Genomic DNA, 125514 nt, shown 5'->3' with positions numbered 1-125514 from the left:
TGCTCGGATTGTTCCTTGACCCAGCTTGTCGGCGCTTCTTCGGGAGTCGTATCTTCCTAGTCTGTACTCCCCGTCTGACTCGCAGCTTACATCTGGTTGACCCCTGACCTCGGCACCTCTGTCTCACTGGCTCCGACTCTGGTCCTCCTCGGGATTGACCTATCATGGTCATATTCCGAATCGGGGCAGGCAATGGAAGGCTTCTGGCTTCCCTCATCTCCCCGGTCTCCTTGCTTCTGGCTTCCTCACCGATATATCGGCACGAATCGGCGATAGCCTAGTCTCCTCCTCTCCCTTGCTTCACTCATCCCGCGTGCCTCTGAAAGCCCGACGTCGATCGGGCGGCGTGTGTGTTGACGCCGGGCTAGCAGACGGCCTCCACGCTTCGCAAGTCGCAGATAGGCTGCCCGATAACTAACCGGAATGAAGGTGAGGCCAGTGGACGGGGGATGTGGGCTTCTGAATTGTGGTGACGAAGTTCTCGCGGGAGAGGCTCTGGCGCTGACTCGATGCCTAGACGTACACTGGCCGCAGGTCCCATTTGCCGCTTTAGCGCAACGGCGGCGGACGAGTCGCTATTGCCCGGGTGCTTCAGTTGTGCCGATCCACTCGCGGCGTAACTTAGTGTGGTCGCCATGCGTGAGTCAGTATGACGGATTCACCTCCAATTTTGTGGAGGTAAACCACCTTCTGCCTCGAGATGGTAAGAGCGAGATGACGCGGCGGGCCACGACAACGTTTCTAACCGCGCGCTTTCCCCCGCCTATCCACCCATCGGGCCATCCTATGTCGACCATATATGTATCATTTCCCGACATCTGTGGGAGTCTGTCTACCTGTTGTGCTTTGGCAGAGCGGTCTGGCTCGGCAGCGGCTTGCTCGGGGTCGACAGCGAGGGAACGCCGCTTCCCGCAGATCATCCGTCCTCCAGCGAGTTCTCTCATGGATACGTCCGCAGAGACGCCGCTTGCGTACTCTCGTTCGGATTCAGTATTCTCGCAGACCACGCAGCACCCCGGAAGGAGAGTTCGCCTGGCGTCCCGGTCTCGAACTAGTAACTCAAGTGGCGCCCAACCACATCCACCAATCATGAAACCACGTAGGGCGGTGCATGACCATATGCAGAGCCCTCTCTGGTTCCGCTCAACCGCTCAGGGCCTTTGATGATCTCGATTCTCTCATGTCAAACTCTCCATTAAATCGCAGAAGCTGATCTCAGTGCCGCCGGGCGCTCTGCCCACGTCACACTGGTAAGGGGTACCCATAAATTGATGTATTCCCGCGCGTTCAACCAACTTGAAGGGGATCATGGCCGGTAACAGCCACATCGAAGGTGTTTCGCAGGCACATCAGGTTACGCTGTTGGATGGGGCGCTGCGTATAAGAAGTCTGTGCGCGCCGCGATACTCTCCTCAATCCCGCTCGACCACCCACGAGTTCGACCACACACCCGACGAAGATCGCATCGACTGTTGCTCCGTCTCGTTCTCATCCTCGTTGCACCATGCAGTCCGACTCCACCGTCCTCGTTTCGTACAACTCGGCCGTCGCCGTTGCATCATCTGCTCCCGCGTCGAACTCCCCTGCGCCTCGGCCAAATGGGGGTGCCACCAACATTCGCGGACTTGCGAGCTCATCTGCTCCCGTCTTCTTCTGAACACCTCGCGCATGCACAAAAGGTAAGGAGGTGACGCCTTTCCAGGTCGGGCGAAGTTGACGATGTACCACAGGTGTCAGCGCTGCGCTGGTCGCGTACATGTCCACCTGCGCGAGCAGGCGTCAATGGACTTGAATTCGAAGTCGACCACACTTCCATTGGCCACTTCGCCCACCATGGCTGTCCTGCCTCTCTTCCACCGTTTCGTCTCCTACCCCTATAATGCATCGCGTTAAGGCAATCCTAGACTACTGTATCAACTGAAAGGACTTACTATCACGGACTAATGCTCGCTGTTATTATCTGTACTCGTACTTTACTTTCCTGTTGTATAATGGAGTGTCATAGCGAATCGTCGATGTAATACACTCGCACTGCATCTGCATATTGTATTCCCTGCTTCCTGAGCGTCGTACCTGATTACACTCAAGTAGTCAGATAGGCCGAAACAGAGAAGCTCATGATTTTGGCCTCGAGGCACAGGCATAACCTTCACGATGGAGTTAGTGCGGACCACTGCATACAACGAGCAAAAGCGAGTTCCGCAAGCGATACGACACTTCCGAAATAACGGGCCACAGACAGACGCGGTGAACCACATCGTACAACCGCATCGATAGCAGCGAATAGCCCTGGACCTCGGCGACAAATAGTCTAGTCACCGGCTGCGGAAACTTCCTCTGAGAAATGACAAACGCTGCCTGCGTAGCATGCGCCTGACCTGATGGGCTGAACCGCAAGCTGTGCCTCTGTACGGACATATGTCATACATGACTCACCGGGGCGTGGCGGAGCCGGGCACGATGAGTCGCCATTTGGGGATAGACGACCGTCGACGTCGGCGCAGAGAAGGTTACATTACGCCTGCGGTTGTTCATATGGAGCAAGCCTTGTAAACGATCAAAGTTCAGGGGTCAGGATGGTCGTTATTCGGACTATTGAGTTCATTTGAAACTTGTCTCCATATCCGCAGAGCCATGTCCGTCATTTGTGCGTCGGTCTCTGACTGAGCCATCAACAGGTCGACGTGCATTATCGAGTATCCCATAAGGTCTTGTCTGCCAGAGAGCAACGTGCCGAACAATTCATCGGCTTGTATAGGGTGCGACCAAACTCACCGGAGGGCACCACAAGGGCACGCATCACAATGAACGGGTGCATATCCCCGCGAAAGGGGCGGTGTTGTGTTCCGTTCCCAATTCCAGCGAGCTTGCAAACGTACGCACGATTATGCGTATGGACGGTCCGCTCAGCTGGGCTCCCGCGAACCTTCGAATCGGTACCTAGTACATCTTCGTCAATCGAACATTGACACTGGCCACTTGAACCACAGTCTTGGCGATTATCCAGCATGACAGAGGTAGCCGTGGAGCACGGATGTGGCCAGGCTTGGGTAAGAAGACCAAGAAGGCGGCCCCAACCTCAGTTCCGGAGATGAGGGAGGCTCGGTTTGGGCAGTAACCTAATCTCCCCAGGCAGACGTAGACAATTCCTTCAACCTTCATGCCTCAGGATATCCCAGTAACCACACTGCGGCGGCAGCAACACTGGCAGCGGGCAGGCCGCAGGCTTCTAAGCTTCGAGCCCATGCATCGCGCCCAGCAGAGTTCAGGTCTGAAACCAAAGGACTAACATTAGCCCAGGCATAGCGGCGATAGCATGTCAGAGGGAGCCGCCTTGTCGACTCGCCGGGCGACCCGAGTTAGCCTCGTCAAATTCAAGGTCAAATTCAGCAAACCACGTGCACGAGTAAAGACATTGAATCGGGCAGGGTTGCCGCCAAGTTGCCGCTGCAGCTGAGTCTCTTCCCCCTCGAACTCCCCGTTGCGTCCCCGTTGACGATTAGAACTAGAGATCGTTCTCAGCCATCATTCAAGCCCATGCTCGATTTATCTGGTCAGATCGTAATCTAAACCTCCAATATCACCCAGGGCACTGGGCACATTCAGAGCCTGAGGCTTACAGATTCACACTCACGGCTGCCTGCCATCCTTGGCGTTGCGACTCAGTATAACATACACGACATTGCACACGCTCTTGACAACTTTTAACCTCCTCTCTCCGATACTGCACCTGCGGTGAGTTCGTTACCTTGGCCAGTCAACTCCCAGAACCCTTCTCATAACCTACTCCAGTCATGTCGACGTCCCAGTCGCCTCTAGTCGGCTCCATTCTCGAGCGCAAACCCCATTCGAACCCCAGCGCACCATCCTTCAGACCCACATTGTCAGGCAAGACTGGGTTTCCGTCCGTCCAGCACCGCTCAAAGAGCGCGTTTGCGCGTGCACGAGAGGAGCAGAAGAAGGGCGAACCGAGTAGACCACAACATGTGCCCGTTGTTCAGCCTACGATGAAAGTGCAAATTCCTCAGCCGAAAGTCGCTGGCAAGCCTGCGGCAGGAGAGTCTGGTGACTGGCGGAGACAGATCGAGGAGGACAATCGAAGACGAGTGGAGGCTATGACGGAGGCAGAGCGCGAGCAAGAGCGGAGAGAGATTCTAGAAAAGTTCGGGCCCAATGTAGTTGAGATCCTACGGAAGGCCAAGGAGGCTCGGGAGCGCAAGGGGAAGCAGACCGAAGGAGCAGAAGAGATCCCTGTGGTCCCGGAAAGTCCTTCCACATCCCCACCACTCTCGGCAGATGGTAAGTACCCGGATGCCGTTGTCACATTCACACTCCCGACAGTTTATACAGGGCGAACTTCTCGACCTTCAAGTCCTCCTCAGTCTGCCTTGTCCAGACCTGGAACGCGTCCTTCAAGCCGAGCAGAGCGAAGAATCCGGTTTGCGGAACTCACACCTACGGACATTCACGTTTACGAGTCCGCCCCGCCTTCTCCACGCAAGAAGGCGCTCGCGCTCCCCCCGCCATCTCCGGCCGACGGGCCCACCACGTCACTCGGTGAATGGAAAGGTAGCCTAGGGCCAATCCGTCGGCGAGACGCGCAGGCGCCAGCTGTCGATCCCTTCGCTGCATCCCTGAGCACCCTGGAGGAGGGCACGCCCGAGGACATCCGCAGGCGGTTCTTCCCCACAGCGCCTGCACACGACCCATCGCTCCAGTGGATCGAGGGCGGTCCGTCCTCGGCGGCGTCTCAGTCTCAGTCGCAGTCAAAGTCCGAGACGGGGCTTGACTCGACGCTCCGCTTTGACTTGACGGGCACGCCGATCCCACCGGAGCTGTCCGCGACGTTGCCCACGCATCTTGGCCTGCATCATCATGCCGACGGGGATCGCGCTGGGTACACGCTCGAGGACGTCTTCTGGCTCTCGCGTTCGACAGTTCCGGCGCAGCGTGCGACGATGCTTGGCGTGCTCGGGCGTATCGTGAGAAGGCTGGGCAAGGGGCGTGCGCAGGACCCGGGGCAGGGCATCCCACAGTTGCAGGGACAGGCCGACGCCATCCGCAAGCGAGTGTTGGCTGCGGGCGTCGAGGCGATGGGCGAGCGCGGTGGCGTAGGTGCACGGGCTGTTGAGGCGATATGGGAGTGCGTCGTCGGGTGGGACGAGGAGGTCGTCGCCATCGAAGGTGTCGAACTGCAAATCGCTCGTCAGACGGAATCGTCGCCGACAGAGACAGACAGCAAAGGGAAGGACATCTTGGCGAGCCTACCCTTGGAAACCGTCCTCACGCAGATCAGCAATGCGTTCGCGACGGGTGCGCAACCTGCAGAAACACACACACAATTGCTGGCGATCCTCCATCGCCTGGCACAGCACACTAATGGCATGGCGAACGCCGTCGTCTCGACTACCGGCCTTGTCGCAAGCGTGATCCAGAAGTTCCTTCTTACGCCTATTCCCCCTACCGATACCTCTCCACTTCCTGACCCGTTCGCGCTGCAAGTCCTCATCACACTCGCTTGCGCATCACGCACAAACGCTTCTGCATTACTCGACCCTGCAGATGCCCTCCTGCGCTTCGTGATCACTCTCCCTCCAGCATCGTCGTATCCCCTCGCGTTGGCCACCGCACTCCTCCACGGCACTTTACGACTCTACACCGTGTTCGCATCATATGGCCTCTATTCGCACATGGCGACTACCGCATCCGAGCATTTCGCAAAGCTCGGTCAGTATGTCCTCTCGGAGGAATGCCGATCGCGGCAATTGCGCGAGGCGTGGCTGTCCTTGCTCGAGGCATGGATGGTCTGTGCGCGGGACCCGCACCGCACGACACCCGGGCACGAGATACTGTGGAGCCAAGTCGCCGGCTGGGGTTGGGGCGACGACGTTCTGGAAATGAGGGACAGGCTGGCAGAAGACGACGGCGCCGTGTGGACTGCCCTTTGGCGTGCGGCGGCGGCATGGCTCGAGGGTGCGAGGATTAACAGCGTCAGGGGAGGCGAAAGGGAGAGGGACACCGTTGTCACAGCGGTTCAAACCGGCTTCCGTGAGGGCCTGGAGAAGATCATCGTCGAGAATTCTGGGAGGGCCCTTAGCAAGGTTATGGGGCAGTTGTCCGCTGCTGGCGTACATGCTCTGGGAGCGGAAGACCTCCCTCAGTTGCAAGACATGGCTGAACACGCCAGCCGGCTTGCAGCAGCAGTGCGCCTCTGGTTAGCATGCATCGCGCCGCAGTCAAGTGGCACGCCGGACTCTCCGCCTTTCCAGCTGCCCTATCGCGAGCTCTCGGATCTCTGTGCGCAGATCACGACTCATCCGATCTGGGACTCTGTGTTCGCCAAGGGATCCGTCTCTTATGGTCTTGTGTTCTGCAGGCCACTCTCCTTGCTACTCTCTTCCTACCTGCAGCTCTCCCATCACACGCCTGGAGTCTCGGACGACCTGTGGATGGCGCAGGCGTTAGCGATCCAGTCCAGACTCATCCCAGGAGACGAAGAGGTTGCTCGGCACACCGTCAAAATCGTATTGGATCATATCACACCGGACTTCATGGATGCACGAGGGTGGACCGTCCCTCCAATAATATGGGAGAAAGGCGGAATGGACGCGATCAAACCTTTCCTGACCTTCTCGCTTCGGCCGAAAGAGGATGCATGCGTCGCCCCTCAGTGGATGTCGCCGGAGTCGATTTCGCTCTCGACTACGCAAAGGCTGCCTCCTGCGGGAGCTCTGACCGTGAATAGTCGACGAAATATGCCACTCCCTCTCACGCACGACTGGACTTTCTCGCCCCTCAATTACCTGCTGCGTTCGGGAGACTCCGACGTATTCAAGTCGTTGCCATCTTCTTGGGACGCGTCCGAGACGGAGGTAGTGCGGGCCAGTCTACTGCTAGCACGTGTTGTACGAGAGGTCTTGCAGCTGCATGGCCTTCAAGCATTCACGATGTCCCGCGAGGAGACGGTGTTCTCTTGCATGAAGGTGTTCATGCTCGAGCACGGTCAGCAGCATAACGACTCCACGGAGGAGGTCTTCCGCGACAAAGTCGTGGGGCAGTTCATGGACGACCTCGTTGCGCCTTTCGCAGCGAGCGCGTCGTCCAGTTCGCTGACTCTGCCCTCATCGAGCAGGACTTCCCAGAGCCTTGAAGGTGTTGCGACACGCTTCCTCGGATCTGGCACGCCGTTCTACCAGTTCTACACGGACTTCGTTGCGCTGTATGACGCGATATCCTTCTCCCACCCGCTCTTCGCTCGACTCTTGCTGCCTCCTACGTCGATGCGGTACCCAGTGGACTACAGGAAATTCCTATGGGCTGACTACGGGCACCTCCTGAAGACTATTCGGACTCCCATTGAAGGAGTTCTGACCGACAACATTGGCGAATACCTGTGGCCCGTCGAGCGCGACCCGGAAGTAGTCGGCGCTCACTTGCGTGCGCTGGTGAAAGGGCTGCCCGAAGGCTTCCTCCGCTTCATCGCTGTCCACCACGTCGCGTGTAATATCTGGCAAGATATCTCTGATGTCACAGAGGAGAAAGCACAGAGGCTTCTCGAAGCCATTGTCGACCAGGGCAGCCTTGACGTCATCCGGGAGGTGATGTGCTACCGACAAGTGCGGGAAGGGACTGCTTTACTTCCTTCTGAGTGCTTCGCGCAAATGGGAGAATGGAAGACCAGACGATTGGAGTTTGTCACCAAAGTCGGTGGGCCTAGCATGGCCGATCGTATGAAGGGACTGTTCGCGGAAGCCTGACTACAACTTGAAGATTGAGAACGTACTCGTATATTGTAGCAGACAAGAAAGACAGAATAATGTATCTATACTCCCTATGTAATGCTATGCAATATACGCTCGATGTACAACTCGATATTTGCGATGCTCGTTGGTGTAGTAGATTCGGATGATGGCGAGCGTTCAGTAGGAAAGATGCATTAGGAAGGCGGACGCCTCGGAAGTTAACAAAGCCAAACAACAAGCCTTCGTGGCACGTGATCTTATACACCAAGAACGCGTCCGGACGCGTCTCAGTCCTTATACATACCGCTCTCGCTCACCGCTCTTCCTCCGCCACAATGTCTGTTTCGAGCCAACATGAAGGTCTATGTCTCCGTTATCCCGAACCTCTGGGGCCCCATGCCAATGTCACCTATGAGGTTGCCGTCTCGATGCTCTTGCGTGCCATCCAGCTCGCACAACATACACCTTTCGTGTGGGGATATATAGACAAACCACAAGGTGATTCCGCTGTTCTCATGACCTCATATTTTGTAATGAATTGGCGTTTGGCGTACTTAGAGGGTCACTTATACCTGATATTCATGACGCAACAACTGCCGTTCCCCCCGGATGGCATACGGTATCAGGATCAAGAGCAGAAGATGATCATACCGGCGGGGCCCGGGAGGGTGTGTTCCATCTACATTCCCGCGAGCTGAGCACCGTCTCACAGAACTAATTCCAGGAGCTGGAAATTATGGAGATCAAATTCGGCTTCATCCCGAACTCAACAGACACAACAGCTTGCAGGGTCCGGAGACGTTACCGGATGAACAAGGGTGGCCATCCACAATTGGTACTCATCCATTACGGCCGTGGGCAACCAATGTGTGCGTCTGACAGCTCAATGTTAATCATTATCGCTTCCGGTCGCCGCTGACATGCCATGTACGAAAGCCATAATGCCAAACCTTAACCAGCCCGTACGCAACTATCCGCTACGTCCCATACACGAGCCAGCACTCTTCGTTGTTGGTGAGAAGATGGGTCAGAAGGTCTACCCTAACCAACATCCAGGATCCGCGGAGCGACCAGGCCCTCCAGGCATGGGCATCGGGTTCGGTGGGATAGGCAACTCTCAGGCCATGCTCGCACAGCAAAACAGCAACCTTGAGGCATTGGAGCGGCGAAGTCAGCGGGATCGCAGCGCGAGCATGAACGCCGTATGTCCTCATAGTTCCACGCTCACCCGTTGATAATCATGCTTGGGCCAGCGCGCGCCACCACCAGCTCGAGTGGAGGACGACGATTCCGCAGGTGCGTAACGAGCTGCCAATACGTTTGCTTGCTCTCCTAACTCTCAACTTCAGATGAATCAGACATGATATCCACTCGCACACTCGCCATGACGAGGTATAAGCGGAATCACGAATTCATGAACGAGGTCTTCATGTATGCTGCGTTCAGTACGTGCACCGGATAGCTTCTTGTGGTCGGTGTAACCCATGCCATATATCAGGTCACAAGAAGGGGTTTCCACCACCCAAATCTCCGTATTCCGTCTTCAACAAAACCGACGTGGAGGCCACCGTTGTCAGTTCCGATCCCTGCATTTTACCCCGTCCCGGCTCACTATTCATTCATAGACAAAGTTCTCAGCTGAGATTGACGAACTTCGTGCCAAGGCGGAGGCGCGAAGAGAAGCGAGATCGAACGCAGACGGTGCCGTGGGGGATGAGTCGGGAGATGTCTCCATGGATGCGGAGGAGGTCGCAACATGACGCGATGGCAATATCGCGTTAAGTATGGTCCTTCTGTCGTTTTGCTGTCGTATCCGCGCTTTGCCTTGTGACCCTACCCCTTGTCGCGCCTTGTATCTATGCCCAGCCTGTAGATGGACCTACGCCTGAGCGCTTATCCTGCTACATGGACCATTGACCAAGACCTCTGTGTTGTTACGAGTTACTCACACTGGGCTCCAGTATATTCGTCGCCGAACACTTCAACTCATCACAAGACATGGTCAACTCGACTCATCGATAATCGTTCGTCCGGTTCTGCATTGGTGCTACATGAGGCTACATGACTGCGTAGCGCCAGGCGACATAAGTATCGACGCATCGGGCAATTGTCGGGCAAGTCTCACCTTCGACCCAGACGTCGACGAGCGGCAGCGACAAACATGTCTCTGGTAGATGCTGCACACAAGGCCGAAAGGACTGAGGCTTTCAGTCACATACCAGTGATGTACTCAGCCCAGCATGACTGGCGATACGTGCTTGGCTAACGGCCGCCTAGAGACCTCAGCGATGTGTCCAACAGGGACCCCACCGTGCGCAAGGCACTGGCCGATACAATCAGAGATGCTTGCATGAACGTTGGGTTCTTCTACGGTACGTGTTATCTTCTGTAGACACAAGTGCCCCTTTGGCTAACGCAGTGATCATACCAGTTGCGAATCATGGCATCCCCGAGACGGCCATCGCCAACGCGCTATCTGCGACCAAGGAGTACTTCTCATTACCTCTAGAGGCAAAGATGGAGGTCAGAGAAGCTCATTCATTGTCACATCGTTACTAAACCCCCTTCCTAACGATGCTCTCCTTGCTTAGCTCGAGAACAAGAAGACCCCGAACTTCAAGGGCTACAACCCCGTTCGGAGCAGCCGCAACGACCCTCTGAGCGACGGGGACATGCACGAAGGCTTCGAGTTCGGCTGGGAGGCCCTCAAGGCGGACGACTACGACGGGCGACAGGCGAAAGACGGGGCGATGGCTGGCGCGAACGTCTGGCCGCGGGAGCCAGCGAGGTTTCGCGAGGCCGCCCTCGCCTACTAGTGAGCATACATCGAGCTTGCGGCTGCTCGTTCTCGACGAAGCTAGGCGACCGATGCTCACTTGGAGTGTAGCCATGCTGCCGTGGAACTTGGAAACAAGCTCTTTCCGCTCTTCGCTCTGGCGTTGGAGCTACCGGAGGACTACTTCGACGATAAGGTATGCTACACCCCTCTATCCATGCCAGCAGCTCACAGTCTTATACTCTTAGACGAAGAACTCGGCTGCGCTCATGCGAGTCCTTCACTATCCACCGCAGACAGGGCCCGTGGACGACAGAGTCGTCGGCATTGGCGCACACACAGAGTATAGCTCATTCCTCTGATACCTATCCAGAGGTTGACGACCATCACTCCTAACTCGCAGCTGGGAGGTCAGTGCGATCGTAATGCGCCTGCGTATCTGCTCATCGACGTGATCTACGCATTACAGTGCTTCACTATCCTCTGGCAAGAGCCGGCTACCCAAGCGCTACAAGTCCTGAACAAGGAGAAGCAGTGGATCGACGCGCCGCCGCTCCAAGGAACACTAGTCATCAAGTGAGATACCTCCACTTATCGCGCGCCGTATGTGCTGATCAGATTCACCGCTACCCTCTACTAGTCTGGGAGACCAATTCGCGCGGTGGACGAGTGCGTCGCTCTACCTGATCCCTCCTCTACATTGCTGATTCACAACGACCCAGATGACGTGTTCAAGTCGACCGTGCATCGCGCCATCAACAGGAGCGGCGTCCGGCGGTATTCGATCCCTCTCTTCTTCGGGACGGACTACGACGTGAAGCTAGAGGTGAGTTCGTCCGCTGTCATCAGGCGCGATCGTCACCGACGCGTCGTCGTCGCCGCAGCCAATATCTAGCTGTGTCTCGCCCGACCGCCCGCCAAAGTATGAAGTAGTTACGGCCGGTGACTACGTGAAGTCAAAGCTAGAAGCCACATATGGTCATTAGTAGCTCGTCGACAGCGTGCAGGCTAACATTGTAGTTTCACGTCGTAGCACGCTCCCCTCTCAGTGTTGTTCATGGTACGCGCGTGGAAGAAGGTTGATCGCGATCGACCCGCCGTGCCGCGGGTACCATTCAATCGAAGTCTTGCGCTTCCCGACAGCATCGATGATTATGGTTATGGAAAGCTACAAGCCTCAGATACACATCTGCAAGGCATTATGAGGTCAGGTTTCATTATCGCAGCTATTGGATTACACGCTTGACGTCTTGGGTGACAATACTTCATACAATAATATATGTCTTCAAGATTCGTTCCGCCCCCAGTCCATCGCCCATCTCTTTTCACTATTCCCGCCTCTGCACGGCACGGTCATCGCACCTTGAACAACTGCACCATCACCTTACCCGGCGCCTGCCCCTCCTCGTCCGGGTTCTTCACCGTGTAGTGTATCTCCACGTCCAGTTCACGCGAGTTTTCTGACGACTTGCGGCACTTGAACGTCCCCTGCACGACCGTACCTATATATCCAGCGTATCAGCGCCGCTCCCCACCGCGAAAGAAAAGCAGCGCACCTTCATGCATCGTAATCGGCTCCTTCAACAAAAACAGCGTCTGCTTCCAATGCGTCGGAACGCTCGCGGGGCCCGTGCTAAAGCTCGTCACGCGCCGCTTCGCGCCCTCCCCGTCTTTCAGCCCCTGCCCGGAGCTCATTCGCCGCCCAGGGTGCGGCCGCCCGCCGAGCGGCCAGACCTCCGCGACGACGGGGTCGCCCTCGCGCACGACGCGCACGCGCGTGTCGGGTGCGATGGGCGCGCCGTCGGCCGTGAAGAAGACGTCGAAGTAGAGCGCGAGCGCGTGCGCCTTCGTGCGCTGCGGCGATGTGGACGTGAGCGTGAAGGGCGCGGAGAAGTCGAGCTGCTTCGGGGTGATGCTAGCGAGGTCGAGGTCCTGAGGGATCGCGTGAGTGGAGCGCCGGAGGATGCGGGTAAGGAGCTCACTTTGACGGTACATGGTTCGCTGATGACCGTTTCAGGGCCAACGACGTCGACGATCGCGTCGTCGTATATGTCAGTACCCATGGCGGACAAGTCGAAACCTGATGCACCCATTTTAGCTGATCTCCGCGAATAAAGCAGACGATCGCCTGACCATAAACATCGCCCCAAAACCCTACGCGCTCCTTGAAGATCTCCGCGCCCTCACACAGGCAGAGCTGCATCTTACACTGGCCCGGGGCCATCACACCTCCATCCTTGCGCAAGAACCGATCGCGTGCATGGAGCACCGAGTCCAGCATGCTCTCATAGAGCAGTGCATAGCCCATCCACTCCGACACGATCACGTCCACACCGTGCTCCGCTACCTCCTCCGGCAACTGGATGTCCTCGATGCGCCCGCGCACGACGGTGATCACGTCCTCGAGGCCGTTGTCGCGCACGATCTGCCGCGCCTTCTCAGCGATGGGGCTCGCGTCAACGGCGATGACGCGCCGGGCGCCGGCGCGCGCGGCGAATAGCGAGAGGATGCCTGTTCCGCAGCCGACATCGAGCACCACCGCGTCGTGGAAGAGCTCCGGGCTCGACTGGATGAACTGCGCGTACGACGCGGTGCGCACCTTGTCTTGGATCATGACGGCGTGGATGTCTAGGTAGGTGCGGGACGTCAGCGGAGCGTCCCGGGAGACGCGCGCGGTGCTCACCGTTCTCGCCGTAGCTCTGGAAGTAATGTGAGTCGTCGTCCCGGAGAGGTGCCGCGAGGTGTGTGGAGGACCCGGGCGCGGCGGGCTCCGTCAGTGCCTCTACGAGACCCGAACGCCCGAGGCGCTCGCCGACGAACGCGCGGTAGTCGATGAAGTCCTGTCGCGCCTTCTGCAGTTTGCGCGCGAGTGCGCGGATTCGCCGCTTCGCGTCTTCGAGATCTGTGGGGGTCGATGCGGAGGGTTCATCTTCATCTGAGGACGACCAGTCCGCTGAGTGGACCTCTAAGGGGCGTTAGACCCGATGTCGGTCGAAGGACGCACGAAACTTACGGAGGAGAGGATCATCCTCGATGACAGGAATCAGATATTCATCCGAGGAAAACAAGGATTCGTCGCCCTTCAGGGCGAGGACCTCAGATGGTGCGGGTTTCTGCGAGATAAATCAGTAAAAGCTTTAGGATCGACGGTCGACCAGAACATAGGGACAGAAAGAAGACTGATACGACGAGTGCATGGAACGACCGCCCGCTCAGCAATCCTTTATGACCATGGTTGAAGTCAAAGAACATTACGCACAGGGCAGCTTCATGTGGCTTAAGCACAACTAACAACAGAGTATTTCCTGCCTGACCCCTGGCGTAAGATCGCGGTCTCAGCGTAAGCTGTATGTCATAAGAACTGCGGATGAATTCGTGTTATTCGGACATGAGCCTGTTTTCTGGTCATAATCCCTCAAAGGCATACATCGCATGCGAAACCTTGAAGCGGGATACATCCTCTCCGGGATATTGTCGGAAAGCTGAGCCACAGCAGCCGTGCGGAACAAAGGAAGCAGAGTGCTGGGAGAAAAGAGTGATACTCACCTCCTTTCGTATCCAGTTGATCAAGCGGATACGTTGGTAGGGATCTAAAGCTGCACAGAGCCATTCAGCAGCAGGAGTTTACAAATGGCACAATGACGTACAGAGACGCGCAGAAATCACATCTAAATCGACTCCGTGCACATCCTTGTCGTGATTTGCAGCCTCCGGGACAGACGCGAACGTCTTGTCCTGGTCGAAGAGCGATTTGCAGGGTCTATTTTCGATCGAATCGGAGACCCAGTCTTCCCAGGTGAGATCTTGCTCATCCTCGGACGACTGCGAGCTCCCGGACTCAGAGTTTGCGACCGGGACTTCCTCCGCTGAGAAATGCAGGACCATAGCTGTGTCTGTGAGTGAAGCGAAGTGACGAAAGATGGAGGAGGGACGTAGAGAGGAGTTCGCGATGTTTCTGGCTGAGCGCCATCACGTGACCCGGTATCGTCTCTGAGCGCCCGCGACACGACCGCGTAGGCGCCCTCTCACGCCTGCTGTATTGTTCCCTCCCGCCTCCCAGCACGGCCTGGCTTGCAGGTCTCGCGCATACTAGTCGACGAGACGGAGATTCCAAACTCGTAATGCGCTGCAGCGACGTACTCTAGGTCGTGGTCCTCTGTGTACTCGGCGCAACGGGGCAGCGGGGCCAGAACTCCCGAGATCATCTTATTGTTCTCGTCACCTTGTACAATAACCCGGGCGAGATCATCTTCCTCTGCAACACTCACGACCCATCCAACGATTCACGACTGTTGTGCTGAAACGAAACCACATCATGCTTGCTCCCTTCCTGCTCGCGGTACCCGGCGTGCTGCTCACGTACCTGCTTTACCTCATCTTCATTCAGCCGCGGTATAACCCTCTCAGGAACTTGCCTGGTCCACCGAGCAAGGGGCTCTTCAGAGACCAGTTGGGGATGGTTATGAAGTGAGTTCGAATGTTTCTTACTCATATCTTCATGTCTGTCGTCCCAACGTCACCAGTTGAGACGTCTCGGCAGAGACGGTCTTGTCCAGAGGCATCCGGGGCATCATTGTTGCGTTACGACGCGGTCTTTGCGATGTGAGCATTACACCAGAGTCGTCACGCCAGGGGATCATACAGGATTGTAGATGCTCGCGTCTTCTCCCAATGCTACCTCACGAGGGAAGTCGCAAGTATTGGAAGGATCCTTGGCAGGTCAGCTACCTCATAGCGCGTCTTGCGCTTAACAAACACCCTTTGGACCGTGCTCGCGCCGTCCCCAAGGTAAACGATGGGCTTAGGGTGGGTGCATCCTGTCTCGCAACTGGCGAGGCATGGCAGATGCATCGACCTTGTCAGACGTTCCGGATCGTCCAACACCGCACACATGTATGCTTGCCCTGACTGATTTTGTCGCTGCGTGATATTTTTGAGTCCGTCATTTCCTGTACGGAGGACTTACCAACCTGCTTCCGCAAGTCCCTCAGTCTCTCCGAGAACACACGAGCACTTTGTCAAGACCTATGGCCGCAACGTCATGATCCGTGGTGTTCTACCAGTGCGTGTTCCTGAACCTGCACCCGACCACGACTCTAAAGTCTTCACGCAAGTGGGACCAACGCCTCTTCACTCTCGACCCCGTCACGCTCGCACACGTCATGAAGCACTCTCACATCTACGAGAAACCGTGGCAGTCGCGGCGACTCATCACGGGCCTCATCGGGTGCGGTATGCTGGCCGCGGAGGGCGCGGTGCATAAACGGCAGAGGCGCGTCGCTACGCCTGCGTTCTCGGTGCAGAACATGCGCGACCTCGTTCCGTTGATGTTCGCGAAGGGGGACGAGCTGAAGGAGAAGTGGATGGAGATGATCAGAGATGCAAGTAGCCAGCACGGAGGAGAGGAAAAGAAGGGGACTGGGATTGTGGAGGGCTTGAAGTTAGATGTGTGCCATTGGGTTAGTCGTGCGACCTTCGATGTCATCGGATCTGCTGGTGAGCTTTTTTCGGGACTGAGAAGACACTGCAGTGATTTGATTGACCGACAGGCTTCGACTACCAGTTCAACGCGATACAGAATGAAACAAATGAACTTTTTAGCGCATACAAGGAGATGTTCGAGGTTGCGATATCACAGCAGTCGGGCGCGCTGAGGAGCTTGGCTGTTATCTACTTCCCGGTACTGGACACCCTCATTGTGAGCTCATTCTCCAGAGACGATGGCCCGGGAGCTCATGCTTTGTGTAGCCGAACAAGGCGACCCACACAGTGCGCCGCTGTCAGGAGGTCATCCGCCGCGTAGCAGGGAATCTCATCCAAGAGAAGAAGCGCAAGATCGCCGAAGCCGAGGCGCAAGGAAAGACACACCAGGGGAAAGACCTTCTTACTCTTCTTCGTGCGTCCCTTCCACAGGTGGCATATACTCCAATTGATCTCTTTCTAGTGAAATCGAACGCTGCGGCGGATCTCCCGCCCGAACAGCGCATCTCCGACGCAGATATCCTGCACAACATCAACACATTCATGTTCGCAGGCTCAGACACAAGCTCGCTCGCCATCACCTGGATGCTCTACCTCCTCGCGCGCTACCCCGACGTCCAAGCGCGCCTCCGCACCGAGCTCCTCGCCCTCCTTCCTCCCACGTCGCTCTCCGCGCTGACCCCTGACGAGGTCTCAAGGCTCTATGCGGGGATCGCGGAGCTGAAGTTCCTGGAGAACGTCATACGCGAGGCTATGCGCCTGATCCCGCCCGTGCACTCGTCGGCGCGGGTCGCGACGCGTGACGATGTCCTCCCTGCGGCGACGCCTGTGCCAACGCGCATGCCGGATGGGAGCATACAGGAGGTGAGGGAGGTAAGGGTGCCGAAGGGCGCATTCATACATGTCCCTGTGGAGGGCTTCAACCTGGACAGGGAAGTATGGGGCCCGGATGGGTGGGCGTTCAAGTACGTGTGAACTGGATTGGTATCCTGTCATGAGTCTGAATGTGACTTTCGCAGACCTGACCGGTGGGATAACCTGCCCGAGGCTGTCGCCTCCCAGCCCGGGTTGTACAACAACACGCTTACGTTCTCTGCTGGGCCTCGAGTACGTCTCCTTCGTACTTCACCAGGGCTCTCACTCACGTTCTCCCCTCCGCCCAGTCATGCATTGGGATGCGCTTTTCAATCATCGAGATCAAGACGTTCCTATTCATACTCATCACGCACTTCACGTTCGCAGAGTCGGACGAGAAGGTTGGCAAGGCTAATGTGTGAGTCTTGAGCTTCTGGTTGGAATTGCCGCTAACTTGCCACCTCCGCAAGCGTGCTCACGAGGCCATATGTCGTCGGCAAACATCTGGCGGGAAGCCAATGCCCTCTGCTCGTGACACCGTATGTGCGAGAAGACGCACAGTAGTGTGTGGCTGGTGAAGTGCAGATGCTGCTTGTTTGTGCTTGTATCATCTATTCGTCACGGTGTATTTAATGTTTATTTATCGTCATTGCAGGACGACGAGACCGTCTTTGTCGACAAGTACGTATCGCACCATGCATAGGTCACATCTCAAAGGCTGCTTTGAATGATATCAATACGGATGTCAAGGACACGATGCCGACTGAGCAGTCACATTACCGATCATCTACGCGGGTCGTTGCAAGACTCCGACGAGCCGGCTCAAAGCACTAGATAGCGCAAATTCAGACAGCCAATATGCACTGATTCACCCGGGCTGTATGGCCATAGGGAGAACGGGGACCTATCCGCTGTGATACTAACAGGTCATATCATACCATCTCCTGCCTGGTCATCTCTGGTCGTGTTGTATTCACTACATCATGGATCAGGCCTCAAGGCCTCAGGCCTCAGGGCGCTGTGTGTATGGCTTACCGCTCCCGGCATCACGCGTCTTCTCGATTATTGCCCACGGAGACGCAAGGGGAAGCTCGCGGCCACCGCACATCGTGTTCATACGCCGTTACAGCAGTGTTCATTGTGATCCGGTATGTACCTGCGTCATTCCGGAAGGCTTCACAAGTACGGGCGTGCCTACACCGTTGCGGAAACGTTGACTGCTCAAACATTCGCCATATCAGAGCGCAATGAGCGCCATGGTCTTAGGATTCGAAGACATAAACACGGACACGAGTTCGCATACCGCCTGCATCCTCCTGCATCCCACACACGCTCCCGTGCCAATGAATCCATGCCATCCGGCACATGCAAGGCATGCAAGGCACGAGGCCACAGATACCAATAGCTGCCGTGGGACATCTTGATGAGGTCCTTCGAGCGTCGCGCAGACGGTACCTTGTTCCTCCGGCCCTTACCAGGTTGTCGACACTGAGGCCGTTCGTTCTGTCAGGATAGCACTGTCGGCCAGGACGAATGGCCAACGAACCTGCGCAGATAGCCCGGTCAGAATCCACGGGAATTGGATCTGCTGCATCTGTGTCGATGCCTTCGGTACAACCGACAGCACCTTCAATGTCGGGGCCAGCATCACCTGCGTCGCCATCGACGTCTTCAGATGTACATTCAAGTACCGATACTTCTTCTCAAACATCCGTGGTGCCTTCCAACACTCCAACTGCAACGTCGGTGAAACCTCATACGACTAAATCAAAAGTCGTCAATTCTACGCTTAAGTATGCGATCAGTGCGCTCGACATCGCGGGGGATGTCGTGTCGCTACTGAGCGTTATTCCTACGCCAGTCAGCGCCGCTCTGGGTGCGGCGATGAATGTCTTGCAGGTCATCCAGGTGAGTGAAACGTTACCGCCTGCGGTGCATGAAGTCAGACTAATCGTGAAATTGTCGGTCCCGCGACGAAGAGGATGGTCGGAAACAAGCAACGCGGGCAGAAGCTCATCCGCAAGATCGTTGACATTGCCGACACTGTGAATGATACAATCAAGAGGGATGCGCGAAGAATCGACGACAACTTTCTGCAGGCCCTGTCGGATCTGAGCACGTAGGCAGCCCGGTCCGCAGACTGGATTCAGAAAACTCATCAGCGGAGCGCAGGACATTAGAGACCATCAAGGAGACTTTGGAAAATTATGGCAAACGGAAGTGGTACAAACGCTTGGCACAAGTCGAAAGCATATCGCACGTCTTGGATGCACAAGGCGAACATCTAGAAGCATCAATACAAACGTTTAAGGTGAGTCCACAATGAACTCTCCATTGGTACGCTGTCGTGACGCGTCATGGGCATAGATGAGGTCGCAAGTAACGACCAACTCACAAATCGTACGGCTAATGAAGCTGTGCGCGCCCAAAAAGCCCGAGCCAAAAGGTTCAGTAAGTAGTGGAGAGCAGTGTCCAAACGTGCTGAATGCCAAACGTGCCTCAAGGCACACATCTTCCGGATGCGGCAGATCAACCTTCTTGAAACGCATGGGGTCTGGCCTCCAGAAGGACCGACGCTGGGTCAGCAGTGGAAGGGCGAATGGGATGGTAAGGCAGTCGTAGTCCGGACGTTATGCTCCAAGTCCGAAGAATCGAAAAAAGTGAGTAAGCAGGCGCTAGAGAGAGGTGCATGCACTAACGACATAACAATTCAGATCGGACACCCGCAGTGGGTGTACTCTGTAGCTGAAGCGTTAGTGTTCATCGTGAGGAATTGTGAAGAGTGGTATAACTGACCGTTGGAATAGTCGATGTCCCGCCGGCAAACCGCTGCTCGGTTACTCACATCCTACGTCAAGCACAAAGTTCTACGTCTTCGAGTGCGAGGTAGATCCTAAGTAGATCCCAAACCTACATCCCATAGCGACGAGCGCGATCCGTCCATCACGACTGCTGATCTATTTTCTCCGTGACAGTTGGCTATCTTCAGCTCTGGGTTGTAGTATTTTCGCTGCCCCGATCGAGTTTCGCCGGTTGTGCATGTCATCGAATTTCTACGTTGATCTGTCGGCGTCCGTGTTGCGCGCAATGCGATGTCAAGACACGAGCTGTGCGCAGGCCAGTCAGCTGATGTCTTGCGTCCTCGTCGAGGGCTGCGACAACCTGGCAAGTACACGCTGCAGGTCGTTATCAGAAGTGGCCTTCCCTTATCGTGCGCGTGAAGAACTGACCTGTGCGGGTCCGAGTCGCCTTCGCAGCCTATATATATGATGACTCCTGCGACAATGCTCACTGTTGGTCGCGCTAGTCCGTTACGAGACCTGTTACCCATAACCCAGGGTACGTGACCATCCCAGTGCTCGCACCTCCTGATAATCAGATTTCTATAGCATCTATGTGAGCTGGAACGACATGATACTAGTTACCGTGGGATCGAACTCACCGAACAAGCGACGCACACACAAGAATTTATCTTCCATCTGGGATCGCACAAGATTCGATGAGAATGATCTCATGAGTATATACGCGAGCAAGGTACAGTCCCTCATTGAGGAAATCGTACCGGCATGAGCTGTCAGTGTGCAACGTCCTCCAGTCAGTCACACACCGCGGGTCCCGAACGTTCGAATCCGAGGCGGTGCTGGCGAACTGTTGATCAGGATCTGACGCGAACTGCCAGCTTTGCACCGAGTCATGGATCAGCGCTGCTATCATCGTACATATATGTGAGGCTTACAGAGATGCAGACAGCATCCAAAGGCCCCAAACACAACGTCAGGCGTACTAGCAGACGCACGCCTATCGAGCCCTGTAACGAGCATGTCACCTACACCCTCCGCGTCGTCATCTTCCGCGACGCTTCCAATGTCTGACCCTGCAGCGAGCTCCACAGCAACATTGGTCCCCAAGGTGAGATTTCCGCGCCTGTACCAATTTGCAGTGAGCTTGATCATTGGCACCTGTAGCGCACCGCAGTATCATCGCATGCAGCACCGCCGGCTAAGAACTTTGAGGAGGCGTTCGGCACCCTTTCCGCCTCGTACGGCTGGGGTATGACATCGGATGCAGGCATGCGCCAGAGCGCGAAGGCCCCTAAGCAAGCGCAGCAAAAACCGAGCTCGGGCTTCGGCTTGAGCTCCATCTTCAAACCGAAATCGAAGTCATAGTTGCTGACCGTACTGGCTGGGCGAGGGTACGCATATCGTTGGACGGATGACACAGGTGCAGTGGCCCATGCCAACGACCCGCTATGTAGCGAAGCCCTGACAAGTGCACACACAGCAGGCGGGAGCCTATTTATACTATTTTATCAGTCTTGACTTCGTAGAACATGGATGAAGAAAAACATACCTGTATGTACTCAATAAACCTCACAGTCGGCCACATCAATTTCACGAGAAGCACCGAGAACGCAGGCGGATGATCTCGTCGGCGTATGGTGCCGTGATCAATGACTGCTGTCTAACTTTGAAGTGCGTGGTTTCGGATGCATTCCGGGTGAGCCAGCTAAATTGGCGTCGTTGGTGTTGGCTTCGACGGCGTAGTGAGCCTTCACAGGAGCGTGTATACGCCGTTGATCTCCATGCCTGAGTACGAGAACAACATCAGAAGTAGGCGCAGCTCACCGTCGCCACAAGCTATCAGAGTGCGGCGAGCTCTCCGGTCTTTACTGGCAGCGTGGCAGGCAGCGGGAGCCCTGCGCGTGCCAGAACACGGAATAAGATTCCAGGAGATGGTGTAGGCTTTCATGGCGTGGACTGTGCGAATCTCGCGAAGTTTGTCGCGCAGCTGGGCAAGGAGAAGAGCTTTCGTGCGCGCAGCGCGTGGTTTGTGTCAAGCACTAGTATTGGCGTACGCGATCTCCACGTTCCATCCACGACATCCACAAATGGACACTTGTAGAGCCGCTCGCATGCTAGAGAGTGATAGGACACGAACCCTATCTTGAATCAGCCTGACTACGAGGAAGAGAAGTCGTCAGCACAGGAACTCACCGTGAGTACATACGATGCCCTCGATCCCCTTTCGTACAAACGCAGCTCTCGAAATAATGAGGAGACATCGACGACGGCGTGTATTAGATAGGGTTCGGTATACGTATCGATTAAGTCTAGGAACGGTCATCGTATCGTCTCTATCCACTATGATACACCATCGAGGGGGTTTATCGGTGGGAGAGGGCTTGTTTCGTCGGGGGCGAAGAAGTCCGGAAGCGTCAACGGACGCAGCTTGAAACCCTAAAACCAATTGCGTTCGGCATTCTGCGGAGACAGAGCGATGCAGGACACGTACCTCATCCTGGCTGCGCGAGAGCAGCTCGTGGTCATCATCCGACTCGCGAATGAACTCACGCATCGGCCGCATGGCGGCGTTACGACAGAGCTCCTTCAGGTCAGAGCCCGACAAGCCGTCGGTCTCCTCCGCGAGTTTGTGCATGGAGAAGTCCTCGGCAAGTTCCGTGTCTTGGAGCATCTACGAGGGGGGATCAGCGTCCGCCGGCAATCTAGGGTGAGTGAACGTACAAGGTTGAGGATCTTCTCTCGCTGCTCGATATCGGGAAGGCCAACGGAGAAGCGCTTGGGCATTCGTCGAAGGATGGCCGAGTCGATGTCGTTTGGTCGGTTCGTGGCACCCAGGACCAGTATCCGATCCGTACTCGACATCAGGCCGTCCCAGAGCCTAAACACGGAGTCAGTCAGAGATACCTTTGGGCGACGAAGAAAACTACGGACGTCATGAACTCTGCTTTCATCATCCCGGTGACTTCGTGGTCGCCTTTCGTTCGCTCGCGAAGGAAAGAGTCGATCTCGTCAATGAAGACGATGCTCGGCTGTGTCTTCCGCGCGAGGGAGAAGAGCGCTGCTACGAGCTTATTCGACTCGCCGTACCACTTGTTCGTGAGCACGGACGCAACGATGTTGATGAAGGTCGCGCCAGATTCCTTGGCGAGAGCTTTTGCAAGCATAGTCTTTCCGCAGCCCGGTGGTCCGAATAGAAGAACACCTTTGGGCGCACCAAGGAGGGAAGAAGAGCTGAAGAGGTGAGGGAAGACGAGCGGATAGATGACGGATTCTCGGAGTGAGGATATGATAGGTTCCAACCCTCCAATGTCTGAAGTACTCGTCGCCATTAGCAAGCCCGCAGCATGTAAGGCAGCATACCTGAGAAGCGGACGTCGATATCATCTGGGTGTATGACCTCCGAGGCTATTTGCTCTGGTGTAGTAATGTTAGCGGAGCGTTCGTAAGCCCTGCGGCGCTGAGAACGTACTCTCGTACTCGTCCAGCTTCAAGTCTCTATGCCCGAGCTTCTCTAGCGCCTTCAGGCTCTTTGCTTTCACCTCTTTCCTCTCCCCGGACATCGTCCCGTCCATGACCCACTGTCGGAGGATTGAGTCCGTGAAGTACATATGAAAGGCGCGCGACATACTCGTATGGTGTAGTACAGAGCTGCCTTGCGTCCTCCAATGAGATACTCGGCAGCACATTCAGCATGTAACGACGCACTTGAGAAGCTACAAACAGCGCGACTGGAAATAAGAGTCGTCAGTACCCGCATGGAACCTTTCCGTCTGCTCTGAGTCCCACCGTCTAGGATAGCACGCTTCGTGGAGGCTGATACAGCCATCCCAGAGTTGCTGAGCGGAGGTATACCAGTCAAGTCTAAGGGCAGAGGGGCAGCAACCGAGACCAACAAGGCTCGACGTCGACGACGAAGACTCGGAAGAGAACGCGCCGCGATGGCGCTGGGCGTTTGCTGGGCGTTGTGGCGCTCCCACGCGTACCGCGCCTGTACCAATATGGTAATCGCATTCATCGTACCGCTTGAACTTGGCGTCGACCACCAGTCGACCACGCTGCGCTGGACCATCTGAATACTCCTCCTCCTCCCTCCCCCTCCTAGTCCTCCTTGTCCAAGAAGACCACGATTATGATCTTAGTCCGTACGTAATGGACGTAAAGTCACACCGGTATTGCGCACGACTCACAGAACGAATTATCGTGCTCAGCAGCGGGCAATTGCGTGCACATTCGTCCATATCTAGGTCAAGCTTGTTAAAATCTATATTTTCCGCATGCCCAATGGCTGCCTACCTTACTGACTAAACACTTTTCTTAGGCTACCTGGAGACTCAGCGCGGGCGCAATTCTGAACCGGCGTGCTTTACAGTCTTTACTACTGACGGATCCCTCTCACTCCGAGTCGGGCAAGATTTCGCAGCGATGCTGTCGACTCCAAAGCTAGCTATAGTCATTTCCGTCTGGGTTCCAGGACGCCTAGCGGTTCAGGGCTTCTTTTCCGACTTCTTCATACTGAGCTATGGTCGCCTCAGGGTTCGGACGGTTATGCGCGTACTCGAATCCCAGTTGCAGGGCCTCCCATCTCTAATTCAGTCTTCTTGTCTGGAAATCGAAGCCCGTGGTGAATCTTAGAGCCAATATGAAGCGCAAGAAAGGTCACAAGCTCGTCTCCTGCCTCCTTCCAAATCCGTCGACCGCCGCCACCTGCACAGGATCGCTCTCCGTACACATAACGTCCGAGTCATTTCCTGTGTCTTGCGGACAGGTGCGTCATGATTGTGGATGTCTTCTAGTCTTGCCTTTGTTCCGCTACAGGGGAACAAAACATCCAGCCTTCCAAGTCGAACCTCAAACAAAATGGCTGCGCAAATGAAGTTGACCGCCACCGGAGCGTCCTACGCGTGCCGACGCGCTTTCTCGTTCCTTGCGTGGCGGTCGGCCTCTCTCCTCGTAGATGCCGCTGTTGAGGCTCTTCTTCATAAATGGGCGAAGGACGGACGCCCTCGGCTCAACGTTCCCCTCCACTCGCGTCTTCCTCAACACCCTTAACTGCAGAAGGTAGTTCAACGCCCGTTCACATCGTTCCTACGGGTTTCAAGGCATCATCGAACATCGCTCCTAGCTGGTCGACAGCCTCAAGATCGAAACAAGCACAATCTGCGCATTCAAGGCTCTGGCTATCTCGAACGCGAAGCTCACGCTTGCCTCTGCTCCTTGGTTTGTCGTCGCAGTGGTCTCTATTGGTCTCGTCACTGTCGTCGCATTCGCGTACGACCCATCGCTGCTGCTTTGCTGACCCCCGCCGCGCCACCACCAATCACGATCGCCCCCAGAAGGCGTCAAGCCTATTCCCGTGTAGCACAAGGTGAGTCGTGGTATTTGCCCCCGTGGTGCTGCGATATTGACGTTCGGGTCGTCCGCCTTTGGCTCGTTCCGCTCCAAGTCTCAATATAGTCAAGGTCGCGGTGCCCTGGCCTCGAACCTGGCTTTCTGCGAAGCGTCCCCCGGCAAAACTCGCCCTCACTGGTGCTGCAGGCTCTTGTGCTTGTCGCAAGATAACTCGAAGCCCTCGCCAGCGTTAGTGTCCAAGGCCGTCAAGCTGGCTCGATATTTTCAAGAACGAAGACCCTGGTGGTCGTCTCCATGGCCCGCTGATCCCCCAAATATACCTGAGCACCCAAGACGTCGCTTTGTCGGCACCGTCAACTCAAGTTGTTCAGAGCGTCGCCGAAAATGGATCATGACCGACACCCAGGGAACTATAGGCGCGTCGTCGTCGGAGCAAGATGGTACTTTCCACGGATCGACAGAACACCACAGGCAACATTTTCTTACAGTAGGTTGTTCGTGTCTTTCAATGCTAATTGCGCACTGACGGATCTTTGTCACTCAGCTTTTGAAAGGCATACGCGATGCAAGCGACCCTCAATGGTACATTCATGACGCCTTCCATTTCCGGTGAGCGTTCTCTGATCGAAAGGCTCGCTGTGACTAAGCATCCACATAGCCAGGCGAGGGGTGTAGCTGAGACATACGTCATCAGTCTCCGGCATAGTACGACACGATTGATACAATATTACAATTATACGCCTAGAAGCGAATCCCCAGACATCTTCAAAGGCAACATCTCCGAGGCCCGAAAATCAGGTGTCGAATATCCAATCTCTAAGCTGCCTCAGAGTTCATAGCCCCGTGTCCCACCTCGCCCTTAGACTCGCAGCGCCTCAAGCGTCGCTGCCGCATTCACGGACAAACACCAGAATTCCAAGGCTCCTGGCCTTGGTCTACTCGCATTATAACACGTCATAATGTCTGACTAGCTTGCATAGTACGGTTTCTCTCATTAATCTACACTGTATAATCGTCATTTTACCGTATAGCATTCACTCTTGACATGAGCATGCTTGTGCTGACATTGGATCCTCGTCGCTTGAGCGGTCACGATGCCGCAACGGGTTCCGCTCTTGGTGTTATTCCCTATCACGCAACCGCTGTTTATCACTGGCAACTTCGTGTGATGCTATGATATGTTGCATCCTGTTAATGAGTGAGCTCGTTGCAAGGTCATTGACATCCATCCTTTTCCTTCATGGCTCATGGCTCAACTTTTGAAGTTTCGCTTTCACTATTGATAGGGGTCAAGGGCGAACTAATCATATCGGAATGCTGTCTTGGCTCGTAGTATCAGTCCCGCGTCGGCCTGGCGTCGACAGAAAAGAAGATGCCAGCGTGAGGCCTCCTTTTGGCACCCACACGCCGTACGTGTACAATGAGCTGTAGACACGGGATGACCGTGACGCTGTTGACTTCTACAACTTCTCTGCGGAACATCTCCCGGACGATGTTGTGGGCATGATGTACGCGCCGTATCGAGTGTGCTCGGCTCCACTGTCTGTATAGGCTCGGCAAGCAGGCCCCAGGACCTGTGTATAGGCGTCCGAAGTGATGTATCAAAGCCTGTGTCGCGCCTTCAACTTTCTACTCTTCAAGCTTGCTTCAAGCCTCGAGTTCCGTGCCAGTGGGACAGCGGACACACAATACATTGCCTTATCGCTCATCGACATCGCCTTGGACATTAGCGTCGCCGGTGCGCTCAAGTTGACGTGAAAAGGAGATTCCGGCAGGGACCCGTAAGGGGAAATGGGGCTCGAGTAGAACAGTCTTAGCGTGCCGTTATGATGTATTAGTGTCCGCATCTTGCCTCGGGCGAGGGACTATAAACACGGTGAATTTAAATAAAATAAAAAAAAAGACATCGCCTCGGACGCCGTCCTCGAGGATTGTACCGGCGCCAGTAGTAATACAGATAAGACAGATAGACGAGAACGCAACATTGAGCGCTTACTTCAAGAGTTCCCCCCAGGTTCCCCCTCCTCTTCCCGAATACCCGCTTTCGCGTACGCTTGCTCATAATCTTGGTTGACGATTCCGGCCCTCCAAGGCGCACAAGTTGTACGAGCGATATCAATAATGCCGTCGTTACAAACGACCGTAGATGCACTCTGCGAGATCATCGATGAAGTCCAGGAACAGCAAGGGGCTTCGTGGTCTCAATCTGCGATGATTCCGTCGCTGACGCAAGTCGCATCTGCGATCATCGACATTGTCGCGCAAATGAAGGTAAGTAATGAACATCGCTAGACAGTAGACTCTTGGATGCACGGCAAAAATGTTTATCGTTCACGCACGCAGACTCGGGATCGCAAGCTGAAGGTGCTACATCGGAGTGATGAGTTTGCTCAAGCCATCCGCCTCATCGCCGAGGTAGTCAAACAAGGTTTCAGTCGAGACATGTCTCAAGAAACTAATCGGGAATGGGTTACTATGTTGGCAGAGCTACTGAGGTGCGTTGACAATGTTGTGTGTAGTGTGACCATAGACACGTATGATGTCCATTACTACCGGCAGCTCCCTGAACGGTATCCGAGATACGGCCATCACCAGCCGCAGCATGACCAGCAAGACTGTGACGTCGCTAATCAATCCAAGACTCTGGGGTCGCAAGACTACGACATCGACGTCTTCAAGTCTCGGCGAGCGAGTTGTTGAAATGAACAACATGATACAGATTTTCCAGGTGAGCCTCACGAAGTTGCGAAATGCCGTATCTGTAACTTGTGCTCGTCAATTAGATGAAACTGGCCATCCGCGCGAGGCTGGACGTAGCCCTCCAAAAACAAGACATCGGTGCTTCAGTCACGACACCGCACGAGCGCGGGGTCCGTGATAACCACGTACGAAGGAGCTCAATTACGCTGACAGCTCTTTACACTGCAGGTGCGGGTCTTCCAGCTAACCGACATCAAGCTGCTACGTGTATGTGGATCGTGGCCAGATGAACAATGGTCTCTAGGTGAAGAGTTCGAGGGCGAGTGGAATGGCCGTGTTGTCATTGTCAGAAAATTACGAACTCGGTCAACTCACAATGTAAGCTATGGAGGCTGTATCGACGATGTCTCATGATTCACAACTTCACCTCTTAGACTGGCCACACTGCTCTCATTCATACTCTGACAACACTGTGTGTATATCAAGCATAGGAAACAAGTACTAGTACTCATTCACTGTGATGGCAGGTACTATCCATACCTACTACAGATGCTTGGCTACTCCCATGCATCATCTCCTGTCAAGTTCTATGTGTTATCAACAGGTGTGCCAGCAGCCTCAATCAGTGGTACCTTAATCTGACAATTTGCTGGAGCTGGAGCCTCCATGGCAGCATATTTCAGGGATAAGGATCTGAGAATGAAGCTCAAACTCTTAGTTGAAGCTGTATGTTATATCTCTGTTTCTTGTGGATGGTCATTCACATATCATACAGATGCATGATTTCCAGGTCTGTATTATGTTTGTGGGACTATGCCTCTTATGACATTGTAACCATAGACAACCAAACAATATCTCAGGAATGAACTTGGCAATAATTGGGTTACTCTAGTGAGTTGGGGTTGACTGCTTCTTGGTGATGCATATCATCATGATTTCCAGGATGCCGAGATTTCTCCTGAAATGAAGGACAGCTACATGCGGCACTCTGGGACCACCTGCCTGTCTAGGCTGGTAATCAATGGGAAGGGCAAGATTGTCATGATGCCTCAACAGTGCCACAGGGCAGATGAAGGATGCCTGTATAATGAACTGCTGTTGAGTGAAGGGATGGTATGTCTCAGTCAAGAGTACACTATTGATGATGATAAGCTGAGGTTGCACAACAGGAATGTAAGTTCCCACAATCTGCAGCTGATTTATGATTTGTGATTTGTGATTGATTGATCATCCATAACGTGTTTTCCAAGGTCACTATGGCTTCCACCAAAGGATCCGGCCAGCAATCTCTTTCTCAGCAGCCTTGTCATTTCTTGATTCCAATCCTCCCCCCCTAAGCTTTGAAGAAGCATTCTCAGCTATAAGAAGCCCCAGTCGCTGTTTTGGCTATGCAGAAAATTTTGGAAGATTCTTTCAGCCAACTGGTGCCTTTGTGGGTGACTATGGATATATTGATGAAACCCAACAGCTGTTTGTTTGCTTAGGGTCATTGTCCCAATTGATTCACCAAGACCTCTATGATGTGTTCTTTGATGACTCACCAGCACCCAATGCTGGTTCATATACAAAGGAGATATCCTGGCCACAGGAGATCACCAGGTATGCACAATTTCCATGAGCTCACCTAGCAAGTTATTGATGGCATTTCAGAACCACCTGTGCCAGTGATCATGATACAATGTGTTTGGAACTTGAATGGTCCAGGGAGGCAGAAAGTGCCTTCTACAGACATGCATTGAAGATAGCCAATCAATTCAACCTTCCTGCATCCAAACTCATTTGTGGTATGTTCATCCTTGCATTACTACAGAATTTCCTGAAAGATCATCACTTTATGTTCCAGTCCACTGTGTTTACTACCGGTGGTACACAGCACTTGAGGCATCTAGTGGCAGCCCTGAGCACAGCAGGCACCCAATGACAGACACTGAACTTGAAGGTATGTCCACACTGTATTTACAGGTAGCATATCTCACCTATTGGATGTCAGATTTTGAACCACCACACTTTTACTTGCTACCATTATTGAGCAATGGACGACCACCTGTGCCATTTGGGTACTGGTCTCTTGATCCAGAACCTATTCCAGGACCATGGCCATCATTGAGTACCTTCACTGTTGGTACAGATGAGATCAGCCTCAAAACCAGGTATGCAAACTTGTGCATTGAATCAGGAACCTATTCATAATCTTTCTATAGCATTGGTTACCAATATTGGAGCTTGACGAGCGTGGAGGTTGATATCCTCACATATCTAGAGGGAAAATGTACATCTGATTGAAGTGGGCACAACGTGATCTGTGGACCTTCAAGAATCTGTGGTGCAAGGGTTGTGTAAGGTAGAGGCTGATGCAGTCCATATACCGTGTTCGACGTCGAAAGTTAGAACATAACGCTTTCAAGGACATCTAGAGCGGGTGAGGAGGCCGGACCGATCTTCAATCGGCGTAGCCGTTCGTGCAAGACGCACTGTACATCATCCGGCAACCGCGGAGCACCCCATTTACCTAACCCCCACAACAGAGGCAATCGTCGAGAGTGATGCGGCGAAGCGTTCGAGAAGCCTGCTGATTCGATGCCACGAACACGGCAGATTGTTGAGACCCGGTACAGTATGTTTAAGCGAGTTTCCACTGCTTGCGCCAGACTAATCTGCGAGGGGCGAGGATAATCAGGCTGCTACGTCACCGAAGGCACCATTCGGTTGCGAGCAGGACGAGCCATATGTGCGTGCAGCGATGGGTGTTGTCAATGACGGATGGATCAATCCTATCCGTCATGACCGAAACTCATTGCTTGCGAACGTGTGCTTCAAGAAGCGATCGTGCGTCCTTGGCGGCCTGTACGGGGCGTAAGTCAGCCCGCGGGAAGAACGACACGACAGACGATATACTCACGATGTGTCGCCAAACTGCCCCGCCCGAGTTCCGGATGTACCGAGATCTTCACCGGCGGGCTACCTCACGTTTCCATAAAGCTAAATATGAGACCGTGAACATCGGGAAGCCGGGGCTGTCCGTGCATCGTAGTCACCGATAGGTCGCTGTGGCATGGTATGTAAGTCACCTCAACGAAGATACATTGCTGAGGACCTGTTCTCCGCATCCGAGTCTACTCGAGCCTCTGCATCATGACGTGCTGCGAGACGAGTGTGATTATAGGGACTGGCGCGGTCGTTGCGAGGAAGCGAGGAGCAGTGTCCCGTGAGCCTCACATTTCAACAGATGTATCCGGTATGGCTGCGGAAGGTAAACAACTCGTAAGTGGTATTCTGAGGAGATGTTCGTGTGTGGACTGACCTTTGTGCGTGCTGTCCACGCAGGCGAGCTACAAGCTAGTAGCCGGGACACTCGCCTCCAAGTCTATCCAAAACGGTCGACTTCATGTCTCCGGAAGTCCGCAATTGTTGAAGTAGAGACAGGGTGGCAGGCTGAGGCGTCCGGTGCACAACCTCGCACAACGCGGTAGACGAAGAGGTTCTCTCAAAGTTCAAGTTAACGTTCAAACGCATGCGCAGGCCCAATTCTTCGGACGCCGCTGAGGCCCGGTCACGTGATTAATCGCGGTCCTGTCCAGTGGACTCGCAGCTATACGTTACTGCGACGTATTCCTTGTTCAAACATTGTGATATTCTTCTTCTCAGCTCGAAGTCAGAGTCAGGGCAACTTCCCACGTCAAGTACACACTGGCAGTGGCAGTAGTAAGTACACAACGTCCAGTGGCACTGATGTGCTTCAAGGAGCATCAGATCCAGCTCCTCCAGCATCTTACGTAGGCCCAACAATCCAGTACCCTCTAGGTACTCTTACGTACTGCAGCTCGCGCTCTCCCTCACTGTGAATCGTAGGACCATCACCATGCCACCATCGTCCGACTATACAGCCTTTCGTGCCATCCTACGTCAGAGCGAACATATCGTCGCCATAGCGGGCGCAGGTCTCTCAGCGGCTTCCGGTGATGCTATATCTCCTATATGGTCGCGGCTTGCATACTGAGATATGTTCCGCTGATAGGCATCCCGACCTTCAGAGGATCAGGAGGGCTGTGGCGCTCGCACGACGCCGCGAGTCTTGCTACGCCTCGCGCTTTCACCGAGAACCCCAGCAGGGTGTGGCAGTTCTACCACATGCGCAGAGAGAAGTGAGTCACGCCAACGTCTCTGAAGATGACCTCCGAGTAATCGAGAAGCAGAGCTCGCAAGGTCGAGCCTAACGCGGCACATACGGCGCTCGCCGTGCTCGCCGTGCCCGAGCATCTCCGAACCATCGCGCCGGACGCCAAGTTCACCCTCATCACGCAGAACGTAGATGGCCTGAGCCGAGCTGCGCTCTCGAGGACCCCCGGAGCGGACGAAAGGACCGCGCCCATATTCGAGATGCACGGCCGCCTGTTCCAGACGATCTGCACGTCCTGCGGCGACAGCAGGATGAACACGAACAGTCCTATCTGCCCCGCTCTCGCCGGGACAGAGGCGATTGTCGAGAGGCACGAGACGGAGCCGGATATACCGCTCGACGAGCTGCCTCTGTGTACACGATGTAGCGGACTGTTGCGACCCGGCGTGGTGTGGTTCGGAGAGACTCCCCACTATCTGCGCGAGATCCAGGAAATTGTCGAGAAGGCCGACTTGGGGCTGATCGTGGGCACTTCATCGACGGTACGTTAGCTAATCGCAGGTAGATGCGTCAGACAAGGATATCCTGAGGCACGAAGGTTGAAGGAATTGTCTACGTCTGCCTAGGGAGACTAGTAGATGCCAGCATTGGTGCTCATCACGCGCCGTAGGTCTACCCGGCTGCGGGTTACGCCGCAGATATCCGGGAGCATGGCGGGAAGACAGCAGTCTTCAATCTACAAGACAGCGAGGGCGACCAAGATGCTGACTTTCTTTTCTTGGGGCCTTGCGAAGAGACGTTACCGAGGGCTCTGTTTGCATACGGCGAACAGGCGAACCCATAGGTACGAGAAATACAGTGTGCATTTGATTAATTCATAGTCCAACCTCCCCGTCACTTCCGAGCGCGTGTCCAAGTTACATCACAGCCCTCCACTCATCGACAGAGCCACGCCAGCGGCGGTCGCCGCGACCCGTCGACCTCGCCTACTTAGAAGAAGGAGTCCTGCGTCTCGGTCACTTGATCGAAGGTTTCGTCTGTCTGAGACTCGAAAACCTGGCCGTCAGGCTCGACATAGTCGGTGTCAACGACCTCTGTCTCCTGCGTATCCTGGACAGTCTCCTCTCCGCCGAAGCCCTGCTCCTGGAACGTCTCTGTGGGCATGAAAGAGTCAGTGCCGACACGCACCAACGACTCTCACAAATCGCTACCGTACCTGAGGAGTAGTCCTCTTGCACACTCTCGCCGTAGTACGACATGTCGTTTTCTCGAAGAAGAGGATTCAAAAGGCGCGTAGAGGTTTGTATGCGGGTATGTTCTCGAGGAGCGTCGGTAGGCTTTGCCTTGCTCTAAGCCGGGTGAACTAACGACCTTTATAGTCCCGCATTCCATTGCCGTTCCCAAAATAGGTTGTGTAGATCCGGGGCGCTGTTGTCCTCGCTGTACACTCCGGGAAGACGACGACCAGCGCTCTGTGGCTCGATGCAGTACGGCATATTGACAGTTGCTGGGAACCATTTGTCAGATGCGCAACAGACGGGGAGCGTGAACATAGACCTGGTAGGGACCACGGCCCGGACGGAAATGCTTGAGCTTCTTCAACGGAAGACGTCGGCACTGGTATGGAAGCGTTGTCGTGTACTAGGATCGCAGCACCTTCGTGAGGCCCACTGGGAATCGTGCGGCTCGCAGAGCGTGGAAGAAGCACTGAACGCGAAGTACTAGTGCCTTTGGAGGCGATGAACATCGCCCTAAACCGTTTACGGGTACAATGGCTGCTATTGCGAATCTATTGACGATGCGCAGGTTCGCCGAACGCTCTCCGGACGCACGCAGCCTTTGACAAATCTACCACACAGCCTGCGTGGGCGGTGACAGACATCGATTGCTGCGCGAGCGTGTGGAACCAGTTATCCGGGGATAGAGAACTTATCTCTGGGCGATTCGTACCTATATATCAACCTCGGATTTCATTGCAGCCGACCTCATCCTAGCAACGGTCTGCTCAGAATATCCAGCCCCTCGAGACGCATCCCCGTACAGTAGTTGTATTCAAACCAAGTAAGGGGCATCGGGACCTTCGTACATTCACATCTTGTTGCGCGGGTAACGGGGCTGCCATTTCCAAGCATCCCTTGACCGTCGCCGCATCGTGCAAACTGAGCATTCGAGTGCTTATATAGTGTGAAGTGCGTCAAGCTCGCTCCCCGGTTCCCTACGATTACTTGCCAGTGACCTGTACTCGGTTTTGGCGGACCCGAGCAACCCGACCGCGGCGGTCTGGTTTCAGCTGAGGGGCATTATGAACGCACGGATCAGGATACACAGTGCGCAGAACGGAGCGGGTACGCACACTGCGCAGCTTGTTCAAAGATGATACAAATTCTTTTTTTTTTTTTGGAGGGCCGTCACGAGCAGTGGCACTTGACAATTGGTCAAGCCCAGTTGCTCGGCCTGCAGGCGGCGGATGCCGCACGTGCTTCCAGGAGAAAATGCGTTTACGCACGACTATTGTCAGTCAGTGTGGGACTCAGCTACCCGGGGTCTACATCGATGCAGAGCCCTGGGTCAATACCCACTAAAAACCTATGGACCGTCGTCCAGTCTTCAGGAAGGGCGAGTTCATCTTCCAGTACTCTCGTCCACGTCGCCAGGACTAAGTTCCGGTTCTTCTGTAGGCGTCCAAAGCGTCGTTTAGTGCTCCATATGTCTATTCGTAGTCTCTTATTGATGGCATGGAACCATTTCGCGATTATAGAGCGTATGTGGTGTCGCCATTCCGGGTTATCCTCATGTTGAATGACACGTTCACAGCGGAGCTTCCATATGAGGTGTGCCGTTTCGGACACTACTATCCGTTTTAGGCGTAGATGCAGTTCACGGGTAGGTGAGTTCTTGGTCACTCTCGGTGAGAGCCCTATGGATAGTATGTCGTTGTATGATACTGAGGTGTCTGTAAACCCTTTCCTCTGTAGGATACGTCGTGTCAGCTGCCATAGGACGTGTTGGTGGTCGGCGTTGCAATGGAGGAGGATGTGTTCTAAGCTGTCCATGGCGTTACACGGCGTGCATCTGGCACGGTCTTCATAGTTCGGGATATGTGTCCAGTAAGTGCCGACTTTATATGCTTTATGTAGGTTCTTCCAGATGAAGTCGGCTATGGGGCGCGTGAGGTCTCTGTGTCGTGTGCTTTTCCAGACTGATGCTTCAAGGGCCGTTTCGTCCTTGGTCTGGACGTATGTCATGAGTGAAGACATTGTTCTCACTGTAGATGGGCGCTTTGGTGTGCGTGTCTGCTCTCGGATGCCTCTGTACGCTATCCTCTGTGTTAGTGTCGCGACTTTTGCTCCTGACAGTTTGAAGGTCGTGTCTTCTGTTGGGTTTACTGGGGTTTGTGGGGTGCTAGCCCACCTGGTTCGTAGTCGGTCACTGACAATGTTCCGTAGGGCTAGTTCTCTGGGTGATTTCAGGGTGCGGAAAGATGTCACTGCGCATCGTTGGCGCAGCTTGTTAACTAGGGCTCGCAGGTATGTGGCTCCGCTCACTCCTATCCAGCCTATGTCTTCCCATTTGGGAAGGCAAGTTATTAATATCTTGGCTAGTGTGTTCGATCCCGTTATGAAGTGTAGTGGGACGTCAAGGGGGACTGTCTGTGCTATGTGAAGTGCCGCAATTACTTCGCCCTGGCGTGTTGTGCTATCGTTACTATCACTTGGTCTTACAAGGGTAGGAGGGCGAGCTCCATTTCCGTAGCATACGAAGGCGCAACTTTCAATGTTAGGTGGTGGGTTCTCCGGTCTGTCATTGCGCTTGGGTGGGTTGATTATGAAGGCGTTGCAGGATTCTTCCTCGACGATGCGGCCGCGTCTTTGTCGTATGGCCGGTGGTGCATGATGCACTACGGGGTCTACGAAAACTCGTATTGCTTCTGATAGGGGGCCCCGCGACGTTAGGGATGGGTCAAAGGTGACTTCTCCTTCATTACCCAGGGCTGATGTATTCTTGTCCTTCCTTCGTCTTGTTAGGGTTAGTCCATCGTTATTCTGGAGCGGGTCTGGATGCCATTTCGGGAGGATTTGACGTAGGAGGTTTGCGGCGGATCTGCAGCATGCGTGTGGGTGTCTGCATCCCCGTTCCCTATCGTCACGGCACGCTTGGCATGAACACGAGTCTGGTGAGTAGTCGTTTCGTGATGCTACGAAGGTCATGAAGCAGTGTCGGTTTATTAGGTGTTGGACGTCTGCTATGGTGAAGATGCTGATGAACAAGGAGTGGTGTGGCTAGCCTGAGGCAAGGCTACAAAAGAATACTACAGGAGCACAAAGAGCACTGTAGTAAAGGAGGACTTACAACAGATCTCTTAAGAGCTGAGAGGGAAGACTCAGAGGCGTTAAGACGAGAGGAGAGACCGTTACATTCTAGGGCGCATCCAGCCCGGTATATATACACATGAGAGAGCCATCACATGATCGTACAGTAAGCGTAACAGCGTAGAGTCATAACGGAGCGATATGGTGCAATGAGCGAATACACAAGGATGAGGCGATATTGCACCATGAATGGAATGTGTTATGGTTCTGTTTTTGTTTATAGAAAGCTAGTTACCGAGTTTATTGCCGAGTCAATAGGAATAGTAACCTCGGTGATAGAGATTTGTATTGCCTATACAAAGCGGTAACAAACGGTAAAATCTTCGGTAATCTTCGGCAATGCAATTACCGAGACGGCGCAAAGTTGAGCTGTAATGAGGATACCAGATCCACAACAAATACAAAAGAGGGTGGGACTTTAGTCAGTGCTGCTATACAAGTATGCAGTACTGCTCTTCAACTGGGAAGAGTAAGCTATGAATGGATTTGAGTCGGCAATGAATGGGGATTATTGCCGAGGTTTAGAGCTTTTCAGAATAGAGGATGAATTCTGAATACAGAGGATTAGTATCCAGAGGTTGATTCCGAAGGAATGGGCTTTTTTGGTTTTGAAGTCACACAACAGAAGTTGAATGGAAGTCTGTACAGCTAGCTTTGACTGCACAGTGACAATGGCAAGTTACAAAACCCTAATGTAGCAGCGCGAGGCCGTGCTTCAAGAGGGACTCACTAAGGCAATTAATCCTCAACCAGCTAATGGCTATAAGGCTTGCTTTAGTGTCAAGTGAGTTGCTGGTTAGGCTAACCACTTTAATTATAGTAATGCCACTGAGACGTGCTAGTATGGAACTAGTTGATACAGAGATCTATTGATGTTGGTAACAAGTTTACAAGATGAGATGATGACTAAGCACCTTCTCTTACTGAACCCAACTTGTGAAGTCAGTCAATGGGTTACTTAAACCTTACTAGTAGCGCGAGGACTGTACTAAGTAAGGTTTCACTGTCGCAGGTCTTAGAGCGCGTCGGTAAGAACTCGGCGAGAGTGGTTGAGTGGCTAGTATGGCTAACTTAGCACTCGGGACAAAGTAAGACTTTGAGTGGCACACAGGGTGTGTTTTGGTGAAGAGTAGATGGTGGATTGGATGATAGATTTCCTTGACCGTGCTCGGGAATGCCCTTTTATGCCATTACCAAGGACACAGCCAATGGAGCTACATGGAAGTATATAGAAAATCAAGGAGTGTCGTAGAAGTGTATAGTACATGTCCTTGACTCATTTACACCGCTCCAGAGGCCATTCTAGGAGAACAATAGGATCATAGCCTTACACTTCATTGTTTCCAACAAGGCAAGCTATGTTACCGAGTCATCCTAGTACAGCCACAGTACAGCCACAGTTTCAGGACTGTGATTCCCGAGGCATTACCGAGGCATGCAAGAGTCCGCATTTTTCGGTGTACAGCCTAAGGATAGCACAGCCATTCAACATAGCTTCAGGAATGGCTCGGTAATTGTTGCACAGCCATTCCTTTCTATGCCGATACAAAACCATTATAACTCGGTAATTGATCGGTAATAACCATCATTTACCGAGCATACAATAGCTCTTGTATCAGTACTGAAAGCATCTGGTCATAATAAGTAAGAACACACACTAGAAACTCAGTAATAGTCCGTTTAGTAGATACAGTAACAAGCGCTTCTAAAGCATTAAAACGTCGGTAATCAATACCTCGGTAATAAAACAATGAAAGCGCTACATTGATGTCCATTGAGAGGAATAAAGGAAAGATAAGGAGAGTAAGATAAGCACATAACAAACCTTCACTGATGCAGCCACTCGGTAAGTAAACACTTCTAACGAGTTTCTGTGCACTCTGAGGCTATCAAGCCTCTATCCCTAACAGAATGTCATGGAAAGGACTGGAACAGCGATGTGCTCAATGATGCAATACGATGCAATCAAGGAATGTGCTGGAACATGATGGAAAGCGGTGGAATGTTCCATCAGGGTCTAGATCTAATCATGTGCTACAGGTCTGGATCAAATCCGAAAAGAATGTACGTAATATGTAGCATAGTAGAACATAAGTCCATAACGGGTAAGGATAAGTCCTATCCCGTGTGATAACACCTAAAACAGTTGAAGTTCAACACTCCCACTTGTTCAAGATGCTACAAGCATGCCAGAAGACGACCTGAACTTCTCAATAGCTTTGAGAGGAACGTTCTTGGTCAAACAGTCTGCAAGCTGGTCTTCGCTCGCGACGAAATAGATTTCAGTTTCACCACGCTCATAAAATTCGCGTATATAGTGATATCTGATCTCTATGTGCTTGGTTCGGCGGTCCACAACAGGATTCACCGAAAGGAAGATACTTCCTTGGTTGTCTAGACATAGAGGAGTAGGACTTGACATGTTGTCTCCAAGCTCCTTGCCAAAATGACGAAGCCAAGCCATCTGACGACAAGTGTCTGAGGCGGCCTTGTATTCTGCTTCAGTAGAAGACAGAGAAACAGTCGGCTGACGTCTTGACGCCCAGGAAATGACACAATTGGCCATCATGAAGATGAAGCCGCTTGTCGAATGCCTATCGTCGCGGTCTTCGGCCCAATCTGAGTCTGAGTAGGCAATCAGACCAGAGTTACTGCCGCCATCATAACAGAGTGCAAAACGCTTCGTTCCTTGCAAGTAGCGCAGAACGTAGAAAGCCAAACGCATATGCTCCTTAGATGGGTTTGAAGAAAACTTGGCCAATCGCGTGACCGCAAAAGCGATGTCTGGCCTAGTACCTAGCATGGCGTACATGATACTGCCAATAATGCTCTGGTACTTCGTCCTAAACTCTTCGGTAGCAGTCTCAGTACTGCTCAGCAAGTTTGCGCCTGCTGGCAACGGTGTACGAGCTTCTTTGCAGTTGCTCATGCCAAAACGTTCTAGGACAGTCTCCAAATAGTCTTCCTGGTCCACGAAGAGCTTGCGCGTAGAACGCTCTCGACGTATTCTAAGACCTAGGAAACGTTGGACTGCTCCTAAATCCGTCATCTGGTATTCACGCGACAAGCGCTCTTTGACCGAGTCAATGAAGGGCTTAGAGTCGCCCAAGAGCAACAAGTCATCGACATATAGAATGACAACACAAGTGTGATCTCCAGATTCACGGGTATAAACGTATACACCTGCATCCGAATAGGTGCGCGTAAAACCAAGCCCTAGGAGAGACGTATGGATCTTAGCATTCCATTGGCGTGAAGCCTGCTTAAGTCCATAAATCGCCTTCAAGAGAAGACAAACGTGGTCCTCCTTGCCTGGTACAACCCAGCCTTCAGGTTGTTCCATGTAGATCTCCTCATCAAGATCACCGTTGAGAAACGCCGTCTTGACGTCCATCGACTCAATCTCCCAATCCTCAAGGGCTGCGTGCGCGAGCAAGTATCGCACCGACTCAAATCGTGCAACCGGGGAGAAGGTCTCGTGGTAATCCTGACCCCAAACTTGGGTGAAACCCTTGGCTACTACACGAGCCTTATAACGACCATCGTGCTTGATCGTATAAACCCAACGATTCTTAATGACCTTTCTGTTCTTAGGTCGCGGAACCAGAATCCATGTCTTGTTCTCGATCAGAGAGTCGTACTCAGACTTCTCCGCACCGTGCCATTTGTGTTTGTCAGGAGACTTCATGGCTTCAGAATGACTCTGAGGTACACCATGGTTTGCTTCCGCAACAGCGCGCGCCATCATCAAAACTTCTGCTTCATGACGCTGATTCCCTTGGGTATCTGTGCGTTGGTCAATCGAAGCTGGAGGTTCATCTCCGTAAACATTGTCTCTGTTCCTAGCGGGATTTCTCCCAGCACCATCTCTCCGAGGCCTTTGATACTGAGGCTGAGGAGGAGGAACAGGATCAGGACGCGGCTGCTCAGGCGGATTTACTCCCACTGGCTCAGGTTGATCTTCTGGTTCTTCAGGTTCGTCGTCTGCGGGTACAGGTACAGGTAGAGGTTTGTCTACATCCTCCGGTTCCAAATCCGAAGGATCAAACTGCGGCGGACCCAGGGACTTCGGGTCATGGCCTAAATCTTTCCGTGCCGGAAACGTCTCTTCATCGAAGGTCACATCACGAGACACAACGATCCCTCGAGTGGCTGGGTTCCAAAAACGATAGCCCTTTGAACCCTGCTCATAGCCAACAAAGATCATCTCGACTGCCTTCTTGTCGAGCTTCCCAGATCTCTGTTCTTTCGGCACATGCACAAACGCCTTGCACCCAAAAACTCTAAAGTAGGAAATATCCGGGATTGTGCCGTCCCAGAGAGTAATGGGGCATTGCCACTTCAAGCGGCGCATAGGCTGGCGATTATAAATATGAACCGCGGTGTCGACTGCCAATTGCCAAAAACCATGACTTAGTCCAGCTTGATGTAGCATAGACATAGCCTTCTCAACGATGGTGCGATTCCAACGTTCAGCTCTCCCATTTTGCTGAGGTGAGCCGGCAACCGTCTTCTGGTGTTCAATACCATATGACTTAAGACGAGCCGTGAAAGCGTCAGAAGTGTATTCCCCCCCACGATCCGAGCGTACTACTTTAATCTTTTCCTTGGTAACATTCTCAGCCCATGCCCTGAAATCCTCAAACGCTCGGAGTGATTCAGACTTCTGTTTAAGATAATAGGCACGTCCAAGACTGCTATAGTCGTCCAAGAAAGATATGAAGTATTTGAAACCATTCGGCACAGAGGCCGTACGCATAGGACCATCTTCATCGGTGTGAACAAGTTCAAGAGGCCTGGAAGCTCTCTTGTCCGATGGAGGGAACGGGGCACGATGTGATTTACCCCACTGACAGCCTTCGCACGGAGACTTGTCCTCGTCTCCGATTGAATCAACACCTTTCGTATGGCTAGGCAGTTTCTCAAGAGCTTCCTTAGAAGGATGCCCTAAACGTCGATGCCAGAGTTTCCAATCTGACGATGAAACAGTCCTTGCGGACTTGCGGCTCAAAATCTCCAAGAACAGCAGATACAAATTGTTTACCGGCATATAGTCCGCCTGCAAGATGGCGTTGCCGATGTTCTGCGTCTTTTGCCCATGTTCAAACTTGCGGTCATAGATGACCATCCGTCCTGATCCTTGAACCAAACAATAGTTCGTCCTCTCAATACATCCGGTTGAAAACAAACGACCAGACGCATATGGAATATAGGCGACGTTCGTAATCGTCGTTGGAACTCGCCTTCCGTTAACCAAACAAACTCCCTTAATGGTACCTTCTCCAAGTGCTTTTATGGTAGCAGCTCCGGCCGTCTTAAAAACGATAGGGACACGATACTCGTGGTAGTCCCAGAAATCAGACAGATCATTTGTGATCGTCATAGACGCACCAGAATCCATTATCCAGTCAGTCATCTTTCCCTCAGTCTCAGCGGAGTGATCCGCAACATAGAAAGAAGAAGTCAATTGAGCGGAGCCCGCAGAGCTCGCATCTACTTGTACAACATTTGACGACTGTCCAGAAGAAGCACCATCCGACGTAGATACCGTATGTGAAGAATGTCCATTCGAGTCCGATTTACCCTTGCCCTTGCCTTTGCCTTTGCCCTTTCCCCCCGACTTATTGCCCTTTGGGCGCAGATGAGGGTACTTGGTCCAACAGTTCTCCTCGCCGTGAGGACCTCCACAAGTCGGACAGGGAACCTTCGACTTCCGCTTAATCTGCAAAGATTTAGACGCGGACTGTCCCATGCCGGACCGTCGAAGAGATTCCTCGGCCAAGATCTTGTTGACGACCGTCTCGATCTTCAGATCGGTCAACTTCGTGGTCGCCATGAGCGCAGAGACCATGGTCTGGTAGGTCTCCGGCACCTTGGACAGGAGAATCAGAGCCTGCGTTGACTCGTCGAGCTTGATCCCTCCAGCAACGACTTCCTTCAGACGAGTTACAATTTTGTTCGTCTGGTCGTGAAGGGGCTTAGAGTCCGACATCTCAGGCGACTTGATGAGCGAGCAAAACAGCGACCAGGAATAGGCCGCATCCGGAGTACCAAACGCCGTTTTAAGGGCGTCCCACATCTCCTTTGCGGTCTTCAGGGTTTCCCCATCTTCCTTCAGGAGGTGGTGATGAATGTTCCTCTCCGTGCGCATCAGGAGTACACCTTGAGCGCGGGAGTTCATCTTGCCATAATTGGCATGCGTGGTGGTACCCGGAGCAATAGCAGGCCAGGCTTCTATAAACGTGAGGTAGCCGCGCATAGCAGCCGACCAATTAGCGTACTGAGACGCTTGGGCAAGCACGGGAATAGCGTCGGGCTTGACGTCTCCCATAGTGGTTGTCAGAAGAATAAACTCGTTAAATTCTTCGGACTCAAAAACGATTGGCTCTAGGGGAGCCTCAAACGAAACTTCAGAGAGGGGAGTGAGAGGAGAGTAAACGGTGCTGCTTGGCGACGGTAGCCTTGCAACGTGTTCAGGACCAGGAGGAGAAGATGCCTCCGAAAACGAGTTAGCGAATATAAAATCTTCCTGCCAGGAAGCAACCGGTATGCCACCCCAAGTGTTACCTGGCGGTGTGTAATCAGGAACGTCGTAACGATGAGGACAGTGGTTTTCGTCGCAAGCGTTCCACTCAGCTTCCTCAGGACGATAGTGATAGTCGTAGACTTCCTGATAATCGAATAGATGATGATGACCGGTACAATCGTAGGGTGTTTCACCACTACTATGTTCGCTGATGTCCGAGTGATGCTCAGACGAAGCCACAATGTGATGCTTAACAAACTAATATTCCAGGTATATAAACGTATTGGTACGCCGACCAAAGTTCTACAAAACGATCCAGTCCAGATATCCGCCGTCAGAGACTAGCGTAAGCTCCCTGGCTACCTTGTGGTACCTACGAGCGAGCGACTCTGTATCCGTCGAAAACTCGACGCGCCCAACCTGCTTGCAAGCCCACGAAATTCTCTCGCGCTGCTCCTTCGACCAGGTAGAGACCTTGTTGATGTTGTCGTCGACCCAATTGAGTTGGTCGGCGAGACGATGAAGAGCCTTCTGAGAATCGCCGTCGAGACGATTGAAGAGGTGTTTCTTGTCGAAGATCGCTTGGAAACGATCGGCGGTGGCGTGTACCTTCTTGAGAAGGATACCCTTGGCGTCTTCAGCGGACTTTCGCTTGAAGTCAGGGAGAGGACGAGGCGCAGAGAGACGTTCAGCCAAAGGCTTAGGTGCAGAGGTGGAGGTAGAGGTGGGGCGAACTGGGAGCGGATGGGACTGGGATCAAGAAAACGTTAGATCCGAAGATCAGAGGTAGATAGTGTCGGCGTCGGACCAACCTTTCTCTCAGGTTTGGCCGGAGGATAAACTTTAAAATCGCTCTTTCGAGCTACCCTGGAGAGACGCTCTGACAAGGCCTTGGGCACTGTGTCCTTGAGACGTCAAACTCAGTCCAAAAGGACAGCAAACGGTGCCTAACTTACTCCTTGAAGAAGTAGGACTTTAAACAACAGTAGTGCGCACTGTACAGGGAGCTGGTCAGTGACCAGGGCTCATAACCTGATGAACAAGGAGTGGTGTGGCTAGCCTGAGGCAAGGCTACAAAAGAATACTACAGGAGCACAAAGAGCACTGTAGTAAAGGAGGACTTACAACAGATCTCTTAAGAGCTGAGAGGGAAGACTCAGAGGCGTTAAGACGAGAGGAGAGACCGTTACATTCTAGGGCGCATCCAGCCCGGTATATATACACATGAGAGAGCCATCACATGATCGTACAGTAAGCGTAACAGCGTAGAGTCATAACGGAGCGATATGGTGCAATGAGCGAATACACAAGGATGAGGCGATATTGCACCATGAATGGAATGTCATGGAAAGGACTGGAACAGCGATGTGCTCAATGATGCAATACGATGCAATCAAGGAATGTGCTGGAACATGATGGAAAGCGGTGGAATGTTCCATCAGGGTCTAGATCTAATCATGTGCTACAGGTCTGGATCAAATCCGAAAAGAATGTACGTAATATGTAGCATAGTAGAACATAAGTCCATAACGGGTAAGGATAAGTCCTATCCCGTGTGATAACACCTAAAACAGTTGAAGTTCAACAGATGCGATGATGGTTGCGTAGACAGTCACTGTTTCCAGTGTTGTTGAGGCGCCTCAGGGCGTTCGTTGCGCCGATATGGTACCAGACTGGTAGCTCTGACTTGGTATGTTCGTCGAGTTTTACCGCTGCGAAGCTCACATTGTATTTCTTTGCAGTCTTGAGCATACGTTTGATGTATTCCGGTAGTTTTGACGATTTGCTCGTCGATGGGGACCAGGATTGTAGGAAGGTATTGAATTTTGCATTGTTTCTGATGGCTCCAGCTTGTGGCGAGACATTCCTGTTAATTAGGTCGTCCATTAGGTATGCCCATAGTGGGCGATCCGTTGTGAGGTCGAGGTATCTCTTCGTCCACATCAACTGGATTGCTTCGTTCCTTGCTCCGATGTCAAGGAGGTTGATGCCGCCTTCTTCGGTTGGCAGGTAGAGGGTTTCAAGTGCGACTGGGGGGGTCTTGGTGTCTCCCCAGATGAAGGTGCGTATCTTTTTGATTATGGTGCCTTCTATCGCTTTGGGCATTCCTTGTACCGTTGTTAAGTACTGTGTCATTCCGCCTGGGCCCATTTGTACAATGTGGCGTTTGCCTTGGAGGGACGGGTGGCATCTTCCCCAGCGTTCAAGGAATGCGTCTATCTTCTCTAGGACTGGGGTCCACACAGCTGTATTGTCTACTTTGTTTCCGATCCACGCACCGAGTATGCGTACTGCTTCACCGTCTCGGGCAATGTGTATCATGTTGGGGATGGCGTCATCTCGGTCTGTCGGGTCGATGCAGCGTGTGTTTGCTACAGAGGCACGGTATTCTGGTGTACCAACGGGGATTACTTCTGTTTTGCCATCGTTGAATTTTGCTCATGATGCTTCGCACCAATGGTGTAGTATATTCCATAACGTTGACCACTTGTCTTGTTTGGACAGAAATGTTGATGTATCGTCCGCGAATAGGGATGTGATTAATCGTTCGATAGCGCCTGGTACGTTTACTCCTTTTAGGGTCAATGCGCGTAGCATGCACGCTAAGGGTTCAATAGCTAGGTCGAACAGTAAGCAAGACAGAGGATCGCCCTGTCGTACGCCCCGGATGACTTGAAAAGGTTTGCTTGATTCTCCGTTCAGGATGACTGATGTTGTTGCGTGTTTGTACAGTTCTTGTACTCGTTTAATGAAGTTTTCGGGTAAGCCGAAGCATGCTAGGGTTAGCCATAGGTAGTTATGTTCGATTTTGTCGTACGCTTTTTCTTGGTCCAAGGCTACGATAACGCCGTCTTCTTCTGCAGCTTCTGCATAATCTACCACTGTTCGACACAGTTGTGTTTGGTCAGTAATCTTCCTGTCGCGGATGAAGCCTGCTTGATTGGGATGGATGATTGAAGGTGCGATCTCGCCCAGTCTTGAAGCTAAGATCTTCGTATATAGCTTGTAGTCGGCGTTGAGTAAGGTTATAGGGCGGTAATTCGCTATGACCCTTCGATCCTTCTTCTTGTATAGGGGACACATCCAACCGTCCGCAAAACCGGCTTTCGGATGTATTCCATATCGGTCGATGTCTGTGTACACTATGCGTAATAAGTTGATGCAGTTGAATTGTATGGGTGAGTTGGGCGTTGTATACTGCCATCTCTCTTCCATTGCTGCCCAGAATTCATAGGTGAGGCCGTCGAGGCCTGCTGCCTTCCCAGCGCCTGCCCTTTTCAGTGCGGTGCGTATCTCATCCTCCGTTATTCGGTCCGTGAGGGTGTTAGATTGTGTGGTTGTTACTCGTGTTTGTACGTGGTTTAGAACATGTTGTATCCTTTCGTCATGGTCGGGGAGTGTGTTGAGGCCATCATACTGTAGGTTGTCATGGTAGTCTCTTGCTAGCTTCGCCATTCTGTCTGACCGGTGTTCGTATTCTTTGGGGTCATGTCCTGGTTTCTGCAGTGCGAAGAATATGTCCCTCGGCTTCTTCTCTTTATTCACTGCTGACCAGTACTTGCTCGGAATCTCAGCATTCAGGAGATATCGTGTCGTGGTCGACATCTTAATGTCTCCATGTCGTCTCTTCTCTAGGGCATGTAATCTGTCTTGTATCATCGCAACTTCAAGTTGTTTTGATGGTGAGTCCGTGAAGTCAGGTTCTTCTTGTAAAGACGATCCGGCTGATTGTAGACGTGCCATTTCCGCGGTTATCTTAGGGATCTTACTGCGTAGGCGATGTCTTGCTATCTCAGCGATTTTTTTCTTGAACTCGGAGAATATCAGTTGTGGGTTATTCATGTTGGTGCGTCGTTCAGTGCTGCTGTTCTCTGTGGCGAGAGCTTCTGCCTCTTGGCCCGCCTTTGTGGCCTCGGTTAGGAATGTGTGGTCTGTTAGCAGAGTATGGGGCATTGCCCATCTGCCTTTCCCGACGTATGGAGCTTGTGCTGCGCTGACGTGCACAGAGATTAGCCTGTGGTCGGTGGGTACACCTGTTGTGTTGATAGACCATGAGTGTGCTCATTGAATGAGGTTGTTCTTCAGATATATCCTGTCGATTCTTGAACGCGTTTGGGACCCGCGTTGAGGGAAGGTGTAGTCCTTGGCAGTGGGGTCTGATAGTCTCCAGCCGTCTCTTACGTGCATGTTCTCGAGGAAGGATAAGAGGCTCTCAATGGGCGCAGGTGGGTCTAGTTTCGTTGGTAGTCTGTCTATCGCGTCGACAACTACGTTGAAGTCTCCGAGAATCATATCCGGTCTGTGTAGGCGACGTTCTCGGAAGGCTGAATTGAGCGTGTTCCAGAAGTTCGCATTGTCTGTCGTGTTATTCGGGGCATAGACGTTTAGGATTGTTATTGATCTCTCTCCGTGCCAGTGCATGGTGAGGAGGAGGGCTCGGCCGGGAACTATTGCAGTTGTCTTCGTATTTGTTATGTCTACTAACTCACGGTTCAGGGCGAAGGCTACACCTTGTGACTGTGTCGGGTTCTCTGACTCTGAGTGTAGGATGTGCAGTCTTCGGCCGTAAAGGTCATGTACTCGGGCAACTGCTTCTCCGTCAAGGTGGGTCTCTTGTAATGCTAGAACTCCTATCTTCCTTTCCCTTGCAATTTGATTAATCGCGTTCCATTTGTTGTTCTCCGTGTCGCGAAGTGAGCCGCGTCCGTTCATGTTTAGCGAGCCTGCATGGAGGGGTGCTTTCGTGTTGCGGCCTCTACGACGTTCACTGCTGTTGCTGTTTTGTCGGTGTGCCTCAGGCTGAGGTGTATTCGTGGCCTGCGTGTTGTGTGGTGACCGGCTACTGTCAGTGACAGTAGTCGCCCTGCCTCCGAGTTCCCTCGCCTCGTCATTGAGTGGCCTAGGGGCAGGGGGCGGAGGTGACTCTCTTGGGCGAGGGAGAGGTGTACCGTTTGCCATTCGATCGTCCGTATGGTTGTTATCTCTGTATGTGTTCACCGCTGGTGTACGCATTCTCGCTACAGCGATCCACGAGGTGCGGGCGCCGCTCCTGGGCGTCTCAGGGGACCTGCTTGCACGCCTAACAGTAAGCGTGGTTGCTTTCACCCGAAGGTTGGGTAAGTTTATTAGTACCCAGTGGTGGGGGTGTTACTCGACGGTGCGACGGCTTTCCTGTCCCGCGTGCGGTCAGTAGATGTGGGCACGTCACGGATCCGTCAAGGGAGTGTCTGAGAAGGGGGGTTTCATTCGTTGGTCAGTCTTTTCGTTATGGGTGTTCAGTCTTATAGGTACGTCTTATTTTAGGAGGCATGAGTATGGGCAATGCATAAAATGGGGTGCACACGTTGCGTTACATAGGGTATGAATTTTAGCTGATTAATTCGGTCTGCCACGTCCGGGGTTTCCTCCACGGCCTCCACGTCCGCGGCCTCTGCCACGGTTCGTTCCACGTCCGCCTCGGCCGCCACGACTACCGCGCCCGTTTCCGTTCTGAGCGTTTGCTTGCTGTTGGTTGTCGATGTCGTTGTTGCGTCGTAGTTGCCTACGGATAACGTCGGATTCGGGGGTCGGGCCGTGCCATCCAGGGAGGTTTGGCAAGGGACAGAGGCCCATCGTGTGGTCGGCTCCTCGACAGATGCGGCATCGTAGGTGACGTTGGTAGTGGACGGGGTGGCCAGTGAAGGCGCTTCCATATTGCTGGAAGCCGACTAGGCTTTGGAAGAAGGTCCAGTCGGCTACGCTCGCTGTCGGTGGTTCGCAGTAGACGACGGCCAGGGGTTCTAAGATCCCTCCGCGCGAGTGAAACGGCAGGATTCGTACGCGGATGGATGCAAGGATGGTGTTAAATGCTTGGTCGATTGACATGTTGCGCCAGCGACCGCCGGACTGGATGTCACGCTCGATCAAGCCACGAATCCCGGGCGCTACGCTCGTGCCTTGCCAGACTCGGGCAAAGGCGGCACGGATCCCTTCCGGGGAGGCGTCGCCGAAGCATTGGAGGTCGGTCCAGAAGCCGACTAGAGTCGACGGTTCGATGCCTAGATGGGTGAAGTACGCTGTGAATGCAGGGGTGGATAGCCATCGTTGGCGTAGGATAGCTTGTCGTTGGGCCGGCGTGAGACCTTGAATGAGGAAGTAGATCGGCGGGGTGTTTAGTTCGTTTGTCGGCCTCTCAGGGATCGGCGCCATGATGATCGCAGATGGGACCCCAAAGTGGATGCGGAGGTGGTGACGTAGAGCTTCCATGCGTTCCCATCGTCCTGGGTCGTTCGCAGACTGCGCAGGTATGGCGGCCAGGACTGCGTTTGCCTGGTCCGCGAACCAGGCGGTCGCCTGTTCCGCATTCTGCCCTTCGATCTTGTGGTATGCGTCGTCGGCTACGATTTCTTCGAATCCGCCAGGCGGGGCTGGCATAGCAGTGGCGTGTCCGAAGGGGAGGGTTGCTTGATTCATAGGGGCTACTGGGCCCTGGGCTGCGTCGGTAGATGGGGGGTTGGGGTGAGGGGCCATGGGGGGGTGTGCGTTGCTCAGGGGTGTGGGCGCCGGTTGCTGAGCGTAAATCGTTCGCGTCGGCGTCGGTGGGTCAAAGATAGAGCGTGGAGGGCGTTGCTGACTTCGTGAGCTCGAGGTCACCGGGGGTGGGGATCGGCGGACTGCAAAGGGTGCCGGAGTAGCTGTGTGAGCGTGTATGTATAGAATTGGTGATATGGGGTCACCTTGGGATGAGCGCGCTATGTGCGGTGGATGATCACGACCTGGGCTCGCGTCTCGCATGCGAATATCTCCGGTGATCGATACTGCGCTTTGCGGCCTCTCCAGTAGAGGTTGGTGCGGTACCTGTGCGTCCTGACTGGCTGAGATCCTTGACGGTCCCGGTGTGGGTTGAGTCGCGAGGCGCGGGGACTGCGCAGGTCGGGCAGGGAGGTCAAAGTGTCCCGTTGTCTGGAGACGTGGGCGCGGGTAAGGATCATGTGATGATCGTACGTTCAGGGGGGCGTGGTGGACAGTGGGGGCTCGGCGGAGTAGCGGAGAGGCTGCCGTCGATTGTCGCGGCGGGGTGTAGTACGCCGATTCTTCTTCTCGGCGAAGCAGGGACGCGTCGAAGCTGTGTTCATATGGGGTTGGTGCGACGGCGTGGCTCGGAGCGTAGGGAAGCGTTCCTTGTCCCGCTGGGGGAGTCCACCTCGTGTCGACGTGTTGCGTTGGCTCTCGATGGTTTAGCGTCGTGGGTAGGTTGGAAGTAGGCTCCGCGCTCCATTGGTTGTTGTCGTTCTCCATGTGGTCGATCCAGGGTGGGTACTGCTGCTGCCAGCTCGCGGTGGAGTGTAGGGCAGGTGGGGGAGGGGGCACGTTCAGTATGACGTGAGGGTCGAGTCCGCGGAACGCGTGGTAGTCGCCGTCCGTTGGCTCGTGTTCTGACTCCGGGTACTCGTCAAGTTCGGGGAACGGGGGGGCGGTGTGTGCGAAGGAGGCTCCCGGAGAGTTCTGGACTCTATCCGTGGAGGGTTCGGCATCCGGGGGCTGGTCGTCTGTGACGCGGCGACGTTTCCGTGTGTCGCTGGAGGGGCGGGAGGGTGCCTGGTCTAGGGGTTGTCCTGGTCGACCTCCGGCGAGCGGGGGAGGGCCGTACCCGAGATTTTGGCTCGTCGATGGGGGGTCGGGTGCGCGGTCTGTCCCCTTGTCCGCGCGGTTCTTCCCTTTGTCCGCGCGTTTCTTCCCCTTGTCAGCGCGAGTCTTCCCCTTGTCCGCGTTGGGCGGTTGGGTTTCCACCGTCGTGGCGTGGGTCGCGGGGGGGTTTGTCTGAGGGGTAGATGATACAAATTCGGATGTGTTACATCGATACTATCCTGTGAATTGGCGTGACGTCCATCAAGTCCAATTGATAGGCAGACATCGTTACATAAATCGGTTGACACGTTATCAGGACATCGCTGCCGGCCTCAAGACGCTCTACTCAAACTCCAGCTCGACGATGCTGGTCTCCACCAGATCCCAGACTTTCACGAGCTTGAGACCTGCCCGCCGACTACCACACACCTTTAGTGGTCTCAACTTCGATCGAGTAACGGACGACATACCCAAGAGTGATCATCTCCGGCAAGGTGCGCTCCTTCGAGTTACAAGTGATGAGCATAGACATGTCCATGTTGAACGTTCTCTTCTTCCCAGAGCCGAAATTGGGAAGCATGGGCTCCGGGGCCTTTGAGTTACGCGCTATTAGCTACTAGAGCAATCAACCTTCGAGTCGGGCTAGAGCTCACCGTGTCGACACCAAGCTGCGCGTGCGCAGTGACATTTTTGACGCGAGCGGAGGACTGAATCAGATGGTCGTCTGTAGAGACGTTGAACGGGTTGAGAACATCTCGTGAAGCGTGTTCAACGGTGGCCACGTACGGATAAAAACACGGCTGGTCCGTTTCATTGCAGCTCGGATGTTGTTGAGTATGCCAAGAGCCTGGTCGTCGGTCCAGCTATGCAAGATGGCCCTCATCTATGGAAGCGTCAAGTATAGCAGACGCCATCATGCGTGTACAGTATCACAAACGTAGTAGATGTCTTGCCCGGCCGGTGCGACTTCTTCGAAGAAGTTCAAGTAGGAGAAGGCGACCTTTCCCGATTCAACCGCTGACGGGAACTCTTTCGTCCATACCTGGGATGGAACGCGGTAAGAAAGGTTATCACGCGCAACGAGAATCTGACCTCTCTAGCTTGATCAATAGTAGCCGGCATGTCACACAGCGTGTACTTGAGGTTGACGTTTTGCTGTACGAGGGGAATTGCATATGCGCCTACGCCAGAGCCAATATCGCAAACGGTCGAAATCTTGTCCCAAGGAAGTCCTGTGCACAGATGACATAAATAACGGATGAAGTATTATGTGCATCCGTACCTTCCAACAAAGCGAGGCTTCCCATGAGTGTTCCGACACCCGTCATACCGGTGTTGAAGTTCTTTCACGGGTATGAGTAAGCAGGGGCTCACAATGCGCATGATACCTCACCTTCTCCCGATCAGGCTACGCGAATGACATTCAGTAACAATTTCACGCGACGCATGCCGAGCCTGCAATACTCACCGTGGACCGCAACCAATCGAAGAAGCCAACAGTTTCGTTCCCGGGGCCCTTGAGGGCGTACATCAGCGGTGACTTCGCCGGATGGTACGATCCATTGCTCCGCGGGTCTGAGAGGTGTTCATATAGGACGTTACCGCCATTCCCAACCTCAGTCGCGTACAGGTCGGCTAAATTCATGATGGGGCTGTTCTTGAGCAGCGCGACGGAAAGGCGGTTGTTAGCAAACGTGTCAACATCCACTGTGGATTAACTTCTTTTGAGCGGGATCGCCGTGTATGCGCTGGAGTCCTTACCTTCTTTGAAACAATGACGCGTAGCCAGAGTCCTGAGTATGCGACAAAGCTTCCCTTCTTCGATCTTCACGAGCGGGGAAAGATCCTTGACATGCATCCCTTCGGGGTGACCACGAAGCACATCCGCGATGCCTGCATGTATAGCTGCGCGCAGACAATTGGACACAGGAGTCTGGGAGCGCTGGTGGTAGGTTAACGTTAATAAATGCTCACAACACTTCAGCGGTGGTTGACACTTACATCGACGATAGATTGTCCCGGAGGCGCCAACGTCGCACAAAGCTGCTCGCAGGCACCTTCCAAAAGCCGGACAGCCCGCTTCAGATGAAGATTGTTGGCCATCGTGAGGACGGACGTTTCGTCCACGGAGGAGAGCGAAGGAACGTCTTCCCCGCTATTCGCATAGGCGGCGAGTGCGTCTTGCGTCGCTTGGTTGATAATCCTGAGTAGAGCCTGCACTTCAGTTTTGCCAGACATGTTGAGTTGTGTGGTGGGTCGATGCTGATACCCATCGCAACCCAGCGGCTTATATACCTTCGTCGCCAGCCAGCCGTACGCGTGACATCTGTATTCCTCGACTGTTGCCAGAATATCGTTCCTATCCAGTGGACTGCAGATGGTCATTCCGAGGCGTCCATCGTGGTCAAATGAGCCAGAAACGCCCGACACGGTCAGTTGTGTGATGTGAAACCGACAGTTGAAGCACTCAGCCTCGCATTTCTGCGCTTCTTTCCGGCGGCGGCGCATTTCTGTCATGACGATGAGCCATGGTAAACCCACGTTTGTTACGCGTATGCTGTTCCTATGTTGCCTATTGGTTCTGCAGAAACTTCATGGCAGCAATGCCTATGGTCATGTTGCTCGGTGGTGATCGTCGCTCCGCCACAGACGCAATTTTGTCATGCAGCTGACACTACATAGAACGGCGCAACTTCCTATACTGTACGGAAAATCTGTCATCATCAATCTTCAGAATCACGTCGCAAGCTTCACATCCGGTACTTTCTGACTCACTGCTCCAGCTGGACTCAGTCGGGCGTTGTCCGCGGGTGAACGTGAGACCTCCGTTGTTCGTCCTACTGGATGTCCGCGGGTAAACCTACCGGATGTCCGCGGTGTTGACTGGTATTGAGTATTGAGCTCGCGTGAAGATGAAGACTTGATCTCTACAACAGTCTCTAGCAAAGTCAGGCCGTATCACAATATGTTGTCTCAGAGCCCACCATAACAAAGCCTGTCGTTGCCAGCCAAGTTGCAGCTGTGCAACGGTGTAGGTAAGAAAAGATCGCTAAGTCGATGCCCGGGACTGTGGCTGCAGGGGGATCGCATCAGGGCATAGCGACAAGCCGGACGCATACTCACTGATTATTCCTCTTCCGGACACTGCGTGCATATTCCAACGATACACCTGTACTATCTTGTTGAAGCGCCCCGCATGCCACAGCACAATGATGCGTCACCGCACCTCCGGATCTTCACAACAAACCATTGCGAAACTAATTCCTTCGTACATACATCAGCACGTCACAAAGTTCGTCGACAACATCCCAAAACAAAATCTGGAGTCCGCCTAGATCATCTCGCTCGTAAAGTCCTTGAGATCGTATGGACGCATCGACACGCCCTTTTAGTCATACGCATCGGCGGCATCGCACAGACCAAGATCATGCCAAGTATATCACCAGAGCACTGCCCGCGAAGATCGCTGCGAACGCCGCGCCCACAGACAAACTCCTAGGTGCCCCGTTGGTCTGGCCTGACGCAGCTTGCCCAAGGGCGGTGCCAGTCGTACTTGCTATCGAGCCGACGGACGCCGAGGACGACGTCGTAGAAGTAGTGGTAGTGGTGGTGCCGCTACTGTTGCTGCTTGCGCCGACGATCTCGAGGATGTCGGGGCAATCAGGAGCCGCAAGCACATGACCGTAGTTTGCGGCAATCCATAGCACGACGCCATTCGTCCACCCGAAGCCAGCCTGAGTATCGTATATCAGCACAGATATAAGACGTCATCACTGGAAAAAACCACAAGAGTTGCCGTACCTGGACCGTATACTCTCCGCCACTACCGGATGAGTCTACATCAGTCGTATTGAACTTCTCAAACATCTGGGGCGGCGCGTTAGTCTCCTCCTCCGCAGCCCGTACAACCACAAACATGTACTCACATTTCCCGTGTTGCCGATGCTCCCAGTGATGTTCAGGACGTCGTCGGGCAACTGTGGCAGCAGGCCGGGAATTGACCCACCAGTTGCGTGCCTGGTTCCAAAGAAAAGCCGTCAGCATCAAGAACAACAGCACCCATAATGGACCAACACGAAAGGGCCCCACAATCACAACAACCGCCGCAGCCCGTGGCGTATCAACAGGACGATCGGTAGCGCCCCTCGGCGGGTGGGCCCGACGATCGACAGCGCCCAGGGACCTCACAACAGCCCACAACACGAGACTTTATCCTCGAAACCGCGCAACCCACTCAGTCCGCCCAGCGCACCAAACACAAGCTCACAAGCCCAAACACCCCAACTCACCAGCTACACAACGCACTCGCGAAATACCGATTCGCCACCTCGCGCTTGAGCACGTCCGCCCAGCCCTCCCCCTCCGTCGCGTTCCCACCGTTGACGACCGTGCCGTTCAGCCTGCTGATGTCCGCGCCGGGCCCGACCCTCGTGGCGTTCCCGAGTCCCGCGCCGAGGAGCTGTCCCGGCAGCTCGTCCTCCGCGAGGCCGAGCTGGCCCGCGGGGACGAGCGCATACGTCGACTCATTCGAGGCGGGCGTCGGCAGCGCGCCCGAGGTGAGGTTGGATGGGAGAGCCGATAGCGCTTCGAGGACGATGAACTGGTGTGGGGGCCATGCGTTAGGGCTGTCCCTGTGCAGCGCAGCAACATGCTCAGTACGCGAACGGCGCGTCATGCACAATGAGACTCACCACTGCAGCCCTGTTTCCAAGAACGTCACGGGCAAGCTCCCGTTATACCTGTTCATCACCAAGTTCACGCCGGCAAACAAGCCAAAGGCGTTCTCCTCGCTGCCGAGCACCTCATCGGGCACGATCCCGTTCCAGAGCGGGTAGAACGTCGCCATGCTGTAGATGCTGTTGCGCGCGCCCGCGGTAAGGTTGTAGTCGTAGAACGCGAGCTTCTCGGCGTCCCAGTGCAGGTCGAGGATCCCCGCGCGCAGCGCCGTGGCGGTCGCGAGGTGCGCGGCGGCGCCGGTGCTGTTCCCCGTGGAGGTGTACATATCGACTAAGAGGGTGTGCGCCTTATCTGGATGCGTGGTCAGTATGTAGTGCAAAGAATGGAGAGGGAATCACGTACAGAGGATGCTATTGAGATCAACAGGGATATGCTCCCGCACCTGCAATGAACGCAACGTGGGGTTCGTGTTGTTCGTCCCACCCGCGAATGGCTGCGCAGCGAAGCGCGACGAGTAGTCCCATCCCGTCTCTGCGCCGCTCGCGAGCTCCGCGTACAGTGCCGAGCGCTCGGTCTCGTTCAGCGAGGGCAGCGTAGGGTCGAATGCAGTGGCATAGTCTAGCCGACCAAGGACATCAGCACAGGACGGCCGACAACCAACTCAAGGACGCACCGTCGATGTATGACTCGGGTCTCGGTGCGGAGTTAGTGACGGAATAATGATACATCGTGTAGGTCTGGTTCGTGTATGGGCTCGTCACTTGCACGCTGCGATTGCTCACCCACCATTGCAGCTCAGTCTGGCGGATGCGTGAGTACACGTGGTGCATGGTAAGTCACGACGACGCACTTCAATGGCCGGGATCGCGCGTGTCAAGATGCTCATGTCGTTTGTAGCGGCGACGTAGTCCGCAACCATCTGTAGTCGCAATCAGAACTGGCACTGACGCAAATATTCATCCTGGATCCACTTACGCGGGTGAACATCGGAGGCTGCGAACGGTCCAGGTCTATCTTAGGTGAGCGACCGCTACTGGAAGTCTCTAGCGAAAGTGTACACACAGTATATGCGCCCGCCATTAGGTATGAACCCGAAGGTGTCAATTTCGTCCATGAAGTTCTGCAGAGTTGAATTCGCGATGTCGTAGAGTTCACTCTGCATCAGGCCCTGAACAATCCAATACGAGTCCCAATAGTCTGCAAGAGCACTGGCGGTCAGTATTGGCAGCATACACGCATACTAGTTGCAGCGTACTCACACTGCTCACGAAACCTCCCGCCCGGGATAACAAAGGTATGGTTCAAAGGGATGAATGTGCCCTCGCAGTCGCCCGCGTCCGGGTAGATCGGGCACGTCGCGCTCGTGTTCGTCTCCCGAATCAGGTCCGCCCAGTACCCGCTCACAGTCTGCGCCCACGCCTGGATCAGCGGGTCCGTCACGTTCTCGAGGAACGCCGGGCTGTCGTTGAAGTCCGTGAGCGTCACCACCGCGAGCTCCTGACCCTCGCCCGTGAAGTCGTCGTCCTCGAATGTGATGATGTCGCCCTCCGTGATCCCGGCCGTCCCAGAGTTGTTCTGGAGCGCGGCGAAGTCAGAGAGCACCTCCTGCGAGCGCTTCGAAGTCGGCTTGTCGACGATCGTCTTGGGGTCGCTGTAGACCTCGGCGAGGTTGACATCTTGTAGGAGCTTAGCATTCGCTGTCAATGCCTATGATCCATACAGAGAGGTTCTGCGACGTACCGCGCCCGCACAGAATATCTCGCTGATACACCACGGCTGCACAGGCGGTAGGGGCTCCGACGACGAGATGGCTGAAGCGGAAGCGGAGGCAGAGGCAGTCGCAGTCGAAACGACGAAAGATGACGCGTCCGAGCTTGCGGTAGACACAATAATGCTTGACGAGAGAACAGCGCTGCTAGTCGACAACTGGGGCAGGGCGCCCGCTGCCTGGAGAAGGGCCAACAGACTTGCTACGTGCGCCAGCATCCTGAACAACGAGGAGACTGAGGGAACGAGAAGCTCTGGATCTGAACTCGTCCCGAGTCGTCGGTCGTCGGCTGACGGTGGTCGTGGATGGCCTTTATAGCGGCTGCTCTCGAGAGTGCCCCGCTGCCGAAATGCCCATCAAATGCGGGGTAGAATACTTGATTGAATGCACTGCCCGCTGAGCCCACCATCCGACCTCATCCGACTTCCCATCGTCCGGAGAATGTCCTGATGACGATGCAGGCCCGGACCATCCAATTTGGGCGCACAGCGGGTCTGCTGACCGCGGTACGCATGCTCGTGCTGTCCGCAGGTATTTGGGAGGCGGGAAACCACAGAGAAGCCCAGCAAGAGTCGAGGCGGAGGCTGGTCAAGAAGGATATGTGGCAGAGCACAGAATACAACCCGGGCGTGTCTTGAGACTTGAGCCGTGCATTGAAGTCACCGTAGCTTACACTGTCACTCATGAGTAGCAGTACTTGTCACTGGGCCCAACACCGTAGGCCTCCAAAGGGGAGTTACGTTAGACAAGGATATCCTGAGGCACGAAGGTTGAAGGAATTGTCTACGTCTGCCTAGGGAGACTAAGTTACGTAAGCGACTCGATCTCCGCAACACGCGTGTCAATCTCGCTGGGCGCGACGCGCTCCTATGCTCGAATTCTCTTCTCACCAACACTACACAGCATGTATCGTAGCTCGTCATAGTCAATGCAGCCGCTCTCGTTGACCGTGGGCTCTTCATCCTTCTTTACATCCTTCAATTCGCCCGAAGGAATCAGCTTTTGCCGCAACATCGCGTCCCCAAATCTGCCTTGGGATCCTCACGACTATCAACTAGAGGGTGCTTGTCGGGCTTGAGACGGTGTCGATGTCTTCGCAATCACACCAAAGGGCTCAGGAAAGACTGGCTTCATGCTGGTCTATATGCTGGTAGCCTAAGCCATCGCGAGGGATCGGAAGCCGTGCCCGCAGGCTCTGCGAGGTCGCTTCAAGGCCGACCCATGTATGGTTGTGGTATGCGCCACAAAGGCCCTTGAGTACGACATGGTGAGTTTACCCAATGTTTCGTACTGTCACCCGTGCTCAAACGCGACCAGGAATCTAAGTTCAAGGCTGCAGGCCTTCAAACCACCGTGGTCATCAACAACGATACCACCTTGGCCGCCCAGGCGGTGCGCGTCGATCTCTGGAAGAAGGCGCGAACGAAGACGTCGATCATCTTGCTGTCACCGGAGCAATTGTCCACGACTCATTTTCTCAAGCTCGCCAACGACAAGGCGTTCACCGACCTGGGGCCGTTGATGAGGCACATTCCCTCTGCAGCTGGGGCCCTCGCTTCCGGCCTTCCTTCCAGTACATCGGGCACATACGATCAGCATTCGTGAGTACCCCCGTCCTAATCGCCTTGACCGCCACGACTGCACGGGCCCACTGGTGACGACAGTCTGCCGGTTCTTGGGGCTAGTACATGACGGCCAGTACCATTGTATCCGTCGCTCGAACGCACGCTATGACATACGGTGGATATTATGTGATGCTCAATCTTGGCTGGATGCTACTGAGTTCCATGAACTCAACTGGGTCCTCGAGCCGAATCCAGGTCGTCGTGTCGTCATCTTCTGCAAGACGATAGTACTCTGTCACAGGGTGGCCACCTACCGTTAACGTTGGAACAACGCTGTCCGTCTGCGTGATCGCATCGATCGCATACGCGTCTTCACATCACTTAGCGGTGATGCATACAACCAGCGGACTCTCGAGCTCCTCCGCGATGGCCATCGTACAGGCTTCCAAGTCACTGTGGGGACTGACACCATGGCGTTCGGTCTCGACGATTCGGGAACTGATGACGTTGGCACCCGAGGCGCTGCGCGTAATGGAGCTAGGCACCCAATGTCAACGGGAATTTGAAAGTAGGTCTCATGCTCCTCCTCATCATGATCGGCTCGGAGACACTCCGTGTATATAATTTACAACGCAGACTCGGCGACGACAGGCAGCATTTCAGACAGAAGTCCAATATTCGAAGGGAAGAACAGCTGGTCCTTGTACGCCATGGAAGTAGAGGGGTAGCTGAAACACAGTTCAGTCACTGCCTGCCGAGAGTCCGAGTCGGATCCAAGGACCGCCGACGAGTCCTACATAGTCAATTGCAAGTCTTCCGATGTCCATTGCTGTCTTCGCTGCCAAATCTACTAGCAGGTGTCCCAATCGCGAGTCGCAGCTCCATATTGCTTGCGGGTATTGCATGCGCGCGACGTCGACAAGCATCTTATTTGGCGCTCTTGGGCTAGCCCCTACGCACCACCGGACCTACCAGTGATCAATATTGCAAACCCGTTACCTTGCAGAGTGCACGGAACGATCCTGGGACAATCTTGTTTCAGCCTTAGCCTGCATGGTACTCAGGACACCTAGCCTGCACCCTCGTCACGAGATATGGAGTGTATCTAGCGCAATGCCAGCTATACCGAACTTTCGGACGGGGGCACAGGCGCCGGCGTATGTACTAGTAGGGTAGGGAGCCAAAGCCCCCACCCGACGTGACGCTGGGGAACGCAAAACGACAACCAGTATGCAAATGATTGTAAGTTTGAACTTGACAGTGACACGCGGGCGGCGAAGAAGACATGACGAACGTTCTAGCTCAGGGCCTCAAGGACCTCGCTGCAATATCGTTTCGGTGAGTGTTTCTTATGGCGCTGGCGAGTGATATCATGAGTAGTGTTGCCGCGAGTCGAGGTCACCTCGCGCTCGAGTTGCAACTCGACTCGACGGCATCTCGGCGCGCCACCTCGAGGTCCCTCGAGCTCACCTTGAGTCACCTCGAGTCGTCAGTAGCGTACGCGGAGCACATGGAGGAACGGTCACGTTTTTGACGTGTTCATGCAATCGACGCGTCAATCACGAAACTGCAAGAGTACCTCGGAACGACCACGCGAGACAAACATGTACGTTGTCGCAATGGGTATGGTCTGTGAGTATACTCCCCTTCGAACATGAGCTCATCAGTTGTTACATCAGTTACTAACCCAACCATGAAGATCGAGTGGCTCTTCAAGAATTGGGGCGAGCGTGACGGCAATAAGGCACGCGCATTTCTCCGGGACACGGTAACATGAGGTTCCATGTATGACAGCTAGGATCTGATAGTATCATGACAGATTCGGGCTGCGACCGGAGAGAAGCCATTGCGAGGCTGTGATCCTGTACTTGTCCTCCACCCCGGGAACCACAGGTTTAGACATATTTGACCCATGACTTCAAATTCATTTGATTCGGACGAGTCGAGGTGACGCGTCATTGTCTGCCGGAACGTAGTACTAACGCTGTAAAGTGGCCAGATTCCCAGGATGTTCAGTTATAAGCACTCAATTGTGCGTGAGGTATCTGCACGGAACCACCGCGCTGTTGAACATGTCTGCCAAAGCAGAGGTACAAAAGCTTCTCAAAATCGTCAACAAGGCGACGCAAGATGCTTTGGCCGCCTATGAAAGCACGGGGGAGGACGTCCCCTCGCTTTCGTCCACTGACGAGAAGTCTTTCTTCGCTATGGCCAGCAACCTCGATTTGAAAAGGGCCATCCGTCTCTTGGAAGGTGCCTGCGAACAGCTATGTGCGACGCTGGCTCCGCCGGGGCAAACTATCGTTGATGTACGTCGTTAGCACTCGGTGGAACTTATGTACTGATGTCCGCTACCTAGCTCTCTCATCCCGCCATATCCAGCTGTGTGCGCCTGGCTCTGCGCACGGGCATCGCGGATGTGCTTCACGACCATCCTGAGGGGATGCATATCAAGGAACTCGCGTCACGTATCAAGATCGACGAAGGGAAGCTCCTTCGCATAGTCAGAACTCTGACCGTGCGTCACTGCTTCCAGGAGGGTAAGAGAGGGAACATCTCCATAAGTTGATGCCCCGTCTCACATGCAGTTGCGTTGGCAGTGGACGTCGACACGTTCGCCAACAACCGGATCTCGTTGGCGCTCCAGACGAGCAATCCCCTGATGTGCTATATTGACCTCCTCACGACTGAGGGGTACCAGAGTGGAGCTGTATTGTACGAACACCTCACGGACCCCCGGAGCAATGGCTCGTACCATCCCACGAAGACCGCACTTATGTATGCCATCAAAGGACCAGAGAACGAGACTGCTGGTCTTTTCGAATGGCTGCATGCCACGGTGAGTTTCGGCTTTTCATTGGCATTTCATCTCGTAGCCTGAGCGTTCTATGTATAGCCTGATAGGGAAAGGGTGAGTCGGCACGAGTATATGCGAGTCTACCATCCGATACCAGCTTGTCGCAGGTCTTCAATACCGCTATGACTGGCGTTGGGACACTCTCAGGAAGCCTTGCTATGTTGGAAGGTATGGCATCAACTACTCAGCACGTCGAACACCTGGTCTCATCCCCTACATGCGCAGGGCTTCCCTGGGACACCATCTCGACCGTCTGCGACATTGGCTCGGGAGTAGGCGCATATTCCATGCCTCTCGTCCGGCGCTGCGCGAACCTCAAGTACACGCTGTGCGACATGCCAGCTACCGTCAATCAAGCCAAAGAGGTAAGCTCCTCATTTGACCTGACCGCATACCGCTTGACGACGTCGTGTCTCAGGTCTGGACCAAAGAGTTCCCGGAGGCAGTTCGATCAGGCAGAGTCGCCTTCACGCACTACAACTTCTTCGAGCAAGTTGCCCCCGCCGGGCAAGAGATCTACTACGTGCGTGTCCGACGATGTTTCTCGCTGGCAGTGTCTCACACTGCCACAGATGCGATCCATCATACATGACTGGACCGACGACCGGGCCCTCGTTATTCTAAAGAACATCCGAGCAGCGATGAAGCCGACGAGCCGCCTGTTCGTCCGTGAGTGGCTATCTCCATCCCAGCGTAGACCACACTACAAAGTGATGTATCCTTTTATAGAAGATTGCCTGCTGCAGCCCTCGGCACATGTGAAGGAAGTAGCTGCGCTCGGTGTCGACACGGTGAGTCTCAGTCGTCCAGTTAAGAGTCTAGTAACTTAAAAATGTACAAGGCCCCCGAGCCGATGCTCCCCAACTTCGGCGCCGGAAAGAAGAGGACGTTCAACTTGGATATCACGATGCTCCTCAATGTGAACTCGAAGGAGCGTACCCTGCCAGAGATCACAGCGCTTGGGTGAGTCGACGTCCCTTCGCCTGGAACGCAAGTTAATGACTTTGTTGTGGCAGTCGGCAGGCAGGCTTGAAGTTCGTGAAGGTCTGGGATCTCGTCGAGACGAGTGTCGTGGAGTTCGAGCTGGACTCATGAGACAGCGTCGTTGCAGGCTGACTACTCTTTGTCACATCGACGGGACGAGTTAATGTACCCCGGTACCCTGTACAGTGTAAGCCGGATTGATGATGCATCGGCATGTGGTCAAACCGCAGTGCGATAGTTATGTACTAGTACGCTGCGAGAACAGTCACCTTTTGGAATCCAGATCATAATGTTACTACATCTCAGCCCGGCCCCGGGATGTCTGGCGTCATCATCACTGCGCATGCAAGGTTTCCGTAAGAGTGACTAACTGACTGTAACTGGCCCAACGTGCCCAAGAGCTTGCAGTGATGCCAACGATGAGGCTGCCACTCAACTGCCACTGATCCACCCGCAAGACACATGCTTCTAGAGCGGGCACTCTCCGGACGTGGGCGCTGTTGACAGGAACGGTATGTACCGCGTGTGTGTCGATTCTCGATTGAGTTTTTGTGTCCCCTGGTCGCGTATGTCTTAGCCGATACACCTGGTATGGCGGCGATCCTCCGAACTAACCTCGGGCCCATGGGAGCCGGCACTTTGCAGGCCCTTCAGTGGCAAACCTCGCATTACCCCTCTCCATCGATGACCCCCGAATAACTGGCTTTGCAGTTTCCTGGTTATGGTCACCGTCTCCGGAAGTACTCCGCTTTCGATCCTGAATTTGTCCCCCTCAATCACGGTACGTCTTCCGCACTAGCCGATGCCCGTGCTACGCTACGGACGTACGAACCTTTCATTGTGCCCATAGCTTAATGCTGAACGTGAACTGCCACTCAGCTATATATACATTCAGCAGGCATTCCGGGGCAACAACTCAGAGTCAGCGAGATCCTTCGCACATTCTTGTCAGCGTTCAAGTAAGTCCATACCTACTTAGGTCAATGAGGCCTCCGGGAGTCCGAGTCGGCTTCGTGGGCCCGTCTCAGTGATGGCCCGGCCTTCGTAAGTTGCTGAGTTCAACATCCTATGATTAAAGCGGAAAGCTCCAGTCACTTGCATATACATACATGTCCTCGAGGATGCACCAGCGCAGTCGCAAGCTACAACATCATGAAGAGTTCACCTGCCTCTGGTTGGCGCACTGGCACTTGCGCCTGCACCCGCTCTGCTCTCGCCCCTCTTCCCCACTTGCTCGCACTCGCACTCGCCGATTGCTGATTTGCCCACTCACTCGCCCTCGCGCCCGCCCGTTGCCACCAATATTTGCTCGCCCTTGCTCTTGCCCGTGCCCTCGCCCTCACCTGCACTGTACTCGGTTGTGATTCACTCGCCGGCTGCGCTTGCACACCGGGCATCTGTCCTGCGTGCTCGCCATCGCCGTGTGCCATTGCATTGCCGCGGCGCTCCCACCACCGCTGACTCGTCTTCGTCCACTGACCTCCGCTCGCCCTCGCCCGGTCTTTCCTTGCGCGCTCGCAGTCCATTCGTTGGTCGTGTTTGCGCTCGCGATCGCTATGCGTCTTGTCGCCCGCGGTGTGTGACCACCCACCGTCTCGCTCGCCCGCCTGTGTGCATGCTGGGCCCGCATATAGCTCGCTTGCTTGCACGCATCTGCACCTGCACTCATCTTCCTTTGCTTACCTCTCCTTTGCTAGGCAGCTTTCTCATGTTCCTTTCTCGCTCGTCCAAACCTTTTCCCAGATCAGTACTTCCGAGTCAAAGCAGAACAAATTGCATACGTACAGCACGTTCCGGCGTCAGCAAGTCGTCGAGCACTGTCTCGTCGCCCGGGCCATTAGATGACGACGGTGCCACGGGTCAAGCTTTCAAGCTTCAAGCTTCAAGGACTATCGTGTCCGAATCGAGGCAGATGAGCTGTGAATGAATTCGATCAGTGAACCTTCCCTGTCGCGCTCACAATGCTCGCCGGGCTCTTCCTGAGCGTCTCCTCCCCTTCCCGGTCGTGCAGGACACTCGGAGATATTGAGAAGCAGAGCCCGCTAGGCCCCGTCACCAGCCATTCAAATCCAGAAATGATCATCGAGGTAAACAACGAAGAGACGCGACGATGACCTTTCTCGCAGCGCGCGCGGTGAAAGAGCGCTCGGGGCTCGGGCAGCGCTCGGTGTCCGTCTCTCAGCCAATCAGATGCTCTCTTTGTCTCCCGTGCGAATTCCACGCCTCTTGTATTATAGATTAGGCTGCAGTCACATGTGTTCAATGCCTTATCTTGTACGGCTTAGGTGCCCTTGGTCTCGGCCTGTGTTGGACGCATCCAATGTTTTAACACTCAAAATCGAGTCCAACCCAGATGATTTCTTGTGGTTGGGATATGAGTCGAAGTTGAACGAGGTGCGACGGCAGATTGCCAGGCTCGTCAACGTGGACATGGACGAATGTGTCCTGGTTCCGAACGTATGCAATGTAATCAACACTATCCTGAGGAACTTCGAGTGGCGAGAAGGGGACGCGATCGTTATCAGTGCGTGTCCGTTCACTCAGTGATGGGACCATTAACGTGATACTATGGGTCGAAAACTAGCCAATTGCACGTTCAACCCGATAGCTAACGCTACTCGGCATATTTCACAAACGTATCCTTTCCCTGCTGTGGTCTCGCACGAGCCTGCTGGCCCGATGGCGTGAATTCCTCCGGCGCATGCTGACCCCGCTCAGGCTTCTGCTTCGAAGTGTTCTTCGCAGCGTCGAGTCGTGGCGATCGTTGACAGCATCGTCTCCGGGCCTGGCGCTGCGATGCCATGGAGGGATATGGTTCGGACGTGCAAAGAGGAAGGGGTGTGGAGCGTGATCGATGCGGCGCATCCACTTGGCCAGGAGGCCGTGGACTTAAATGCGGTTCAGCCAGACTTTTGGGTGTCGGTGAGTACCTGTAATGAATGGTCCACGGTCACATGTACTCATGAACGATGTATAGAGCTGCTCCAAATGGTTATTCGCCAGACGCGGTTGTGCAGTGCTCTATGTGCCGAAGAAGTGGGTGTCCGGAATTCATTGACACTGTACAGCGAGCTCAGCATTACGAATGACAGGAATCAACACATCATCGAAACCTCGTTACCTACGGCGATCCACGCTCCATTCTCACCGGACACGTCAACCTTTGGCTCAAAGTTTGCGTGGTGACTACGTCTGGACCTCTCGTCGTGGCGTTCATTGGATGCCGCCACTGACAGACATCACTAGGGTTTGGATCTGTGGACGTTACGATTGCCCTCAGCATTCCTGCGGCTGCGTTATAACATTCCGGTTACCGTTCTTCCGATTGAAGTCTATGTCGTTAGCGCTGCAGTTTCGGGAGTCTTTGGGCGGAGAGGAGAAGATTAATGCCTACTGTCGGTCAATTGCCCTCGCTGGTGGCAAGCGGCTGGCGGGAAATATTGGGCACACGCGAGATGGACCAGTCGCTTGAACGTGTCTGGACTGCGAACATGGTGAGCAGAGCGCATGATGCATGAGCTGGTTCTGATGCGGTTCGCAAGGTCGCTGTGGAGTTGCCGCTATGTACCTTCGGATGTCCTGCCTTCCTTCGAGATCATGCGCTTTATCCAGGTCAGGCTTCTAGAGCTGCACAAAGTCTATGCTTCGGCATTCTACCACAACCATAGGTGGTGGACTCGAGCAAGTGCTCAAGTATACAATGAGGTGCGCCATGGACAGTTGATTCTAGTTGTCTGATCGCGTTGTGGACCTGTGCTTGTGAATCAGCGACTTCGAGAAAGTCGGGTACGCCCTTCTGGATGTCTGCAGAGAAATCGCGCAAGGGTACAGAAGGGGCCCAAGACTATGAACATCACGATATTCGCATGAGATTACACGCGATGGGTAGGCGGCGGTCAGATGTATTACTTACAACGGGATAGTTTTCCTTGCATGTATTGAAGTTTCACTTGTTGCACTTTACGGATCCGAGGTTCAGAAAACCTGTTCTCCAATGACCCATTAAACCATGTTGTTCGAGGACTTGTGCGACCAGCAGGTAGAAGTGCCACGGCTGCACCACTGCCGTAAGATTGCTCATTCAAAGATGTTCCATCACGTCGGTCACAGTCAGACTGAAGTTCACGGTTGAGCATGGTCCAGGTAAGCTGCCAGGTCGCGGTCGCACAGACTGTAACTGGTGACAGCGAAGGGCCAAGGCCCGGTGCATCAGTGACTACAGTTATCCGCGCATACATGGATAAGTAAATGTTGAAACTCCGACGTTATCTCGATACCTTAGTCTACAACTGCATCTTCTCCTTCCCGCCACCGAACTTCTGCCTCTGGCGAGCACTCGCGCATCGCTTCCCGTTCACCACCCTTGCACTACAATAGCGCGAGCTGCTGCATTGATATCCCCAAGTGTAGTCAGGAAGTTCTACCAACATGCAGCCCATGCCCAGCCGGTTAGGACTTGGTCTGCGTCCCCCCATGCCGTCGTATGGCCAAGGTCCCTCAATGTCGGCTCTCGCACAGCAGCAGTATGGGAATCACCACCCACAATTCGTACCACCACAACCGCGATCAACCACTCTCTTCATTGGTTCCATATCCGGTGGTATCACAGACAACTTCTTGAACGCTTTGCTCGCAGTAAGCACAGGCCTGTTTTCTCCAGTGCAAGCGAGCTCATCTTCCGGCTCAGGCCTGCGGCCCAATATCCTCTTTCAAACGTCTCATTACGCCTGCAAACAAGCCACAAGGATTCGGTTTCGCAGAATTTCAAGATCCTGATGGTGCGTTGCGAGCTATGACATTGCTCAACGGCGTAGAGTTACCTGCGTTGGAGGATGGATGCGTGAACAAAAAGCTGCTGGTAAGTCTTCAATGCAAACATACATCACTTCACACCTACCGCGGCGCCGCAGGTTAAGGCAGACGAGAAGACGAAGATGTTCCTGGACGCGTATCAGGCACAGAAAATGGTCACACCTGTGGGTTCATTTTATTATCGAGTGGCAACCGTGGTGTCTCACTGTGTACTGATGCTTAGGTGGACGAAGAACTGACGCGAAACGCCAAAGCCAAGGTGGACCTAATGCTCTCTGAGATCAATAAACAGTCGCAAGACGCGGCGAGCAACGGCCTCATCGACAAGGAGAAGTACATCATTCCTCCTCACTTGCACGACCTGCAAGAGGCCGACCTCCCAGAGACGCAACGCGGGCTCGTGATGACCGAGATCGCGCAATTCCGCGAGCGGGCGGCGAAGCGGGAGCGGGAGAAGATGCGTGAGACACAACAAGCGCTGCCCAACATCCTCGCCGCACCGAGCGGGCCCAAGCAACGGGAATGGGGCAAACCACAGATGCCCGGCCAGCAGGCACCACCGTCGCCCGTTGACGCTGGTCGCCCTCAGCAGGGATTTGGCAAAGGCGCGCAGGGCTACAACAAGCCTGTCGGTTTCGTGAAGGCGGAGTCAGACAGGGGTTCCCCTCCGGAGGCGAGAGTCTTCAGCACACCTACGAAGACGGATGAGGAGTTGGAGGAGGAGAGGAAGCGGCAACGGCGGAGAGACGAGGAGGAGTCGTACCGAGACGTAAGTGGTCGTCGTGCTTGCACATCCCAGAACGCTCATGTGGCATCGCAGCGAGAAAAACGGTATGAGCCGAGAGAGCGAGCGCGGATACAAGCCCTAGAGCGTGCAATTCTTCGTGAGCGTGCCACCAAGGAGGCAGAAGAACGCGATCGGGTTGAGATGCGATCACGGTTGGCCGTGTGGGATGATGACGAAAGCGACGAGCTGTTCTATACGGACAGGTGAGTGCCATCTACATGCCATCCGCCATTGTCTCATCTTTCGAGTTGCAGAGCGCGGTGGCGGACCACGCGATCCCGGAGATTGGCTGCCGAACAGGCGGCAGACGAGGACTCGCGCCTTTATGAGGAACGCGAGGTGGATAACCTGCGCAAAGAGTCTGAGGCTTTCCTTGCACGGCAAATGGACGAGATGCAAGCACTGCAAGAAGAGCAACGCAAGGCCGGGCTGCTCCTCGAAGACGGTGCGCCTGTCAAGCTCAACGTCTCTCTCGCCGGCGCGGGCGCACCGAAGCAGGAGACGGTCACGAAGGAGAAGGCAACCGTGTTTGGTCAGGAAGAGGAGGAGGAAGAGAGTTTACGGAAACGGAAGGTGCCTCTTCCCAAGCTCGATCTTGCAGAGGGTGGAGAGAAGGCAAAGGAGCGGCTGCAGAAGATTAAGGAGTCCGTGCCTAGGGATAAGGAAACCCTGTTCAAGGCGAAGGTGCGGTGGGACGGCCTGTCAGACGTAAGTACTCGGTCATGTTTCTCGCAGTTTCTTGTACATGGTGCTGATAGGGTGCGTAGCTCATGATCGACCGGAAGTTGGAGCCGCTTGTGAAGCGACAGATGACAACGTACCTCGGCGAGCTTGAAGATGACGATCTCATCATGTTTGTCCTCGAACATCTCAAAGATCACAAAGGTCCCCAGAAACTGATCGAGGGCCTCGAGCCGGTGCGTCTCCTATTCTATGTGTCTCATGACTCGCTATTCCGTCGTTCACCACGATACGCATGCGGGATGACATCGTATTTCGCGGTTAACAGGCAAGCTCGCACTTCAGTAGATACGAAGTCCCGCACGCGTATTGTGTTGACACCTATTCCTTCGACTTACATGCTGAACGTTGTCACTGTGTTTCGATCATAACAGGTCCTCGAAGAAGAAGCGACGGAGTACACAATTCGCATCTGGCGCCAAATCATCTTCGAGAGCATGGCATACGGAGAAGGCCTACACACCGAGCGGATGATGGCCGACTGACCATGTATCTCAACCTCGAACATCTGGAATTGGGACGACGGATGGCGCCTCTTGCGAGCGAGGCAGGTGCGTTTGCGTAGTATTCACTATTGTCCACTAAATGTAAAAGACCGACGTCGTGCTATGATACTCTTGTAATGCTCAACGACTTCGGTGTTACTTGGTATCGGAAGGTGGTAGGGGTGGACAGTGAGGAGCGTGATGCGGGTTGCCCCGATCTCGTAGTGAGTTGCACATTTGATCACAGCGTTGCAGACAAACGTGATGTTACGCTTCACCCCCGAGTATAAGCAGATGATCATGGAGCGATTATTGGTGTGGTGGTTGGTATCCGTCGCTGAGTAGCAACCTTCATATGACGACTGGATGCATTAACAACGGAGGGCCATAGTTCATTTGATTCAGATTCCTGCATCGGTTCTTCTGCTATCAGTTCCATCGACCTCGGTGAGTGGCCGATCCTACACTCCTTCATTAGCCGCTTGTACGGTTGACATGCCGCAGTCAGCACTGCGCCCAACTTTTCAATGTTGTACTTATTTGCGGTGCGTGCGAATCATGTATAGCAAGGACGTATGGTTCAGGTATGCACAGCCCCTTAAGCCCACGCAGCGTTCACAAATACAAGGCTCGCTTCATTTCTGCGGATATCGTTACTAATGACGTTCAAATGCGGGTATATATGCCTATCCCAGCTCCTCAATCATGCAACTCGGTATGCACCTCCACGACGACGTGTAGCTCTACTGTTTTGAGGTTTCGCCTCTCCTTGAGCTCCCGGAAGAATCGTGCGTCTTCATCTTCTTCGTCGTTCTCTTCAGCTTCGTTGGTCATGTCGAACTCGGTGTCTTGGTGCTCTGTCCCCGCTACTGATGCCTCCGCGTCTGTGGCGCCTGCCTGTGGACGAAAGTCTGTGCTGGGGACAGGATTGCTTGTAGGCGTGCTAATAATGCCAGGCATGCTATGCAGGAACGCAAGGAGGAGCGTCATGTTAGTGAGCACCCTGTGTGATACAGCGTGGACGAGGCGCACGTTTATCTGTCCACTATGGAAGGGCTAACTCGGGTGCGGTGTGGCGCGGAAGGGGGAGAGGGGGCGAACGTATCGAGGGGCGTCACTGGTCGTTGTATTCGTGGCGAGTCGTGGGTGGGACTGCAGGCGACAGCACCAGCGGCGGAGGGGGTTCAAGGTAGGTCGAAGGTGTGGGTAAGCTTCGAAGCCCCCGCTCCCTGAGCGGCTTGAGCTCTTTTACCAGTTGTTAGAGTTCATGATGTATTGCGGTCAGATTGCAGTCCAAGAATGTAAATTTGGGCGCTGTGCGCTCAACATTCGTGAGCGTCCGCGGTGCCCGGCCGCGCTAAGGAAGCATATTGTGGAGACCTGTTGTGCAGTTCCTGCGCAAGTGGAGGCAAGTGGGCGCACGATATTGACCTTGAGCGATTGGTAGGTTGAAGAGTACTCCATCCTCCCCGCGAGCATTCGATACTCAACCTGCATGTCTTGCTTTTGAGCTTTGCTCGGGCTCGCCATGATCACCATATCCAGTTGAAACGTGCGATGCGATCCAGATCATACCTTCTCCATCTGCTGTTCAGGACGCCTTTGCTGATTACGGTAGGCTGAAGGCAATGTCATTGTTGGCTTCGTTGGGCTCACCGGTAGTAGTATGCCTATGTTCTCAGGATGGACTCTCGAAACACAGTAATGCACATTCCTTGCTTAGACTCGTTCCGGCCCTGGTTCTCAGACTACACCTGTCGACTCATGGGTTCCGCTGAACAGATATCATCGCGGTTCCAAGCGGTTCGATTGAGATACTCACTGTGCACTATGCAAAAATGGGGTTTGATGAGGAAAGACTCCGATTACCTGGAACCTGCAGTAAGTACTTACTTGCTTACATCAGCGGATTTGTATAGATCGGTTTGTAGCTGTCTCAATAGAAAGTCAGTGTGATAAGTACGGTATCCTAATCTACCATACGCGGTATCAAGGCACGTCATCACTAGCACTCGTCAAGGTACGCGCACCGAGGCCTTGCACGTTCACACTCTGCGGGCTACCACCACTATCCCCTACACGTCCACGTATGCGAATCTGAATGCTGGAACCTGATCTATTTAGGAGCAGGTTGGGAAGAGGAGTATCTGCTGCATAGACATCTACTGGACGTCATGTTCCCCTCGTTGCTTCCAACTTCACTCCTCGCGCTGGTGTTTGCATCTCCAGTTCTCGGCGCACCTTCGTCGTCGAATGATCCGTTCCGCGAGATCGCTTTACAGGCTCCCAAGCGAGAAGAACCTCCCATCTGCTGTCTCAGACCTCTAGAGCCTGCTGAGCCTAGTGCAGGAGACGATGTCTTCATTTCCTTCGAGGACTGGAAGGCTAGACGCCTCGGCGAAGCTAGAGAATCTCCTGCGAGGTCTTCTCCGGCGGCGAACACCGCTCAAAGGTCCGCGGGAGGAAAGGAGAGAAACGACGTCGATGGGCAGGACAAGGCGGCCTCATCGAGCCGAGTCTTCGGCGTGGTGCAACCCAGCGGTCTTCAGGATAGCGCAGACGTATCCCACCATGACGAACGTCTCGCCCCGCAACTTCGCATACCCATCGTCGACCGTTTCAACTATGCGGCAACGGACTGCTCCGCCCGCGTGCACACCGCACACCGCTCAGCGAAGTCACCGTCGTCCATCCTCTCCTCGAAGAAGGACAGGTATCTGCTCAGTCCCTGTGCGGAGGAGAAGCAGTTCGTGGTGGTGGAGCTCTGCGACGACATCATGATTGATACGGTGCAAATGGCGAACTACGAGTTCTTCAGCGGCGTGTTCAAGGACTTCTCGGTGAGCGTGGCGAAGACGCCTCCGACGGACGAGCAGGGTTGGACGCATGCGGGCACATATCGTGCGCAGAATGTGCGCGGGGTTCAGGTATGTGCAAAGCACCTTCGTATCTTTCTTGGTACTCAGCACGTCATCAGTCGTTCCATCCACCGCCTACCCTGCGCGACTTCTATCGTTTCATCCGGATCGACTTCCACTCGCATTACGGCAATGAGTACTACTGCCCCCTCTCCCTACTCCGCGTCTATGGCCTGACGCATTTAGAGCAATGGAAGTGGGACGAATGGGAACAGCAGAGCAGGGCACGACGGGCTAGTGATGCAAGTGCGGCTGCAGACAGCCACCCTGAACCTCCGCAGACGGCTCACATACCTGTCGCGGACGTCTCAAAGCCGCAGTCCGTCGAAACCGAAGCGGCCATGAAGGGCTCAACTCGAGTTGCGTCGGAAACCGAACATGCAGCCGATGAGGATGGTGCTTCCTCTGTATCATCGAGGGAACCGTCAGTACAGATTCCCTCCGGGCCGCATACTCTTGAGGAACCGCAACCGACCCAGGACGCAGCACCGGTGTCCGATACCGCGGCTTCGATCCCACCTACGACACCTGCAGATACTACCACTCCGGACATGTCCACGACCCCTGATGACCTCGACAACGTATCCCACGAATCACAAACAGCGCATCCCGCCGACAATGATTCTGCGAAGGCGACCACTCCTTCCTGGGCGATATCTACGTCTCTATCTTCGGACCATTATCCGCCTTCGTACCACAATAGGCCACCTCACGAAGGCACATCATCTGGACCTGTTGAGAGTGCCCACGCATCTCAGTCTCGGGTGGCTTCCATTGCATCGAATCTATCTTCGTCCGTATCATCTTCCGTCTCACTGGCCGCCTCGCAGTCGCATTCGCCTCCTCCTTCACCCCCTGTTGTATTCCCCCCAGCCAGCACTGGAGGCGAGTCCATCTACCGTACCATCATGAACCGCCTGTCTGTCTTGGAGGCCAACACCACGCTGTACGCGCGCTACGTCGAAGAGCAGACTGCCGGAATACGAGAGGTGTTGTTGCGCCTGGGCGAGGACTTGGGCCGTCTCGAGGGAATCGTATGTTGCCTACCATCGGTGCACACTGTTCACGTGTAACTAACGCTGTGTTGGCATCCATGCGCACAGGGCAAAGCGCAGGCTCAGATGTACCAGCGTTCTGTCACCGAGTTCGACAAGCAACGGAGGAAGCTCGAGTGGGAGCACCGCGAACTCCTTGTCAAAGTGAACCACCTCACAGAAGAGGTCCGTGCCGCTCTCAATTGACGTTTTCATCTTGTCGTTGATCAGTCTCTCTATAATTAGGTCGTCCTCGAGAAGCGGCTCGGTATACTGCAGCTCTGCTTGCTCCTCGCCGTCCTGGTGTTCATGGCCCTCACACGTGGTTCGAGGGGAGAACATGCATCCGTACACCGTGTCCCAGATGCTGGCCGACCTATGGGCATGCGCGAGTGGGGCAGGAGGACATTGAGCCTGAGCGGCGACTGGGTGAATCGCTTCAGAAGCCGCAGTCCAACCCCTAAACCCGTCTCGCGGCCCGAATTAAGACAAATTGACAAAAACCCAGGTATGTCTATTAGCACAACACTGCTTCCAGACCACTACTCATTCTGACGCGCCTCAGCGGAGAAAGTCGACTTCCCCTCACAAAGCACACAAACCCCCTCGCACCGACCCTTCCTCAGCACCAGCCCACGCTCTCCTACCTTCTCCCATCCCCGCTCCGCGACCCGCCACCTCAGCTCCCGCCCACGCACGCCCTCCTCCCTGCGCGTCTCCACGCCGCGCTACCATAACCTGCACGCACGCAGTACACAGACGACGTCGACCCCGCCACCCTCAGCGCGCCCGCAGATGACGCGCTCGACCTCGAGCAGCGCAGGGTTCGGCTCGGGCTTTGGTACGACGGCGATCGAGTCCGTGCCGCGCTCTGCGAAGCGGTGGGCGCGGAGCGCGCACTTGCACGAGGTCAAGAGCACCAGCGGCGTGCAGAGCCGCGCACCCGACAGTGCGCGCATGGGCGCAGAGGAGACCCTGGGCACCGTGCGTGAAACCGAGAGCGCCGGGTCGTCGCGCACTGTGCTCGTGTCGGAGGGTGCGACCCCCGCCGTGGACGTCTTCAGTCCGCGTCCCGAGGCTCCGCCGACCCCCACAGCGAGCAAGGGCAAGGGCAAGCAGCTCCGCCCGACGCTGTCCCCCTTGCGCCTTTCGGCACCCAATGACCTCCCACGGATGTGCGTCGTCTCCAGCCCCGCGTCCGACGCGGAAGGCAGCGAGGGCGACGCGTGGGTGGACACCGACGCTGATGGTTCCGAGTCCGAGCCGGGCGTAGTTGCGATAGGCATCACGCCCAACCCGGCGCGCCATGCGATATTTGCAGCGTAACGGTGCTGTCCTCGCGACCGACGTACGTTTGCATCGTGTCGCGCTGTCTAGTTTTCCTTCGTGTCTCTTCGTATGACGTTCCCTCTCGGTCCCGTCCTAGAACGCAATCTGCATAGCATCCACTATCGGACCACCACATGTCTTTATTGTATTTTGTATATCTGCATTGGTTTGGGGTTTATGCTCAGGGATTCACGCTTCCCCCATACCTTCATCTGACACTGTACATATTAGTTCCTTCCGGCAACAAGGTCTTAATCAGGGTTCAACATATCACTCAGGCACAGCACAGTTCCTGCCAATATATAATATCGAGAACGCGAGTAGTTTGAGACGATGTGAATGCACTTCAGTTCCTCATGAGCGGAAGGTATGTATGGTAAGTGAGAACGGTAGACGATGCCTGAGCCAGCTCCCCCGAGAGTCCTGCTGCAACAATCATGTCTTGTATGCCGCTTGTCGCGTATTTTCATGCGGTACACTGAGGGGAGTGGGTTGAGTGAATGTTACGTCATGAGTGTTGAGAACTACTCACAACGCCGGAAGCGTCCGAAGCCGCAGAGTTCATGATGAGAGCAACGATGAGGCCTGTCGAGGGCGAAGGTTCACTACAGATTCTGCTTCTGCAAGACGTGACACGTACCATAGAGACCCAAGACCTCGGCGAAGATGAGAATGAGGATCTGCGGAAAAAGGTTGAGTATAGACGTGCCGCGAGCGGCATATAGAAGCGCGGCGTACCATGCCGACGAAGAGTCGTGGCTGCTGAGCGGTTCCTCGCACACCAGCGTCACCGACGATACCGATAGCAAAACCTGCCGCGAGACCAGCAAGACCGACCGAGAGACCGGCACCGAGCTGCACGAAGCCCTGGAAGAGTGACATGTGCATGGCGACTGAAGGCGTGTATAAGCATGGTGAAGGACGCGCACATGGATTGCTACTTACGCTGTCCGGAAATCAAGACCGACACGACGAGACCGTAGATCTGTCACGGGAACGTCAACTAATGGGAATTGTGCCTTTGCGACGGGACACGTACGGCAATGATACCAGCCATGATGACGGGGATAACACACTTCATCATCAGGTCCGGGCGGAGGACGGACATGGCGGAAATGCCGACTCCTGACTTGGCCGTCCCATAACTGCGTCATTACAGCACTCAGTCGCTGCCTCGAGGAACGCAACCACACTGACTCACCTAGCACCAATGCCTGCATTACGCGTCGTTGATGATCAGCACGGACGACACTGGAGGACTGTTCCTGGTACGTGTCTTATACTCACAGGTGAATACGATGGCGCTGGTGCAACCCTGGCATGCTGTGTCAAGACACGTAGAACACCAACGACGAGGCGGCTCACCATGGCACCGAAGAAGGGAGCGTAGACGGGGCAGAGGTCAGACATGTCGACGGAGATGAAGGTGCAGAGAAAGGTGCAGATGAGCGAGACGAGCGACGACGACGCGGCAGTTGAGCGTTCGGGGACGACGACGTCGGCGACAGCGAAGCCAGGCGGCGCGGCACTCTCCGAAGCTCCGCCCAGACAGCCCTCTCCCCGCAGGCTGGGAGTCTGTCTCCGCTTCAACCTCCGCCACTGCCGCCACCAGGCAGGAGGACACGGGCGCCTGTCCGCAACGGCATGCAGAATCCCACTTCAGTCGCGGCGAGCTCGTGTCTGCACTTAGCTAACCCGGCGGGGGCGGGGCCGCCGCCACGCGTGACGGACTGAGAGTGATTTCGACGAAAGCGCAAGCCACAGCGAGTGTTTACTATCGATCTTGTAAAGCGGAGGTCTGATCACGTCGTGTCTGGCAGTGCTTTCTGGCCGAGGACCGCTGCACGCCCGGCCCAGCCTTCGGGCTCGCTCAGACATGGATACCCCGGGCCCGCGTCGCCCTCGGGGGTGCGCCCCCGCGCCCAGGTACGTCTGCCCGCCGTTGTCGACGCGCAGGACCAGATTTTGGTGATGCAGATTGGAAAGCGTCTTCCGGTGACCAGTGCGCCCAGAAGACGCGTGCGGACGCGCGGTAAGCGTCACGTGACCCTGCTTTATCAACTCATTGACTAATTCTTGTGACTTTCTGTCGTCGCCCCGTTATAAGGCCTCTCATTTCGCCTGCCCACCATACTGCGATCGCTATCATTCAAGGCTCTCTACAGGGCCATCCCCCTCGCTGCTGCTGCCTCGCCCTATTCCACCCGCGTCCCAGCCATGGCCCCCACCACAAACGGCGCAAACGGTGTCCATGCGACCGTCCCCCAATCGTCCAAGATGCACTCCAAAGTGGTCAGTATCGCCCCCGTTTTGCGCCCTACAGCCCCGCTTTCGCGTTCTCAACGAGGATCCAGGTCATCATCGGCTCAGGGCCCGCAGGGCACACAGCAGCCATCTATCTGGCTCGTGCAAACCTCAATCCTGTGCTCTTTGAGGGCTTTATGGCCAATGGCTTCGCCGCAGGTGGCCAGCTCACCACAACGACCGACAGTGAGTGCGATTCACACCTCTTCTGACTATCCCTCCGCGCGCCGCGGCGATATCGCGCCATTTGCGCTCAGCGTCGTCGATGTTGACAGCACCGGGCGTAGGCCGCCCTTCGGCAATTGCCGAACGAATATTTCGCTGCGCCACTGTAGAACCGCCTAGCATTCGCGTTGCGTGCAATGCAGATGATGGGCCTTGTGCACTGCGTGCGTATGGGGAAGAAGCCGGGGACACAGAGCGCGACGTCACGTAGAGATGTACCGGCCTATTGCGTCCATAACGTTCGTCTTCTGCACGATGGGACAGATCACGCATACTTCTACCACCCGTGCCCCGTACTTAATGCTAATCCGTGCTTCTCAGTTGAGAACTTCCCTGGATTCCCATCGGGGATTCTTGGTCCTGAACTAATGGACAAGTTCCGCGCTCAGTCGCTCCGTTTCGGCACCAGCATCATCACCGAGACCGTCTCGAAAGTGGACCTCTCCGAACGGCCATTCCGCTACTGGAGAGAGTTTCAGGAAGATGAAGAGCCGGAAACCGCGGATACGCTGATCATTGCGACTGGCGCTTCAGCAAAACGGCTGGGTCTGAGGGGCGAGGAGACCTACTGGCAGAGCGGCATCAGTGCATGCGCCGTGTGTGACGGCGCCGTTCCCATCTTCAGGTCAGTGCACGGGCATCGGAGTCCATCGGAGCGCTGCGTTCTAACTTTCGGCCCTATAGGAACAAGCCACTCGCTGTTATCGGAGGTGGTGACTCTGCAGCGGAGGAAGCGACGTGTAAGCGCTTGTACCAACTCAACGCCATGATCGCTGTTGATCGCCTCCATCGACAGACCTGACGAAGTACGGCTCGCATGTCTACGTTCTCGTACGGAGGGGCGAGCTGCGCGCGTCGAAGATCATGGCAAAACGCCTGCTCAACAACCCCAAAGTCACCATCCTCTGGAACACGGTCGCGGTCGAGTGCCTGGGCGACGGCGACCTGCTCAACAACCTCAGGATAAAGAACATGCTCACCGGCGAGGAGAAGGATCTCCCCGTGAACGGGCTCTTCTACGCCATCGGCCACGAGCCCGCGACGGCGCTCGTCCGCGGCCAGCTGCAGACGGACTCCGAGGGCTATATCATCACTGTGCCCGGCACGACGCAGACCAGCGTGAAGGGTGTGTTCGCGGCGGGCGACGTCCAGGACAAGCGGTACCGCCAGGCGATCACGAGCGCGGGCAGCGGGTGCATGGCTGCGCTCGAGGCAGAGCGCTTGATCGCGGAGGAGGAGGAAGGGCTCGAGGATTAGAGACGTACTACGATACTCGCATGCAATCATCCGGTTGGCCGCAGACATATATAGATGTACTACATATACAATTTTGCCCTCTATAGACGACATTATTTCGTGTTGAGCACCTCTCGAAGTCCTGTGCGAGACGACGGCGGGCTACCGATGCCTGAGCTCCCGGTCCAACCCAAGCCCTACTGATCCTTCTCGGGTTGTCGTAAGGCAGTCCCACTCTTCCACGAGCAGCGGCTCATTCTCCTCTCTGTCTTCCCGGAACACGGTGCTCAAAACCGGTCTCGCGGGGCCGGGCCTGGCTACAGGCCTTGTCTCCGCAAATGCGCCATTCAGTCGCTCAGCATCTGCACAAAGGTCCGCGTTGCTCAGCCAATACCGCTTCGGCATGATGCCCTTTCCAAACGTCCTCGTAATATGATTCGAACACAGCAGCGAAACGAAGATGTTGATGATGTGCACCGGGACGAGCGCGAACGCCGCCGACCATATCGTCGCGAGGTTCTCGCGCTCGTACCGGTAGAGCTTGGCCTTGCATCCCGGGAGCGGGGTCCGTGGATAACACTGGCTGCTCGCCGTCGCCTCGTGGAGCGCATCGTAGTACCCACAACAGCGCAGCGAGTCCTGGAGGATGAGCCGCCCGAGCGGGGTGTACCACTGGCTCCACGCGAGGTTGAGCTTGCGGTCGAGCGCGAAGGCGTCCCGCTTGTAGGCGGTGTAACCGATGATGACGATGGAGAGGAAGGCAGGCCAGAGGAGGACCGCGTACACCGCGAGGATGGGCCGTGAGTTGAGGATCGCGCCGCTGATGCCGACGAGGAAGCACAGGAGCAGGATGGACGAGGCGAGCGTGATGAGCACCAGGATGTCGTTGTCCGCGACGACCATGACGCCCGCCTGCTCGTACGCTACAACACCCCTCGTCAGCTCTGATCCAGTCGTGCGCTTCGCGGGCCCACTCACTTCGGAACCAAGTCAGGACGGCGCAGACCAGCCCGGCCAGGCCGTACACGAGCAGCGTGCTCACGGACAGAAGCAAGCACCACTTGTGCAGCGACCACCGGTCGACGCGGCCGATCCCCAGGCCCTCGCCCTCCTCCAGCATCGTCGCAGCCAGCGAGGCGCCCCCTCCGCCACCACGGCCACGGAGCGTGAGGCTCTTGACGGACCGCGGCCTCGGGAATTTCATCGTGAGCTTGTCGGTGGTGCTGAATGACGGCAGCAAGCCCGGCCGCGCCGCGCCCACGCCCGCCTCGTCGGCTCGAGACGCGCGAACGGCCGTGCTCCCACCGGACTGGATGGAATAGCAGGAGCTTCCGTTGCGCGCGTGCGCGCGCCGGGGGTCGACGGCCGTGGCGGCCTCGCTCGCGCGGGTGCTCACGAAGGAGAGGAGCCGCGGGAAGTACGAGCGCACGGTATCACCTGCGCGCGAGGTGAAGTCGGGCGTGGGCAGCGGGGACATGCGCGAGGCGGAGGTGTGCGTTGATTCGAAGGAGCATGCTGAGTGCTCTCGAAGTGGTCGAGAAGGTCGCGGGGTGAGAGGGACAGGGCTAAGATACGGTGTACGGTGTTCGCGGGTGTCGGTGCTCGACGGGGACCAGTGTTCCGTTCGAGGACTCGTTGACCATAAGGACTCATCCCAGAGCGGCACATCGAGGGTGTTCGTGCGACTGAACGGCGGCAGCGTAGGGGTGACGGGAGTGTTTCTCCCAGCCCGAACGAGGGTGATAGTTGGGGCAGCAGCCGAAACGCCCTGTCGAGCTGCCGGTGTCTGTTCTCGGTCGTACTCTTCGACGGTGTCAGCGCGCCTACGAGACGTCCTTCTCCTCGTCCGAGCGTCCGACAGGGAAGGGCTGTACGCCTCCGCGTGGCGCTGGGTTGGATGCTTGTGCTGTACCGCCGACGAAGTCGATGGGCAACGCCGATCCATTGCTGTGAATGGGTGTCAAATGTCAAAATACGACACAGCCAAGGCGAGGAACGGTCGGCGTAGCATCTCGTCTTTGCCCGCAGTCCGACATGCGACTCATTCTGCTTGCACCTGGAGGCAGTCTTGAGCGCAATCTCTGACAGACAGCTTCAGAATGACGTCGTTCCACGTACCAGTTCCGTGCGCAGCTGGCTCGCTGGTCAACATCGCAAGGTGCAGTTGAGCTGTACTCTACAACCCTTACCTGCGTCGAAGCCACACGCAGTAGACCTGCCCGACCTCACAAAGCGAGCACCTACTCAATGCAGTGGCATAAACGTCGTGAATTAACTCGCGACCAAACTACTCGCGCATATAGGATGATGAGAGAGTCGTCAGCAACCAATCAATACACTAGGAACCGCGAAGGAGGAGATTATAGGTCCAATATAGTCCACTATCAGATACCAGTCCGTGTCAAAAATGAATGTCACTGTGCTCATATGCGCCGATTGCGCGACGGATCACTCGTCATCGCCGGGCGGTGCTCGAAGCCTGAAGCTTTGAGCTCAGGACCGGACTAGATGTTAGACAGAGTTTTGCGGGAGGGTGATAGGGCATTCGCCTTGAGTAACCGTTAATGCCGTGCTGCGCTTGCCGATGAGGCCGAAGATGTACATGTCGAGGCCGAGGTTGAATTGCAGTGCTGCGACCGGGTCAGTCTGGGGATCGTTGCTAGGAGTAGGGACGACGTACCTGGTCGCGTGCCATTCGCGTTCAACGCCGGATTTCTGCAGCCATTGTAGAAATCCGCCCCTTGAACCCCATCCATGATCAGTACGCTTGCATGATTGTAGCTCCATGGATCCACGTACATGTGATATCCGAATCGTTGTTCGCGACATACGTGAAGTTCAGCGGCATAGCGATGATGGGGTACGCCTTCGCAGGGAGTGATGTCGAGCCCATACTACCCGTGGCAACCTGCCGGCCCGTCGTCAGATCTGACACGGTCGCCTCCATCTTGGTGATGTGGACGGGCAGGAAGTTCGAGCCGGTGTTGAACTCGAGGCTGATGTCGGCGGGGAAGCTGAAGTTCGCGGGCGAGCGCGAGAAGATCGTCGGCACGGACTCGCTGAAGGGCGCCGTGGCGTTCTTGAGCGGGTTAGCGGAGGTGAAGAACACGTCGGGCACGCGGGGAATGGTGAAGGCGAGGATGATGCCGACGCTGTGGGATGTTGATCAGGGTCCAGCAGCACTCGCAGGGAGGGAGACGTACGCTATGCAGAGTGCGAAGACAACGTATGTTGTCGTCCGCCTGGTGAAGTACGGCCCGCAGCACCCTCGCTCATTGCGGTTCCATGCGTGGAAGCAGTCCCTGAACGACTCGACCTTGTCCTCCCTCTTGGCCGAGGATCTCATCTCCCGCATCTCAGACTTCTTCCATTCCGGGCCAAGAGCTGGGACCGTCACGAGCTCGACATCCCTTGGTGTGAAAGGCTCGTCCTCCTTGAGCATAGCCGGACTCCGCGGTACCGGCGAGGGCACCTGGCGATAGCTGCGACGCACTTAACACCATGCAGATAATAATCATTGCCTCTGACGAGCTCACCCAGTGTCCTGCCCGAAAGCAGTCGAGTATCTCGGCCCTGCGTTGTTGAAGTCCGCATAGATATCGAACGTGTCGTCCGCGGGCCTCGGCAGCATGCTCCTCGCCTCGTCCGTCCCGCCCTTCACGGGCTCCTCCCTGCCCGTATGGAAGAACGACGAGCGGTTGTACCCCGCGTTCGGCGTGCCGGTCATGTAGTCCGTGTCCGCGCGCGACATGCGGTTGGGCCCGTAGAACGAGGACGCCGCGGCGGAGTCGGCGCGCGGGCGGCGGGGCGGGTCGAGCGAGGGCGACGAGGTGGACGCATCGAGGGCGTCGGTGGACTTGCGTGCGCCGTAGAAGGAGGAGACGGCGGAGCGGCGGTCGTAGTCCATGCTTGCTTGCGGGCCGTGGGGGTTGGCAATGAGCGTGAGGACGCTGTGCGTCGCGATGAGAAACAACGGGCTCGCGCGCGGACGCCCTCGAGCTGGCTGGGAGTCTGGGGCGCTGTAGATCCCATCGACAGATCTGGGCGGCGCTCGCGCTCGTCCGCCACACGTGCTGCCGTCATCGTCATTCGCTGCCGTGGCCTTCAGGTTGTCTCTCAGTCGCTCTTCGCAGCTTGCTTGCTTAGGACTCCATGACAGGGACGCGTTACGTACAGGTGTGTTTCACACTCAGGCTTGGTTTCTATGACGGCCGCGTCGTATGGCAGCTCAAACGCATACGCCGGGCGGGCATTCCAGTTAAGGAGGGGCGGCCTGAAGTATGAGCTCGGGCGCGTGTAGCACCATATCGCTTGGCGGACTCAGAGTACAATGGCGAAACGGCCAGATGTCTCTTTGTGCGGACGTCCATTTGTTCTACTTGTTGTGTATGACTCCAGCTGGCTCGGGCAGGCTGCGCATGTCACAGGTGCCTCTGTGGTCAATGTATGCATGTGCATGGTCCGTGTTGGTCCGAATATCTCCTGCGTCTGCGGAAAGTCGCCCCAGTGGTCATCGATCCATATGACACGTCGCGCACTGCTTTGCTGCTCAGATACGGCAGGTAATGGGGTACGGTAGGTCGTCCTCGCTTATCGCAGTGCCCGACTCTGACGGAGTGGCGAGCGTAGAAGTGGACGATTGGAACAGAAGATGCACACAGCTTGGATACACACCGGAGCTCTGGATCCGTGGGTCAGACATGCAGTGTCGCCCCGGTCGCCACTCCGAGCCGGGCTGGGAACTCGAGCGCTGTAAGTATCTGCAATCCCTGTACCTTGGTCAGCGATGCCTAGGGCAGTTTGGCCACACATTTTGTGCCAAGAGCTCCCCATGTAACCCTTTCAGGTCTTCGACTTCAATTGCAGGCCGCCGCGCCGCTTCTAGCGAGTATATGTCTGGCGGAGATGCTCCCCGTTGACCACCTCAACGAGGGCGTCTGGCCGGCGACCGTGGCATGTGCCCGGCCTGGGTGGCATCTTAGGGTTCCTTCCGGCCAGTTCCCTTGTAGTCTCTATACAGATAAGGTGCAGCTGCGCCGGCGCGCCCGGAAGTCAAGGTGCGTCGAGTCTGAGTTCTCATGCTGCCCCCATCGCGAACCGCACACTGCGCCGAGGGACATGTCGCTACAGCGGCTACGCGGTTTCGTCCGTACGTGCCACTCGCGGGCCCGGGGACTTATAAGCTGGATGGCTACGTACACCTACTCAATTCGACCGCCCCCACCTCACCGAGGTCGTGCCCTGCTGTGCCATAGCCGCTGTCGAAGAAGGGCATCGCCTCGCACCGGTAGAGCTCTTGCGCTAGTGCGGAGGCCACTCTCGCTCTCTCCTCTTACTACTACGCGCACTGCAAGCACCTTGTCTCCGCGGAGGGTGAGTACCGACGTTATTGCTTTCGTCGCAAGTGACTCATGAGAACTGGCAGTGCGAGCAGAGCAGCATTGACAGACATGCCGCCTCAAGTCATATTCAGTCTACGGTACTTGCACGCCTCCCACGGCAAGGTACTTGTCAATTCGGGAGCGGGCGATGGGAGTGGAGGGGGCGAACGCATCAGTAGGGGCACGATCGTCCGGTTAGTACTGGCCCTAGGTGAGTAGCTCTTTTACGCCGCTTGGCGAACATCGGCGTACTGCAGAGCTTACGATGTTCTTGTTTCTGACTGCAGCGGTCTTCGTTCTCGTCATTGTCGTGGTCACATGCGTGGCCTGGCCTCGACATCGCGGTATGCCTTCCGCCGCCCGCATCCCCCAAGCCCGGCGCGGCGGCGCGACGCATCTCGCGTCCGTCCCAGCGGCGCACACTCAGGGAAATGTGCGGAGGCAGCCCTCGGTATACATATTGCCTCCGCCCCCATACGTCCCCGCGCCGTCCTACGCGTCGCTGCCGTTGGTGCCCGCATTCGACGACGAGCAGTCGGACGTCACCGACGACCCGTCTGTAGAGAGCATCTCAATGGCGGGCATCGAGGTGTCATCCCCCTCGCTCGCCCCGCAACGGCGTCCGTCCGCGGCCCGCATTTCCGCGCCTCTGGATATGGGCGCCGAGCTCCAGCTTCCCCCGCAAGCGCACGGAGTCGGTGGTGATACCGGATAGCACTGAGCAGTGGGCCTTGCTGGCCCGGGCTCCGGGCACACGCAGTAGAGCCTGCACTGCTTTGACGGACATCACTCACGACTACTGCGACGACGGACACGACTGGACACCTCGGCAATTCAGCAGTATACCCTACATCTTGCATACTACATGACGGTGGCCTGCGCGAGGCGGGTGATCGCCGCGTTGCGCGCGCGCTCACTCGCTCGGGCTGGCCATGGTTAATCGCACCTTGCACGTCATTGCGCTTGTTTTCGTATTCGTTTCTTTGCTCTGCTAGTATCTCGCACACGTACCGCATCCGCATGTATCGTAACAACTCTCTTGCTTGCTCTGAATGTCAACTGTTGCTGTGTTGTACTGCATGCCTGTCCTATTTGGGAACGAGTTCGGCCAGGCCTCGGACATGGACACTGCACGTCGTGTGCGTCGCAGGACGGCCCTCGCCCACGCACGACGGGCTGCGTCTACCGACGACCTGCTCTCGAAATACGACGCCTTGATAGCGCAGCAGCTGACAGCACAACAGAGGTCATCGAGGGAGAGTCAGCGGGGGGCCGAGCGCAGTGCGTAGGTGCCAAGGGCACCTCGGATGCGTGAGAACGCGGGAGGCTGCAGCAAGTTGAAGCTGTGCGCCGGAGCAGCAAGGCTCTACATATTCCTCCCCACCGCTCCCTCCGCTATCCCTACGCCCGCCGTAATATCCTCCCTCCTTTCGACGCCCACGACGGCCGCCCCCATCCGTCCCCGTTACGACCCTCTCGCCGCGACCTAGTAACGCCTGCGGCCGCTACCACGTCCCCCGCCCGCACCCCTTCCGCCCGCGCGACCCCCGCCATGGCCTCGTATCCGGCATACGGCTCCCGCACGTCCCCCACCGTCAACGCGCCCTACACCAGCGCGAGCCCCGCCGCGGCGGGCGACGGCCAGTTCTACCCGCCTGGCGCGAGCCGCATCTCGCTGGACGACGACGAGCGCACGTCCCCGTTCAAGTACGCGAAGGGCGGCGACGCCGCGGTGGACATGCGCGCGACTGCGCGCACGCCGAGCCCGACGCCGAGCGAGGCGGAGGAGCTCACGAAGACGTCGTTGTTCGACTGGAAGGCGATGTCGAGTTGGCGGTATTGGATTAGGAAGGAGTGGGCATGTGCGTGTTCGTTCTCTCTCTTCGTCCTGGGCGGCGCAGGTGTCCTCTGCTGGGTCCTCAGCATCGTCGCCGGTGGGCGACGCTGCCGTTACAGCAGTTACTTGACCGCTCAGCCCGCTGCATGTTGTTTCCGAGTCTGGTCCACGACTTCACGCCGGTGTGAACACTCCAGGCTTTCTCACACTTCTCCGGCGACCCCAGGCTCCTTCCTGGGCTACATTTGGCTCAACGACGGTCATCGTGCCCCGTTGGCTCGCGCACACTGCGTCTGCGTCTCAGTCGGCGTGTTGATCGTCGGCGCCACATCCGTATGGCGTTGACGACCAGCATGCGGTGGCACAGATGCAGTTGCGACACCTCCATCGGCCTGGGCAACCTGCGCAGACGCTGTTCTGCGCTGCGGTCTGTTCGCTGGGCCGACGCGCCTTCGCAACCGTAGCGAGGGTCATCAAGGTGGGGCTCCACACCTAGCGTCGGCTATGGGTCGGTGCGTGCTTCGTGCCAAGGAATGTGCGCTGCCCTGCACGTACACAAGGACTGCGTCGTCTCGTCACCGTGCTAGTGTTCTATCGGGGGTGTTGTACTGACGGTCATTTCGTGCGTAGGGTACTATGTCATTTTCACTATCGCTCTGGTCGCGACGATTCTATTCACGGTGTATCACACGCAAATAGTCAAATGGCTACAGCCCGCTGCCAACTGGATGCATGGGTACGTCTCCCACTCCTTGCGCAGCGTAGACGACCGACGCCCCCGGTCGTGTGACAGACGACGAGAAACTGACAGTCTCGTTTCCGCAGTCTCAAGTTCGGCTGGCTCATCCCCATTGCCATCCTCTTTGTCATTTCCTTCCCTCCAGTGAGTTGTCAATTGCATACGCTTGAAGAGTCTGCGTTTGCTCATCCCGCGTTCAGCTATTCGGTCATGAAATTGTCGCTATCATATGTGGTCTCGTCTGGGGCCTTGGGATTGGCTTCGCTATTGTGTGCGCAGGCACATTCATCGGTGAAATCGGTAATTTCTAGTGAGTCAAGCTACTAGCAACTTGCATATCAGGGGCCTAACGTCGCTGCCAGTGCGTTTAAGTACTGTTGTGCAGCGCGTGGCCACAAGCTCGAGCAGACCGATCTGCGTTATGCGTGCTTGGCGAGGGTCGTACGGCAAGGAGGGATTAAAATTGCGCTTATCGCGCGGTTGAGTGCCATTCCAGGACATTGTGCGCCGTACTTCGCCTCCCTCTGTAGATGCGTGCTAATTGTCTCCCTCAGTCACGACCGCCGTATTCTCGGCATGCGGCATGAGCATCTGGACGTTCATCGTCGCCGCCATCCTCTCGCTGCCGAAGCAGTTCATCACCGTTTACCTCGGTGTCGCCCTCGAGCAGTCCGACAAGAGCGGCTCGAGCACGAGGGACACCATTGTCAAGGATGTCGTCGTGGGCATCACGGTCATCATCACGTTCGTGGCGATGTGGTACATCTACAACCTCATGAACAAGGCCAAACCCGAGGTCATCTACGAGCGGCGGAAAGCGAGGTCAGTCTCCGCGTGCGTTATCAATGGTCGTCTTGGCTGACGCCTCCGCTTCCAGGCAAACGAAGCTCATGGGTTTGGGATCCAGCCCTTACTCCAACAGCTCAATGCTCCAATCGACCGCTTCCGTCGCGTTCAACCCCGGCGCTGCCGACGAGAGCGAGATTCCGCTCACCGCACGTGGGGAGACGTTCGGCGCAGCTGCCTACCAGCAATGGGACCGCTCCGGGCGCGCAGTCGGCTACGCCGACCCGTCGCTCTACGTCCCCGAGCCACGCCGTGCACCCGTGCGCCCGTTCGCGGAGGCGTCTACGCACCGCCCGCAGGGTGCGCGGACGGACTCGGGCGCGAGCGTCGGGAGCGCGTACCAGATGAGTGAGCGGGGCGGGTACCAGAGCGCGCCGACACGGAGCGACTCGGGGCTGACGAACCCGCACCCTCACCCGTACGCGCAGGCACAAGCCGCGAGCAGGCCTGCGTCGCCCCCGAGGTACACCAATAGCCCCCCGCCGATCGCGCCGCCTGCGAGCGCGCCCCTGCAAGCGCAGGCGACGCCGCAGAACTCACGGCCGCTCCAGACGGCGCCGGCCCCGGGATCGCAATTCCCGTATAACCCGCACGCGATGGCGGCGCCCGCGCCGATGCCGAACCCGTACACGGCCTATGCGCCCTCGCCACCACCGACGAACGTGGACCCGTACGCGGGCTACGCGCCCTCGCCGCCGCCCACGAACCCGTTCGCGCCTGGATATGGCACGGGGAGCGCGCCGTCGACGCCGCAGCAGCACCAGTTCACGGGCGGGTACGGCTCCGGGAGCGCGCCGTCGACGCCCCCCGCCCATATGCAGCGCCAGCTCACGGGCGGGTACCCGTATGGCGCGCAGGCGCACGCGCAGCAGATGCAGATGCCGGGGACCGCGCCGCTCCCGCCGAGCTACTCCTCGCAGACGTTCGGTGCGCAACAGCAGCAGCAGCAACAGTACCCGCAGACGGCCGCGCCGACGCGTGGCGGATATCCGACGTACGAGGGCTCGAACCAGACGGGGTCGTCGATGCCGCAGGGATACTCGTCTGATCTGCGATGAGGCGTCGAGCTTGAGTCCGGGCCTGAATTGCCAGTGAGGCGGCCGGGACGCCGAGATGTGGGATGTGGATGTGGATGTTCGCGTCCCGGGACATTGTACATTAGGGATACCCTGCTGTACATATGATCACGACTTAGTTACCTACCTTCTGCATCGCTTCACGTTCTCCTCACTCGATCGCGACATAGTACTACGTACTCAGTGACAGACCATCGTTCAGAGCTGTTGATGTATTGTATGCGTTAGATAGTGCATGCACAGACTTTTCCTCTCATCGGACTGGACGTAGAGTCTGCGACTACATAGAGCCATGCCAGATGTATGAATGAGTACTCGACGGATGTGTGGGCATTGACATGGACGTCGACATCGCACGCGTCGGCGGCGAGCGTCAGTGGTAAGTATGTGAGAGCGCCGGCGAGGATGGCTCGATCGGCGAGCTGGTTTCTCTTGTACTTCGACTTCTCCGTCTCTGCTTCTCCTTTGCCTCTGTTCTTTGTTTGTGGCTTGCACATCCCACATTGTCTTCCCCAGAATTTGTGATATCTCATCACCACGAACTATAAAGCTCTTGGGTCCGTTGCACCGCGCACGCATCCACACATCCACCAACTTGAGGGCCGACAAAGCGTTACTGACCCATCGTCATGGTCCTTTTCTTCAAGTCGACAGGTAAGCTTTTTAACTTTCCTCTGCCAGGTTATCAAGGCTCAGATTACAGCGGTGACCAGCTATCGACCCGCCGGTGGTCCTGTACATGGGTAAAGACAAGGTCGAGAGTACGTCGTCCCCGGTTTCGCCTCCCAACCCTTCTCGTGATCTCAAACCACAGCTCTCCGCTGCAGATGAAGACCTGATTAAGTACGCCTGGCCGCAAGACATCTGGTTCCACGTCGACAAGCTCTCGTCGGCGCACGTCTACCTACGCATGCCGGATGGCATGGCTTGGGAGACCATCCCCGAGCCTCTCCTCGTCGACTGCGCCCAGCTCGTCAAGGCCAACTCAATCGAGGGTCCGTGGACTGCCTCTTAATTTCACCTCCGTGACGAAGGTGCTGACGTACCCGTTGACAGGGAACAAGAAGGACAACCTTACAATTATCTACACGCCTGCAGACAACCTCAAGGTGCGCTTCCCTGTCGTCGCCCTCCGCGGGGGCGCCTAACGAGACCCGGGGCCTGTGTACAGAAAACGGGCGACATGGCCGTCGGCCAGGTCTCGTTCCACAACGATAAGCGGGTGAGCGTCCCCTCCCAGTCCCTCCCATAGCCTGTTCCGCTCGGGCGCTCCACACCCTTCCTCCCACTGACCGAGGCCCGGCCCAGGTCAAACGAAGTGCGTGCCTCTGCCCCTGCCTCTAACCCCTCTCGTGAAACCCATGTCCGTGCGAATGATGTGCGCACCGCAGTCCACGTCGCGAGCCGCGAGAACCCGATCGTGAACCGGCTCAACAAGACGAAGGCCGAGCGGCAGGTCGACCACGAGCAGGAGCGCGTGGACCGCATCAAGACGGAGAGCGCGGTGCGGCGCGTGGCCGCCCAGCAGAAGGTGCGCCGGTGTCCACTTGTCGGGGTCGTCGATGCTGCGTCGCCGTCGTAGCTGCTCGGTGGCGCCCGCCGGTGATTCATTGACGATTGGATGTGCAGAAGAAGACAGACGAAGAGCTTGCGCGTCAGCGCGCCGCGGAGAAGGCTGCTCGCTCGTACGACACGCTGTTCGAGCAGCAGGCGGAAGAGGACGATGACGGGATGGCGGAGGCACCAAAGGGATCCGTGCGCGAGTGGGAAGAGGACTTCATGTAGAGGTGCTGTGTGGTCACCTCGACAGTCCCGGGTGCCTGTATACTACTGTATGCAGCGCGTGTGATCAGCGGGTCTACCGAAGAGACGTTTGCTGGGCCATTCGCCGTTCAGGGGCCATCCCCGATGAGTGGTTGGGAAAGGTGAGTCAGGAGCTACATTGAGTCGGAGACCGAGGACCCGTGTTTTACCCAACTTCTGCTCGGTGCTCATATTCAACCTCGCACCCTGATATGGTGAACGCCGAGCTAGTCCATCCAAGGTCAATTTGCGCGAGGCCCTGACGTACTCCCTATTCCTCTGGCGCATCAACCTTGAAGCAATTCGCGGTTCCTTCTTGACTTCTTAGTTTCTGCGATGCAAGACCGGAGTGGTGTTTTCCAGGTTGCATGTCCATGTGCGAGGATAATGCGGCCAGCGATGTCAACCCGGTGCTCAAGGCTTTTCGCGATTCAGCTAGGTGTGTCTGGACTTACTGCCATTGCGCGCCCAACCTTGCTCGTATTCAGTATGAGACGCGGACGACGTTGCTACTGCCGATGGTACGGAATCCGAAGCCCCTACAGGAAGGTGTCCACTTGACCCAGAATCACAGGCCCGAGTGGTGTCGCAGCTCACAAACGCGCGCGGCGTGCGCACATTGACATACCGCTGACTTCTTGGCCGATCATCCCACAATATCCGCATACCTGCTTGGGGCTCTGGCGCGGTCATGTGGGTTTCTCGTGGCTGCAATGCATGCGTGCTACCAAGGTCAGATGGTGGTTCTGCACTTTATCAGAGCAGCCACAAAGACGGTGTACCTACCTGCCGCCGACTCTGATTCGAGTGGTGCGCGTTGATATGTACACGACGCGTCGAGCAGGAAAGTTGACTGCCGCCGCGAGCGGGATTGCAGAGACGCTTGTGATCCGGACGAGGCTTCTGCACCAGCGTTCCCAAGGCGTTCCCATTGCCTCGGGCTTACCCAGGGTATGTCAAGATTGACGATGAACCTTACCATCCGATCTGAGTGGTAGCTTTGGCGGAACCCGGCCCTCCTTCAATCAGACACCTACATGCTATAAGAGTGCGAGCCGAGCCTGCAACATCCAGCATCGGACTCGTCTCCTCCGACTGTCACTGCACTCACGCCTCAAGTCGCAATCCTCCCCACACCATGTCTTCCTCCGCCAGTCTTCCGAACCCGGATGGTTCGCCGTCCACGACCTGGTCGTCATACGTGAAGGCACTGTACACACGGCGTGGCAAGCCGCCACTCGGCGCGGTCGGTACCGTCTACACCAACAGGCTGGAGGAGGCTGCACGTGAAAAGCTCAAGGGCCGCCTTGGTGAGGAACAGATCCTGTGGATGTGATGCGAGACACGCTGACCGACGATCTCCTGCCGATCGCAACGTCGTCGTCCACAGATGCGTATCTGTACGTGTACGGCAGCGCGGGAACCTGCTCGACGCACGAAGACAACATCAAGGAGTTCGGTAAATGGAAGATCGTCCCGCGGGTGATGACCGACGCGTCGAACCGCAACTTGGAGGTATGCGCTCACTGCGATTTGGCTATCGTATCGCGAAGCTGAGCGCGCGCTTCAAGACGACCCTCTTCGGTGTGAAGTATCCCTCGCCGGTGCTTCTCGCACCCATCGGCGTCCAGGGCATCGTACATCCCGATGGCGAGGTCGCGAGTTCAGGTGCTGCCGGGAAACTTGGTGTGCCCTACATCATGAGTACTGCGTCGACCCGCTCCATCGAGGCGGTCGCAAAGGCAAACGGACCCAATGGCCACCGGTGGTACCAGCTCTACTGGTACGTCCTGTCAGCTTAAGCATGAAACACTCTTACCGGCGTTCCGTAGGCCTCGGCACGACGATGTGACGATCTCCCTGCTTAACCGTATCAAGGCCTCAGGTTTCAGCACCCTCGTCATCACGCTTGACACCATGCTCCTCGGGTGGCGCCCGCACGATATCCAGACCTCCTACCTGCCCTTCCTCCAGGGCGTCGGGTGCCACATCGGGTTCACGGACCCGGCATTCATGGCGCGCCACGGGGAGGAACCGCTCCCACTGGACAGCCACCCGGAGTTCCCGTACGACCCGGACAAGGTCGACGAGCGCATACTGAGCGGCGATGCGAAGGCGCAGCGGACCGCCGAGCTGGGCCAAGCTTGGATCACGGAGGTCACCTCGGGCTGGTTCAGGACATGGCAGCACTTGCCGTTCATCCGGCAACACTGGGACGGCCCCGTCGTGCTGAAGGGGGTCTTGTGCGCGGAGGTAAGCCCGGTCATGTTCGAAGACTTGGGGTTGTTGTGACCACTAGCCCATAGGACGCCGAGCTCGCCATCGACCACGGAGTTGATGGTATTGTTGTGTCCAACCACGGTGTGTCGACCTGCTCCCGTCTGAGCACCACATAGAAGCTGAACGACTCTCCCAGGTGGTCGTCAGGTAGATGGATCGGTCTCAACCCTCTACGCTCTGCATGCGATCATGCAGAGCCAGAAGGTCCGGGACGCGCAGGCGGCGGGCAAATTCACCGTGCTCATGGACTCGGGCATCCGCACCGGCAGTGACGTGATCAAGGCGATCGCCCTCGGTGCCGATGCAGTGCTTTGTACGTGCCGCTCGTCCATCTTCGGAAGGGATCCACAGGTTTGCTGACTTGATAATGCGGGGACTAGACGGCCGCCCATACATGTACGCCTTGACTCTTGCCGGCGAGGAGGGCGTCGAGCACCAGATCAAGTCGCTCCTCGCGGACACCGAGACGTCGCTCGGACTCAGCGGCTTCTCGAATCTGGAGGAGATCCGAGGCAAGTGGGAGAAGGTCCTTGTGAAGGACTGAACGTTGAATAGTATCTTAAACGCGAGACGGAGAGGCCAATGTCGGAGCGCTCTGAGGCCTGTACAAGCTAGGACTGTATTCATAGACAAATAACGCATCGAGAACTCACCGAACAGAGGAATGTATATGTGAATTTCGGGAAAAGGCGCCCCAGGGCCCTCGTGCAGTCCGTGCACGGTGTCAGCGGGAGAGCATCATTAGCGTTGGTTTACTGTACACTACAGGCTCGGTGGGTCTGACGACCCCCGGTGGACTGAACTTACGACGGCAGCCATCTCCTCCACCCGCTCTCGTTCCATCCCTTCTCGAACTCTTCCTCAGAGAAGCGTTGCACGGCCCACGTCCTGGCCCGTTCCCGCAGCGCCAAGTCTTCCTCTGGCGGGAGAGTCAGCACGTTATGGAAGGCCTCCGCGAAGGTCTCGGGAGAAGTGGCGTGGTAGCCTGTCAGGAGAGCGGACAGGGTCATTACACACGGGGAGAAATATGAGGAGTTAATGCGTACCAGTAGGCTTGCCGTCGAACGGCACGACGATGTCGTTCAGCGGGCCCCCAGATGCGTGGGTGACAGGAATGACACCGGCCGCCTGGTGAGTAATTATGTCAGACGTCCATGTAATTTGCAGGATGCTCCCGAACACACCATGAACTCCACGATGTTAATGCCAAAATGCTCATCGACCATGGTGCTCAGCCCAATACTAGCTCGCGAGAGCCAGTTGAGCATAGCAGGGAATGAAGCATTGATGACGAACTCTACGTGGTCCTGGCATCGTCCGCACGTCAGCAAGTGAACGATGCAAAGCCACTGAGCTTTACCGCAATCCCGAGTTCCTTGGCTAATGCTCGAAGCCCTTCGACTCGCGCGGCATCCTCGGCGTTGCGACTCCCTCCGACCAGCACCAATCGAACCTGCGAATCACCGGGGTTTCCATTGCCGTACTCGGGATAGGAAGTCAGAACACTATGGAAGGCATGCAGCTGCGCGGCATGATCCTTTTCAGGACTAGTTCATGCGATGAGCGTCGTCATCCAAAAATCGGGGTATAGCGCATATACCCACCGGAACTGCGCGACGCTGAGAATCACTCGCTCTCGCCCCTCCAGCGGGAACTTCGCCATCTCCCGCGTATCACAAGGCGGGCATACGATACGAGCGGACTTCGGTGTTTGGGAGGGTCGAAGGAGACGAAGGAAGACTAGCGGGGTGCACAAATGCAGGGCGTCGAGTAGCGGGTCGGTGTATTGCAGAATGGAATCCACGTGGTTCTTTGTCCAGGAGGAGTTGACCATGAGGAAGCTTGCTTGACGAAGCGAGTTTGCGTAGTAGTACATGAAGAGGCGGTAATACCTGCAACTTCGTCAGCATGCACCCCCAAAGCAATGCCGGGGACTTCAGCCTGTCACGAAATCGCAGACGGGCCGCTGGAGGTTGTAAATCAAGGCTGAGCCGAGACTTACAGAAGCTTTCCTTTGCTGAGGACACCCGACGAGGATATCGCATTCGAGTTCGTGTGCCATTTCTTTCGCGATCTCACCCTTTCCAGCATATCGGTGCTAATGGTCGGGTAGTGGACATATGCGCCCACAGGAACCTGGCCCAGGAGCCTTACCACATGGAAGGTGAAGGCATAGCCCATGGTATCTAAGCGACAAATCATGTTCATGATGACGATGACGAGTGGACAAGAACATTGACCGCACCAATGAATAGGTCTGGTATGAGCTTGGACATAGCCTCCCATGCCAGATATATAGAGCCGAGGCTTTGGCCAAGGAGCGTGAAGCGAGGCCATGCAGAGTCCTCGACGAGATGTCTCGAGTTGAGGAAGACGAAGTGAAGTGTTTGCGGGGACAGGTCGATGTCAAACCGTGCCTATCATTGACTGTGTGAACGTCTTCACCACCCTCCCAGCCAGACAAGACGCACCTTCACTTTGCTCAATATCTGCTCCTTAGTCGCGTCGGTGTCACCACTGTAGACAATACTGATGACCTCCGGCTCGTCACGCTGCAACATCGCAATTGCCGTCCAGAGCACGCGCTCTCCGCCTCCCCCTGCGTTGCTTCATACGAGGCCTATGTAAATCAGAGAACTATTGCGAGGAAGGCGACTGTATGCGTTACCAGTAGGGGTGGAAGAATCCAACAAACTTCCTCTTGTGCGGGTCGGGCGTCTTCAGCTCATCGAGGATCGCCCGCTTGTGGTTTGCGTTCTCGAGTCGTATGCGGCGGATTGCTGTAAATACGGAGTACAGCGCTAGCCAGACGAGGCCGGCCGCTACGGCCAGCAGATTCATGCTAGTTGACAAGGTTCCCGCAGCGACGAGCGGGCCAGGAGAGTCGTGGAGATGATGGTTAGGTGGGTGAAGAGCTTAGAGCGCGGTGCCACGTTCGCGTCTTCGCGCGTCGCGTCGAGCACATACGTCACGTGTCACTGCAGCGTCCTCCTCAAGAGCAGGCTGGAAGTGTCACCGCATACTTTCGGATTCGGCAAAGCTACATAAGTACATTGGTTATTCTGTCCGATATCTAGTACAACAGTACATCGCCTCTACTGCTACAGCGGGAGCCAGCCTAACGCGGCTCCCTTACATAGGCTGTTCAAGAGTGAGCGTGGACCAGGTGCTAGAAAGACTGGATCTATTGCTTAGGGAGTCCGTCTCGTCTGAGATCACAAACGCGCTTGGCGACGCAGCTCGGCCAGAAAATGTAGCCTGCGTCGGTGTTGGTGCGACAAGTGTTTCGGGCGCGGACTGTACGACGACGATTTCGGAGAGGTTGATCGGATCTTTCACCGCGACGCCCGCCGGGCCCGAGTTGGTTTCGACGAACGTTGATGGCTGTCTGTCTGCGAATGGGTCATCGTAGGGAACAGAGAAGGATGGGCTGGTCGGGGATGATAACGGCGACCTAGCCGCGAAGGGATCAACGCTGAGCATCGACGACGGGCGGTTATCCGCGAACGGGTCCTCAGTCGGTAGCGACGGCCGTCGACTGCTGGGCGATCGTGTGCTCGGGGACAGGGACAAGAAGCTTCGCACAGAGGGGCTGCTGAAGCCTCCCCGGATCGGCGTCCCGGGTACGTAGGCAGGAGGGGGCGAGAACGGGGGCGGCGGTGTGCACGGCCCGTAGTCAAACACGACTCGGCGCGACGGGGTGGGGGAACAGGCGTATGGGAAGTCCTGCTCGCGCGGGGACCAGGGAGAGAGGAACGCGGTGGGTGGTTTCTCCATGTGTGCGAGGGTGGCCTTGTCCCACTCGGTGAACGCACTATCGTCGAGGACGGCATAGCGCTTGCGGCCCTTCGGCGTGCGAGGCGTGCGGGGACTCCGGGGCGAAAGGACGTCTGCCGCGGGCGGGATATTGAGTTTGAGTCGCAACTGGGTTGCGAACTTCTCGCGGATGTGCTGCCGATCGGGCTTATCTTGCGAGGGTAGTTTGAACGAGCGTGGAGGTTTTGGCTTCTGCGTGTCGTCCGGTCCAGAAGACCTGCGAGGCACGAAGCGTTTAAGGAACGTGAGGATCTTGTCGATAACTCGACGGATGGCGGAGCGGTCGCGGTCCGTGGGAGGTGCGACCAGGACACGGGTGCGGTACGACGGTGATGGAGCTGCCTTGCGGCGGTGGAAGCAAGGTATGAGCTGATAGCTGATCACCAACAGGAACAAGCACACTAGCACAACAACGTGTTGTTAGCACCCGAGCAGGGACCCATGGTCACCGACAAGCACACTTACTAACTCCGAGGATTAAGCCGGTGACGGTGCTCATCGCGACGGGAGGGGACCTCCCGCTCGACGTCGCCGACGTCGCGATGGCCGACGCCGAGACTGTAGCCGACGAGGTGGTGCGCTGCATGATCGCCATATCTGGAGGTCCGGCTGACTTCGCGCTCCTGCAATTGAAAGGGGCGGGGAGGGCGCAATGTGAGCCGCCTGCGCCGCTCACCTGCTGTATTTTCATGCCCATTCGCTTGCGTGCGGGATTAGAGCGGGGAAGCGAAGCGACGCCAGTTGCTGCGAGGAATACATATGCCGACCACCGCTGCGTGGAGGAAGACACAGCATACCCTGGGCAATGTGAAAGGCTTGGCCTTGACCAACGTCTGGAATGCATCCATAACGGGATTTGCAGATATCAGTAGGATTGGAAGAGTCGTCCGACTCTTCGGGGAAGTTGCACCCGCTGACCCTGTTGAGGTCATGCTGTAAAGGACGACCCGACTTCATGGCTTTGGCACAAACGTGACCTTGCTCATGAAGCAAACGGTGAGTTAAGACCTGCAGTAGAAGGTAGAACTTCGCGCGCTCAGCCCTCTGGGGGTGGAGCTAATGTCAACGCAGGCCTGCAGATTGTAACAGACAATCCACAGAAGCATGGCTATGTGTCATCGAACGCATTGCGCTCCGCGCCTGCGAAGCATCGAAGAGCGCGGTCTTGCATAAGGCGGTCTGTTAGACGCAGCGGGTCCGGCGTCCGAACAAAGCACAAGCAACGAAGCCACACGTCTGCAACATTGCTGATCGACGTAGAATCATACTTCAGGGCGAAGATGCCCGGCATCGCACTGAGGGGCGTTCAAGGCCGCTATAAGGCCTAATGGGCGGCGAGCCCCGTCATGACCCAGTGTGGATGCGGTAGATGAGCACACGATCAGCGGGAGCCTGAGTAAATCAGATTTATGATCGACTCTGACAAGTTGTCAACGTACCAGAGATCAGCTTCAGACTTGGCTCAGACCGGCGGTCGAGCCGTCGAGAAGCACTGGAGGTACTTAATTTCATTCCATCTGGATTCCATTGGGGTATAAGCACGAACCCCGAGAAGGCTCGAAGAAGCACTTGCCAGACGGTGACCGCACACCTGGTGGTTGCCGTGGTCGATGTCTCAGTCGGTGACTATGAAGAGATGTTGGCAACGATAAGCGCAAAGTAATGTTCTCCGGTACGTGGCATCTAAGTCGCATATCGACCAGCATGGGTGAGCGCTGCTCTGGGTGAGCTTCTTCAAGTTGCCGCTGCTTAGCGCTTAGCGCTTAAGTAGTAGGTCCGATCAAAGGTCTCCCTGCAGTCCCAAAGTGGAATGTTTGGAGACGATCAGTCCTGGTTTGGTAGGGCAGTAGCCGTGTACCCGGTACCGCGTCATTCGCTGCTACTTGTTGATAGGAAGTACGTGACCGCTACGTATACTCTCTGTACTTCACTTACTTGCTGTGACTAGGCTCGTTCATCTGTGCGAGGCTATCGAGTAGACGGATACTCGCCGACACGCTCTTTTGACCTCGCACATAATCTCTGCGATAAGTCTACCGTCTAACATTGCTCAGCTAGTAGTGCCTTGAACATCGGCAAGAAACATGAGCACGAACCCTCTGACGGTCCCTCTGAACTTCTCTCCGCTTCTCGATACAAAACCTACGGATGGAGAACCCGATTGTTTGGACTGGAGCTGCTCCCTTGCTGTGCCATCGTGTCTAGAATCATGGGGACGTCCATCACCTCCTTCCGAAGGCTCGAACCGTTCGTTCGGTCTGGCACTTGGCTGTGAAGACGGGACATTCTATATCTTCCATCCATCTGTCCCGCCGCCGCAAGTGTCGCGGAGGCGAAGTTCCATCGAATCTTCCTCAAGCCGCCCTCCTCGGGTCTCAAATAGTTCGCGACCCACAAGTCCGCTTCGCTATGGCGGGCTCGGCCTCTCGACCTCGCGATCAGGGTCTCCGTCATCTACAAGGTCGGCTCTATCACCGTTCCAGGTCCCCCGGACTCGCGCAGTGTCGTCCGTGACGACCGAACAGGCGGAGGCACCGAAGAACTATGTCGACTTCGACGAGGAGACGGAGAGGATGAAGGACATGCTGAAGGGGAAAGGCGTCAAGGAGAGGACAACAAGCGATATGCTTTCTCCGAACACGGACAGAGGGAGCAACGTGGAGAAGGGCAGCAATACGCGGAGTCCTAGACTACGAGCACTGTCGCCAGCACCGTCCACCAAGTCGACTTCAGGTCTTCCTCCACCGTCCCCTTCAATCACTCCGATCTCCCCTTCCGAGTCGCCCGTGGCCTCAAGCACCCTCTCCTTGACGTGTCATGTGTTCCCACAGAAGTACGGCTATCTACATGCAATCAGGGCGTTGAAGCTTTATGACTCGGGTCGATACCTCATATGTCTCCAAGAAGCAGGGTGAGGACGCTTCGCGAACCCGCTCTGGTGTATCTTATGTCTCTCCTCTACAGCAACGTCTCCATCCATGCTACCTGTGACGGATCCTGTGTCGTCACCGCCGCGGTAGACAGCGAGCACTCGCCACAAGACGGCACCAAAACTCGGAGACCCGCGCCTGCGCTGTGGGTCTGGAAAAGCCTTCAGCTAGGTGTACTCGGAGAGGTGCGCGAGTCCGCTGGGATGGACCAATGCATGTCGTCTGAACCTCCTGTTGTACCTACAGTCCAATATAATTGTTGCATGCGCGTCGAGCGACGAGGCGAGCGGGATCAACCAGATGTCAGATGGGCTCGACGACGAACATGAAGAGCATACGCGGCTCATAGCATTTGCTATCGAGCCTGGGCCGCATAGCGACGGGCGCGAGATGAATTTGGTGAAGCTGGGAGACTGGTGCATCGACGGGACGGCTGAAGGCGTGGGGCTACACCAGAGACCTGATGGTAAAGTCGTATGCAGAAAGACCGCGACCAGTCTCTGATGCAACTCAACAGGCTCCCTCGCTGTATTCAATGTCTCCTCAACCCGACAGTTGACTGTACGATCCCTCAAGATCGCGGAGAACGTTGCGGCGTCCGAGAGTGACAAGAAAGACACCGGTTCAAGGACTGCGCTACCCCTCCCGAAGACATTCAAGGATGCTCTGAAGATCCTGTCCAAAGAGCGCGTAGAGGACACGGACAACCGCGACAACTCGCTCATTCGCATGGGGGACCCTGTCGAACTCGGCTTGGTGTCGCTGAAAGGGGCACTCCTCGGTATGCGGTCCTTCTCTGATGGGGACAAAGTCCGCGTCGGGTGCTGGTCGGATTCTGAGTTGGTGGTACGCACTACGGATAGGAATGCGTGCGGCACGAAACCTGATGCTCTCGTAGGTATTCGATTGGCGCGAAGGAGTGTATGCGCCTCTCTTTGTCCAAGCCTTCGAGGGCGTCAGGGATATCGATTGGACGGCTGCGGAGTCTCTCACCATCTTGTTCATGGTACCTGTGCTCTTCCCATGGATGAGCATCTCCTAATCTTTTGCTGTCAAAGGACCGCGCCGAGATCCATAACGTTGTGAAGGTGGATGCGAACAATGACATCGTCACAGACAAAGGGGAAAGCTCAACCAAGCCAGTCTTGAGGTACGCACCCATTTCATTGCGATGTCCTCAAAGGCGCACTCACTGGTAAATTTACGAAGATTCGAGCTCGTACGCACGATGCCGCTGATCAGCGAATTCTCCGCCATCACTTCGACAGGCGATGTATTCGCTACGGAAGTGAAGAAGGGAAAACGGAGGCTTGAGCAGGCGTGCCTCGACGGCGAGAGTTTCGGCGCAACCTCTCGTCAGGTGTGGAAAGCGAGGAGTGACACGGACGCTCTGTCGTCTGCGTTACGGATAACGTGTACGCTTCCTGTCGAACCGGGTATCAGTATTCTGGGATGCAGTAAGTTGCAATGTTTTCTGTATAGGTGTCGATTAACTGAACGGAATCGGTTTCGCAACGCGTTTTTAGGTGACGGTCGGCTACGGCGCTCGTCGTTCCTCGGGTTACCCCGCAAAGGGACCGGACGGTACACACAGCTCTCAAAAGTACCGCTCCAAGGCGAGATCGTCAGCCTCCACCTCGTGGACAACGAGCGCACGAAGGAGAGATTGGTGATAGGAGGCACCGACGATGGCTCAATAGCCATATGGGATCTACAGTAAGTGAGGACTCCAGGTTATGTGCCGCCTACTAAAGTGCTGTCACTACAGGTCTCTGTCGTTGCGCGCTCGGTGGACCATCTTCACCTCGCCGCTTGCCGAGGTCATCCATCTGAAGGGTGACGCCATTGGCAGACTGAAGAGCTGTGCCCTGTGTATCTCGCAAGACGGTACGATCGCGGTCATCGCCGTTGATGGCTACCAGTTGTACGCGATCTATATTTGAAGAGCGTGTCCCCCTGGACTGATGACTTGCGCACAGCGTTTTCCTGGTTCCGACCTCCTCTGCTCCTTTGAAGCAGATACACATCGGGGGCAACAACCTAATACTTCTGTACTGCGACGGTCGCGCGAGACTATGGGACTCGAAGACGCAGGAGTTCTGGAGGTCTATGAACGCGGACAGGACTGATGAGATGCTGAGGCAGGGAGGGTGGACGAGCTGGTGCGCTGTTCCATTGCATTCTTCGATGAAATTGATTGAACGAATATGTCATCTAGGCTGGTCGGCAATGGGGCATCGTTTGGCAGGGCCATCATCTCCCCGCCATACGCCTCCGTAGGAGCCGACTCCGGTTCGTCTCATGTATCTCACTCTGAGCACCACCGGCTGATCTTCGACATACCCGCGTAGGATGCACAATCCTGCTTGATGTCGAAGCTGCAATCCGGCAGACTTCCCCTACCCTCGCTGAAGGAGGCTCCTCCGAGAAGGCTCCACACCTCAGCCTGGATTTCACGAGAGCCTTCCTGTCTGCATTGATGACGTTTGGGCTGAACAAGGAGATCGACAGCATATGTCGAGACAAGCTACATATCGAGCGATCTAGTGCCTCTGTCGGCCTCTTCGCGTGAGTGAAGTGTTCCTTGCACGCAACGCGGTCACTGATGCGATGATTCAGCGGCCATGCACTGTCGTTGTACTCAGAGCAAGGCTCGGCCTGGTCGGTGTCTTCCGAGGTGTCTGCATTCCGCGCTTTGGCATTGGTTGCGGTGCTGCAGACGCTACTGCTTCACGAAGGTGCGCAAGCTCATTGTCCTCCATGGCACTCTGTCTCACTCAACTCATTCAGAGCTTGTGGCGGATACAAACACGATAATGACCTTCTACGCTGCCTCATTACCTGAAGCACTCGGAACGTCATACAAGCCGCCTAGCCTGCGTGTCCTGGCGAGATATTGGTTGCAGTCTACCGGTGCGTCCGTTCAACGCAAATGGCTACCATTGCGCTCAGTCGTGATGCAGTGAACGAGGTCAGGAGTGCTTCGAGACTCTTGCTGGACGCTGGCATCGCTAGGATGTCAGACTTGGAGACCGCCGAGACAATCGAATATTGGCAGCCGTATCGTGAGTTGACGTGAACACACTGGTTGTCGCGCGTGACCGACTTGCTGCCTCATTAGTTCCTAGCGTACAAGATGAAGGGACCAGAGATCGTCTTCGTTGTGCGATGGCCTTGCATATATGTGGCTCGATAGCAATCGAGAAGTATGCCCTTCTCTTCACGAGGTAGGTAGCCCAGTTGTCGCCCGCACAGGCTACGCTCAACTGTTCACAGTGCCCTCACAGACATCGCCAAGTCGATCGATGTCTACCTTCACGATGAAGCCTCTCCCTACCGGGCACTCGCCATCGATCTCTGCTCACGCGGGTTCCAAGTCTGGCAGCAGCACACAGATGCAGTCGAGATGCTCCGCGCGCTGTTCCTCCTCGCAACAAGCGCGAAGAAGGAGGCGATTTCGCTGCATAACGTCGGGACCCAGGCGCGCTCGGCTGTGCTCAACATCGCATCAAGCAATACGCCGTTGTTCATGACTACGTTGACTATCGACATCCTGCAGCCACGCAGTGTGCAGCACCGCAAGTCGGTGATGCAGCTTGTCATTTTCATCATCCGCAAGGTATGTGTTGTTGTACAGCCCTATGGAGCGGGGGAAAACTCATCCCTCACAGAAACCACTCGTGCTGTATAGCAACCTGCCTCGTCTAGTCGAAGCTGTGGTCAAGTCCTTGGATCCCAACTCAACCGCAAACCGAGATGCAGTCCTGGACTTTGCAGCAGAGATCCTCGGCCAGTTTGTACGGACGTAAGTCTGATATCCGTCGCTACAAGCCACCTTGAAGCTCACATCCTTCCAGCTTCCCGACGGTGGATTTCCACATGGCCACTCAGCGGCTCGCAGTCGGGACGTCCGAAGGCGCAGTCGTGATGTACGATCTGAAGACTGCCACACGGCTCTACGTTCTAGAGGGACACAAGAAGCGCACGACAGCGTGCAGTTTCTCTCCTGACGGTAGACGTTTGGTGACAGTCTCGCTCGAAGAATCGTCCGTACTCGTGTGGAAGGTCGGTGCGAGCTTCACGAGCTTCTTTATGCCCGGGGCACCACCGCGCCAGGGGCACGCTGGCTCTGAGCCATTCAAGAACCTGAGCTTCAACGTCGGAGATGAAGGCGAGTGTGCGTCTCATAGGAAGAAATCAGACAATTCACACATTACTCCAGCGCGAATGTCGTTAACGGCTACCTTGGACAATATTCGTTTTGAGTGGGTCGGCGACCGTAGCGTGAAGCTGAAGATACGCGAGAGTACCTTGACATTCAGTACTTGAGGTCTGACAGTAACGTGAGTACTGAACTGTATCGATGCATGCTACTTAGAGACCAGAGTTATCTCTGCTTCGAAGCAGGTCTTCAAGCCCATGTTCTTTCATCGGCTAACTGACAGCGCCCTCCCGGAGGTCGCATGCTGCGGCCTGCCATCGTAGCAGGGTACGCTACATGCAAAGACATCCCTCAGCCTAGTACCCCACGTTTCTGTTCAAGGAGGGCAGAGGCTTACCATTGTTCGCCTCATACATATGTTGGGCTTGGGCTTGGTTTCTATTGCCTTGTCATATTCCAGCCCCCTTTCCTTTGTCCTGCCACGCTACTCGGAATGACATCGGAGTGGCAACCATGTGCTCCTGCGGTGCCGTTCATATCCTTTGTCCTATGTTCCTTAAAGGCCGCCAGGCCATGGTGGGCATGCAACGCTTCCGCCTTCGAGCTTCACACCTTGCAAGCAATTCCTGGTCTCCCCTCCTTGTCGTCTGCTTGTGTAGCTTGCTGCGATCTGGTGGGATCTTGCTCAACTACAGGGGTGTTGAGACATCACGTTCCAAGTATTGATCGTCCTATAACCCTACGCACCTATACTGTTCTCCGTGATATACGCTACGGTATGTCAATCCTCCCGCCGTTTCGCAAATCTAATAACAAAGTTAAAGTGGTCACGTAGTGCGGACAGCCATGATCAATGGCAATGTCACCGAAGGTATCAGTGCTGCCCGTGTTTCCTTCGACCGCACGCGCTGTGCAACCATCAACAAACTACCGCCGGATGTTCTTCTGCTTATCTTCCACGAACTACGGCGCGCTGCCCAGGAGGCTCTAGAATGGAGGTTTCCCACAGTTGGCCAGAGTAACAGTCGCCTGCCGCCGTCGTACAAGAACCGAGCGCGGAAATACCCCTTCCCAGAGTCGATCGCCTCTGTGTGCCGCCACTGGCGGGAGGTCATGTCGACGACGTCCTCCTTCTGGATCCGCCTGGTCATTTGGATTGGCCAGAAGGGCACACCGCTCCCCGATATATGCGATTTCCTTGCGTGGTCGCGGGACCGTCTCCTCGATATCTATGTGCTGTCGGACATGCACTCGTCCGCGACAGAAAAGGCTCAAGTCGACGCGATCATGGAGCTACTCGTCCCTCACATGCAGCGCTGGCAGGCCCTCTATATGAACGTCCTCCACTCCAGCTCGCTTCCGCGCCCCCGCATTGACCTCGTAGGCCACGCAGACAACCTCATCGAGCTCGAACAACTGTTCTCCGTCGATGACTCCGTTGTTGCTGAGGCCGCCGACTCGGTTATCGGGGAATTTCACACACCTCAGCTAGACGTACTTCGCACGAGTGGCCTGCACTTCCGCGAATCCTACGTGAAGCCGTTTCCTCGATACCCGATGCCTGCCTCACTCGGCGAAATCAAGATCTTAGGGTATGGCGACCACCATCCCGCATTCCCTTTGGTCGACCTACTCACATGTCTCGTGAGCTGCGAGGAATTGAATGACATCGAGCTTGCTGGCCTCGCACTCGATCTGTCTTACACGGGACCACCTGTCCCCCGGCCGAATCAATTAATATGGGGCCCACAATGCTCCTTTGTGGACCTCCCCGGCGATGCAATTGCGGAGTACGATCGTCTGCTCGACTATTCCTTCACGGAGATGATGTCGTACACGCGTTGCTCCTTGGAGAACCCGGTCGAGCTCTGCGACTCGTACTGGATCGATCTGAACGAGATAGAGAGCCCGATCTCGTTGAAAAACTTCCTCGCGCCAGTGCCTTCGAGCGAGGTGCTATCGTTCACGGATTGTGACGGCCTCCTCCCCATGCTTCTGCTCATTCTTGCTAATCCTTGGCGGGTCGGAGAGCTCTGGCTCTGTCCGAAAGTCAAGTCCCTCATCATCAAAGGATGCACGCGATTCAGTAGCTCGCACCTACGCAAATTGGTCGAGGAACGACGCTTCGCGCACGCAGCGACAGGCTATGCAGAGGACAGTGACCCGGAGTTTGTGGTTCATTCGATTACTAATCTCGATGTATATGGCTGCTGCAAGCTGGATTCGGGAGACAAGGAGTGGTTTAACGAGAACCTTAGGACTGTCCGCTGGGACAATTGGACGGGAGGTACTAATCGACGCAGCGGTTTAGACAGTTCCGACTCGGAGTCGGGGTCGTGACTCAATGCGTATGTAGTGATATCGGAAGCGTGTACTATAGACAGTGAACATGCAATCATTGCAGCAGAACGCTAGTACGCACGAGCCGTGACAGCATAGCTCTCTGGGCTACTCAGAGCGTGCGCTGGCGAGACGTGAAGACGTAGGACCAGTTCACTTGCGCCTTGACACCTTCCGGAACCTCCGGTTCTATTAAGAATCTATCGCTTCGTGGGTGCCATATAAACATAGCCACCTATCAGGAAACGGCATGAGTACAATAACTATTCCGGACGTTCGAAGCGACGAAGAGTAGTCATGGAGTAAGGGCTAGCATTGTTGGACATTAGGCTGTCCAGCGCGACCACCCCGAGGCCGAGATATCTGAGACATAGTACCAAGAAGCGTGGAATGAACTACCTCTCCTTCTACGTCTGACATACGCTCTACGACCGGTTCAATTCGTCCTGAACGCTCGGCAACATGATACCACACGTACGGCTCGGGCCCATCCCATTGGTCTACGGGCGCCCACGCTTTCGCCTTCTGGCGCAAGCCAACATATTCCAGTGTTGGTATACAGGTAGCGATGACGTGGGCATATTGCTCCCAGTGTGCGATTTCTCGCCACGGTCGGTGCCTTTGGAGAACGATAGCGATCCCTTTGAGAGGCAGTGCCTTCAATAGCGAGAAATCGTATGTCTAATCAGATAGTTCAGACTACAATGTACAGTGTAAACGGCAGCCTGGTACTCACCAGCAAAGCATCAGCCCTGTCATTCGTCAGCTGTCGCTCCTTTTCTGTGTGATGCCGCGAGGGTGCCCCGGTGATCCTCAGGAATCGAACCGAGGGCGCGTTGCGAGCTATGCAGGAATACGTGCTTTTGCAGGCACTACACTCGAGTACGATTGGCTGGGTGTTTCGTAACATGACGGTCGTACTGTCGACTAGGGCCTGATGCTGTGGAGTGGGAACGTATGGTCCGAGCGAAAACCAGTTCATCTTCAGGTGTCGGACCGGATACTGAAGAGGGAGAGGATGTGTCGTGAAGACGAAGTCGAGCGCTCGCCACTGGTCAATGGGAGCCACAATGGCCGCAGGCGGGCATTCAAGGTGCAGACGACGTAGATTCGGAAACGCGCAGGACATGGCCTGCAGATTCGCCGTAGGGCCGCGCGCGAGTCTGAGTTCCACCACAGCGGGCCAGACCGTGCCCGGCTCGAGCTCCTCAATGATGTCCAGGCCTCCGCATAGACTAAGGACCTCCAACGACTCGGTGAAGTTGCTCAGGAATCGATTGCCTCCGCGGACATACTGGCCCCACCAGGTCTCAATCGTATTGCTGTATTCGATGATGCGAAGCTCGACTTTGCGCGGACGGCTTTGCGTCCTTGACAGCAGTTCTAGGGTGGACACGTCGGCACCGAAGAAGCAGATCTCTTGGAGCTGCGGAAGGTTTGCTATGGCATCGGCGAGCTGCGGCGCAGCATCGAATATGGCTTCCGAGTGGTCGATGCGGATTTTTCGCAACTCGACTGCATAGCGAACAACGTCAGCGAGCGGTGCTGCGAGCGTAAATGTGTAACGTGGCGGCTCCAGATGCTGAGACCCATACTGGATGCAGAATGCGTCTTCGGCAAGAGTGAGGGATTTGAGCTGACGAAGTCGGTTTGAGCCATGCGCAAACATGTAGGTGCGGAAACACTCGTAAAGCTCAGGATAAGCCAGCGGTGATCGTCGTGCGTTAGGGGAGCAGAGCCACGGAAGTGGGAACTTGAACACGACAGCTTCCAGGAATCGTGGTACCGCAATTGCTTGGGCCGCACGGCAGGTCAAGGATAGTTGGAAGGCGTCATATGGGTCTACCAGGGATAGGATGATAGTGAGGACATCCGCATTCAGCGTGAATAAGTCCATGAATACATGTCCACTGGCAACCAAGATGTCTGAGTCGGATTTGTAAGTCACTAGCGACTCGGAGGGCTTCAAATGACGGAGTCTCTCTACTCACCTCCTGGAAGGTTGTCGTTACAGTTGAACCTGCGGCGGTGGAGGAAAACAAGATTGACGTCGCCGAAGCGGCTCAGGTGAAGTGCGAAACGAGTAACATGAAGCCTCAAGGCCTCAGGCCTCAAGACCAAGGCATGACGGAGTCGATGGCGGACGCTTGATGCGGCCGGCGCTCCGAGTTACATACCCGGTGTACGTGATCGAGACATAATCGAAACATATCCTTTGCAGCAAGTCGCGGTGACCGGGAGGAAGAAAGCAGCAAGGAAAGGATGGAAACGTTCAACGAGCTCTCGCCGCGCGTGGTATTAACGCGAGGACAGGAAAGTTGGAACAGGATGTCTTCCTGAAGATGTAAGTAGCTACGAATTCGAAGTTCTCGATTTATGTCACGGTGATGATACTACAACTAGCACCACAAATCAGGATATGCGGCAATGTGAGGCTAGACGGTAGTAAAAAGCCTGGGCATAAGTAGCGGTCTATGAACTTTTGCTAGGGCCTCAGTTTCCACGCAATATCCACGGGCTCCAAGTCACCTTGGCCCGAGACCGCGGATTGAGATCATTGGCAGAGCCTGAATGTGCATGTAGCAATGCCAGCCGTACCACTACGTACCGCCCAACGGACTCATGATTGCAAGTACTTCGCATGTGGGCTACATGCTAACTTGGATACCTTCAAGTCTCGTAGCTCGGAACCCCGGCAGTGACTAGTGCTGACGTCCCTGCGTTTTGAAGCGATACATAATCGTTTCCCTGCTTGTAGTATACCTGGACCCGGACCGTACGTAGGGCATGATCCCGGCGAGTCCGAAGCAGCGGTGTGAGCGGCAGTGCGGCCCAGTCTTGCCACAAAAGACACGGATAGGCTCAGACTGAGATAGCACGGGCAGACCTGGGCAGACGTTCAGACCCGCGACGAGGAACAGACTCAGGAACACTGTGTAGCATGGTACGCACTTTACATAACACCTTGGTGGCCCCCCTGAGTACATTCCAAGTACATTCCAAGTACATTCAGTTGTACGGTTCGGAAGCCAATCGGAAGCAATGGCCATTCAAGTTAGGTTTAATTTGTGACTGGCATCAAGTGAGTACTGATCCATTTCGTAGAACCTACTTCCGAGACTAGCACCGTACCTTCTTCATGTATACTCCAGCATGGTGACTGGCATGGCCGGGCCCAGGGTACTACGACCTCACGTCGACACACCGTCAGACGTGTCTACAGTTGCAGCATGAGGGCTCCTAGCTTCCGACAATGTTGTCCAGTCTACTGGCGGTTCAGAATAAGAACTTCTGCGACCGAGTGAAGCTAATTCGCTCGGACAAGGAGTCTGCACCGTATTGCTTCGTGTGTACACTGTAGAACAATGACTGTGTCATCAATACACGCGTACGTAGTTCATGCTCTACCCACCAGTCAGTACGGCCGTGACAGCAGATCTAGAAATTCAAGTTTCCATGGCTTGATGATCTTCCCAACTGTCGACGCGTATTGCTGGGAGTGGGCACTGCCAGTGTGAGTGTTAACGTTGCTCTCGAAGCGGCGTTTACCGTTACCCGCTAGTCCGAGGATGAAGGTCTCGCGCCACGCGCCTCAGCCACATCGCGTCTCCGGATATTCCACGGCGCTGTCTAGCTCAATTCTTGCGCAATTGGTTCATAAGGCCCGTTTATTCGTTCCAGGCATCAACACCAGCATAGTGAAGATGTCACCGAGGCGATACACACACAAGAACGCGCGCGAGGCCAATTCCAGAGTCGGAGGCCGTAAGCGCTCGTGCCAGCTGGCGGCGCGGCACACGGCGTTCAATGCTTCCAACAGAGTACATTTCATGGACACGATTTGGCAATGTGCTCTCAAATTTTGGGGACTCTTGTCGTGGGTACAGCAAGGGGCTTCCATCAGTCGGATTTCAGAATATCGACCCCCCATAAAGTGCGTGCCATGACCCCGAAAACCTGACCACAACCTACCTACTCTTAGCGCCCGAAGGAGTGCAAGCGCCCAGTAGACGGCAGGACCAGGCTGACAGTGACGAGTCGCCAGACAGACACACAGAACTAACGGTTCGGAATGGGACTTCGTGTCAACACGGTGGTAGCCTGTCGGCGCTCTATTAGACAAACTGTAGCTGGTGTATGATACGTCTACACAATACATAATAATAATATACACGGAAACGGAGTTGAACGAGCCAGTGCCAGCACTGTGATCGAACGAGTCAGGAAAACTTGACACGCTTGCTCGAACGCGTTCCGGCATGAGGCTCTCCGGGACGCTTGCTTGTTGCCGAACTTTCTTGACAAGGTGTCTCGGCTTCTGCGTCGGGAATGGGATAGGTGCGCGGGGCGTTCGGAGCGATGGCTGGGACTTCATGCGGATCGACATTGATCGATGCGACGAACCCTTCACTGAGGTGTTGTGAGCGGCGAGCGTCAGCATTCCAGTGTTGTGGATGCACGTCTTGGATGTGTCGGAAAATGTTGTACTTCCACAGGACTGGTTTGAGTTTCGTCGCAGGATTCACGTCGCACAGGTCGCACTGCAACGGAACATTTGTTGACGGCATGCGCGCAGAGTGCTTCTTGGCCGATGCGAGAGAGAACTTGTGGGCATGTGGGCAATTCGAGACCGGCTGATAAGAGGAGGTTGTTTTCGAGAGGCCGACGTCACATCCCGTCCGCCCGCAGAAGCCACAAGGGTACTCTGGATGAACCTGGCAAGAACCGCGATGCCGCAACGATGGCGGCATTATCATGTCAGCAAACGCAAAATTTCACAAGTGATCAGCGGATCGTACCTGTTCTCGTAGATTTGGCTCTTCCGCTCCAAGCATCGCGCGAAGAATATGCTCGCTGACATGTGTACGGCATAATTCAGGTGCGATGATACGTCCGCATTGGTAACATTGAATCCGGTTGCCTGTCACACCGCTTTCGTTCTTCTGCGCGATCAGCCGCATTACACCATCAATCGCAAAGGGCGAGCGACCTGATCACATTCATTCAGTAACCATGTACTAGTACTAGCTGCTTCGCCGATAGGCTACTCACTGTGTTGATCCAGATAGGGGAACTGTCTTGACTCCGTGGCAGGCCCATATCTGGTCAGTTGACGAAGGAGCGCGTTTGGGTCTATGGTTTTGAACATGGTCGCGGTGAGTTCTTGCAATGCTTTGTGATCCGCAGTGCATGTATGTAACACGCCGCGTTCGTACAGTACCTTGCGCCGCGCGGGTGGGAGAACGGTTATTGGTGCAATCGCCAGGTCGACAGGCTGAGTGAAGGAACCAGGCACTTGGACCATGAGCGCGTTCTGTGTCCCGTCTTCCGTCTTCTGCGCGGTGCGTGTCGCTGCCCCTGCGTTTGCGGGGAGAAAGCGAATCGATTCACCCGTCCAGATCCATTTTTCAGATGCAGACTCCGGCACCGGCTGATTAGATTGCGAGGCTTCATGTGGAGGTCCGGGGATCGACGTGCCACCAGCAGTGGCCGCGGCAGGGTTATCGTTACTGCCAGTGGAAGCGGCACCGAGACACATGGACAAGACTTGCCCCGATAGCACGACATCCATTGACGCCTGCTCGAGGTCCGCTTCGGTGACCTGCGCAACGCGGCTTCCCTTCTGCTCGATGCCCTTGACTTGAATAAAGCCAGCGGCTACGGAATCAAGAGAGCGGATAGGAGCAAGGACTGTATCTCCAACGTTCAGTACGTCCTCTCCTGACAGCTCCTCGCTGCCGAGCTCAGACTGGAAGACACGAGGGTATCCCCGAACGCGGCGCAGCCGGTCTACAGAGAGACGGCCACCCGCGGGATTGAAGAGGGCGCTGACAATTGAAGCCTTGTGGAGCTCCTTTGGGTCGCTTCCATCCTCGTTGGGTACAGCGAGCCAGTCTGTGTCTCTTTCCTCCGAGGTCTGGATGTTGCCGTCGGCATCAGGACTCGACAGTAAGTCGCCCAGTCCCATATTGACAAGGTCAGGATCGGCTAGCTGATCCTCATGCGCGCATGGTCCTGTAGGCTGCCCACGACTGGACGTTGGTGGCGCATGTGGCTCGGCGTTGACACCTGTGCTGGCAGCGGCCGAACGATCAGGATCGCTGGATACACCAGGGTATGTGTCACCCCGGGGCTTCATGAAGTCGACTCCAGGGCGGGACAGCTTGTCGTTGAAGTTGGCATAGATGCCGTGCGTGTGAAGGGTCTTCTCAGCCGCAATTAGGCCAGAGTGCCAGACTGTTTCCAACTGTACGTTCTTTACAACCATGTCACCCTGGAAGAAGCGTGGATTGACATGGTCTACACCTTCGCGTCCAGTGAACGAGCGTCGCCGCTGGCCTCGGTTCCACTCTGGATGCCGGTTATAGATCTGAACTATGTTTGCAGATATTGACAAGCGTTCTGCGAGCTGCGCCATGTCGCAGTTCCGATCGTGGGATTGTGTTCGGACCTCCGCGAACAACTCTTCGAGTCTGTCGCTCCCGACCTGATAGATGTAGAAGGGCTTCGAACCGTCCAGGAGCTGTTGTCGTGCAACACATACGAAGATTGCCTTGATGAGTGCCTGGATATCGCTGTAGAGTTGGTTCGACATGAACGCTGATCCATGTTTCAGGTATAGAATGAATGCTGCGTGGGCAAATGTGGAGAGGCGTGTGAGCTGCTCGGAGAGCGAGAGCGTGGGATCAATGAAGGGGTCCAAGAGTGAACGCCATAGATAAGCCTGAAGGCAGATTGCGCGGTACGTAACCATGTCAATTGGACTGAGCGTGGTAGGCTCCAGCTCTGACAGCTCAACTACAGCTTGTAAAAGCTTTGTAGCACGCGGAACGTTCTGATGGTCGGCTGGATCGACCAAGATATCAACGCTGGCGTTTGTCTGGTCTGGCAACATCCGGAGGAACCTTGTGAGCACGATGCGGTTGATGACAATTCCATTCAGCACTGATCCCTCTGCGCTCCGTACATGAGTTGCAGCTCCTGTGTGATAAGCGTTCAGTGTATGTATAAGGAAGGTATTGTGTACGACGTACTCTTGATTAGATGCTTTGGGTCTGGTGCGTGAACAACGTCCCATTTCCCGCAACGAAGATTGAGCCCCTTGAGCAGGGATAGTTTTCTGTACAGTGCGCTCGAGCGATCGAACTCCCGCACCATCAATCGGTCGTAGCAAGCGCCACGGAATGTTGTCGCCCCGTCACATGAAAACGTCCACATGTCACCCCAGTCCTCAGCCGCGTGGGTCTGCCAGCTGCCTATGGAGATGTCGAGTATGTCCCCGAATTCGCCCGCTTTCTCTGCCTTGCACGATGCTGATAGCCCAATAGGCACGATGTGATAACTGTCGCCACGAAACGGTGCCATGCCAAAGACGGTTGCATCGGTGCCGTAGTGACACGTCGGTGAGTCACCATCCATAGCACGCGCAGCCTCAAGGACAGCGTTGAAGGTTGACATTGACAGGTCGAGTCCCCCAGAATGTTCCCGGCATGCGCCGATCATACTGTCAATCGACTTCACCCAACGCATTCGACGTTCAACAGCGATCCCATCTGCCGACAGTGAAAAGCCACATCTCGTAGATGGATTGCGAGTTCCGGGTGGGTAGTGGGCATGAATGTTGTGCACAAAATCGGCTGAACGTGGCTTTCCAGCAGATGGACGGATGGATGGAGCCCTCGCAAGGCGATAGAGAGATGAAGTCGACGGCAGTCCAAGGTGCTTCTGAGCTGCGAACAGCCCATTCCGGCCGGCGTAGTATTGGATTAAGCAGGCAAGGTCGACGTCGTCATCGCTATGGCCTCGCGCGTGGTAGACATGATCAACTGCCTTGTTGAACCGCTCTAAGATAGCTTTCGGCCCGCGACGCTGCTTCAGTGCGATACGAATCAGGTAGTGTACCTGCTTGACGTCATGTGTCGCAATCGCCTTCACAAGACGCTTCCAGTCGTTCAGTTTCCGGGCCGTTCGTTCAAGCTTCTTCGCCCCAGCTTGTTCCTTTTTTGGACAATACTACAGTCAGACCCAGAATAAATGTAAATGACTCGATCACTTACTCTGGAACGGAGCTCGCTGATCTCTGACGTCTTTGTCTCCAGTGCTTCAATGTACTGCTTCTGGTTCAGCCACATATAGGGCGTATGCGGAGTCCAAGGTTGTCGAGCCCGATCCTCCAACCCACGGAACATCTTCGATGATGGGACAGAAACACACGGTGGGCATGATTCCTCGTCGGGAAGTACGGTTCCCTCGCAGTGATCTGATTGCAACCACAGCTCGGTACCGCTCTGCTTCAGACTGCTAATATGGAACCCTAGGTTCTGTTTGCATTCCTCCATGACGTGCCACGGAAACGTCGTCAAGACAGGCCCAGCATCCCACTGGACCGGAATTCCTCCACAATCGTGCGTCTCGTCTCCATCTCCGTGACTCGAGAATGACTCCGGTGCTGGTGCTGGAATGAGGGCTAGACTGCCGCTCGCTACAGAAGTAGAGGGCTCTACCCAACTAGGCATCACCTCGGACTGGGCCTCGGAACCTGCGTGACAGAGAACGTCGTCGTCTACGGCCGAAACCAACGGGCTCGCTGACGTACTGGTGTCTGCTGAGGGGGCTTGCTGAGGGAATATGCAACTCCGTAGGTGATCCGCCTCTTCTTTCTCGCGCACCTCCTGACGCCTTCCCATCGCGTTTCGATGCCGCCGGCCCTGCAGGTGCCTCCGCATGAAGTAATCACTCGCGTCTGTAACCTGAACAGGTAGCCCGCAGGGCTCACAAATCACGGTATGATATCCATGGTGTGTTCTGGGTGAGTTCCCATCTAGATGAACTGGACAGTCACCATTTTCCACAGTGGTCATGCTGAGCAGCTCCCCGACATCATCATTTGAACGACTCGGACTCAGCTCGGCCGCAGCAGTTGAACCATCCCATTCCATGAACTCGGCAGCAGGCAGCAGCCCGGGCAGTGAACTGAAGTCAACGGAGAACTCACAGTTACTCAACGTCTCCGCCGCAAAGCCACCGTCACTTCCAGAACTTGAACTGTCGTCGCTATGTGGCTCGACACTGTCGTACCGCATGCCAACTTGGCGCGCAAGGATTCGGAGACGGTCACTAGGTTGGACGGGGCTCGATGGCGGGTATAGGTCATCAGAAGGGTAGTCGCGAGCATGTTGCATATGTTGCAGACTGGGAGGTGCACAGCGGACATCGCGACAGACGCGCGTGCCTGAGGTTGGTACAGTCGCGTCGACGCGTCTTACGAATTGCTATGACATACGCGTTTATTACATACGCAGACCCACTACCATATACGGTCGTGCTAGCTGTTTCTCCACGTAGAGGACTCTGGCAGCCAGGGTTTTTGTTGTGTGCAATCTAATACATACTCTGATGCTACTACACAACCTTTGACAGTGTAGAACGTCCATTGCAATGGACTTCGAAGAAAAGTGACCAGAAAACTTCGCTCCCCTGTATTATCGGGACCCCGGGAACCTGACCGGGGTTATCCCCGGGGGGGTCGATATCGGGCGCTAGAGTCCTGGAAGCCCCTTGGGGTACAGTACTCAGTACAGTAGGCAGCCCGTGCTTCTATAACATTTTATTTGTAGGATATGGAATTTATTTTGTTCGGTGACAACACCCGCAGCCAAAGTGGTATTAGTACTAGTAGTGGACAGAAGAGGAGGCACGCATCGAGCTAAATTGAGGCCACACTTTTCATTGTGTACATACCCTACTACGGATGCCCTACTGGTAAGTACCACCTCTTCCAACTTCCCTAGGTCTGGTAGCTTCTGTGATGACTCGGATCTACAAAGGCACATGCAGTACAGTCTCGTAGGCCAAGCCCAATCTTGATATCACCCCGCTCACCTCTACCACCACCGCAGCAGACCACAGCTCGTAACATCCGAATGTTCCACCAGGATCGCCTCAAACTCCCAATACACGTCTCGTTCGAACGCCGTGTGCCGCGCCGCCAGCTGGCACGAGCGCTTACGGCCTCCGACTCTGGAATTGGCCTCGCGCGCGTTCTTGTGTGTGTATCGCCTCGGTGACATCTTCACTATGCTGGTGTTGATGCCTGGAACGAATAAACGGGCCTTATGAACCAATTGCGCAAGAATTGAGCTAGACAGCGCCGTGGAATATCCGGAGACGCGATGTGGCTGAGGCGCGTGGCGCGAGACCTTCATCCTCGGACTAGCGGGTAACGGTAGGCGTTACTAAGCGTTTGGCAAGCAGTAAGTGAGCTCGCTCGCTCTCTACTTTGCAACGCTGCCAAGCCTCTGAATAATTATCTCAGAGCATTTGCAGTGCCACTGCGACGAGAGTGGAATCGCCTCGATGTTTGTGAAATTGACTGATTTCTACAAGCTTGCCGCTTTTGATGGGACACGGCCGAGGCTGTCTTCCGAATTCGGCGGCGCTGCTACCGTAACGGTGGCCAGTGTGGCTATATCCTCTGCTTTTACCAACGCCGCCCCTCGAACTACCACCCACTCTACGTCTCAGGCTCTAGTTCAGGCAGTCAACTCGACATGCCGATAAGCTGGGTCTAAGCAACGTACCACGCTGCAAGACGCACAGCAGGTACACCTACATTGCTCGGGAGTCGGGACTGGCAGGTCGGGACCTTACGCCCCTCGGTCTGCGCACTGTGCTAGCTGTACTACACGATGTCCGGAAGTCATAATCTAGCAGATTTGGAGCGCACAACACCCAGTCCCCGCATGTCTGCCTTCGCCCGCGGTATGGTGGACTACGCCAAGGAGGCTCTGAGATTTTACCGCATCCATCTCCTCCTGTTGTAAGGATGCCACTCCTATATCCTCAGAATGCGCATTGACTTTATATCTAGTGTCATCGTTCCGCTACTTGGGGCTCTTGTTTTCTGGGCTTCTAACGGAGAGTTCAAGATTCCATTCATCGATGCTCTCTTTGTCTGCGTCAGCGCTGCCACCGGCACCGGTCTGTCGCCAGTCGACTTGAGTAGCACCACACCATGGCAGCAGGCAATCATAGTCTTGCTGGAGATATGCGGCAATCTTGTGTTCGTGTCGTGGGTGGTCGTATACTTCCGTCGGTCAGTCCTGCCTTTGTCCTTTCAACCCTCGCATTTAACAATTGCCTACAGGGCCTACTTTCTGGACCACCTCAAGCACATCGTAGCTGCAGACCGTGAACGTTCAATGACGCGACACGAGACCACCGCGAGCCACGCTTCCCATGCCAGTCCGTCGCGCGCCATCGTCGACGCACTGGTCGGTCATGGACTAGACGATCTGCAGGAACAGCGTCATCGGATCCAGAGCTGTCGGAAGGAGAGCAACCCTGGGCAAGCTGAAGCCACGAGGTCTTTGCGCCCAGAGATGGTCCGTAGGCTGGATGTTGCTCCTCACTTGGTTGATCCTGCCGGGAAGATTGTGTATGCTTCCGGTGTGCACCCGTCATCCTCGCAGACGTCGCCGCATCTCGTGGAAAGAGACAGATTCCCCCGTGCACACAGCATCGAAAGCAGGGTACACACTCGCAACGACGCACGCGGCACCCAGCATGGAGGAACGGAAGACTTCGGAGGTTTCCCTTACCCCTGGCGCATCGTCTCAAATGCGATTCGTCGTCTGTTTCCCCGATTACATCAGAAGCTCCGGCGGACGGTGACAATGCCTCGCACGTCTACACTTGTACCGCCCAACACAGGAAGCGCCGCCGTGCTTTCCGGGGAAGATACCAGACAAGTACCGTATATCACCTTTAGCGCCAACGTCGGTAGGAACTCGACCTTTCACGGCTTGACGGATGAGAATATCGAGGAACTCGGTGGCGTAGAGTATCGTGCTCTGACCGCACTACTGTGGATTGTCCCACTGGTAAGCATGCGCGTGTTGAGTTCATCGCGTCAGATGATTGAGAACACCTTGCAGTACTACTTCGGTTTGCTAGCGATCACGTTTATTGCCATCGCGCCAGTTGCCAACGAGGATAGCTACCGCTGGATCTTTCGCGTACCGCAGCAGCACCGCGATATTAATCCAATCTGGTGCGTGCGTATAGCTTCCTCGACTGTTCCGAACATTAAGGCGGTCATTTGGCAAGGTTCTCGGCCTTCCAGGTCATTGGCGCTTGGGCGAACACGGGCATGTCTTTAGTAGACCAAAACATGGTGCCGTTCCGCAATGCGTATCTCATGGTCGTTGTTCTATGCCTAGACGTGTTGGCTGGAAATACTGCATTTGTAAGTCGTGAACTTGGTTCACAATCAATCGCCCTCATCTGTCTGATTACTAGCCGATTTTGTGCGTGAGCCCCTTTCTGTTCGGAGTGCAAAGCCTGACATGACAGCCGTACTTCCAGCCTCAGATTCATGATGTGAGTGACATCTCTAGAATCCCGCAAGTGCGTCGGGATGACGGGACGTATAGTTGGACCATAACGAAGATACTTCCTCACAACTCTCGCACGAACGAAGCATTGCATTTCCTTCTAGATCATCCACGCCGGTGTTTCATTTATCTCTTCCCAGCAAATCAAACGTGGGTTCTGCTGGCTGTGCAATTCATGATTGAGTGAGTGCCAACTCTTGGTTGTCATTGTTGTGCATAAGCCGCGGCTGACATGCCCTAGTTTTGTTCTCTGGCTCTTCGACATCGTATTGAACTGGGGGAATCCGGCGACTGACAGTATCCCCTTGGGTACGCGAATTGTGGATGCACTCCTCCAGGCGTCTGCAGTCCGCAGCGCAGGGTTTCAGGTTATACCGTTGTCGTCCCTCGTTCCCGCTGTTCTGTGAGTTACCCCTGATGAATGCAGGCGTAGATGTTAACGGATGTGTTATGATAGGGTACTCGACGTCGTGATGATGTATATTGCGATGTATCCTATCGCCCTGAGGTGCGTACTTGAAATACCTCGCATCTCGCCTTCGTGCGTCAGGAAGCCTTATACGAGACCATATATCAGCGTACGCTCGACGAACGTGTACGAAGAGACATCGCTCGGCGTATACGAGGCAGACGAGATGGCGTACGGGATGGACGACAGCTCGGAAGCACGGGTACAGATATGGGGTAAATACTTGTGGACGCACGCGCGAAGGCAGTTATCGTTTGATATGTGGTGGCTGGCTCTATCCTTGTTCCTTCTGTGTATTATTGAGGTACGCCTGAGAGAGCTGCCGAGGACGTACCCAGAAGCTGATCCTTCATGATCAGCGCACCCCGCTTATGGATACGAGCAAGGCATCGTGGTTTAATATCTTCGCTCTCAGTGCGTCTTCTGCAATTTCAAATGTTGCTGGTACATTACTGATCTCCGCAACCGATTAGTCTTCGAACTTGTCTCTGCCTACGGCACGGTTGGTCTTTCTCTCGGTGTACCCTATGTAAGTCCCGCCCAGCCGCGCACCTCCACCCACATGGCCAACTGATGATACGCATCTACTCGCAAAGGCAAACTTCAGCTTTTGCGGGGCACTCCATACGCTATCCAAGCTCATCCTCTGCGCGGTGATGGTTCGCGGCCGCCATCGCGGGTTGCCTGTTGCACTCGACCGGGCAGTCATCCTTCCACGCGATCTCAAGAAGCCAGCCACGAATCAGGAGGGGGCTCAGGATTCTCCGTCCACAGAAGACTCATCGTTCGAGAAGCACGAACGCAAAGCCGAGTCAGTATTGATCAACGAAAAGGAGGCGGTGTCGGAAGAGCAATCTCACAGTGTCACGTCGCTGTCCATACGCCGCTCACGCACGTTGAGCTTCGCGGTGGACGCAACCAGGGGCACGGCGAGGACAGTCAATGTTGGTGGTATAAACGGTGTCGCGGAAGAGGAATCGCAACCCATTCATGGTATAGAAGAATTGCCCTTGTACTAGTATAACTTACCGCTTAGATCTCCCACTGTTTCTCGTGGCTCGGATTTCTCAATCGCTGTCGTAGCTTTCCCACCATGGACTTAATGTGTATATGTATCGGGGCGCCTCGTGTCTCAATTCATCGGCAGCCTATTTTGAAGGATGATGACCGGCTGGGAGACGAGATGGAGGATAATTTCAACAGTAGGCTTAGAGATACAAGCGTATGATAGCTCGACGACGAAGTAGAGACTGCAAACAGCACCGGATGAAGGCAAGGCAGATATACGGAGTGAGAGAGGGAGAGTCAACGTTATGGGGGGAATACAACCGAGGCGTAGCGTCCTGTCCACAATCCCTCAGCTATTACAGAAACGCACCGGGCCCCATCCCTGTGCGTGTCTTGAGCGCCCCAAGAGGCAGTATAGAGCCCGGCGGTCACATTGCAGCCATGCCCATGCCCTGCAACGTGCCTATTCTCTGCGTGGGTGCGCTCGGCGTGTGCATCTGCGGCTGGTTCAGCTGGAGCGTCTGGCCTGGGGCGAATACGGGCTGGTTCTTCTCCTCGAGGTCGGTGTAGAGCACGGTCATCTCTTTCCGTGCCTTCTCCCAGTTGTCGGGGTCCCAGTACGAGTACGTGCCGTGCTCGCCGCCCTGGACCTTCTGCGAAGGCGCGGTGCCCGTCTCTTTCGTCAGCCACAACCGCATCTCCTTGTGGTACCGCCAGTTGCGGTTGTAGCTGAGCAGCACAGGGAGGTTAGCGGGCAATAGGAGCGGGAAAGTGCAGGTACGTACAGTTCTTGTGCTGCGATTTCCTGGAGGGCATCTCGCGGCGAAGAGTAAAACATGAAGAAGAGCGTCTCGTCGCTGAACGCTTGCGCCTTGCTCGGGCCCGGCGGGGGTGGCTGCACGGCGTAACATGCTGGTAGATGGAAGTCTGGTTCTACCGTATGCGCTGCGGACGAGTCTGCCCACGGTGTGATGAACGCTGGATGCAAACTTCTGCACCAAAGCCAAAGCACATGTCAGTTGAGTTCAGAGCCCCATAGACACTGCCGCGCACCCTTGTGTCTGCATGTCCAGCCCCATCGTCCCCAAGTCCGTCCCGATCGACAGCAAGTTTTGGTCCGGATCCGCGAGCTTAATCATCGCCAGGAGACCTAGGAGTCCCCACCGATCTGCGGGCGACATGAGCACTTGCTGCGCTGGTGTTTGTGGTACTGCACTCGTCGCATGCGCAGGCCCTTGCGATGGATGATGGGCGGTGTCCCCACCTGTCGTACCATTGCCCACGTATGGAGTTTGTGCTGCCAGCGTCTGCGATGTATGTGGCTGTTGCTGTTGCGAGAACGTTCCTGGTGGTGGCACACCGGGCGGCGCGGTGAGATGTTGTTGAGACTGCGACGTGTGGTTTTGGTGTAGACCGTTTGGCGCGTTCGACGTGAGCGGTGTCGTTTGCTGTGCACTGGGGTTCGCATTGGGTGAGTTCCATGCAGCGGCGGCGGCGGCGTGGTTCGTCTGGTTCAACTTGAGCGCATAGTTCTGCACGTACGTCAGCACTTCAGACTCGCGTTCTCGGGAACTCGCACGCACCCGCTGTTTCTCTGCATCAGACTGGGTCTGGAACCCTGGATGCACGCCCCTTGCTTGTCCACCCAGATTAAGCACACCTGGTTGCTGTTGGCCACTCCCGAGAGCAGGCGTCTGCGAGCCACCCGTTAATGAGCCCAGCAAACTCTGTCGATGCTGCTGGTCTGCTTGTTGGAAGCCATTGAGTCCTGGAGGATGGCCGTCCGACGTATGTTGGTGCGCCTGTTGTTGCTGATGCGATGTTTGGTTCTGGCCACCTAGGGCAGGGAAGTCGTCCGGCCCAAAGTTTCGGTCCTGGCTAGCTCCATTGCCCGCTGCTGCCTGTACTCCGCTCGCCCCCGTCCCCATCACACCCGTCCCTGCCTGGCTCGCATAACTCGTCGCGTTTGTACTTGACGCTGCGTTCGAGTTTGTCGTCGGTGTTGAACCGAGGGCGGGGAAGTCGTTGGGATCGAGCCCTACTTCACTTGCCGACGAGACCGAGGGTGCTGTCCCTAGGCTTGGCGTAGTGGACTGCGCTAGGTGCGGTGGTAGTGTCGACGTCGCACTGGAGGGTTGGGACTGTTGTATGGGCGTGTGTGATAGCGGTGTCGAGCCGGTATGTTGTGACTGCGACTGTTGGAGGCCTCCGGACGCGAACGCGAAGTTGCTCTGCCCGCGTTGCTGGAACATGTTTAAACTTGGCGACGGCTGTGCGACGAGATTGGGACCCGCTCTATGGTTCTGCAGCGCTGGGTAGCCCGGCATGACAGTCCGAGGAGGCATGCCGTATCCTGGGTAGGGCCCGCGGTAGGGGCCGCCGAGGGCGGGATTGGGTGCGAGACTCGGTGGCCTCTGCGGGGGTTGACCTGCACGCGACGTGAACATCTCAGCGGGGACTCGCGAGTTCCAGCCGTTACCTGGGCGGTTCATGGCTTTTGCGGCGGGGAGAGTGCTGCAGGCGAGGGGGATGGAGGAGAGGATGGCGGGCAAGATGATGGATTTGAGCCGCTCGCTGTCTCTCCTCGTCCAGTGGCAGCGTCCAATTACCCGCCGTAATTTTGGGGTGACGGGATAACTCCTTGGCACTGCCGCTTTTGGCAACCCTCATATTCTCGCGAAATTCAAGCCGACGTTGTGGCGTCCTTCTCTCCGTACGCCATCGGCTCTGTGCAATGCTACTCTACGCGTTCCGTTGAAGGACAGATCTGCGTGCTGTGGGATCTACGGGCTGCTACTCTAATCCTAGAACCTGACGACTCTCGCGCGGCGCGATGGAGGTTCGTGCGTGATCCAGCTCCGGCCCGCGATGCACAGGCTCACCGACCTGCGCAGGTCCTCGACAAACGCTCCGCGCTGCTGTCCAACTTCGAGGTGCTTACCCTACTCAAAGAGCTCGAGAGCGACCACCTCGCCCGGACTAAAACGGCTCTGCGCATAAAGAAGGAGGAAGAAGCTGCAGGGAACCACTCCGCGCGGATACAGCCGTCAGACGACATCTGCGAAAATCTCAGGACTATTGAAGTGGAGGCCATTCAACACCTGTCGGCGGACTACCAGCCCACCGTGTCGCAGACGGAGGCCGGCATTGTTCAGCTTACGAAGAGCCTCGGGCAGTACGACTTGACGAAGGCGGAGAAACTCCAGATCGTCAACCTCGCCCCGACGGAAGCCGTAGAACTCTATGTCGTGCGTGCTCGTGAATCTCTTGCCTGAAATCGAGCGTAATGAAGGCGCTCTGCACAGATTGTTGAGGAACTGGAAGATCGCTTCGGAACCCAAATGGACGACATCCTCGAGACCATCAGATCGTCATTGTCGGGTCCGGCGGCTCCGCTCACGAACGGAGTGCACGGGAAAGGCGCAGGCGCAGGCGCAACGAACGGCGAGATTGTCTATACCGAGGACATGGAGATGCAAGACTACGTCGAGGAAGACGGCAACTGGGAGTACGACGCCAACGAGGATGTTATGTTCGACGACACCGGCGAGGGTGCAGGCGTGGAGGGCGATCTCGACGTCCAGGACGACTGACACAGTGTATCGCATATAAACATAGAAGGTCAATTATTAACGTGTAACACGATTGGGAAGTGCGGGTGTACGGTATTACAACAACGTATTACTTGCGTTCGGCTAGGTATTTCGCGGCGGGTCCGAGTCCAAGTGCAGGATACACCAACCCAGGGCAACCAGGACAACGAGTGTGACAACAGAAAGAGCGACAGGAGGTGATACAGCGCAGGTGGCATTCTATGTTGATGACAGGCGGGCGAGAGGAGCGGGACCACAACGGGGCGGCAGCGTCGTCAAACATGACGCGGGACGAAGATGGCTACGAGGACAATGAAAGGTATATACGTGAGGAAGGAGATCCCAGACATGACGCGGCACCTATTGCGCCACGTCCTGGCATCTGCACACCCGCATCAAACACGCCGCCCACAGCCAACAGGCAAACCACGCACCATGTTCAACCTGCGGGTCGTCCAGCGTAACCGCCTTCTCCATGTCAGTGTCGCCGACGCGCCGCGTCTTCGGGATAGGCCAGAAGGAAGCGAGCCACCATATCGGGAACAAGACGAAGCCCACGAAGAAGCACCATGCGTGCAACGGCGACGCGTCCTCGTCCTCCGAGCGCAGGTGCAGTGTCCACTCCGTGGGGTGTATCCTCGGCAGCCTCCGTGGGTCGCGCATGTGGTACGTGCTCGAGCGCGCGACGGACGGTGCGTGCGGCGTGATCAGCGCACTGATGGGGATGGACCGCTCCGACGCGTCGATGCTGCGCCGGCCGCCCGACTCTGCGCGTCGCGCCGACATCGTTGACTGTGTGTGGGACGCGCGCGAGCCCGAGCGGAGGAGGTGGGTCTGGGCTGACCGGCGCGACCACGACGCGTTCTGTTCGGGCGAAGGCTGTTGCGAGGAAGCCGGGCGCGAGTGTGCGGGCGAGCTTTGCGGCGTCGAGGCTGATAGACGCGCACGTTTTCGGTGGTACGAGGAGGGCGCGCCGGATACCTCAGAGCTGCGATGGGAGCCTGCGCATGGGTAGAGGTAAGGAGCAAAAACAGGAACGTAACCATGATCTACACCCACGGCGAGCCTCTGGAGGTATCACAAACGTCGCATGGTGCGCCGTCTTTTGGTCTGGCGGTGTGGTATCGAGCTCCTCTGCTTTCCGCTTGCCCTTCGAGTTAGTGGGCGTCTCTGGAACAGAGTTGAGAGCGGGCTCGCTCCCGGAGCGCGGAGTGCGCAGGGCGGACTTGGTTTTGAACGGTGGCGGGGGAGTAGCAAGAGCCGCGGAAGATGAAGAGGAAGAATCGCTGGGCTCAAGAGGTCGTGAAGAGGAAGCGACAGGTGACGGGTTACTTCTATGAGAGGCACGTTTGCTGCGCCCGGTGCCCACTGAGTCGCGAACAGAAGCACTGGTTGACCGCTTCAGCGTGTCTGTCGCGGATCCGTTTCTCGGCAGCTTGCTATCATGCTCGCTGGGATGCTGCGACCTAATCGAGTGCGGGGTATCCATAGAATGCAAGGAGTCGTGACTGCCGAGACCCTCGGCCGCTATCAAAATAACTTCAGTAGTGCTTCACGCGTTATCAGATATGTTCATTGCGCACCTTCCTGCGCGGATGGCGACTGAAGGGAAATGGGACTAGGAGAAGTGGGTATAAGGCGAGATGGAGGAGAACATGCGGGCGTATCGCGCCCATCCGCCTGGGTACCACGAGGCTCGGCTTCTCCCGCTCGTCTCTGGACACCGTTGCGTAGGCGCCCGGTTGTGGCGGTCTCCCTCGTCTCCTTGGTCTCCCTGACGTCACGCCCAAGAGACAACTGCACCAAGCGGTGGGCGACTTCAGCAGGCCAGCCAAAGTCAGAGGGGAGAAGGGCTGTGACACCCGCTGTGGCCTGCGCTGCACTCCATTCAGCACTGGCGCGTCTCCGCGGCGAGGCTGGCAGGTGCCTAACAGAGCCGCGCCGCAATCTGTCCGTGGAGGAGATGCGGAAGATCCTGTTGGCCCTAGGGAGACTCGCGCTCCTCCGTCTGCGCAACATCGGGGCAGCCTGTGCTGGGGTGGATGCCGCAGAACGGACATCGCTCATCGTCTTGCCACGGCGCCTACGAGGGTACGTACTCGCATGCAACGTCGCTGTCCAGGTCGGAACTGGTAGGTGGTGGGTACTGCTGAAAACATTGGAAACATCGAGCCGCGAACGCGAGGACAAAGCTGAGAGTAATTCGGGATGTTGCAAAGGTGGAAGTGGCGGTGGGGACACCGACTCAAACCGAGACGTGTTTCCAGCCGGAGGTGAAGGTGCGCCAAAGGTATACGGAGATGCAAAGGCAGGGTCCGGCGGTGTGATGGGTGCCGAATGGTATAAAGATTGCGACCGAGAGCGTGTTGAATGGGAACGGGAACCAGAGCGCGGCCGAGAGTCAGAGCGAGAACGAGAATGCGAGGAGCGAGATATATGCAAGTGGTGATTATTATCGAATGCAGGTTCGTGCCGATGAGCGTGATCATTAAAGTCGTGACGATCGTTACGTTTCGTAGATGGGGTCGACAGCCCCGAGGCGGAAGGTCGTATGTCGGAGGGCGTCCGAGACGGATCATTGGTACGATGCAGGGAAGTGGAAGACCCGTTCTTGGACTGCGAATATCTCTTGCTGCTAGACGAACGCCGTAACTCCACGGACTCCGTGCTCCCAAGGTTATTGTGCCAGGCGGACGGGGGCGCTGAGATCCTCGGGTCCGGAACATCAAGGTCAGTGTTCTTGCCGAACGTGGCCCACGTAGATACGGACGCCATTTGGCGAGAGAAACGCG

At 55.6% G+C, this 125514-nt stretch overlaps 36 protein-coding genes across 36 annotated transcripts; 21 read left to right on the top strand and 15 right to left on the bottom strand.

Annotated features, from left to right (window-relative positions):
• The first annotated feature begins 3452 nt into the window (after positions 1 to 3452).
• C8Q71DRAFT_782149 (uncharacterized protein) lies at positions 3453 to 7872 on the top strand. Its single transcript, XM_047924908.1, has 3 exons — positions 3453 to 3735; positions 3793 to 4299; positions 4351 to 7872. Exons 2-3 carry the CDS (start codon positions 3795 to 3797, stop codon positions 7755 to 7757), a joined length of 3912 nt encoding a protein of 1303 aa, XP_047774481.1. The 5' UTR covers positions 3453 to 3735; positions 3793 to 3794; the 3' UTR covers positions 7758 to 7872.
• Positions 7873 to 8077: 205 nt separating this feature from the next.
• On the top strand, positions 8078 to 9502 carry C8Q71DRAFT_798968 (uncharacterized protein; the record flags this gene model as incomplete). Its single annotated transcript, XM_047925857.1, has 8 exons — positions 8078 to 8240; positions 8301 to 8410; positions 8467 to 8611; positions 8679 to 8944; positions 8996 to 9038; positions 9092 to 9187; positions 9241 to 9314; positions 9368 to 9502. 8 exons carry the CDS (start codon positions 8078 to 8080, stop codon positions 9500 to 9502), a joined length of 1032 nt encoding a protein of 343 aa, XP_047774480.1.
• A 164-nt stretch (positions 9503 to 9666) lies between these two features.
• On the top strand, positions 9667 to 11697 carry C8Q71DRAFT_299822 (Clavaminate synthase-like protein). The gene is made up of 12 exons (XM_047917650.1): positions 9667 to 9766; positions 9816 to 9968; positions 10020 to 10114; positions 10174 to 10265; positions 10334 to 10557; positions 10630 to 10714; positions 10767 to 10861; positions 10922 to 10928; positions 10988 to 11094; positions 11159 to 11187; positions 11241 to 11344; positions 11403 to 11697. The coding sequence occupies exons 2-12, from the start codon at positions 9904 to 9906 to the stop codon at positions 11502 to 11504; spliced, it is 1005 nt and encodes a 334-aa protein (XP_047774479.1). The 5' UTR covers positions 9667 to 9766; positions 9816 to 9903; the 3' UTR covers positions 11505 to 11697.
• C8Q71DRAFT_816261 (protein arginine N-methyltransferase) lies at positions 11689 to 14453 on the bottom strand. Its single transcript, XM_047926117.1, has 8 exons — positions 14166 to 14453; positions 14065 to 14114; positions 13532 to 13631; positions 13202 to 13483; positions 12652 to 13146; positions 12501 to 12598; positions 12075 to 12450; positions 11689 to 12020 (listed from the first exon to the last, which is right to left on the bottom strand). The coding sequence occupies exons 1-8, from the start codon at positions 14401 to 14403 to the stop codon at positions 11872 to 11874; spliced, it is 1788 nt and encodes a 595-aa protein (XP_047774478.1). The 5' UTR covers positions 14404 to 14453; the 3' UTR covers positions 11689 to 11871.
• An 89-nt stretch (positions 14454 to 14542) lies between these two features.
• Positions 14543 to 17347, top strand: C8Q71DRAFT_782133 (cytochrome P450). Its single transcript, XM_047924907.1, has 8 exons — positions 14543 to 14985; positions 15502 to 15580; positions 15633 to 16014; positions 16068 to 16216; positions 16267 to 16414; positions 16463 to 16964; positions 17019 to 17106; positions 17163 to 17347. The coding sequence occupies exons 1-8, from the start codon at positions 14834 to 14836 to the stop codon at positions 17274 to 17276; spliced, it is 1614 nt and encodes a 537-aa protein (XP_047774477.1). The 5' UTR covers positions 14543 to 14833; the 3' UTR covers positions 17277 to 17347.
• Positions 17348 to 18501: 1154 nt separating this feature from the next.
• On the top strand, positions 18502 to 20075 carry C8Q71DRAFT_299644 (uncharacterized protein). Its single transcript, XM_047917649.1, has 7 exons — positions 18502 to 18762; positions 18836 to 18973; positions 19027 to 19165; positions 19222 to 19305; positions 19359 to 19514; positions 19569 to 19606; positions 19662 to 20075. Exons 1-7 carry the CDS (start codon positions 18743 to 18745, stop codon positions 19753 to 19755), a joined length of 669 nt encoding a protein of 222 aa, XP_047774476.1. The 5' UTR covers positions 18502 to 18742; the 3' UTR covers positions 19756 to 20075.
• A 1875-nt stretch (positions 20076 to 21950) lies between these two features.
• C8Q71DRAFT_299390 (ATPase) lies at positions 21951 to 23592 on the bottom strand. The gene is made up of 9 exons (XM_047917647.1): positions 23442 to 23592; positions 23361 to 23383; positions 23284 to 23307; positions 23125 to 23233; positions 23016 to 23069; positions 22587 to 22965; positions 22377 to 22533; positions 22147 to 22326; positions 21951 to 22091 (listed from the first exon to the last, which is right to left on the bottom strand). The coding sequence occupies exons 1-9, from the start codon at positions 23479 to 23481 to the stop codon at positions 21996 to 21998; spliced, it is 1062 nt and encodes a 353-aa protein (XP_047774475.1). The 5' UTR covers positions 23482 to 23592; the 3' UTR covers positions 21951 to 21995.
• A 3400-nt stretch (positions 23593 to 26992) lies between these two features.
• On the top strand, positions 26993 to 28637 carry C8Q71DRAFT_299254 (uncharacterized protein). The gene is made up of 9 exons (XM_047917646.1): positions 26993 to 27275; positions 27348 to 27499; positions 27564 to 27732; positions 27788 to 27874; positions 27933 to 28082; positions 28139 to 28176; positions 28232 to 28308; positions 28360 to 28430; positions 28495 to 28637. Exons 1-9 carry the CDS (start codon positions 27126 to 27128, stop codon positions 28528 to 28530), a joined length of 930 nt encoding a protein of 309 aa, XP_047774474.1. The 5' UTR covers positions 26993 to 27125; the 3' UTR covers positions 28531 to 28637.
• Positions 28638 to 31312: 2675 nt separating this feature from the next.
• Positions 31313 to 32738, top strand: C8Q71DRAFT_299180 (DHS-like NAD/FAD-binding domain-containing protein). The gene is made up of 4 exons (XM_047917645.1): positions 31313 to 31660; positions 31720 to 31846; positions 31898 to 32363; positions 32492 to 32738. The coding sequence occupies exons 1-4, from the start codon at positions 31564 to 31566 to the stop codon at positions 32663 to 32665; spliced, it is 864 nt and encodes a 287-aa protein (XP_047774473.1). The 5' UTR covers positions 31313 to 31563; the 3' UTR covers positions 32666 to 32738.
• Positions 32739 to 34355: 1617 nt separating this feature from the next.
• C8Q71DRAFT_715351 (uncharacterized protein) lies at positions 34356 to 35522 on the bottom strand (the record flags this gene model as incomplete). Its single annotated transcript, XM_047921038.1, has 1 exon — positions 34356 to 35522. A coding segment is annotated over one exon (1167 nt), but the record flags the coding sequence as incomplete, so codon positions are not given.
• Positions 35523 to 48093: 12571 nt separating this feature from the next.
• C8Q71DRAFT_861712 (uncharacterized protein) lies at positions 48094 to 50611 on the bottom strand (the record flags this gene model as incomplete). Its single annotated transcript, XM_047927940.1, has 2 exons — positions 48094 to 50517; positions 50582 to 50611. The coding sequence occupies 2 exons, from the start codon at positions 50609 to 50611 to the stop codon at positions 48094 to 48096; spliced, it is 2454 nt and encodes an 817-aa protein (XP_047774471.1).
• A 56-nt stretch (positions 50612 to 50667) lies between these two features.
• Positions 50668 to 52563, bottom strand: C8Q71DRAFT_861711 (S-adenosyl-L-methionine-dependent methyltransferase; the record flags this gene model as incomplete). Its single annotated transcript, XM_047927939.1, has 11 exons — positions 50668 to 50743; positions 50796 to 50917; positions 50979 to 51049; positions 51112 to 51208; positions 51263 to 51367; positions 51418 to 51557; positions 51608 to 51668; positions 51719 to 51733; positions 51794 to 52032; positions 52087 to 52267; positions 52327 to 52563. 11 exons carry the CDS (start codon positions 52561 to 52563, stop codon positions 50668 to 50670), a joined length of 1344 nt encoding a protein of 447 aa, XP_047774470.1.
• A 1187-nt stretch (positions 52564 to 53750) lies between these two features.
• On the bottom strand, positions 53751 to 56688 carry C8Q71DRAFT_715340 (trehalase-domain-containing protein; the record flags this gene model as incomplete). Its single annotated transcript, XM_047921036.1, has 11 exons — positions 53751 to 54059; positions 54127 to 54192; positions 54252 to 54342; positions 54615 to 54956; positions 55017 to 55353; positions 55405 to 55620; positions 55676 to 55802; positions 55853 to 55921; positions 55978 to 56012; positions 56065 to 56199; positions 56244 to 56688. Coding segments are annotated over 11 exons (2172 nt in total), but the record flags the coding sequence as incomplete, so codon positions are not given.
• Positions 56689 to 60407: 3719 nt separating this feature from the next.
• On the top strand, positions 60408 to 62287 carry C8Q71DRAFT_861708 (S-adenosyl-L-methionine-dependent methyltransferase; the record flags this gene model as incomplete). The annotated part of the gene is made up of 11 exons (XM_047927938.1): positions 60408 to 60644; positions 60695 to 60875; positions 60936 to 61174; positions 61232 to 61246; positions 61300 to 61360; positions 61418 to 61557; positions 61611 to 61715; positions 61765 to 61861; positions 61922 to 61983; positions 62034 to 62155; positions 62209 to 62287. The coding sequence occupies 11 exons, from the start codon at positions 60408 to 60410 to the stop codon at positions 62285 to 62287; spliced, it is 1338 nt and encodes a 445-aa protein (XP_047774468.1).
• Positions 62288 to 64438: 2151 nt separating this feature from the next.
• On the top strand, positions 64439 to 65914 carry C8Q71DRAFT_798959 (pyridoxal phosphate-dependent transferase; the record flags this gene model as incomplete). The annotated part of the gene is made up of 5 exons (XM_047925856.1): positions 64439 to 64693; positions 64895 to 65098; positions 65154 to 65216; positions 65529 to 65639; positions 65771 to 65914. 5 exons carry the CDS (start codon positions 64439 to 64441, stop codon positions 65912 to 65914), a joined length of 777 nt encoding a protein of 258 aa, XP_047774467.1.
• Positions 65915 to 66613: 699 nt separating this feature from the next.
• C8Q71DRAFT_715453 (uncharacterized protein) lies at positions 66614 to 69001 on the top strand (the record flags this gene model as incomplete). Its single annotated transcript, XM_047921046.1, has 8 exons — positions 66614 to 66811; positions 66864 to 67034; positions 67087 to 67152; positions 67212 to 67757; positions 67809 to 67978; positions 68030 to 68483; positions 68543 to 68692; positions 68891 to 69001. 8 exons carry the CDS (start codon positions 66614 to 66616, stop codon positions 68999 to 69001), a joined length of 1866 nt encoding a protein of 621 aa, XP_047774466.1.
• A 2000-nt stretch (positions 69002 to 71001) lies between these two features.
• C8Q71DRAFT_298475 (UNC-like C-terminal-domain-containing protein) lies at positions 71002 to 74561 on the top strand. Its single transcript, XM_047917643.1, has 5 exons — positions 71002 to 71928; positions 71979 to 72953; positions 73023 to 73139; positions 73200 to 73461; positions 73519 to 74561. The coding sequence occupies exons 1-5, from the start codon at positions 71176 to 71178 to the stop codon at positions 74277 to 74279; spliced, it is 2868 nt and encodes a 955-aa protein (XP_047774465.1). The 5' UTR covers positions 71002 to 71175; the 3' UTR covers positions 74280 to 74561.
• C8Q71DRAFT_297933 (V-type ATPase) lies at positions 74515 to 75839 on the bottom strand. Its single transcript, XM_047917641.1, has 8 exons — positions 75648 to 75839; positions 75570 to 75597; positions 75484 to 75496; positions 75322 to 75427; positions 75228 to 75267; positions 75021 to 75175; positions 74923 to 74962; positions 74515 to 74867 (listed from the first exon to the last, which is right to left on the bottom strand). The coding sequence occupies exons 1-8, from the start codon at positions 75690 to 75692 to the stop codon at positions 74791 to 74793; spliced, it is 504 nt and encodes a 167-aa protein (XP_047774464.1). The 5' UTR covers positions 75693 to 75839; the 3' UTR covers positions 74515 to 74790.
• A 358-nt stretch (positions 75840 to 76197) lies between these two features.
• C8Q71DRAFT_297888 (thioredoxin reductase) lies at positions 76198 to 78235 on the top strand. The gene is made up of 7 exons (XM_047917640.1): positions 76198 to 76208; positions 76269 to 76314; positions 76390 to 76574; positions 76637 to 76772; positions 77133 to 77436; positions 77496 to 77551; positions 77608 to 78235. Exons 3-7 carry the CDS (start codon positions 76500 to 76502, stop codon positions 78066 to 78068), a joined length of 1032 nt encoding a protein of 343 aa, XP_047774463.1. The 5' UTR covers positions 76198 to 76208; positions 76269 to 76314; positions 76390 to 76499; the 3' UTR covers positions 78069 to 78235.
• On the bottom strand, positions 78179 to 79190 carry C8Q71DRAFT_781965 (uncharacterized protein). Its single transcript, XM_047924906.1, has 2 exons — positions 79026 to 79190; positions 78179 to 78970 (listed from the first exon to the last, which is right to left on the bottom strand). Exons 1-2 carry the CDS (start codon positions 79165 to 79167, stop codon positions 78210 to 78212), a joined length of 903 nt encoding a protein of 300 aa, XP_047774462.1. The 5' UTR covers positions 79168 to 79190; the 3' UTR covers positions 78179 to 78209.
• Positions 79191 to 80295: 1105 nt separating this feature from the next.
• On the bottom strand, positions 80296 to 82148 carry C8Q71DRAFT_781960 (uncharacterized protein). Its single transcript, XM_047924905.1, has 5 exons — positions 81584 to 82148; positions 81251 to 81529; positions 80847 to 81199; positions 80728 to 80787; positions 80296 to 80677 (listed from the first exon to the last, which is right to left on the bottom strand). The coding sequence occupies exons 1-5, from the start codon at positions 81952 to 81954 to the stop codon at positions 80559 to 80561; spliced, it is 1182 nt and encodes a 393-aa protein (XP_047774461.1). The 5' UTR covers positions 81955 to 82148; the 3' UTR covers positions 80296 to 80558.
• Positions 82149 to 82290: 142 nt separating this feature from the next.
• Positions 82291 to 82964, top strand: C8Q71DRAFT_298548 (uncharacterized protein). The gene is made up of 2 exons (XM_047917644.1): positions 82291 to 82622; positions 82677 to 82964. The coding sequence occupies exons 1-2, from the start codon at positions 82378 to 82380 to the stop codon at positions 82801 to 82803; spliced, it is 372 nt and encodes a 123-aa protein (XP_047774460.1). The 5' UTR covers positions 82291 to 82377; the 3' UTR covers positions 82804 to 82964.
• Positions 82713 to 83827, top strand: C8Q71DRAFT_298259 (uncharacterized protein). Its single transcript, XM_047917642.1, has 3 exons — positions 82713 to 83420; positions 83473 to 83639; positions 83716 to 83827. The coding sequence occupies exons 1-2, from the start codon at positions 82953 to 82955 to the stop codon at positions 83605 to 83607; spliced, it is 603 nt and encodes a 200-aa protein (XP_047774459.1). The 5' UTR covers positions 82713 to 82952; the 3' UTR covers positions 83608 to 83639; positions 83716 to 83827.
• A 766-nt stretch (positions 83828 to 84593) lies between these two features.
• C8Q71DRAFT_881929 (uncharacterized protein) lies at positions 84594 to 88303 on the top strand. Its single transcript, XM_047928494.1, has 8 exons — positions 84594 to 85290; positions 85633 to 85800; positions 85896 to 86001; positions 86091 to 86148; positions 86205 to 86314; positions 86367 to 86506; positions 86559 to 86826; positions 86882 to 88303. The coding sequence occupies exons 1-8, from the start codon at positions 84981 to 84983 to the stop codon at positions 87906 to 87908; spliced, it is 2187 nt and encodes a 728-aa protein (XP_047774458.1). The 5' UTR covers positions 84594 to 84980; the 3' UTR covers positions 87909 to 88303.
• A 44-nt stretch (positions 88304 to 88347) lies between these two features.
• On the top strand, positions 88348 to 90177 carry C8Q71DRAFT_781949 (cytoplasmic protein). The gene is made up of 8 exons (XM_047924904.1): positions 88348 to 88580; positions 88640 to 88687; positions 88754 to 88921; positions 88983 to 89035; positions 89098 to 89148; positions 89235 to 89244; positions 89318 to 89457; positions 89556 to 90177. Exons 1-8 carry the CDS (start codon positions 88556 to 88558, stop codon positions 89709 to 89711), a joined length of 651 nt encoding a protein of 216 aa, XP_047774457.1. The 5' UTR covers positions 88348 to 88555; the 3' UTR covers positions 89712 to 90177.
• Positions 90178 to 91030: 853 nt separating this feature from the next.
• C8Q71DRAFT_781936 (FMN-dependent dehydrogenase) lies at positions 91031 to 92698 on the top strand. The gene is made up of 6 exons (XM_047924903.1): positions 91031 to 91244; positions 91301 to 91512; positions 91562 to 91982; positions 92036 to 92090; positions 92146 to 92322; positions 92390 to 92698. The coding sequence occupies exons 1-6, from the start codon at positions 91065 to 91067 to the stop codon at positions 92551 to 92553; spliced, it is 1209 nt and encodes a 402-aa protein (XP_047774456.1). The 5' UTR covers positions 91031 to 91064; the 3' UTR covers positions 92554 to 92698.
• Positions 92699 to 94930, bottom strand: C8Q71DRAFT_781932 (mannosyltransferase). The gene is made up of 9 exons (XM_047924902.1): positions 94678 to 94930; positions 94481 to 94616; positions 94255 to 94426; positions 94012 to 94195; positions 93614 to 93901; positions 93370 to 93556; positions 93194 to 93316; positions 93056 to 93137; positions 92699 to 92994 (listed from the first exon to the last, which is right to left on the bottom strand). The coding sequence occupies exons 1-9, from the start codon at positions 94848 to 94850 to the stop codon at positions 92813 to 92815; spliced, it is 1527 nt and encodes a 508-aa protein (XP_047774455.1). The 5' UTR covers positions 94851 to 94930; the 3' UTR covers positions 92699 to 92812.
• A 183-nt stretch (positions 94931 to 95113) lies between these two features.
• On the bottom strand, positions 95114 to 96950 carry C8Q71DRAFT_297753 (uncharacterized protein). Its single transcript, XM_047917639.1, has 2 exons — positions 96291 to 96950; positions 95114 to 96226 (listed from the first exon to the last, which is right to left on the bottom strand). Exons 1-2 carry the CDS (start codon positions 96667 to 96669, stop codon positions 95142 to 95144), a joined length of 1464 nt encoding a protein of 487 aa, XP_047774454.1. The 5' UTR covers positions 96670 to 96950; the 3' UTR covers positions 95114 to 95141.
• A 959-nt stretch (positions 96951 to 97909) lies between these two features.
• On the top strand, positions 97910 to 103084 carry C8Q71DRAFT_861694 (WD40 repeat-like protein; the record flags this gene model as incomplete). Its single annotated transcript, XM_047927937.1, has 20 exons — positions 97910 to 98736; positions 98790 to 98940; positions 99002 to 99221; positions 99273 to 99601; positions 99654 to 99761; positions 99814 to 99905; positions 99965 to 100212; positions 100282 to 100471; positions 100524 to 100679; positions 100735 to 100917; positions 100974 to 101047; positions 101107 to 101323; positions 101375 to 101493; positions 101546 to 101668; positions 101719 to 101820; positions 101877 to 101982; positions 102032 to 102374; positions 102427 to 102560; positions 102613 to 102932; positions 102978 to 103084. 20 exons carry the CDS (start codon positions 97910 to 97912, stop codon positions 103082 to 103084), a joined length of 4149 nt encoding a protein of 1382 aa, XP_047774453.1.
• Positions 102872 to 105488, top strand: C8Q71DRAFT_297677 (uncharacterized protein). Its single transcript, XM_047917638.1, has 4 exons — positions 102872 to 102926; positions 102978 to 103098; positions 103160 to 103693; positions 103753 to 105488. Exons 3-4 carry the CDS (start codon positions 103219 to 103221, stop codon positions 105255 to 105257), a joined length of 1980 nt encoding a protein of 659 aa, XP_047774452.1. The 5' UTR covers positions 102872 to 102926; positions 102978 to 103098; positions 103160 to 103218; the 3' UTR covers positions 105258 to 105488.
• C8Q71DRAFT_297671 (uncharacterized protein) lies at positions 105436 to 107404 on the bottom strand. The gene is made up of 3 exons (XM_047917637.1): positions 107249 to 107404; positions 105994 to 107183; positions 105436 to 105938 (listed from the first exon to the last, which is right to left on the bottom strand). The coding sequence occupies exons 2-3, from the start codon at positions 107152 to 107154 to the stop codon at positions 105567 to 105569; spliced, it is 1533 nt and encodes a 510-aa protein (XP_047774451.1). The 5' UTR covers positions 107155 to 107183; positions 107249 to 107404; the 3' UTR covers positions 105436 to 105566.
• Positions 107405 to 109141: 1737 nt separating this feature from the next.
• On the bottom strand, positions 109142 to 114439 carry C8Q71DRAFT_881889 (uncharacterized protein; the record flags this gene model as incomplete). The annotated part of the gene is made up of 7 exons (XM_047928492.1): positions 109142 to 109972; positions 110057 to 110247; positions 110310 to 112238; positions 112292 to 113270; positions 113315 to 113796; positions 113854 to 114000; positions 114034 to 114439. 7 exons carry the CDS (start codon positions 114437 to 114439, stop codon positions 109478 to 109480), a joined length of 4629 nt encoding a protein of 1542 aa, XP_047774450.1. The 3' UTR covers positions 109142 to 109477.
• Positions 114440 to 115695: 1256 nt separating this feature from the next.
• C8Q71DRAFT_816209 (TrkH-domain-containing protein) lies at positions 115696 to 119284 on the top strand. The gene is made up of 14 exons (XM_047926115.1): positions 115696 to 116076; positions 116128 to 116352; positions 116404 to 117139; positions 117194 to 117309; positions 117366 to 117504; positions 117558 to 117565; positions 117624 to 117638; positions 117692 to 117835; positions 117894 to 118055; positions 118110 to 118160; positions 118230 to 118425; positions 118481 to 118535; positions 118595 to 118650; positions 118718 to 119284. Exons 1-14 carry the CDS (start codon positions 115946 to 115948, stop codon positions 119138 to 119140), a joined length of 2457 nt encoding a protein of 818 aa, XP_047774449.1. The 5' UTR covers positions 115696 to 115945; the 3' UTR covers positions 119141 to 119284.
• A 273-nt stretch (positions 119285 to 119557) lies between these two features.
• C8Q71DRAFT_715349 (uncharacterized protein) lies at positions 119558 to 121576 on the bottom strand (the record flags this gene model as incomplete). Its single annotated transcript, XM_047921037.1, has 4 exons — positions 119558 to 119858; positions 119915 to 120121; positions 120183 to 120661; positions 120713 to 121576. 4 exons carry the CDS (start codon positions 121574 to 121576, stop codon positions 119558 to 119560), a joined length of 1851 nt encoding a protein of 616 aa, XP_047774448.1.
• Positions 121577 to 122002: 426 nt separating this feature from the next.
• Positions 122003 to 122722, top strand: C8Q71DRAFT_715360 (HRDC-like protein; the record flags this gene model as incomplete). Its single annotated transcript, XM_047921040.1, has 2 exons — positions 122003 to 122377; positions 122435 to 122722. Coding segments are annotated over 2 exons (663 nt in total), but the record flags the coding sequence as incomplete, so codon positions are not given.
• A 53-nt stretch (positions 122723 to 122775) lies between these two features.
• On the bottom strand, positions 122776 to 125497 carry C8Q71DRAFT_781900 (uncharacterized protein; the record flags this gene model as incomplete). Its single annotated transcript, XM_047924901.1, has 9 exons — positions 122776 to 123104; positions 123157 to 123723; positions 123782 to 124249; positions 124306 to 124425; positions 124447 to 124496; positions 124518 to 124706; positions 124740 to 124750; positions 124781 to 124836; positions 124870 to 125497. The coding sequence occupies 9 exons, from the start codon at positions 125495 to 125497 to the stop codon at positions 122998 to 123000; spliced, it is 2196 nt and encodes a 731-aa protein (XP_047774446.1). The 3' UTR covers positions 122776 to 122997.
• Positions 125498 to 125514: the final 17 nt, after the last annotated feature.

This window comes from Rhodofomes roseus, assembly GCF_022264815.1.
Source record: "Rhodofomes roseus strain CIRM-BRFM 1785 chromosome Unknown C8Q71scaffold_26, whole genome shotgun sequence".
Taxonomy (NCBI): Eukaryota; Fungi; Basidiomycota; class Agaricomycetes; order Polyporales; family Fomitopsidaceae; genus Rhodofomes; species Rhodofomes roseus.
This window is presented reverse-complemented; position numbering and strand designations above follow the sequence as displayed.

Coding starts and splice junctions, on each gene's coding strand:
- C8Q71DRAFT_782149 (XM_047924908.1), top strand. CDS start 3,795: ATGTCGACGTCCCAGTCGCCTCTAGTCGGCTCCATTCTCGAGCGCAAA. Junction 4,300..4,350: donor CCCACCACTCTCGGCAGATG/GTAAGTACCCGG, acceptor CAGTTTATACAG/GGCGAACTTCTCGACCTTCA.
- C8Q71DRAFT_299822 (XM_047917650.1), top strand. CDS start 9,904: ATGTCTCTGGTAGATGCTGCACACAAGGCCGAAAGGACTGAGGCTTTC. Junction 10,558..10,629: donor GAGGCCGCCCTCGCCTACTA/GTGAGCATACAT, acceptor CTTGGAGTGTAG/CCATGCTGCCGTGGAACTTG. Junction 11,188..11,240: donor CCAATTCGCGCGGTGGACGA/GTGCGTCGCTCT, acceptor ACAACGACCCAG/ATGACGTGTTCAAGTCGACC.
- C8Q71DRAFT_816261 (XM_047926117.1), bottom strand. CDS start 14,403: ATGGTCCTGCATTTCTCAGCGGAGGAAGTCCCGGTCGCAAACTCTGAG. Junction 12,451..12,500: donor GCGAACCATGTACCGTCAAA/GTGAGCTCCTTA, acceptor GCGATCCCTCAG/GACCTCGACCTCGCTAGCAT. Junction 12,021..12,074: donor GCCGATTACGATGCATGAAG/GTGCGCTGCTTT, acceptor CTGGATATATAG/GTACGGTCGTGCAGGGGACG.
- C8Q71DRAFT_782133 (XM_047924907.1), top strand. CDS start 14,834: ATGCTTGCTCCCTTCCTGCTCGCGGTACCCGGCGTGCTGCTCACGTAC. Junction 16,015..16,067: donor CGATGTCATCGGATCTGCTG/GTGAGCTTTTTT, acceptor ATTGACCGACAG/GCTTCGACTACCAGTTCAAC. Junction 16,415..16,462: donor AGACCTTCTTACTCTTCTTC/GTGCGTCCCTTC, acceptor ATCTCTTTCTAG/TGAAATCGAACGCTGCGGCG.
- C8Q71DRAFT_299644 (XM_047917649.1), top strand. CDS start 18,743: ATGTCTTGCAGGTCATCCAG. Junction 18,974..19,026: donor GCCCTGTCGGATCTGAGCAC/GTAGGCAGCCCG, acceptor AGCGGAGCGCAG/GACATTAGAGACCATCAAGG. Junction 19,515..19,568: donor AGTCCGAAGAATCGAAAAAA/GTGAGTAAGCAG, acceptor ATAACAATTCAG/ATCGGACACCCGCAGTGGGT.
- C8Q71DRAFT_299390 (XM_047917647.1), bottom strand. CDS start 23,481: ATGGCTGTATCAGCCTCCACGAAGCGTGCTATCCTAGACG. Junction 23,384..23,441: donor GAAGCGTGCTATCCTAGACG/GTGGGACTCAGA, acceptor TCTTATTTCCAG/TCGCGCTGTTTGTAGCTTCT. Junction 22,327..22,376: donor GAGAGAAGATCCTCAACCTT/GTACGTTCACTC, acceptor CCCCCCTCGTAG/ATGCTCCAAGACACGGAACT.
- C8Q71DRAFT_299254 (XM_047917646.1), top strand. CDS start 27,126: ATGCCGTCGTTACAAACGACCGTAGATGCACTCTGCGAGATCATCGAT. Junction 27,875..27,932: donor CGACACCGCACGAGCGCGGG/GTCCGTGATAAC, acceptor TTTACACTGCAG/GTGCGGGTCTTCCAGCTAAC. Junction 28,431..28,494: donor TCAAACTCTTAGTTGAAGCT/GTATGTTATATC, acceptor CATGATTTCCAG/GTCTGTATTATGTTTGTGGG.
- C8Q71DRAFT_299180 (XM_047917645.1), top strand. CDS start 31,564: ATGCCACCATCGTCCGACTATACAGCCTTTCGTGCCATCCTACGTCAG. Junction 31,847..31,897: donor TACCACATGCGCAGAGAGAA/GTGAGTCACGCC, acceptor ATCGAGAAGCAG/AGCTCGCAAGGTCGAGCCTA. Junction 32,364..32,491: donor TCGTGGGCACTTCATCGACG/GTACGTTAGCTA, acceptor CACGCGCCGTAG/GTCTACCCGGCTGCGGGTTA.
- C8Q71DRAFT_298475 (XM_047917643.1), top strand. CDS start 71,176: ATGTTCCCCTCGTTGCTTCCAACTTCACTCCTCGCGCTGGTGTTTGCA. Junction 73,140..73,199: donor TGAACCACCTCACAGAAGAG/GTCCGTGCCGCT, acceptor CTCTATAATTAG/GTCGTCCTCGAGAAGCGGCT. Junction 73,462..73,518: donor ACAAATTGACAAAAACCCAG/GTATGTCTATTA, acceptor GACGCGCCTCAG/CGGAGAAAGTCGACTTCCCC.
- C8Q71DRAFT_297933 (XM_047917641.1), bottom strand. CDS start 75,692: ATGTCTGACCTCTGCCCCGTCTACGCTCCCTTCTTCGGTGCCATG. Junction 75,268..75,321: donor TCATGGCTGGTATCATTGCC/GTACGTGTCCCG, acceptor TTCCCGTGACAG/ATCTACGGTCTCGTCGTGTC. Junction 75,176..75,227: donor GGTCTTGATTTCCGGACAGC/GTAAGTAGCAAT, acceptor ACACGCCTTCAG/TCGCCATGCACATGTCACTC.
- C8Q71DRAFT_297888 (XM_047917640.1), top strand. CDS start 76,500: ATGGCCCCCACCACAAACGGCGCAAACGGTGTCCATGCGACCGTCCCC. Junction 76,575..76,636: donor CCAAGATGCACTCCAAAGTG/GTCAGTATCGCC, acceptor ACGAGGATCCAG/GTCATCATCGGCTCAGGGCC. Junction 77,437..77,495: donor GGCGCCGTTCCCATCTTCAG/GTCAGTGCACGG, acceptor TCGGCCCTATAG/GAACAAGCCACTCGCTGTTA.
- C8Q71DRAFT_781965 (XM_047924906.1), bottom strand. CDS start 79,167: ATGCTGGAGGAGGGCGAGGGCCTGGGGATCGGCCGCGTCGACCGGTGG. Junction 78,971..79,025: donor CGTCCTGACTTGGTTCCGAA/GTGAGTGGGCCC, acceptor GGGGTGTTGTAG/CGTACGAGCAGGCGGGCGTC.
- C8Q71DRAFT_781960 (XM_047924905.1), bottom strand. CDS start 81,954: ATGGACTACGACCGCCGCTCCGCCGTCTCCTCCTTCTACGGCGCACGC. Junction 81,530..81,583: donor GCTTTCGGGCAGGACACTGG/GTGAGCTCGTCA, acceptor AGTGCGTCGCAG/CTATCGCCAGGTGCCCTCGC. Junction 81,200..81,250: donor GTCTTCGCACTCTGCATAGC/GTACGTCTCCCT, acceptor AACATCCCACAG/CGTCGGCATCATCCTCGCCT.
- C8Q71DRAFT_298548 (XM_047917644.1), top strand. CDS start 82,378: ATGGCGAAACGGCCAGATGTCTCTTTGTGCGGACGTCCATTTGTTCTA. Junction 82,623..82,676: donor ACGGCAGGTAATGGGGTACG/GTAGGTCGTCCT, acceptor TGGCGAGCGTAG/AAGTGGACGATTGGAACAGA.
- C8Q71DRAFT_298259 (XM_047917642.1), top strand. CDS start 82,953: ATGCTCCCCGTTGACCACCTCAACGAGGGCGTCTGGCCGGCGACCGTG. Junction 83,421..83,472: donor GCACCTTGTCTCCGCGGAGG/GTGAGTACCGAC, acceptor GAGAACTGGCAG/TGCGAGCAGAGCAGCATTGA.
- C8Q71DRAFT_881929 (XM_047928494.1), top strand. CDS start 84,981: ATGGCCTCGTATCCGGCATACGGCTCCCGCACGTCCCCCACCGTCAAC. Junction 85,801..85,895: donor CGTGCTTCGTGCCAAGGAAT/GTGCGCTGCCCT, acceptor TTTCGTGCGTAG/GGTACTATGTCATTTTCACT. Junction 86,149..86,204: donor TTGTCATTTCCTTCCCTCCA/GTGAGTTGTCAA, acceptor TCCCGCGTTCAG/CTATTCGGTCATGAAATTGT.
- C8Q71DRAFT_781949 (XM_047924904.1), top strand. CDS start 88,556: ATGGTCCTTTTCTTCAAGTCGACAG. Junction 88,581..88,639: donor CCTTTTCTTCAAGTCGACAG/GTAAGCTTTTTA, acceptor AGCGGTGACCAG/CTATCGACCCGCCGGTGGTC. Junction 89,458..89,555: donor GCGTGGCCGCCCAGCAGAAG/GTGCGCCGGTGT, acceptor TTGGATGTGCAG/AAGAAGACAGACGAAGAGCT.
- C8Q71DRAFT_781936 (XM_047924903.1), top strand. CDS start 91,065: ATGCGAGACACGCTGACCGACGATCTCCTGCCGATCGCAACGTCGTCG. Junction 91,245..91,300: donor CGTCGAACCGCAACTTGGAG/GTATGCGCTCAC, acceptor GCGCGCTTCAAG/ACGACCCTCTTCGGTGTGAA. Junction 92,091..92,145: donor TATTGTTGTGTCCAACCACG/GTGTGTCGACCT, acceptor CGACTCTCCCAG/GTGGTCGTCAGGTAGATGGA.
- C8Q71DRAFT_781932 (XM_047924902.1), bottom strand. CDS start 94,850: ATGAATCTGCTGGCCGTAGCGGCCGGCCTCGTCTGGCTAGCGCTGTAC. Junction 94,617..94,677: donor GGATTCTTCCACCCCTACTG/GTAACGCATACA, acceptor CCTCGTATGAAG/CAACGCAGGGGGAGGCGGAG. Junction 94,196..94,254: donor CATACCAGACCTATTCATTG/GTGCGGTCAATG, acceptor TTTGTCGCTTAG/ATACCATGGGCTATGCCTTC.
- C8Q71DRAFT_297753 (XM_047917639.1), bottom strand. CDS start 96,669: ATGCATTCCAGACGTTGGTCAAGGCCAAGCCTTTCACATTGCCCAGGG. Junction 96,227..96,290: donor CGGCTTAATCCTCGGAGTTA/GTAAGTGTGCTT, acceptor TTGTTGTGCTAG/TGTGCTTGTTCCTGTTGGTG.
- C8Q71DRAFT_297677 (XM_047917638.1), top strand. CDS start 103,219: ATGCTGCGGCCTGCCATCGTAGCAGGGTACGCTACATGCAAAGACATC. Junction 103,694..103,752: donor TCTCCGTGATATACGCTACG/GTATGTCAATCC, acceptor GTGGTCACGTAG/TGCGGACAGCCATGATCAAT.
- C8Q71DRAFT_297671 (XM_047917637.1), bottom strand. CDS start 107,154: ATGGACTTATTCACGCTGAATGCGGATGTCCTCACTATCATCCTATCC. Junction 105,939..105,993: donor ACAGGGCTGATGCTTTGCTG/GTGAGTACCAGG, acceptor CTATCTGATTAG/ACATACGATTTCTCGCTATT.
- C8Q71DRAFT_816209 (XM_047926115.1), top strand. CDS start 115,946: ATGTCCGGAAGTCATAATCTAGCAGATTTGGAGCGCACAACACCCAGT. Junction 116,077..116,127: donor CGCATCCATCTCCTCCTGTT/GTAAGGATGCCA, acceptor CTTTATATCTAG/TGTCATCGTTCCGCTACTTG. Junction 117,140..117,193: donor TACTGTGGATTGTCCCACTG/GTAAGCATGCGC, acceptor AACACCTTGCAG/TACTACTTCGGTTTGCTAGC.